The sequence below is a fragment of the Phyllostomus discolor genome, chromosome 14 (genome assembly GCF_004126475.2).
Source record: "Phyllostomus discolor isolate MPI-MPIP mPhyDis1 chromosome 14, mPhyDis1.pri.v3, whole genome shotgun sequence".
NCBI lineage: Eukaryota > Metazoa > Chordata > Mammalia > Chiroptera > Phyllostomidae > Phyllostomus > Phyllostomus discolor.
In genome coordinates this window covers 31842238-31983090 of record NC_040916.2, presented here as the reverse complement: position 1 = coordinate 31983090, position 140853 = coordinate 31842238, and the positions used below count along the sequence as shown (strand labels likewise).

General features: G+C 54.3%; 3 protein-coding genes and 1 long non-coding RNA gene across 5 annotated transcripts; 2 read left to right on the top strand and 2 right to left on the bottom strand.

The window, feature by feature from the left end:
- Positions 1–24798: 24798 nt before the first annotated feature.
- Positions 24799–28132, bottom strand: LOC118498197. The gene is made up of 2 exons (XR_004900721.1): positions 27993–28132; positions 24799–26614 (listed from the first exon to the last, which is right to left on the bottom strand). It is a non-coding gene; the product is annotated as an uncharacterized LOC118498197 (long non-coding RNA).
- Positions 28133–28149: 17 nt separating this feature from the next.
- On the top strand, positions 28150–55471 carry DPH5 (diphthamide biosynthesis 5). Of its 2 annotated transcripts, none has more exons than XM_028502914.2 (8): positions 28150–28273; positions 28481–28638; positions 33638–33762; positions 37805–37913; positions 46313–46433; positions 51559–51598; positions 53217–53320; positions 54624–55471. In XM_028502914.2, exons 2-8 carry the CDS (start codon positions 28504–28506, stop codon positions 54857–54859), a joined length of 870 nt encoding a protein of 289 aa, XP_028358715.1. In that variant the 5' UTR covers positions 28150–28273; positions 28481–28503; the 3' UTR covers positions 54860–55471. The 2 variants fall into 2 exon arrangements, with proteins under 2 accessions (XP_028358715.1, XP_028358716.1); XM_028502915.2 differs by having other exon boundaries at positions 28205–28273; positions 54627–55471.
- A 9273-nt stretch (positions 55472–64744) lies between these two features.
- SLC30A7 (solute carrier family 30 member 7) lies at positions 64745–105013 on the bottom strand. The gene is made up of 11 exons (XM_028502772.2): positions 104756–105013; positions 104452–104553; positions 101121–101234; positions 97236–97323; positions 96486–96612; positions 92880–93029; positions 89556–89606; positions 86025–86160; positions 73364–73454; positions 71821–71970; positions 64745–65580 (listed from the first exon to the last, which is right to left on the bottom strand). The coding sequence occupies exons 1-11, from the start codon at positions 104833–104835 to the stop codon at positions 65533–65535; spliced, it is 1137 nt and encodes a 378-aa protein (XP_028358573.1). The 5' UTR covers positions 104836–105013; the 3' UTR covers positions 64745–65532.
- A 134-nt stretch (positions 105014–105147) lies between these two features.
- EXTL2 (exostosin like glycosyltransferase 2) lies at positions 105148–116208 on the top strand. The gene is given in 7 exon segments (XM_036015554.1): positions 105148–106138; positions 108886–108954; positions 110139–110566; positions 111164–111234; positions 114228–114449; positions 114451–114486; positions 114488–116208. Coding segments are annotated over 7 exon segments (1116 nt in total). The 5' UTR covers positions 105148–106079; the 3' UTR covers positions 114719–116208.
- Positions 116209–140853: the final 24645 nt, after the last annotated feature.

Genomic DNA, 140853 nt, shown 5'->3' with positions numbered 1-140853 from the left:
CCGGCTGGTAGGTACTAGCACCAGAGGACTGAGAACTGTCCTCAAAACAAACTCCTGGAGGAAATCCAGACTCTCAGTCATCAGCATGCAGCCCCCATCCCACACAAGCAAAACGAAGCAAAATAGGCGCTCAGCGGACACATTCAAAAGAGACCACCCCGAAGTGGCTCCCTTCCAAAGGGGGCTGGAGAAAGGTCAAGGTGAGCGTATCCTGGCGTATGAGCTATCCGTCTGACGGTCTAAGGCTACAGCAGAGGCGACATGGAGGCGTAACCTGGACGGTCAGAGAGGACACAGAGGAAAAACCGTTCACCAAGGGTGTCCGCGTTTGGGTTCCCCGGGAAACCGAATGGCGGTGAAATTCGAGTGCCCCGGGCCTGGATCCCGAATGCCAAGCGCGCACTAAAAATGTCAGCCTCAGCCAGCAGGGCCTCGAATCCGCCGCTGAGTGTTTTCTGCGTGCGGATTTTCCCATCAGGCTTATGATGTGTTTCGGGCAACGAATGGGCTGCGGGACTCCCTGAGGGCTGGAAACGGTGCCCCGTGGCCCACCGGCTGGGTCACGAGTGTAGGCAGCGGTCCCCACCACAGCTTCCAGGAGCCCAGAGCGGGCTGAAGTCAGGTGCGCCCTCCGCCTACACGTCCTCCCAGCAGCGCCCCCTCCCGGAGGAAGAGGGAAGCACCGTGCACCTTACTTAACCAACACACGGATCCTCGAAGCTCTTGATTATGCAAATGTGGGTGCAGAAGGACATCCTGTGGTCTCCAAAGGAGCTGGGAAAACTACTTACCAACCTCGGCTAAGATGCTGAAACATAGTGAGGAGGCCTGAAAAGGCTGGTGGGCGATATGATGCAAAGGTAGCGAGCTAGAGCCCGGGAAACGGGTCCCCGGGCTGGCTTCGGGCAGTGGCACTTGCAGGGCCTCGTTTGTGAACTGCTTGGACGGTGGCTCTGGGGAGCTACGGGAGAGGACACCGGCCAGCGAGCACAGAGCCGCACGCAGAAGCCTCCCCCCCCCCCCCCCCCCCACTGCCGGTCCGCACGTGACCGCGGCCTCACATCGAGGGCGCTGGACCCAGAAACTGAGTCGAAACCGCTCTGGCCCCAACTCTCTTCATCTATTAATAGGCAGCAATGGTTTCTTTAGTAAAATGATGTTGGTCGGGGCTGGTTATTCGGGGCAAGTAACGAGCGTACAGCGACTTTTTTTAGAAATGTCAGATTCAGTATCTGTATTAGGTAAGAGTAGGCGCAGCAGCAAAGGAGAGAAGCGATAGCTCAGTCAAGATCGTTCTTCGCCAACATTCATGTCCAGGACGGGGTCCGAGGCTGGCGCAGGGGCCCAGGCTGCCAGGGACTGGGACGCACTGACCAGGACATGGGGCCTGCAGCGCCCCCCTGAGGCCTGGAGGGCAGTGTCCCGCTCCAGAAGGGCGGAGCAGGAACCTCGGGGGCCGAGAGGGAGGGGCACAGCGCGGCCTCCCGGGGAACGGTCCTGACCCCCTGGCAGGGCGCTCCCTCCCACGTGGGTGCTGTGGGCCAGGCTGCAAGCTGGGGAGACAGGGTCCCGAGGGAGACCCTGCCCCCAGGGGAACAACTGGGAACAACGAGCAGTCTCCGCCACTCGTCATTAATTTATAGAATTACTATAGCTCGGAGACTTCTCTCCTGGAGTGGGTAGAAAGGGAACGGGCTGAGAAATGTGTCTTGCTTGTTCGCAGGTCCCACACCGAAGCGGACCCTCCGGTGCTTGTCCTCCCCGTCTGACTCATCTCACTCCGCGCAGCACGTCTGGGCCCGCCCGTGTGGTCACAAGCGGGGATGAGTTTCGAAGACGATCTGAAACCAGGTGGAGAGGAAGTCGCTAACCTGCGCTTTCGCGGCATTGAGTGCAAGTGGGCGTCAGCTCCGTGAGTTACGAGTCCGAAGAGAACCTTGAAGACGCCCACCTGAGTAACAGCCAGTGGGCGAGGAGTCGCGCGCCTTTCCAAGATCGTCCTCACTCTCTCCCTCGCACCACCAAAAGTCACCGGCCCCGGCCGCATCCTTGGGGACCCTGATAACTTCCTGTTGAACAAGGCCAGCTGCCACTATTTGGCTTTATGGGTCATGCACTTGGTGAGGGAGGCTAGCTGTCATGTTAAGTAACACTCAAGAGACCATTACGTTATTAGCTACTTTGTTCCTCAACTAAAAGTCATCCTTAAACGTAACCCACGGTCAGGACCGCAAGGGTAAGAAAGGGCTGGCCAGGGCAAAAAGGCACGCACGCTGGGGAGGCAGAGGGCCGCAGGCAGGCACCACGCTACCCGGGAGGAGAGAGCCAGGCCACCCGAAGGCAGCTCCTCTCCGGGAGGAGAGGCAGAGGCAGAGACGCACAGCCAGAAGCTGGGAGGGGGATCTGTGAGCCCCGTGGGCTGTGGGTTTTCCTGCAGGGCCCTGGGAAGTCGGCGAAGGGCTCTGAGCAGGGAGTGACACGCTCGGACCACGGCCAGGTTCAGAAAGCTCACCCCAGGTGCCCCTGGGAAACGGCGTCGGCTCGCGCCCCCAACGCTGCGAGCTGCAGACGCACGCTCACCTTGCAGCGACGCCTACAGGTAAAAGTGGAAACTGAGGAACAAGATTAGGACATTGCAGTTCTGAATTCTCATCGGATTTTAAATTGCAGCCCTTGAACACACCATGGAGGGCTCTCCTCTGAACCCCTCGGGGTGTGTGTTAGTGGGGCTTTCTCAACCTTCCTAGCCGTAATAAACGTTCCTAAACCGTAAGTTACGCAGGAGTGCTCCGTTTTTTCAAAATGTTGCTCAGTGCGTGAAATGTGATACGGCAGCATAGCCAACCCGCTTTATAATCGTTTCCAAGAGTGGTTATTTAAACGCACAAATACGATCAGTGGAAACAGAATTATATAATCGCCAGAGTTTTCATAATGACCCCTGGGCTTTCCCTGTGCTGCTGCTGGCACCAGAGAAACTGGGTTAGAAGTCCTGCTTCTCTCTGTGGCCGGAGAGACAGTTCCAAGTTCGGGATGAATGGAGTTCATTCAGGGGCCCCGCACAGGGGCGGCCGCTCCTCCTCCGGCACAAGGGGCTCCAGCAGGGACATTCAGAGCAAGACCCACTTTCACTGTCTTCACCCTGCCCCGCGGACAGGGTCCTCGCGGTGTCAGGGGCCCCCGACGCTTGTTTGCTTAGGGTCACCTCTCCCCCACCCCCCCCCAGAGTCTGCCGGAGAACGTGAAGGAAGCTGGTCTCCCGTCCGGGCAAGGCAGATGTTTTGTTTTGTTTTTTAATAACAGGGTAAAACCATATGCTGTTTGAAACCCAAATTACAGAGGACGCATGAATTTCCAATAGACTAAGCATGACACGGTGACATGAAGTCATAACATCTGGGGAAAAGCTAGAGAGCGTGCTGGGGGGGCGGGGGAGCCAGCCCCCCGCCCCCCCCCCCCCGCCCCCGAGAGGGGAAGAGGTGCAGGAGCCCCGCCTCCTCCAACGGGCCGAACGGCCGTGGTTTCCGTGGTCCCCGAGCACCTCGGTGCTTCGCGTGTCTGTCTAACGGACCCTTTGGGGCGCCACAGCAGGGGGAGGGGGGGGGTCCCCGACGCCTGTGCCTCCTGACGCCGCGGGCCCTCTGTGCGGTCTCTGGCTTCCGCGGCTTCCTGTCTCGGTGTGACTGGACTCAAAGGGTCACACGGGGTCACCAGCACAACGGGATCTAACTGAAGGTCCCTTTGCTGTTGTTGTTAAATGCACCCGTGTTGTCAGCTCACTCTTGGGGGGGTTCCTCTTGGCCCTGCTCACATCACAGAACAACGTCCCGAAGGTACCGCGGTCCCCGTGGGTGAAGCGGCGGAGCAGCAAGCTGCAGTCTGGCGCTCCGGCTCCAGGGCCGCACGGCCCGAAGGCCTCAGTGCGGCAGGCGGGGAGACTCGGGTTGTTGGACCCGCAGGTTCAACGCCTGAAGACTCACTGGGGTTTTCCTTCCGCGGCGAGGGGGCTAACTTACTGCAGACTGGCCTGGCCACCGCTCCTTCTCCAAGTCACGGGCGGGGTGGGCTACAGGGACACCCAGAAGCCCGGTGAGCAGGAGTGAGGAGGTGAGAAGCGTCCCTGCCCTCCGGCCTGCTCCTGCGCCACCACCTCGGGCCACACGGAGGGTCCAGCGCCCAGGGTCCGGCTTCTGGCCAGGGCCGGGCCTCCCTCCAGGCTCACCCACCAGCAGGGCGCCGGGAGCGCCCCCACGCTGTGCCCTTCCCAAGCACTTCCCAGAAACCCTTCCAACTGCACATCTGGGGGATGGCAGCGGCACTGGGAATGTGAATGGTTCCGGGGGAGAAGAGGGAAGAGGGGAAACCGCACCCCAGCGGCCGCCTCTGGCAGGAGTCCCGCCCACAGGGAGGAGAGTCCCCGCCCCTACGCGGTCCTGGGGGCTCAGGGCAGCAGGCAGAGGAAGGCTCCTGAATCCCTCCCTCCCAGTTCTCACCAAGGAAACATTTAGTAAACACACCCCGAACCCAGAGCTGTCCTTTTGTTACAGGCGTATTGTGTGATGGCTGTGCCTGTGTTCTCCGCAGTTTATTCTAGAACCACCTCCCATGACCGCGGCGGAAATGACGGCGGCATCGAGCTCCCCTGGGTGCGGGAGGGTGGGGTGAGACGGACGATGGGTGTGAAGTGCGCAGGGGCCACACCCCCGGCGACCAGCGTTGTCAGGGAGCGGTGGCTGCTGTGAAAGCCCTCCGTCGTGGAGGCTGGTCGGGGGAAGCTTTATTTCGGGTCCAGCTAGAGTCGCCTTTTAATGTGGACACCAGAGGCCAAACAGTAACTCTGAGATCTGAGGAGGATCTGGGGGAAAAAAGTGAAGTTTCTGACCTGGGGGTATCTAGAAGGTTTTGAACCACCCGAAACTTAGACTTCCTGGAGTCTGTGCAGACAGTCCCATTTTCAGAGTCTGGGCTCCCACGTGGAAGTCGGAACGTGGGCGCAGCCAGCCCCTGCGGCACCAAGGGGGCCTGGGGCAGCACCCTGCCGGGTTGGGGCTGGGCCCCAGGGAGACTTTCACAGGAAGGGGCAGGGACTCGGCCTGAGTGTGGTCCGCAGCCCCCTGCTCCGGGGCACCGGGAACCACGCTTCCAAGGTTCCTGTAAAGCGAGCTGCGTCTTCCATGTTTAGTCTGATGTCAGGTACGTGTCCACAGGACAGCCAGTACACTCTGCCATTCTACAAGACGTTTAGAGACCCTCGGACCTTCAGGGCGCAAGGGGCACCGAGCCCGGCTGCCCGGGACGCCCGTGTGGCGGAGGGAGGCTGTCCCAAGCTCACGGGCCAGCGTGGTTCTCAGGGACCGCCCACGAGCCTGGCAGTGCAACGCCTCCCCTACGGGCGAAACCCCACGGGGGCCACTTTGTCCAGACAAAGGCGTGAGCCCAAGAGGCAGAGCCCAACAAGCCCCTCACCTGGGACAGGCAGGTGACGGTCGGAGCGCTGTGGAGTTCAGGGGAGCCTTTTCCTCTCCAGAGTTTCTCAGTTAAACTGACTCTCGACCTAGTTCTTCAGCTTGAATCCGTCTAGAATTTCCATGTTCTCTCCCTCACACACACGTACACACACGTGCTGCATAAATCGACCCCAGGAGTGAGTGAGTCGCAGCGCGGGCCCAGCAAGGTACTGTGAGGTGAATGCTACTTTATTTCATCAGGGACAACAGCCAACGGGCATTACTGTGTAAGATGAATAAGGAAATATATCAAGATAGTTTTCATTATAAAAATATGTGTTTTTTTTCTCAAATACCTCTGTTTTCAAAGTTCATGTAGCCAGGTGGCCTATATAAGTTATCACACAACAGAAGCCAGTTACCTAGAACCACTTAGAATGTGCTTACTTGAGGACAGTGACATGGTTGTCACTTAGCGATGCTGTGCTGTGCACACGCTCTGTCCTGCTGTGTGTAAAGGCAAAAGGGCCCGCTGAGGCAGCAGGCAAATCTTTCCAACGAGTTCAGAAGTCGGAGAAATGTGCCTTATTCTCTTCACCATAATCAACTGGGACAGATCGCTGGAATCGATTTCAAACAAGTCAAAACTCTCCCGGGGCGGGGGGCGGGGGGGTTGACTTGCGCAGACCAAACCATCGACGGCGCCGTGTCAGCAGAGCGGCAGGCCAGCCTGGACCCCAAGCACATGAGTTCTGCCCCAGGGTCACCGCGGTGTCACAGACAGCTGAAGCCCGTTCAGTGCTGTGACGTGAGATTTTTTTAAAAAGATTTTATTTATTTATTTTTAGGGAGGGAAGGGAGTGGGGAGAGAGAGAGAGAGAGAGAGAGAGAGAGAGAGAGAGAGAGAGAGAAACATCAATGTGCGGTTGCTGGGGGCCATGGCCTGCAACCCGGGCATGTACCCTGGCTGGGAATCGAACCTGGGACACTTTGGTTCCCAGCCCACGCTCAATCCACTGAGCTATGCCAGCCAGGGTGATGTGAGATTTTGAGGCGTACCTGTGAGGGTCGTGCACGGCACGTGGTGAGATCCCTGCACTAATCAAGACGATGAACACACCCACCACCGCTCCTGGGCACGTGCGTGCACGGGCGGTGAGAACACGTGAGAGCTACTCTGTCCGCAGATCTCAAGCACACGACACGACGTCATTGACTGTGATCGCCGGGCCGGGCAACCCCGGAACCCACTGACCCCGTACCTGAGAGTTCACACCCTCTGACTGGTGTCTCTTGGCGACCGCCATTCTACTCTCTGGTTCAGTGAGTGTGACTGCTTTACGTTCTGTATACATGCGAGATCACACAGTATTAGCGGTCTCTCTGCGTCTGGCCTATTTCCTTCAGCGTAATGTCCCCCAGGTTCGTCCACGTGGTCACAAAAGGCAGAACTTCCTTCATTTGTAATGGGTGGGTACTATTCGCATGTATAATGTATGTAACATTTACAATGGTGTATTGTTATAGTAATTACATGCCATGTATATCATATGTAAGTGTTATGTATGAATTATACATTGCATTCGGTATAGCCACCCATCTGTCACAGACACGTGAACACTGTTCCCCATCTCGGCTCCTGCAAACGGGGCCGCCGAGGACACGTGAGTGTGGCTGTCTCTCCGAGAGACCGATGCCACTTACTCTGGGTATAAAACCAGAAGTGGGGTTACTGGGTCACATGGCAGTTCTAGTCTCGATTTTTTGAGGACAGTCACACTGTTTTCTGTAGTGGCCGCGCTGATTTACACTCTCACCAACAGAGCACAGAGGCTCTGCCCGCACCGCCCCCCACCCCCCATCCTCGGCAGCCTCACCCCTGGTCCTCCTGGCAATAGTCACCATAGCACCTGGGAACCGATGGGTCACTGCCATTTGGATTTGCGTTTCCTTGGTGATGAGTGAAGTTGAGCAGCTTTTTATTTACCTGTTAGCCAGGTGTTTGGAAACATGCCATCTCAGGAAAAATGCCTACTCGGGCCTTTGCCCATTTTTAAATCAATTTTTTTTTTTGCTCTTGGCTGTAGGAGTTCCTTGGGTATTTTGGATAGTAACCCCTTACCGGATACATGTTTGCAGACACTCCCTCCCGTTCAGGAGGCTGCCTTTCCACCCTGCGGACGGCTCCCTCGGCTGTGCGGAAGCTCAGTAGCTTGGTGCGGCCCCACTGGCTGACCGCCGCCGCCTTTGCTGCTGCGGCTTGGGCCGCTGCCAGACCACTGGCACGTGGCTTCCCCTGAGTGGTCTCCTGGGGTTCTACGGCTCCGGGTCTGCCATGGGAGTCTATAGTCCATACGCAGTTGATCTTTGTGTCAGGTGTAACAGGGTCCAATTTCTGTCCTTTGCATGAAATACACATCTCGTGTGCCCACGGAACACTCCGTGGGGTCCTGTGGTGTTGTGGTTCAGACACGCGCACTGGTCCAGACGAGTGCCGGTTCAGACCAGGTTCTCAGACTGCATGCATTTGGTAAGCGCCGAATAAAGGTGCATGTGGATGCATAACAATGCTAGATTTGCAACATAAAAATCTCCACTGAGAAGCCTTCAGTGATCAAAGAAATTCTAAAAGTAAAAACTACATATCCTTGAAGTTACTTTACTAGTAACACGTAAGAAAAACATAAAGCTCAGATTCTTGATAGCGCTTCTGCATGAAGACTTGAATTACTTTGATATGTACGAAGGACTGGATAAAAGCCAGGGAGATGCTATACTGGTGGAGAGTGATTATTGTATCACGGCTAAGCTACTTTAACTACCTTTATACTGTCCCCGTGTCTTACCAGTTCGGATGTAAGATTGAATGCTGTGTTGCAGGTTGCTCCATACTGATTTTAAATGAATCATAATGCTTAGTTTAGGATTTGAGATTACTTGTTGGCTTTTTTAAGGGTTTTATATACTTGACAGTGAGCCGAACACTCAGTTTAGCTTCGGGCACACAATTATAAGGGCTTTTTCATCACACAGTTATCCTTTTCAAGTTCAATGTGCGCCCGCAAATGTCCAGAGTTTGGACAGCTGTCCAAACAATGGGGACTCTGTGCGTTAGGACAGGTGCTGTTGTCATCCCCAAAGCCATTGCACAAGTGTTGGTTTATAAAATATTTGGAGGAAAAAATCAATAAGTATATTCCAGTAGTAAAACAAAGGAAGAAATGGCAATTTATTCCATGCACCAGGCTCGAAGAATATTAAATGACAAGTTGAAAGACAATCGGAGGGGGTGTCTGCTGCTTTGAAGGTGTTTGATACCACATAATAATGCCCGATTCGGGATATTTACTCCAGTTAGCAAAAAGGCTCAAGGCACAGCTTCAGAGTGTTACTAGGAATCACATGGTGCACGTGCAGAACCTGAGAAGCCTGCTGAACCTACAGACCGTTGGGCTGGGTGTTGCGTCAGGGCAGGGACATCTCACACGTCCCGGGGCTGCCAGCGCCTCGTGCAAATCGGGCAGCGGAGACGCGCAGGCGCGTGGCTGACAGAACGCCTACCCCTGCTGGAAGAGGAGCCGCCCCGGGGTCAGTGGGCACCTTGGCTTCACACCCACGGCCAGGTGATCGAACGCACGTGTTCTCGGCTGGGGCGACAGGTGGCAAGGTCTGGAGTCAATTCTGGCTGTTAGGGCTCGGGGGTGCTGTCATCCGAGGGGTGAGCCCAGGGTGACACCAGGTCTCCTTCGATGTTCGATGCACGGGACTGCTCCCACGACAGAGAGCTACCTGGGCCCAGGAGTCAACGGTGCTAAGGTCCAGAAACCCTGATCTAGACGTTAACTGGCTATTCACAACGGCATCGGGCAGTCATCCCGAGCAGACCCGCTAAACCTCACCTTGTTTAAATGGAGACGCTTTACTGTAAAATTCAGTGTTTGCTTTACACACACACACGTCTGCTGAAATGGAAATGTGGAGGTAGGATACAAGGGCTTCCATTTTCTCTCAGCTGAGAGACAATTTCTAATCCATGTTTCTGTTTATCACCACATGTGACATTTAGGAACCATGCAAGGACATCAGTGACAAGGGGACGCTAACACACAAGGCGTTTCACTGCCCTGGAAAATACACTGACTCTGGCTAGTGAGGCATCTCACGGGGTCAGGTGTGCAAGGGCCAGGCCTGAGGGGGTGCAGTGGGAAAGGCAGGAGCAGCGAGGCCCATGGAGCCGGGCAGCGCCGGCGGGGCGCTTCCTGTCTGCCCAGGAGCACGGGAGGCCCATCACACGTGTGTTCACTGAACCGGCGAACTCTACGAACGCCAGGAACGAAATGATCCGGAGGGGGTATCGTTTGCTCGGTTGTATAGAAACTGTATTATCATTCCTCTCTTACGTGCCCCTCTCCTCCTCTGGACGGGGACCTGCCGGAGGACAGGGTCCCTTGTCTAAGTCATCACCGTGTCCCCCAGGGCCTGGCACTCTACCACGAAACAGGGCACTCGCAAGAGGTCTGTCCAACAAACCAGAAATCCAGGCAAACCATCTGAAACCCTCCGAACTCCGAGGAGAAGAGAGGGTGCCCCAAGTCTGGTGCGGCGGCCCCGGGAGTCGGGTGTCTCACTTATCCTGGCACTCACCGTTACCGCTAGACTCCGTGTGCCCTAGGCCCTTACCGTATTTTTATATTTTTAATTGCATTTACGCTGAGACGGTAACTATTTGCAAGTTTCTCCAAGACAGGGGTCTGTGACCCACCCCTTTGCTGGATCCTGACTCAGCAAATATGGTGGCTCCTTTTTTCCACTCGCGCTGTCTTGCAGCCCTGGAGCGGTTCCTGCCCTTCCCGCGTTCAGCTCTGATAACAACACCGAGTGCGAGCGACTCAAACGAGGCCGGAGGAGGAAGTGCTTCCGCTGGCAGCTCCTCCACACGCGCCAGGGTGAGCTGCAGAGTGGTTACGTAAGTGAGGACAAATATCCCTTTCAAGTCCGACGCGGAGGCCTACCGCGCCCAGCTAGGCTGCAGCCTGAGCTGGCGGGGGCGGGCACCCTGTGGCGCTGTGGTGGGTGCTGGGGGGAAAGGAGGAAGGAGAGGGGTAGGAGCAAGTCAGGTGTGCTGCAGCAGGAATCCCCTTTCCGCGCCGCGGGGCACAGCATTCAGATAGAGCCGCCCATCGACCCCCCTGATGCCTGACCCGAGAGATGGCGTCTGCGCCTCTGCTTCCCAGCCACTCAGAGAAGCCCTCACCGAGCCTGAACGAGCAAGCACGCGGGCACTGCAGCGGCACCCGCGAGGATCCGCTCGCTGTCCTGTTGATTTGGAGGAGAGGTTCCCCTCCTTTTCTTCACCAGCTACTTTTGGGAAGTGGAGTCGGACCCGTGCTTAGCCACCACGTACCCCTGGGAAAGGCAGACAGGTTTCCGGCTCCCAGCTCTGCGAACTGTCAGGAATAAAGGGGCGCAGGGACGGTCATATCCCCGCCTCTACAATGTCATACCCAAACAGTACGCATCACTGCCACCAGGCAATGCTGACGACAGCACGGATCTGACCAAACCCAGTGCAGACTGGGTGCCCTGGGGTGGGGGGCCGGGGTGGAGGGAGCGAGCACAGCACACAGCACCACCCGCCTTCCTGCAGCCCGAGTCCAAACTGCGGATTCTGAGATGAGGACAAAGGTCCCTCCGTCATCTCTGATCACCGGGCCTCGGCCTCCAGCCGCCGATCACACCCCGTCCAGCAGGCAGTGAGCGAACGCCCCGAAGTGGGCTGCGGGGGAGACTGGACACATGGGAGGGCTGGCAACCCTCCTCGCCGCCCCCCCCCCCGCCCCCCTTCTCCTCCTCTCGCTGGCCTGGCTCCTCCCCACACAGAGCAGAGCCGCAAGTGAAAGCAGCTGTCCTGAGCGGATGGCTTTCAAAGGCCAGAGGAGAGAGAGAAAGGAGTGGGGGTCACACGAGGAGAGCGAGCGAGCGAGGACAAGAGGACTCTTGGCAGCCCCGCCCGGTGCCGACGTCGGAGGCAGAAAGCAGACGGCAGGGCAGATGGAGGGTGGCCGCCGTGGGCGCCGCGATGCGCCACAGGCCCCCGAGTGACGGCAGCCACCGCAGTTTGACACAGACCCACCGACTCCAACTGCTCCCGGGCAAGAAGTACTTCCACATGTTTTCCTCTGGGTCACTGTTCCGGTCCCTTTCACACATTCGCTCACGTTTCTGAATCGTGCTACTGATGGAGATCGATTTGAAATGATTGCTTGAATTCTTCCTTTGGTTTCATACTTAAAGGTTATTGAGAAACCATAGGTGTGATTGTTTTTTGGAATCTGATTTCAACAGGCACATTTAGGGGAATTAGTGTATCTCTAGAGTTAATTTTTTTAAGTACAACTTTTAGTGCTTCATTAGATGTTAAAAATGTAATCTTGAAATTCTTATACAAGAATGATGGTTAAAATATTAAAATTAATTACTTTTCTTTTGAGGGAGAAAATTAAAGGAAGTAAAATAAATAACACTGAACTGGCCATTCCGGAATACATTTTAAAAACAGAGTCAAAGAACTGTAAGTACGCTGCTTCATTGCAGGGTTTTAAATATCTTTTGTGCAAGCTGATTGAACGTACTTACAATGCAACGATAGCAACGTACGAATTCCGGAATCCCCACCCAGACGGGCAGGCTGAGCGGACTGCCAAGATTCTGGAAGGTGCCTTGTCTGAATATATTTGCAAGTTTGAGTACCTACATTTTTTATCACAAAAACTTTTCTGTTGCCCCAGCTTCTTTAAAAAAAAAATATATTCACAAGCAAGGACGATTGTGCCCCAGGAGCTACCAATGTGTGATGCATGTAGAAATGTCAGGAACGTAACTGCAGAGAGTAAACACTTTTCACGGACCGACTGCCAAGAGGGGACGGCTTTTCTTTCAGGCGGGACTTTCCCACCGTCCGGAGGACCATTCCTCATTAGCCACCGGATTGTTTTCCGAAGCTGTGCTCTCGGGGGTTCCCTTAGAAACCGCTCGCTGAAAGACGGTGGCTTTCTTCCACGGGATCTCAAGCAGTGAAAAGGCAGATTTGCTGGCATAAATCAAACCCCATTTCTCGGGTTCACTAAACCCTTTCTCCTCAATATAATGTTTTGTGACTTGATCTTAGCAGTTAATAGTACATGCGGGAGAGCTGGTGTGAACCAGTTTTAAATGAATTTTATTCCATGTCTTTTGTTAGTCCATAGAAATCCCTTCCAGAGCTCGTTGTACCTTGACGAAGGTTTAGCTGCACAACCAGTAGGAAAAAATAGTTCGTTTTACTGTCTAGCAAAATCTGTCATTTTTCCCCACTAAGTTTACTCACGTGAATTCATCTTTGTATTGTTGTGTTAATAATATCTGCTCTAATTTCAGAGTTATTGCTTATAAGTATATTTTTTAAAAAGAAGTTGGGCAACAAAGTGTTTTGTACTAAAAATGTAGATATTTCAACTGGTTAAAATATGCACATATATACTAATAAAGTTTTTTTAAAAGATTTTATTTATTTTTATTTTTAGAGAGGGAAGGAAGGGAGGAAGAGAGAGAGAAACATCAATGTGCGGTTGCTAGGGGCCCGTGGCTTGCAACCCAGGCATGTGCCCTGACTGGGAATCGAACCTGCGATGCTTTGGTTCGCAGCCCGCGCTCAATCCACTGAGCCATACCAGCTGGGGCTGAAAGAATTCCTTTTGAAACCTGGCTCCTCCACATCTGAAACATGGAGACCAAATTGGTGAGCAAATTGCTAAGGATTTTTTTTTTAAGAAGAAAGCATTTCCTTATGAAAAGACATTCGCAGCATTTTCTAAAAGAGAGAAAAATATTAACATATAGTTGATATTAATGTCATTGAAAACAGAATACATGTAATAAAAACTACTGTGGTAGGAGCCCGACTACTTTGGGGAACTGCACTTGAAGAAAGGGATCACAGAAACAAACAAACAAACAAAAAAGGCGATCCGGCGCAGAGCACGTGCAGGGGTCGCAGGAGGTGAGCGCTGAAATCCATGCGCGGAAGTCGGCACGCAGCAGCTGACTGCGAGCCCAGTGAGAACCGCTCGGGGAGTCCAGGGAAGGGGCGAGACCGCAGTGGGTTGAAAAGTGGAAGGGAGTTGGGGAGGGGAAGGCCCCACTGCAATGCATTAGTAGGAAGAATGACTGAAATGTTCCAAAAGCCGTTTTCCTCAGCCCGGGCCTCCCCGCCGCCAGAGTCCGTGGGTCTTCCCCTTGGCCGGGCCCTCCCTGGGTGCGGCCCCAGCAGCAGGTGCGGCCGCAGCTGTTCGGAACCCAGGCAGCGTGGGTCACCATGACAAAGCAGACAGTACAGTGGACGTTCTGGAGATACTTCGAAGGGATGCAAGAGAATCCCTAGACAAGTTTCTAATTTTCTTGTAAAAAAAAAATCAAGTGTATTAATTAATAAGCATTTCGTAAAATCTTTGGTCACCTATGTACTCTTCTGGTATCAGAAAAGATTCAAACAATCTGTTCTCTGTCTAATCTTAAGGGGTTACACTTCAAGTCTGGCTGGCTAAAGATGAACACACGTAATAAAGAGGACAGCTGTGGGAAGGGGGGATGGCATTCTTTCGGGACGAGGAGAGAAGGGAACTTGAGTTGGCTGTTTACCAAGGTAAGTCTTAGTTTGTCTCCAACGACGCCAAGGGGATGTTACTTGGGGTGAGAATGTTACTTGGGGTGAGAATGCCACCTGAAATGCTTTACTCTCACAGTAGTTACACATTTGATATGTAGTGCTAATCTTTCTTTGATAGATAATAATAATTTGATGTGTGTTTCTTAACTAAAAACATAGGCACCGATTATTTGGGCTCCCCCAAGGTTAAAACGACTCACTGAAGCACCTCTCTTAGCATTCAGGAGAAAGGCCATTGGATCTATGAATTAAAACAAAAAGTTCACAAAATGCTTTTTAATGCTGGTATTGGAGTAGAGGGCCTACTTACAGGTTAATCACGATGCAGGTGGTTTTATTGTCAGTGGCGATTTTACCTAGTCCAACAAATGTTTCTAGGTTGAGTATATATGCAAATACTTTGGAAAATGAGCCGCCCCTTCTTATTTCTATTTCCCCTTTGAAAGTAAAAGATAAAAGACTTGCTGAAATGAAATCGCTGAAAAAAGGGAAGAGAAATAACTTGTAAAGGCAACAGTGGAAAGGGACACCGTCCCAGAGCACGGAGGAGGCGAGGCCCGTGCCCCGCAGTTAAGAACAGGAGGAGGACCTGGTCGAGGGCGGAGCGGGACGACATGGGTGGGGCTTCTCGCTCTCGGCTGGAGGGCCTGACGTTGCCACGTCAGAGGGACTCACGTGGCCCGTGAAGCAGGCACGTGCAGTTCGTTCTCACTGCGGCCCTGGGCACTGGCAGGCGGCCTCAACTGTTACTCCTGTGATCGCCACCTCCACCGCCACCCTCACCATCGCTGTCGTCCTCACCACCGTCCTCACCATCTTCATCCGACGCCTTAGGCTCTGAAAGGTCCCTCTTATCCTTAAACTCTTGATTATTATCAGCTGCCCCACATTAAATCGATGTGTTTTGAGGAATGCTTTGAGCATGATTTTTTTAACCAGGCAGACTTGATCATTTTTGAACATTTCCTAATTGTGGTGAGGCAAAAGCACTGAATGTATACCATGCAAAATATACACATATGTATACTATATATTCCCGCTACATATGGTGGGAAAAGGAAAGAGCGGACAGTGGAGTGACAAAAATAATCCTTCTCCTTAAGAGTATCCGTTTATTTTGTTCCTTTTGCTTGAATTGAACAAGGCCTGCAATGTGCTTGACACTGGAGAGACAGAGAAAAGGAGGACACTAAATCAAGTCCTCTGACTTTCTAGGGCTCACACCCAACTTCCGTTCGCTGCTCCGGCTCGGAAGTAGAATCTTGGCGTATTCCAGTTCCGTGGATACGAGGACCCACCGATACACAGGACAACATCGTGGTTCGCAGCTTCAGAAGCAAAGGCAGTCAGGGTGCAATGCAGACCTACACGTTCTGAATTTTAATTTCCTCGTTTATAAGACAGGCAGTATTATACAATCCTGTATCTCATAGGAGTGTTGTGCCAATTAAAGAAACTTCTTTCAAAGCACCTTGTAGGGTTCCTGGCATACAGCTGAAGATGAAAAGATAGTGATTGTTGTTATTAAAATGGCTCGTCCAGATCTCTTTTAATGGCTGGAAACACTGAGACCCCTAAGAATGCCCGAGAATGCCTAAGGCGAGGGAGCAGACAAGTTATGTCTAAACCCAGTGACCGGGCCACTGAGGACTAGAACCCCGAGTGGTTTAACCGGAGAACCAACCAGGCTGCACTCGGAGAACTAAGCATTTCCCGAAACCGTGCCAGGGTGGTTTTCACGCATCTTACAATCGTCCAAGCATTCCAAGACTCTGATCAGATGAAACATAACGCAGTATGTGTGCTGGAATAGAGAGATGCCAGTAGTGAAGTGTCAGGCAAGAAATGTGCCTTGAGTTCGTTCTAGGAAAGTTTTCACGAGGCTATGGGTGTGCTGGGCTTTGTTCCTAAGTTTATGTTCAGTGAGTGAAGAATGCAGGTCTTCAGGGTAAAAATAGGTTTTGACAAATGTACACACACGTAACAAACAACCAGTCAAGACAGACACCACCCCAGACACTTCCCAGAGCAGCTTCCCAGTAAAGCCCCGCCCCTCCCATGCAACACTCACAGTCCTCATAGATCTGGTTTTCTCGTTTGAAAATGCCGAGTTAATGGGGCAGCATGCATCCCTCCGTGTGTGGCTCCCTTTGGTCAGGGTGTCCATATTCCCCCACCCTGCTATGTGTCCCTCATTTTTAAGTTGCTTATAGGTCACTATTCCACCGTATGATTACAGCACAACTTGTTATCCATTCTCCTCGAGACGGGCATTCGCACTGCTTCTGGTGTGGGGCCACTAGGGATAAAACTGCTGCGGAAACTCACGGACGAGTCTCTCCGTGGACGCTGCACTCACTTCTCTCGGAGGGATACACGTGGAGTCGGATGGGTCAGTCACATCTGCTTGGGAGCGGACACAGGCTCCACTCCCAAGTAAGTCTCCGAAGCCCTTTCTCTTCACTGTCCACGCTACTAGCCAAGAAGAGGATTTAGGTTTCCCTCATCCTTGGCAAACCCTAGTGTTGCTCTGTCTAATTTTAGCTATGCTAATGAGCGTGAAGTGGTGTCTCACGGTGAACATTAATTCGCATTTCTCTAATGACTAATGGTGATGCTGAGTACCTTTTTCTAGGCTTACCAGCCATTAACAAACTTTCTCTGGTGAAGTGGTATGCCAGTCGCTTTTAAAAACTGAACTCTCTTATTTCTGAGTAGAGTAAAATAACGTAAAATGTGTATGTGGGCTGCCGCCCCCAACTCCTAACACAGGCTTAAAGCCCCCGTAAAGGGGGCCGCCAGGAGACCCTTTGGTGCTGATGTTGAGTCTTTGGCCTGGGTTCCCGACCAAGAGCACCGAAGACTTCTGTAATCTCCTGGGTGACGACACATCTTTTGTGCCCAGGGGACTCTGGGTGGAGACTGGGTACCAGAGACCTTGGACCTGGCAGGCCCGTCCCTCAGCCCCTGGAGCAGGGTGGGGGGCCGGACACAGGGCCCGTAAGCCAGCGTGCCTCCTTGATGCACCTCAGGGAAACACCAATGACTCAGGTCTCAGGGAGTTTCAGGCCGGTGGACACACCCATGTGCACGTGCCGGGGGTCTGCGGTCCGCACGCCACAGAGACAGAGCTCCTGGACTAGGACCCTTCTAGACCCCACCCTGCGTGTCCCCTCATCCAGCTGTTCACGGGTACCCTTTACTATGCCCTTTGCCATACAAACCAGCGCACACGCACATCCCGCGAGCTCTGGGAGCTCTTCTAGTAAACAACTCACCCAGGAGGGTCATGGGCAACTGGAGTGTGCAGGGAAACCAGGCAGAAGCTGTGGGTGATTTACAAGAAATACCAATTGGGTCTCCCCCACTGTTCCTGGCTCATGGCCCCCTGAACCTTGTGCTTTCCTGTGTAAAGCCCACAGCGGCACCTTTTGCTACACTATGTGGCTCGTGTCACCAGGACCTGAAATAGCCCCAGAGCCATAAAGAACAAAGGAGTGTCTTGTTATTCGCAATAAGCCCCTTGCCACACCTGGGTTTGTCAGTGAGGGGACTTGTCCAGGGGACCAACCGTGGCTAGAGGGATCAGACCTGTCACCCCCAGCCCCTCCCTCCAACCTGGGGGGACCCCACCCTTGGCCGAGGTGATCCCCTTAGCCACGCCTAAGGAATGGCACCTCCATAAACGCCCCGGAGGAGGGGTTCCCAAGCTCCCAGGTCGGGGGACGCCTGGGAGAGCAGCATGCCTGGAGGGCAGGAAAGCTCCCAGCCCCTCCCCAGCCCCTGCCCCCCCCCACCGCGTGCGCCTCCCACCTGGCTGTTCCTGAGGGGCATCCCTTCTCGCTGAGCAGTGACTCAGTAAGGAGCGTGTCTCTCTGCGTCCCATGAGCTGCTCTAGTGACCAAACCCAAACGGGGTGGCGGGAGCCTCTGAGCCGGTCAGAAGCACCATCTGGCTCTGCCCCTGACCTCTGCAGGGGGCGCTCTCGTGGGTCTGAGCCCTTCACCTGCGGGCCTGACCCCATCCCCAGGAACGCAGCATCAGGACCGAGCTGAGCCATAGGACACCCCATCGGCATCTCCTGAGACCGGAAGAATCGCTTGGCGTTGCAAAACACATACAGGGAACCTCAGGACCCGCCCCTCGTGATGGGTGTCTGAAGCCGGAGCAGTCGGGGGGCGCGGAGCCTTAACCTGTGTGGCGGAAGTGCGGGACACAGGGCCAGTGTGGGAAGACCCTGCGCACCGGGGGCAGGGGTACGGGGTAGCCACGCGAGAGTCAAGGGGAGAAGGGGGTTCTGCCTGTAAGTAGGACTCAGTTATTCAGACACGAACCCTTGGTCAGATAGACGTATTTTGATTACTGTCTCTCAGAAGCACGCCCTCACTCTGGTACATCTCTCCTGCCTGGACAGCCTCTGCCAGGCTTCTCCAAGTGCCACGTCCGGCGGTCGGTCCGGCCCTGAAGTGCCGCTCAGACTCCATCAGCACAGGACGCGAGGGCGTCCTCCTCCCTGTCCTGGCGAGGACATTTGAGTCTGTTCCCAGCCAACTGCAGGGGTCCCGCACAGCGCTGTCAGCTGCAGTCACGGCACCCGTGGGTCCTCAGCCTCATCCATTCCACTCCCAGAACCCTGTGCACCGACCTCCCCACAGCCCCCCACCCCGGCTCTGGCGATCCCTCTGTTTCTCCGCATCCGACGCCTCGGGTCTCGGGTCCCACCGCCGGGACCCCCACTCAGCAGCACCCGTCTGTCTCTGCGGCCCGCCCCGCCGCTGCGCGCGGCCGGGCTCCCTCTTCCCAGAGCTGCACGCATGCGCGCCTTCCTCCGCCAGCCGCCTGCTGCCCGCCCCGGGGCTGTCTCCCTGCCCGGGCTGCCGTGGATGCGGCTGCAGCGCGCGTGGGAGTGCGGATATCTCCACATCCTGTTTTCATTTCCTTTGAATCACTGTCCTTTCTTTTTTTATCTGCACTGGAGGACATTTTTTCGTTGTTTTGAGAGGGAGAGGGAGAGACAGGGATGCGGGAGAGAAGCATCCGTGGGTGGCCTCCTGTGTGCCCCCAGACCGGGGATCACACAAGCCCAGACTGGGGACTGAGCCGGCCACCTTTCAGTGACGGTGACAGTGACGGGACAACGCTCCAACCAACGGAGCCACGCCGGCCAGGGCTCATGGTCCTTTCTTGATGCAATAAGAACAGACAAGGGCACATAAGTTCCGGACTATCCACAGGATTTGCGTTCTGGCGGCCAGGCTGTTTTAGGTGGCCGTGACTATTAGATAAAGAACGTGGGTGGCCCTTCCTCCAGCTTCCTGTGAGGCAGCCTCCCTGTCCCAGGAATTCCCCCGTGACTCGTCTGCCACTCACGGTGGGCTCCCGCAGTTCCCATGAACGGGTGACTCAGCCACGGCCGGCCGTGCCGGGAAGGCTGACCAAGGAACCAAGGGGCTGGGGCTTTCGGTACCCCCTCTGGAGCAGGGAGGGGAGATGGAGTCCAGCTCAAGGCCAGCTGACACTGTGCCTCCACGTGGGTCCCCGACAAAACCTGGACATGGAGGCTCAGGCGAGCTCCCCTGGCTAGCGACCCTGCACGCCCCGTCGCATCGGTCTGTGTGTGGCTGTGTGCGGGGAGCGAGTTCCGGCCCCGCAGGGAGAGCGCACAGCACCTGCCCACCCGGGACCCTCCAGACCTCAGTCCGTGGGTCTGCTCCCTGGCGTGCACCTCTGCTGCTCCAGGAGAACCATAGCTGTGCATAGCACGCCCGAGTTCTGTGCATAGTTCCAGTCAATCCTCAACCCTCGGACGGTCTCGGGAACCTCCCAAGCCTGTGACGAGCTGGTCGGAAGTGAGGGGAGCCTGGGAATTCCCAAGCTTGCAGCTGGAGCCGAAATGAGGGCAGTTTGGGGGGGCGGTGCCCTTAGCCGCTGAAGCTGGGGCGCGGTTCAAGGCAGCTGGTGTCAAAGCGGCTGTGAAAGGCCCTCCCGAGGGTGCTGCCGGCGGGTGCCTGACCCACTTTCTCCCTCTCAGCTCTGCGGTACACACAGGGGTGTGGCCATTTTTGGAGCCACCCCGTTTTGCATGACCTCATCTGTGCAGAAAGCACTGCAGTTGTGGATAACAGTAATCATTCGAGAAGTAAATCAGACATCTGGCATGTTTTTACCCGACACTTTTACTAGGCCTGGTCCACAGCTGCACCACGTTGGGCCGGGCGCGATGCCCGCTGTCCGGGCGGAGAGGTGCGCACAGACCCCCGCAGTGGGACTGGCCGGCGCCGCAGGAGACACGCGAGCCAGGAAGTGTGTCCTCGCCAGACGGGAGGGTGGGGCAGGGAAGCGGTGGCTCGGCGGGAGAGACGTCAGGCCTGAAGTGTGAGCATGGGGCAGGGAGCACCGGGGAGGAGGGGCGTGATGGGGGGCCAGGGCGGTGTGGGGGGGGGCGTGGGGCGCTCCCAGGTCTCAACTCCAAGCCGCAGGGGTCCGGACACGAAACACCCCACCCGGGCCTTGCTGCACAGTGGCGACAGCCGGAAACCCCGACTTCCGGAGAGGGGGTTGGCGTGGCTGCAGCAAAGGACCTCGGGCCGCAGCACGGAGGACTGGAGACCAGGTCACCGCCACACGAGGCAGGGCTGGTACTAGTGCACGGAGTCTGGACCTTCAGATGTGAATAGCTCAGGAGGACTGAAAAATGTTAAGACCGCAGTGACATTTCTCTCAGGAAAACCCTGTTGGGATGTGGGTCCGGGCAATCGACACACGCGGGTGACAGGGAGACCGGTGCGCAGGCTGCTCTGCGGCGGGGGCGAGAGGTGACAACAGCCAGACAGAAGGAAGCTTGAGTTGTGTGGTCCAGGGAGGGCTGGACGAGTCGAGGTTACTTAGGAGACACAGAGAGCAATTAATTAGGGAGTGAGAGCTCTCGGGGTCACCCCAGAATCTCTGCTTTGGGGTGCAGATGCATCTGTGCGGGACCTGCCGAAGTGGAGAGTGGCGATGGGGGCAGGGCAGGAGGGCGGGTGCCACCTTGACACCCCTGCAGTTGGAGCTCAGGAGCTCACCTGAAGGGCACTGAGGAAGGGGCTAGAATGACAAGAGCGAGAATCTTTTCTCATTGTTAGCAGCAAACCCGTGGCTGTTCAGCAACATCAGAGAGGAATGAGACTATAAATGAAATGGCAAAACTGAAAACACAGGTTGCAATAAAGCGACGAGCCACCAGGGTCCGCGCCCAGGTGAGTGAAGGTCTCCACGCATAGTACACCCTTCTCTGGGCGGGGAGCTGCGGCAGCTTCACTGCCAGTGCGTCTGACGCACAGACAGGACCGGTGACTAGGACAGGTCGGCCCCAGAAGCTGGGCTCGCAGGGGCCCATGTGCCTGTGGGGCTCAGGAGAATTCCACGAGCCAGCACACAGTGCGGGAGGCCGGGATGCCCCAGGTTTCCCGGGGCCTAGGCGAGCACACCCACTCACCTCTCCACACTGCGTGCTCCCCGGGGTCTGCACACCGGCACCTGAAAGCAGGCAGGGGCGTCCCAGTCAGAGCACACACTCTCGCCTCTCCCCCGCGTCAGTGAAGCTGGCAAAACGGCAGCCAGGGTTCTGTGTCCCAGCAACAGGCACGCGTAGCTAGGGTTAGTCCAGCGCCAAGACCGGTTTTGAGGGCGACCTGAGAAATCCCGAGAATGCATCCGTGAGGCTGAAGTCCGTCTGCAAGGCCATCCCAGCTGCACCAAGTTAGGGTCCCTGGACAACACCCCACCAGTGCAGCCCCCCCAAACCACGACAAAGCAGACCCTGGTTATCTGGTGACCAGTCAAGCATCCAGAAAGAGGCTCCATGTGTCACCCAGGCATCACAAAACGAACAGAGTCAGGCCAAGCATCCCCCGCTTTCCCGCAGTGCAGCTGGTACCTGGAGCAGAGCTGCATCGCTGCACATGACCTTCATCCGGCCGCCCTGCCACTTGGGTATCACCTCTAGAGGGCGCCGGCAGGAACCACGCTTCTCGTAAGCCCAGAGAGTACAGGACACATGGCCTATGCGTGCCTCTAAATAAATGGTGTTTTGCACGAAATCAGGCACGGATAAGGCCAATTAGGTGTCCTCGGGCTTCCCACTGGTTGTGGAAGGAACCGGGCCAAACCTCCACTCCCGGTGAACGCTCCCGGAGGTGCACCGTCTGTCGTGGAACCTGCGATCCCCGAGGAACAGGGAAGCCTCGCCCCCGGGGGCTTCTGGGAAAGGGGTGCGAAAGGACGTGCAGAAACGCTCTCTCGTCCTGGGTCCTGCCGGCTGTAGGAGGGAAGAAAACCCCGTGGCTCATTCTAGTTTTGTGGGAATTTCACCATGAAACGGAGTTTACGTTTATGATAATTACATGTTAGGACGCTCCGGAGAGACTACATGAGCGCTTTTCTAGGGTCCGTTTCTTTGCGGTTTCAAACACGACCCCACTGAGTGCAGAGCACCGCTAACGGGGATCTGGGTTCGCTTCCCTCTCCTGGCGTCTGGCACGAACCTCTGAAGTCAGAAACACCAGCTTTTTTTTTAATCAATGCCCGCCCTCCCCGCCAACTCCGCTGCGTTCACGGCTGGCCACACGGAGTGTACAGTTGACACGCCTCAACTCAGCTCTGCCACTGAGGCTGTTCCAGACCGGTGGTCACCGCACACACGGTCACGAGGACTGTGGACCGGTCCCCTCCCCGAGCCCCGCCCCTGCCCTGGCTCCACTGGACGCCTCCCGCCTGCGCCGCTCTCACTGGGCTGCACCACCACCGAGACGCCCTGTGAGCACTCACGCAGCACCTGCCCCGGGCAGAGCGCCGCCCCCAGGGCACAGAGGACCCACGGGCGAGTGAAACCTGCAGTCTCACCGGAGAAGCCACACCCAGTAACGAGCCACTGGAGGGGCCAGAAGAGGCCGGAGGGAGAGTGCCGCGCAGGGGCGGTGGGAGGGAGGGGCTTCCACGCTAGAACTGGAGGGCGAGGTCCCTGGGGGGCCAAGCAGAAAGGGGTATTCCATCACGTGGAGGCAGCCACACACAGCAATGAGCGTGGTGGGAGTTGAGACAAAGCAACCAGCAGCAAGACACAAAGCAGGCAAATCGAAGACCCACAGAAAACTACAAACACCCGGCAGGAGTTTCCGCGCATGCTGTCGGGGAAGACTCCTCTTAGAAGCGCTGCTTCCGCAGGTAATGGGATGGCACGAATCATCTGTTTAAAACCCAACCAAACAAGAGACCTGTAACTCGAGCCCCAGGGTGGCTGCTCAAGCAGGAGCACAGCCGAGAACTAGGGTCCCCAGGCCACCAGCTGGGCAGGTCGGAAGGGCCCGAGTGAACAGCGCTCCCTGAGGCTGTGCAGTGCTCGGCCTATTGGTACTCGGTGAGCTGACCGTCTCCCACAGGGCAGGCAGTAGCTAGCTTTGGGGTGGAGGGGTGGGGACAGGGGGTCGGGTCTTGCTTTGCAAAAGGGAGGGCACTCATGTGCGATGGGGCCAAGGGCGAGGAGTCAAGTGTCTCAGCAAATGGGCACCTGTCGTGTGGCTCCCTCCCTGGAAGTGACTCGGGAGGGACTGTGTAGGTACCAGGCAGGGCACTCTGTGACCAAGAGACACAGGGAGGCCAGACGGGGCCCAAACAGTGCCCCACGAGGCGGGCGTCAAGATCGGCATGGTTCTGACGGTGACACGGAAGGAGCCCTGCTGGTCCTTCAGAACCAAGAGGGTCCCCGAGTCCCCCACCGCCCCCCCCAGACAAGCCCCCCCTACACACGCAGCTGAACTGGCCGCAGGGCAGAGTGTTAGGGGCTGACACATGTCATCACAGCATCATTCAAGAAAAAAGTTCATGTCCTTAATTTTTAAATTTTTAGTTATTTTTAAAAAGTTATTAATACCAGTTATTGCTTCTTCCATTACCAATAGCATTTCAGCTACATTATAACCTTCAAAAGCTTTGAGCTTTAGCCTGGAAACCCATGTCTTCTGAGTACCAAATATCCTACTTGTAAATTCACTTTTTGTGAGGGGTGGAGAGAGTGGTCCTAAAGTGCAATTTTGCTTAACACACAGAAACTGTGCACAACCAACTGGCCAGAGAAAACCCCCGCGCGGCAGGAGTGCCGCTCGTGTTAGCGGGCACTGCGCTGCAGACCTCGGGCAGGGTACGCACCTGACTTCTACCGCACACGCACCCTCCCAGGGCCCCGGGGACGGGACTGCTCACAACGGCAGAGGACATCTGCTCAGTGGTCACGGAGTACGAGGCATTGTTCGAAGCTGTCAAATATGCAGTGCCACCCTCATTCGACCCACGTGACATCCTAGGAGAAAAGCAACTTTATCATCTGAATTCCGCGCACGGTACAGCCGAAAATTGGGGGACTTTCCTGAAGTCCCGTTGCTCATAAGGAGTCAGTTCAACCCAAAGCCCAGGCTCCAGCTCCCGCTTCTTACCGCGTCTGCAACTGGTTTGCACGGAGTAAACAATGGTGTTGACTCTACCACGGGAATTTCAGCAAGCATGATGCAGGGAATGCCCAAAGACAAGTAGTAGCCAGAAGCAAAGACGTGATTAAAATAGAGTCTATATGGGTCTGGATCCAAATAAGCCATTTAAAAAAAACAAAAACAAAAAAAAAGTAAGGAGCTCTGACAGTGCACAGTTTAACAATGCTGAAAGGAAACACTGCTACTCAGGCACAACAAAAAAATGTTACTGCAAAACAAAAAAACCCAAAGAAACAAAGTAAAATGCAAGCAAATGAGGTTAGGGTGAGTCACATCCCACCGCCCGCCCAGGTTTTAGAAAACCCGAAACCAAATCCCCTCCAAGAGAATGAAGTTTGTGGAAATTCTGCAATTTGATAGAGGCAGGGGTTTCAGGGGTTTAATTTTGGTTAAAAAAGCTTCTAGGTTTATCATGGGAAAAAATATCAGTCTGCATCACAAGTGACCACATTGCCAAAGCTGAAGAACCGAGGTCTACACAGCTGATTGGCACACGCATTTAATAACAACTCATATGGCTTTAACATTTCTTATATTTTGGTTATGCTAAGTTCCCGGTGTAAGGAATTATAGTATTGCTTATTTTCAAATCAAAATCTGTTAAAAGCAGGTAGAGGAGGAGGAGGAAGAGACTTGTTCTGGGGGTTAGACCCACGAAAGGAAGCAGAGCCCCGCCGAGAGTCCAGGCCCATCCGCCCACTGATCTGGGATTCTCCCGTTCCAGCCCACTCCTTCCACAGAGGAAGGTTCCCGCATCCTACGGCGTGTCTGAGAGTCATCCTGATTAAAGCATTCAGCTGAGGATGGCAAAATGGTCCCAGCTCACATGACTTCTGGCAGCAGGGCCAGAATGAGGGGTGCCCCCACCTTGGGGCTCTCCCTGGGCGTAACTTTATTCTTCAGGCCACACGGTCACTGTGCCAGCGGTGACAGCGTCTTAGGAGAAAACAGGTTTACTCACAGATACAGACCCAGCACCAAAATAACACTGTGACGGGGGAGAAAAATACTTTTGCCTTTAAAAAAACAAAACAAAAAAAAACATTTACTTAGAAAAATCAATCACACATGAGGTGATTACCATCATTAATCATCAGGGAACTGGAAATTAAAACCACAGTGAGAGATCCACACGCCCACTAAGACTCAAGGGGCCTGCAACACCACACGTGGGCGAGCACACGGAGAGCCTGGAACTCTCACCAGCAGGCAGTGGACGCGTCAGCTGTCCACTGTGGAAAGCTGCTGGCTCTGCCCACCAGGGTAAAAGCACACCTGTCCTATAACCTAGCAATTCCAGTTCCTGGGCACCGGACCCAACAGAAATGAGTGCCGTGTTCCACAGAAGACGGATACAACCACGTCCCCAGCAGATTTATTTATTCCTACTGACCCCAAACTAAAACAACGCAAACATCCAACGACACTAAAAAGAGAACGAGGTTGTGACGCATCACGCAGGGGAATACCATCCAGCAAGGAAAAAGAGGAAACTTCTGGTGTAGAAATCCACACGGGCGAAGCGAGGCTGCGCCCGAGAAGCCAGCCAGGAAAGAGTTCAGCGCAGCAGGGCTGCCGTTATACGAACACACAAACCAGTGCATGGCCCTGAGGTCCAACAACGGTCACTGTGCGGAGGGGCGGCACCCCCGGGAGGGGACAGAGGGAGCCTTCTGTGAGGCCGGGAGGGTCCGCATCGCGATCTGGGTGGTGGGCCCGTGGCTGTGCGCTTTCACATCCGTCAAACCGTACTCACGAACCTGCAGACTCTGCCACGGCAGCGACGGGCCGTCTCCAAGGGGTCTGTGGCTGCACTTCCTGTGAGCCCCGCCCACGCCGTCTCGTGCTGAAGGACTTCATTCGTTCACACCGCTGACCAGTCCTGGACGGTGCGAACGTGCCACGCTTTTCCTGCTCACTGTTGTGGGGCGCCTAAAAAACTTTTAAGAAATTAATTTGTTTAGGTCCCAAGTGAACATTTTCTCTGCTCACTGGTAAACTGCACTAAAATACTAAGAAACAAGCCCCATCTGCAGTATTAGCCATCTGCTACTTTTAAGCAAATTGTCAGGCCCACACTTCATGGTCGCCAACCAATCCACAGTGCTAAACTCAATGACAGACTATTAAAAAAAAACAGAAGTTTTTCTCAAAAAGAGAGTACCTCAGAGCATAATAATGGTTGCTTAGGAGGACCCTTTGTGAATGAATAAAATATTGCATCTAGAGGACTGGCCTATGGTGGATGAATTTACGTAATGATTTCATAGAACGTCCGTGAATGGGAAATAGAGTAAGAACCAATGCAGGTGACAGGGAAGACACTAGGTGTCCCCTTATAATCTGACGGCCACTGGATCCCTGCAAAATGGATTTCAGTCTATCGCAACGTCCGCCTGGTTACTGACTGCCCCGCCCCGCACTGCTAAGCCCTTGGAGTGCCTCCTCGCGTCCATCCTCCCAAAACCGCCGCGAGGGACCGTGCTGCCAGCTCCGCTTCACAGGTGAGGCAACGGAAGCACAAATACTTCCCCTGTGTTCTCGCATGGAAGTTCTATAGTTTTAGGTTTCTCCGCTTACGTCTACGATGCACTCGAAACTAACTTTTGTTTACAGTGTGAAGGATGGGTCCATGCAATGAGAAGGGATGGACTGAGTCATTAAGAGTGGACAGAATACGCCCAGAGGGTGGGTGGATGGGACCCAGGGGAAAAAGAAAAAAAAAAAAAAAACACATAAAGTCAAGGCGTAGGGGAGCAGAGCGGGGCAAGACACAAGGCGCTGGGGGAGAAGCAGCAGCAGAATTCTGAGTAATCAAAACCATGTACTCGAGCTGAACCGCGCCTTGGACGCAGCCACCCGTGACTCCACGAAGGGCAGCTCCGACCTCGCAGCTACTTCTGAGTCCCTACTCCACAGGAATTCCCCCGAGGAAACCCCTGGGGCGAGAGCTGAAGTCCCCGAGCCCTCTCAAAGGTCACCTCTCCGGGCGCAGGGGGTGTGAGACGCCCGAGCCCGAGGAGGACCCAGGCAGTCCCGGTCGCGCCCCGAGGGACTCCCCCAATCAGGTCTCGGGGACAAATCGGAGGAATCACTGCCCAGCCCCCGGGGGTGCCAAGCGCACACCCTAATCAGGGAAGCGGGCGGCCAGACGCGAGCGGGAAAGGGACCCTGCCCTGGGGAAACCCCGGGGATCCCTCCCGTCGGGGGTCCGGAGAAGCACCGACTCCCTCACGTCCCCGTCCTACGGCGGAGGCACCGAAGCCACCGGCTTCGCCCTTCCCCAGAGGCCACGCTGGGGGCTCTAAACGGACTAACCTCCGCGCCCCAGGCAGCCACAGGGTCTACTGTGGTCCAGCCCCGCGGCCAGCGCGCACCCGACCTCCCGACCCGCTCCACCGGCTCCGCGCCGCACAGAAGCCGTCGTAAAGTGCTGTAAAGGCGTCCGCGTTTTGCGGCACCGCCGAGCCGCGTGGGTACCCGCTGGGCAAGGATCTGCTCCTCCGGGTACTGCTGCCTCGGAAGAGGGGCCGTTTGCAGTTTGGAGCGGGACGGGTCCCCGACACCTATCCTCTGCCCGGGTGACTGTTGGCTGCTAGGTTTGTGTAACAAGAGAAAAAACGGGACAGGGTTGCTTAAGGGCATTTATTCCGATCCTTCTGTAGGAGGCTGGAAGTGAGATTCTCCGGTCTCCTTGCGACCAGCGGTTCCTCCTCATGCTACTTGGTTTCCATCTCCGTGTTCATCCCTAGATTTCAGGTGCCCTCGGGGGAGCTGACACGTGTTCTTGTTCATTTTTCCTGCAGCTTCCCTCCCCCTGGACTTTGAAATGCTTTATCTGATCGGCTTGGGCCTGGGCGATGCCAAGGACATCACAGTCAAGGGCCTGGAGGTTGTGAGACGCTGCAGCCGGGTGTACCTGGAAGCCTACACCTCTGTGCTGACTGTGGGGAAGGAAGCCCTGGTAGGTGCCTGGGGGTCTGCGGCCTCCCGGGAGAAAGCTGCCCAGCCGTCCATTGTCCTTACACTAAGCTGACAGGTGTGCTTTTCAAGCCCTGTACAACGCGTCCCCTGCTTCTTAAGTGTTTGGGGAGAACGAGAATGGAAATCTTGCACCAGCCAAGTGACGTAGGAAATCAGAGCGTGCGTGGTCTTACGAATCTTATTTGGCGGCTTTCTCCAGTAATAGGAAAGGGAAGTTATTTTACACCCCTGGGGACAGTTATCAAAATCCCCTATTTCATGACATGGCCAAGAAATCCTCTCTGAGTTGAGTGCTAATGAGGGGCTGACACAGCCTTAATGAGTTGGTTATATATTCAGAAACCAAGCTGAGAGCTTCCACCTTTGAAGTATTTCCGTAGGGAATGGTAATGCCTTTCTGCCTGTATCTCTCCAGAGAGGTCTGTCTTTTAAACAGACATCTTTCAGTAAGGCTTATACCCAAACTGTGTGTATTGAGTGATCCTGGGAGGTGGCATTTGTGGGTGTATCATACATCAGAGTTGGCTGTCATTAAAGACTCAATAAATTTCGGAGGAGGGGTTAAGTTAGGGTTCCTAATTAAATACCAAGTACAATGTAAATTAAGATGAAAAGATCACTGAGCAAGTTATAGGAGGAAGGAGGGAATTTTAGGAATGCCCGGTCCTCCAGTCTTCCAAACAAAACGGTGACCTAGAGAATTCCAGGTCCTCTGTCCTCTCAGATTCATAGCCAAACAGGCAGAAAAGTTAATGAAACTAGAGCCAGTGAATCCAGGAAAAAGTTTTTGCTTTGGTATATACAACTGGACTTCTTTAGGCAATTTCTGTGGATAAAGCCTGACCTTACATGCATTCGGTGTAATGTACCCACGTGCCTCATACAGAGATGTAAGCTATGATCTTTGTTCGCAAGTGGCTCACAATGTGCCTGTATTATACCCAGGAAACTGTGAATAATAATGGGAGATATAAGTAATAATTCACAATGGCAGTGGAAAGGGGAAACTATAAAATTATATTGCTGGAAAAAATTTAGATGATCTTATTTAAGTCCACATTCTTGCTTTCATCAACTAAATAACAGAGGCTGCCTCCCATTAAATAATTAACTAGTTATTAATCACAATTGGAATACATGTAAGAGACGAGATAGCTTCATGCTGTGATGATGGTCAGGAAATGCTACGGAGGAGACGGCGTTTGAGCTATGTTTTAAAATCATGCATCCCAGCGGTTTTGTTTTGCTTTACTTACAGCATGGCCCAAATAGAAGATGGTAGTAACCTTTATACAGCTCTGCAGGGTCAACGGCTAAAGGGGACTAACTTTGGGGTCCCCAGCTACCTGCAGAGAGCAGAGGTCACTGCGCTCTACCAGGCTATGCACCCTTGTAACACGTGTGATGTTTTGCAGTCAGCTAAGGTTCCGTGACTCGGGCAGTCACCTAGCTTCTCTGAGCTCTTATCTGTAAAAGGGGTGAACTCAGTGCCTATCTCATATTGTGGTAAAGATTAAGTGAACTCTTGCACTACATACGTTCTTACAACAGTGCCCGACCACAGAGTGAGGCCAGTGAGTTACCACAAGTATCATTACTGTAGGTCAGATTTGACAAGGGTTAGAAGACCGTTCCTTGTGAAGGAGAGAGATTTGTGAGCCAGAGCATGGAGGAGGAGAGCCCCAATTCGCTCTACTCATCCTTGAGCGTAACTGAAATCACTTGCATTTTCTCCGGGTGGGTCTGTTCCCTCTTTTCTTCCTAACCTCCTCTGCCTGGATGCCAGCCTGCTATTTCCCGGTCCTGTTGACCTGCTGTGGACTGATGTTGGAGGGACAGAGGACAGCAAGGGACTCCGCACTGAGAAAACTGAGGCCGTCGGCTGTGACCTTCACTTACCCGTTTGTCCTTCCCCGAAATCTGAACCTGTCCTCCCTCCAGCCTTAGAAAATGACCTGTGACATGAGGTTCTCTTCCTGTTCAAGATGGACTCCGTCTAGATGTGTGTTTTGCTGACTTCTTTCTCCCTCTTTTTCTGGAACCTTACCTCTCATCAAGTATTCGTTCTTTCTTGTGTTCGATCTGCGTTAACATCCTTCTGCCCTGGTCCTGAACCATATTCCTATGTAGTCCATCCTGAAAACTCTCCTCTTTTTGGAGCCTCTTTTCCAAAGGTCACTCTCTTCTTTTTTCCAATGCTTTTTGACAAAGCAGATACTTTCACGGTCCCCATTTCGACGTCTGTCTCAGCCCTGCGGGCTGACTTCCATTGTTCTGAAATATTTCTGTTTGTTGACTGACTATTTGGAAACCGAGAACTCTGGAGGACAGTTCTGAATCCTTATCTGCTTTGCTTCTTTTGACGCACGTAGTCAACTGCTCCTTGAGTCTGGCATTCAAGACACGTCTTCCTCTGGGTTTTACTTCTACTTTTCAATTTTTCTCAGTCCCCTGCGTGAGCTCCTGATTTGTCTATGTCATCTTTAAATGTTAGGGGGGATTTTTGGTTTTTGGTGTTTTTTTTTTTAGGTTTTTGTGTTCTGATTTGTTTCCATATACTACTTTGAGTCTCTACTCTTCTGCTTTTTGACTAGATAACATTACATGAAATGGTTAAAATTCAAAGGACAGTAAAGGTCTATATATTAAAAGATTTCTATTCCAGTACCCCTTCCTGGAAGGAATCATTACTAATTTCTTGTGTGTCTTTTCAGAAATACCCAGAAGTAATTTTAACTTAAAGTTTTTACCCTGTCCCCCCCCATACAAAACTTGCCAACTTAAAACCAAGAGTAAATTTTGAGTTTTGTCTTCCTTTTCATGAGTGGAGAAGACTAGGGCTGAGATTTTAGCACAGTCGGCTACTCGGGCGCTGGGTCATATACACTATAAGTTTAAAATCCTGACCGCCGTTCCCCAGCGTCAAGCATAGGGTCTGGCACAGAGGCTGTGCGTGAGAAACATCTGTCTGATTGCTGAGGGGAGGGTGGGTGGGGAGAGGTGGGGGAGGGTGTCGGGGGGAGAAATGGTGATGGACAGGAACTCAGGGTGATGTGTACCACACAGTGTGCAAATGGAGTGTTGTACAGTTATGCACCTAAGGCCTGTTACACTTTTGTTTACCCATGTCACCCAATAAACTCAATAAAAAGAACTTTTTCAAGTGAATAAGCAAATCAATAAGTGGGTAGATTAAAAATAATGTAATACCAGTCTCTTTACTGCTTTTTCTATCTCTTCTCTTTCCTTCTTTTTTTTTTTAAGATTTTAATTTATTTTTTTAGAGAGGGAGGGAAACATCAATGTGTGGCTGCCTCTCGCACACCCTCCACCAGGGACCTGGCCCACAACTCAGGCCTGTGCCCTAGACCTGGAATCGAACCGGCAACCCCTTGATTTGCAGGCCGGCACTCGATCCACTGAGCCACACCAGCCCAAGCTCTCTCTTCTCTTTCTTAGATATTCTTTCAAGGGGATAAGCCATGTGATCATATTGAGGTGTTTGTGTTTCTCTTTAAAGGAGATTTTTAAAAACGTTTTGTCTCAGATAATGAAACGTTTCTTAGGATAAGTGATAAATATGGAGTGATGTGTGAAGAAATCTTGGAGAGGGAGGTTTCTGTTCTTAAGTCACTTATAAAATACTGGATAGGATTGCTGCTAGCATCAAACTAGCAGTGGGTGGCTTCTTGATCTTTAAAGTTTCAGAAAAAAAAACACCATTTCCTTCATTTCTCAGTAATATGTGTGTTCTCTTGAATCAGAATATAAATGTTCTACAACTGTTAAGTTGCCTGGGTTCGTAACATTAAAGGTATATAAGAATTGGTGGTTAAGAAACCGGATGGTAAAGATGAAAATAAAGAGAACATTTTTCATCCATAAAAATACCCTGTCGTGGGAACTTTTAGAACATTGTCTAAGGATCACAGAGAAAAAGGAAAGGATCTTTTTCCACCTTCAAGAAACAGATTCTAGTTAAGCCTTGGGAAGCAACTGTCAGTCACACTTGGAACGATAGCCTTTGTCTTCACACGCTCACGCATGTGCTCCCTCAGTCACCTGCCCGCCAGACCGCCCAGTACCAGGCGTCCTCCGTCCGGGCCGTCCTCCTCGGTGGGTAGGAAACAGTGTTCCTGAGCTGTGCGTCTACTCGGACTGTATTCGAATTTCCTGTCTGTCCACAGGAAATCAGTCGTAAGGTTCTTGACCCTGCGGAGCAGCCGTGACCACCATGGCGCCACCGCCAGCCCCCGGGCCCTCTCCTCACCTGGGCGCCCCCCCCCCCCCCCACCCTCCAGGGCAGGTCGGCCCCTGGGTTGGCTCTCCGGGGCTGGCTGCAGGGCACTGGTTCTCAGAGCGCCCTGCACGCAGGTTTCCTCTGTGCCAGAACTCTCCGCTGCCCCTCCTCCTTTCCCAGCGGGAACTAGGAAACAGTTTTAAATTAGTCCTCCCTGCATTACACAGCAATGTCTGCTGCTTCTGTAAACAACTGCGTCTTGATTTTCTCTCCTTTCTCATTGATGGTGCCTTTTATTTTAGCCAGGGTCCCATGGATTTTCCCATGGAAAATTTAATACAAACCAAACTACCGTGCACATTTATAATTATGGTTTTAATATATTCTCTATTACTGTGTATGCATACGTACATATTCTGCATTCATCCTGCAATGTTCTGCCTGATCTGTTGGACCCAGATTTAGAGCTAAAATTAAAATGCAAAAAGCCTCAGATGTTAAGAAATCTACCTCCTCTTGGGATATTAAGATTGCCCCAAAGACAGAGTTCAATGACAACATCATATAGACTGCTAGCTCACTGATGAGTTCTAGGCAGTGGACTGTGTTTGGGGGGTTGCCAAGATTACACCAGCCCTGGAGACTGCTGTGTGTGTGTGTGTGTGTGTGTGTGCGCATATGCGTGTGCGCCGCAGTGGTCACCTGCTGTCTCACTTGGGTATTGGCATTACATCTGTAGGAAGAGTTCTACGGAAGAGAGCTGATTCTTGCCGATCGAGAAGACGTGGAGCAAGAAGCAGATAGTATCTTAAAGGACGCCGACAGCAGCGATGTTGCCTTCCTCGTGGTGGGGGACCCCTTTGGGTAAGTCAGAGCAGGTACTTGAGTTTTCGTTCTATTTACTTTTGTCTTCTCAAATCAGTAAGAACCATTCTGTTACATTTAAAACCTCTTACTCGCCAGGTTCTGATGAAGGACTCGGTTGACATGGGCTCTGTCTGAAATGTTGTGGTTTCGTGATCTTGGATGTTGGTGGCAGAAGCTGCATGGCAGGAATGTGATCCTGTGTGTGTCGCCTGTGTTGTTGACCGGGTGTCCTTTGGAAGGTCACTGCCGGCGTCAGACCCCTGAGGGGCGCGTCACACTGTTAAATAGCTGTGTGACCCGGTCGAGCACCACACCTGCCCCTTGTCTGGCAGGTGAACCGCAAGCACCCTCTGCTCCCTTTGTCTGGGCTTCCTTTTCTCTCTCCATCATCTGCTACGTAGCAACACTGCCATCACTTCCGTTGCCCTGAGTCTGTCACCTGTCGAGCCTCAGGCTCCAGTTTCTCACCTGGGTCAGGAGCCCTGCCCCTGCCCGACACGAAGAAGGTGATGGGCTTCCGCTGGTCTGCTCAGGCGCCGTCAATCCCTGACGCCCAGCCAGACGGGAGAGTTCTTCGTCTCCAGCTCGAGACCCGGGGTGTGTGTCACGGATTCAAGGAACGCACCGACCATTGAATCCCTGTAAGCCCTCCACCGAGGGTTTTTTCAAAAGAGTGGGCCTGAGTGTGCACGTGTCCGTCAAAAAGAAAGTGATTTATGTGGGTGTGATGCGCCCGGGGTGGTGTGTCTTCATTGAACTTGGTTGCAAGTGACACTGGATTGTCATCCACTGAAAGAGATGGAAGTGGTTGAATTTCAGCCTCTGACACAGTTTTCTGTAAAAGTAAGTCTTCCTCCAAAGGAAGTACCTGTCTTCCCCCCTTTTTAGCCACAAAACAATAAAATACAAAAGGGTGATGAGAAGTCCTCTGTACAGAACGTCCTGGAACTCTTGCGGGACTTCGTCACCATGACGGTGGCTCTGCCAGGACACCCACGAGTTCTGTGGTGTCCTCTGCCTCGCCCAGAGGTCCGGCTCCACGGCACCGCAGTTCCCACAGCCACCCGCACGCGTGACCTCTGGTCTCTGACTGTCACGGCGTCCGGTCTCTGATGGGGCCCGTCACCCAGAGCTGCCCCAGGTGGGGGCTGCAGACTGAGCGGCCCGCACCCGTCCTGGTCCCCGGGAGGGAGCGAACGGCAGACGGTGGGACTAAAACTTGGGTGGCACTTTACAGAAGGAACCCACCTCCGCCTCGTCCACTCGTACCAGTTCGGGGCTTGTGTCTTGTGTCATTTCCTGTGCATCTTAGAAAGCTGTTGTTCCAAGCCTGTTCAGAACGCAAGGAAACACTGTTCGCTTGAGAAGCACTGCTGGTGACTTGTTTTATCAAGGTTTTCATGTCTTTTCCCTGCTGTCTGGTCTCGCTGCCACTCCTCACCTAGCCTACACCCTCTCTCACGCACGAGTTTAAAGCGCTAGCGAGCCTGTGCGTGGTCCAGACCCTTCCTTCATCACCTGTGCTGGGGTCAAGTTCGTATTTGTAAAACCACAATTTGACCAGCTCAAAATGAGAACATTATTAGCTCCATCGTTGGCCAGACATGAAAAACCCTTTCCGACCTGCCCTACCACCCGCGGCACGCCTGCACTGAAACCCACGGAAGGGAGAAGCCCACGTTCGTGAGAAAATGAGGCCCAGAGAACACCTTCAGTGGCTTTCGTGGCCTTCAGTCTTTTAACAGCCTGGCCACTCTGCTCTGTGTCCCACTGCGGCCCGATGGCAGGGCTGTGTCTCTCCTGGGGCCTGGTGGTGCCCATCCCGTGTGTCTGCTCAGGCCGTCTCCTGGAAACCAAGTTCTTCCCTGTTCTCCCTCCCTCCCTCCTTCTCTTTCACCCCAGTTTTATCGAGGTGTAACTGACACACCGCCCTGCGAGTGCACGGTGTGCAGCAGCGACTGAACTCACGCACACGGAACTCACACACACTGAAATGCGTAAGGACGGTTTCCCTCCCACATGACGCAGCTGGACAGGCCGCACCCCGTCCCTGCCCTGGACACGCCCGCCTCTCCAGCGCGCGGTCCAACGCGCATGCGTCTGTTCCTCTCCGCCCACTTCCTCATCCCCACGTTCCGGATCCTTTTCTTAGGGTGGATGCTCCAAACAGGTGTATAATACCAGTTTAAAAAGGCCAGAAGTTTTCACATGGCCACTTTCAAGCACATATTGTCCAATTTTCCGAAGAACGGCGCCAGTCCGCAGTGCTTGCGCGGCTCCCGGGAGCGTCAGCTGCACCGGGCGGCTGCAGGTAGTGGCGGGCTTTCCCGCCGCCAGCCCACCTCTGCCCGGCGAGGCGGTGCGGTGTCCGCAGACGAGGTTGTTATGAAATAAACTTGAAACGAACGTACCAGGTCTTACACGTCCCAATCGGCCCCCGTGACGTCCTTCATTTTACTGTCCCCACCGATCAAAGCGTTCTCCGTTCTCCTCTCGACAGTGCCTCATAGCAAGTCCAAGCCACAAGCATAGTAACGACGAGTTTATCACTATTTCTGGGCGCGTAGCTCCGTCCCCCAGTTGTGTGTGTGTCAGTGTGACTGTGATAGAGCCGCACGCCCAGAAACCTTCACGTGTGTCTTTGCACACACGCACCCTCTCGTCCAGTCTCCGTAAACGAGCATTTTCCCGGCCCCAGGCTGGAAGGAGCGCTCAGTGTGATGGTTTCAGTCTGTGTTTCAAACCAGCTTGTTCCTTTTTGTGATAGCAGTATAATCTAAGTAATTGTGATAAAATACCAGTTTTGTCACCAGTTTTCATAGCGGAGATCTGAGGGGCTTGTTTAATCACACGTCAGTTTCACAAGGTCAGATCCCGCTGCCAGCTCATTAAATCTTCCCAGTGCACCAGCCGCATCTTAAGGGAACTCGTGATACAGAGAGATACACTTTTAAACCGGGCTTTCTTCCCACTCATCTGTTCAAATAACCCACCAAGTCCTGTTTTCCTTCATCTTACTGTTAAGTAGTGAAATTCTGTTGGCGGTGATATTACAAACACTTCTTACAACTGGCATCCATGATATTTTTTAAAAGCTCACTCTGCATCACACGAATGGTTTCCCTGCCAGTTTCTGTTGTGCGTGTGTGATTAGAGACGGAAGTGATTAAATGCACTTCCCCGGTGTGCATTTGCTAATCTGTCTGTGACGGCCTCTCGGGGCAGCCGCCCTTGATCCTCCTGCTTGGTATGCGTCGGCCAGGCCTTCCCGGACATGCTAATGCTGCTGTCCCCGCGGGGCCCCGGTTCTCATCGGGGGGAGGGGGCCTCACTCATAACGCAGCTCTAGATGGATGTGGCGCTGCGTGTCACCGTCTCTGTGCTTATGCCGACACGCGTTCTCTCCCCACCGCGGGCTGTCTAATTACAATCATTAGACTCAGCCCAGCCCCGGCCGGTGTGGCTCAGTGGATTGAGTGCTGACCTGCGAACCGAAGGGTGGCTGGTTCCGTTCTCGGTCAGGACACAAGAGGCAGAATGTGCGCACCCAGGAAGACAGTTGTGAGTGGCACACCTGCAGCACAGGTGTGAAATCCAGCTAGGAGCCTGTCAGCCGGAACTCTAGTTACAGACGAAGACTGATGGGCTGTGAAGATGTCCAGTGTGTTCTGCGTATTCGGTTTCAAATGCAAAAGCGAAGCCCTCCAAATAGGGCAGAGGTCGAGCAGCAGGTCCAGCTGCGCATGGTTTGGGCCGTGAGGCCAAAGCATTTTCGAAGTCCTGCTCCCAGGTTCCGGGGCCGAGCTCACGCCCCGCAGGGGTGGGTGCAGGCGCCCACGGGACACGGGAGCACGAAACCTGCCCTCCGTCCTGGGGCTGCCGAGGCTGTCCCCCCTGGAGTGTTCTGGGTGCAGCTCTGTGCTGCCCAAAGCCCAGAAACGGAGGAAAGCCATGCCCTTGACCCTCTCGTTGACGTGAGCTCGAGAAATGAACGTCAGTGTGGGTTCCCTTAACCCAGCCCGACCTTCTCTCCCTCCAGGGCCACCACACACAGCGACCTGGTCCTGAGGGCCACGCAGCTGGGGATCCCTTACCGCGTCGTCCACAACGCCTCCATCCTGAACGCCGTGGGCTGCTGCGGCTTACAGGTAACGCCGCCAAGGACGTGTTTTTTTGTGTTACTTACCAGAAACGTTCTGCCTTTTTACAGGCTGCGAGGAGATTTTATTCTAGTTCATGAACTGTAAGACACGACTACTTAACACTACCTCTGTGTGCACTGACTTTGTTTAATAGTAACATTTTTGTGCTAAGGTTTCCTATACCTTAGATTCTCCCCTCCTCATTGGAACAGACCATCGAAACTGACCAGAGAGAGATTTCAGCGTTACATTAATTTGTGCACAATACAAAGGAGCTGTAATCTAACTGGGTCGGGTAACTATTCCACAGGCCGTTTTACATTCCCCGAGGGACCCTCTGTGCATTGCCGAGGCCCCCCTTCTCCATACGGCGTTACCTCCCGTGCCATCAGGGCGCTGCGGTGCGGCGTTTCTTACAGGAACCTGTAAAGGAGCCAGCGCCCAGTGGCAGCAGGCTCTGGAGTCAGCTTTGTAGTCACTGGTGTGTAAAGTGAGGTATTTTCAGCCCAGCGGTCTTGGTTCTGAGCGGTTCAAAGCGCACTCCGTGACCGTTCCCAGGATTTTCTTCCGAGATGTTGACATTCGTTTTGCACGTTTTGTGTTTGTGTTCTGATATTCACCAATATGACCTGTGACAACGCCTCGTGGCCAGCAGCGGTGTTGAGACTTCATTGGTGCTTAAGGCACAAGCCTGCTTCAGATACAGTAGTGGCGAGGGGAGGGTGTGCATCTTAGTATCTACGAAGTAAGGCATCCCCCGAGGTGCGTAGCTGGAGCGTGTGCTGTAAAGGGGACCCCCAGCAGGAAGATGCGTAGGCTCATGGGACACCAGCCGTGTCTGCGTCCTCAGTGGGGCTGCGTTTTCCGTAGCGCTCAGGAAGCGTGGCCCCACTGAGCCGGTCCACCCTGGCCGGTCCCCCCAGTGGTGTTAGCACCCCCGGCTCCGGAGGGCCAGAGGGAAGCGTGAGTGATTCACCTTTCGGCGTTCGCCACTGGCTCTTGGTTGCCGCATCTGAGCTGGCGGGAATTTGGCTCTTTTTGTCTTCTGTGAAAATGCATACTTACAAAAAACCTTGCCGATTCAAGGTTTTTTTATATTTTAAAACCCCTCCAACATTTCTGTGTTAGAGTCAGTCAAACGGAGGGAAGTCTCCCCGGTCACTGTCTTTAACTGTCGGCATTCCCTTTCACGGTGCGTTTGGAGACGGGTTTGGGCGCTGAAAATACAAAGACTCCCCACCCGGAGAAGCTCTGATACCTGCGGGTTTGGAAGATGAGAGGCTGGCTGTCTTCCCGCCTCAGGCAAAGGTTACCTGCGACACTCAGATTTTCATGGAGTAACTTTTAGGATTTTTTTTTCAAAATCAAAATATTAGAAACACGTGTACTTTCAAGTGTTACCTGAAATTTCTAAGTAACGGATATTTCTAACACTTGTATTATTTGTGTTATGAGGATTTTTCTAGTAAAAGGTATTTATCTGCCTAGGGCCCCGCAAGTTGGTTACATTTAGACATAAACTCTAGTGAGAAGTCAGGGGTTTTCTCAAGACACAAAAGACCAAAGTTGTCGGGTTGCGCATTCATCGGCTTTACCACGTACCTTTGTTTCTGCTTTTAAGAGCCATTATTAAAAAAAAAACAACTTTTTTCCTTGATAATAAATGATATATATATACTTACAGAAAATTAAGAAAATATAGTAAGTGTAAAAAAAAATAAAAATGAGAGTGTCGTAGTTCCCCCACCTGCAGGTAGTAATCATGAGCAACCCGTTTGGTGTATTTTCTTGGACTTTTTACTCAGCACTCGCTCTGCGTGTGTTCCTAACCAGACAGTCCAGACTCAAAGAAGACATTAGGAATTCTGAAATGCTTGTCTGCGTGCTGTTTATCATTAACAGTTAATCACCTCTGCGACCGAGGACACTGATTCTTCTGTAAACACGTGGTGACCAGTGGTTGGAGCGGGGCCGTCCGGTGATGTGGGGAGCGGTGATTTCTGCGGGAACTCCTCTGCCGCCCTTCCCGGTTTCCTGGTCACGAGCAGGTGTGAGCACCTTCCCAGTGTGCGCATGCACGGCCTTCTGTGGAAGGAGTGGGGAAACAGAGTCCCCCGTGCTGGGCCCCGGGGGCTGCCCGGGGGTCTGTAGTCCTCTGGCCGTCCCAGGGCCTCGCTCCCTCCGGTGGCCCCGGGCACAGCTGCGTCATCCCCGGCCATGCATGTGGTGTTACGTGTCACTGGCGGTGCCGTGGGGTGTTACGTGTCAATGGTGCTGAGACGCCGGGCAGTGGGTCCCTTGCCCATCCACACTGTGGTTGGGAATCACCGGTTTTCCTTACATGTAATTCCAGGCTGTCTAATTTGTTAGTTGTTAGTTATTGAGACAATCCTCGTTCACAGCATTCCACCTTGTCCCCGTGAGTGCATTCGTGACTGGCGGTCTGTGTTTTTGATGGTTATTTCACGTGGCTAATCAGCGCGCCCACTGACAGCCAGGCTGTTCGAGGATGTGGCCCGCCCGCACGGAGGGTCTGCGTGCGGTCTCTGCACCGAGCCCCCTGGCTGTGCTGCTCTGGCTCTTTGCTCAGGCGCCCCGGTCTCTCCCTGGGTCCGTGGGTGTCATGCTCCCCCCTCCTCCTCGTCTCTCCCTGGGTCCGTGGGCGTCGTGCTCCCCCCTCCTCCTCGTCTCTCCCTGGGTCCGTGGGCGTCGTGCTCCCCCCTCCTCCTCGTCTCTCCCTCGGTCCGTGGGCATCGTGCTCGCCCCTCTTCCTCGTCTCTCCCTGGGTCCGTGGGCGTCGTGCTCGCCCCTCCTCCTGGTCCCACACTCAGTCCGTGGGTGTCGTGCTCGCCCCTCCCGGTCTCACACTCGGTCCGTGGGCGTCATGCTCGCCCTTCCCTCCAGCCCACCCGGAGGCCCCTTCCTTCCAGCCCGTCCCAGTTCCTAGATGTACCTCTCTCCCTCCCACCCTCCGCCCCGTCATCAGCACTGACTTACAAGGGAACATTTTAATGACAAATGTTGATGTTACAATGTCACATTAAAAGTCAGAATTTGGCACCGGATGCTTTCATCCAAAGAAAACAAATGTGTCCTTGTTTCGTGTTCTCTCGCACTTTTCTAGGCTCGATGGTAACAGTGGCCCGTGCCCACCGTCCCAGACACCTTCCTGGGTGACGGGCACGCAGGCGGGGCTCCAGGTCCTCTGCGCCGGCCTCTCACAACCCCCAGCGGGGCTCCTGCCCCACGAGCGTGCTGCTCACAGGTGTGGACTGAACTGAACTGAAACCCCAGCATCCTTGTGGCAGCTGTGGTACAGTGCTGTTCCTGTCCCAGCCCCGGCTCCCTTTTGGAAAAGAAACATTGCTTTAAAAAAATACATCTTAACTGATTTTAGCATGAATGCACATAACGTAAACAGTAATAGTGACTGTTAGCAATAAGCATCATTAAAGTGGCGTGAACAGACAGAGGGACCTTCTGTGCACGCGTCTGCTGCAGAGTGGGCATCCTTTCCTGTCTCCAGTGTCTGGGACCCTCTGAAAGCATGTGTGCACGAGTGCACACCGACGTCCTGCGGTGCGGAAGGAGCAGCTGGAACGGCGTGTGCTCACCGACGGACCCTGAATGACCGCAGTGCCCGGGAGAGAGGCCCGGGAGAGAGGTCCGGGAGAGGGGCCCCGGATGCACGCGGATTGCCCAACAGAGGCATCCGCTCGCAGTGCAGAGGCCGTCCGGGGAGTGAATGGGATGTCACGGGCTGTGTTAACACTGAGGACAGGATAAAGAATGGTGCAGAAAATAATACAGTGCACGTAATCTGGCACTGACGGCTTCGGTAATTACAGCAAAACATTTTGAAGAGAAATAAAAACTGGTGTTAGTGGCTGTGGTTGACTTCAGGGTGAGGCTGTGAAATTCTGTCATCATGAAATGCTTCTACTTTCTCCGTGCTTGCGTAAGTGACCCTGACGATTGCCATATGTCCCTCTGTTTCTGTGAGACATTTCTCCTCGGGACAATCCACATGCTGAGTGGTTCCCACTCGCAGTCGTCTGGAGCATTCCGGCGGTTTTATCGCGGTCCGGGAGCAACACAAAGCGGATGGAGCCCAGCCTGGTCCAGAGCGCGCTGGGGTGGGCAGCAAGGACACGGGGCGGCGGAACCTCAGAACTCAGCCAACAGACTCTCTGCTCTTTCGGTTGCTTCGGAATTGATTTTGAGCACCTGCCGGAGAATGGGCACGTTCGAAAACTTGTCTCTTCCTTTCCACTTTCACAGTAACTTTTAATCACTATTTACATAGTCATCTTACATTCTTGTCCACTCTATAGGGGGTTTTTGTTTGTTTCTTTGATAGACCTGGTCGTGGCGTTGTTCTCCTCCTGCGACAGTCCTGGTGAACGCCCGTCCCGTGCAGAACACGCACTCACCCGCGTGCACGTTCACGTGTCGCAGACGCTGCGGCGGTTCCCTCACCGTCCCATCCTTCCGTGGTGCCGCGCACAGAGTCACCGTGTGACGAGTGCCAAGTCTCTGCTGAGTCGGACTGCTTGTTCCTTCGGTGACTTATTCCCCCAAGCCGGGTCTTGTCTTTGGGATTACAGCCCTTCCGTTTGACCCCTACGGGGACTCGCTCAGATTAGGTGTGAGAACAGACATATCTCACGGTCTTCATCTCCGTGGCCACTCACCTTTCTGTCGCTCGTACGAGGCCCCGCACACACCTTTCTAGGGTCAGCAGGAAGCAGCGTTGCGTCGATGGTGAGCAGCGTGCATGAGGGTTGCAATGACCAAGTCCGAGACCAGTGTTCGGGATAGAAAGCGAGTAACTCGTGATGACGTGGCTTTGTGGCGCCTCCCGACAGCTCTGCTGGCCCAGCTTTCTCTGTTTCACAGACCTGGCCGGTCTGGTGTGGGATGTACATGATGTACATATGTATATGTCTATGTATATATGTATATCATGCATGTGAGATACATGTGGGGCTTAACAGCGTTCTTAGCGAGTTAAATTTACTGGTTTTCCCTCTGCAGAGAAGGCACGCTTTGACCTGGCCGTGACGAGACAGTGTCACTGGAGTGGGAGGTAGCGGGCAGTAGAGCCTGTGGGGAAGCGGAGCTCCCGCAGCGCCCGTGCTTCCGAGACGGGGAAGCGCAGCGGCAGCCCGCGGGCCCTCGGGAGACCGCGGGCGCCGTTCAGGCAGGTGGTGCCCAGGGCTCTTCGGGAAAGGAGCGGGCAGAGCTGGAGCTGACGGGAAGCGGCACGTGGCCACCTGTCAGGGAGGGCCAGTCGGGCAACAGCCGTTTCCAGGTACCTTGCTCAATGCCATTGTAAAGGTTGCCCAAGAGTCCCCGCTGCTGTTCCCTTCCCCGGCCCCCACAGTCCTCCCCGCTGCACCGCGGCCGCCCTCTCGGTCCCGCTGCCTCGGAGGCCGGCGTGCACCCTCCACCTGCGGAAGGATCCTTCGGGTGCTAACAGGAAAATGCTGAGCTCCTCCACACACACAGCCCGGATCTCATCTCTGGTCAGGAGTACTTGCTGCCCAGTGCAAGTTTGTCTGGCTTGTGTGTTTTCTCACTCTGACCAGACAATTAAATGGCTCGTTTTGAGTCGAGTTTTTGCCTTCAAGTAGATAAAAGCAAGATCCAATATGCGGTTATACTGCTTTCTGTATAACTCACTCCCGGTTAAAACAAATGAACGAGAAGCGTGCACTGACCCACGGCTGTTAGGAAGCAGCTCTGCCTGCAGCCCGGACGTTTGGGTTTGCGCACAGGGTGTCTGGGGGCGAGGGGGTCACAGAGCAGAGGTCGCTCCCTGCCGGCCAGTGCCCGGGGCTCCCGCAGCCCTGTGCTCGGTGCTCGGGTGTTGCTCCAGCTGCTTTGCATAGCTCGCTGGGAAGCGCTGGCTTGTGCAACGCAAAGGGCGGCCCCCCTGTTCTTTGGGGCCTGGGCATCCTGCTGGTGAAACTGTTTGCACAACGTTCCAGAACTCACTGGAGAAGTTTGCCCCCGCGGCCGCAGGAATGGCCACAGGAATGGCCGCAGGCTGTGGACCAGGGCCCAGGGAAGTGGTGCTGGGCGGGGGGCTCCTTGGATCCCCCACATCGGGTGATTCAGAGGCGCTTGTGCGCGGAGGAGCTTGGCCAGGATTTTTACGTGACCGGCGTCTCAGTTCTCTCTCAGATGACCTGCCCCTTTCCTTCCGAAGGAGCAGTCTACCTCCTTGACTCTTAAAATATTGAAGACCCATTGAAAGTGTTTACATACAGTTGCGCATATAAATTTCTGTAACTTTGTTTTTCCTTGGAGCTGTTTTCATAGAGCAATGTATTTCAAAATCTGATCAGAGGTGCCAGAAGTTCTGTTTAGAGTTGAAACAGCTGACTTGTCAGGAGGAAGCCATAAGCATCATTTCACACACTCAGCAGTTTCTCTGCACTCCCTCCGGCAGGGAGAGCAGTTGGGTTACGTCAGGACGCGGCCTCTCTGAGCCCCTTCCCCTCGCCGTTGTGAACGTGACTTTGTCACAGCATCGGAGCCCCGACATTGACCGAGTCCTCACTGTGCGCCAGGCGCCTGGCTCTCTGTACGCTGTGTCGTTGTAACCCTTAGAAAGCCGCCTTACTAGGTTGAGAGCCACCACGCCCATTTTTCCAGCGGAAAGTCAGGGAGGTCACTTGGCTTGTCCGTGATCGCCCAGCTGGTGAGAGCCAGGGCCGTGACCCCCACGTGGAGCACCGGATCTGTCCTCCCGTGAGGAGCACGGGGTCCTCGTGGGGCAGACTCTCAGCTCGCAGGGCGGCGGCGGCGGCAGCAGGGCCCTGAGCAGGGCTGGGCCCCTCCCGAGCGCAGCGGGCGGGTTCCCGGAATCCCGCCTGGGCGCACTCTGCACGCGCTCTGTGGGGGAACGCTGTCCCGTGCAGCAGGGAGACTTTTCTGGCTCTGCCTTTGGGGTCGCAGGGCCTTTGTGCGCCGATCTGTGATTTTACGGGAACCACCTTCGAGACAGTCTCCGAGTGGACTTGGGAGTAAAGCCCGCTGGAGGCAGATCGCAGGCTGTGGCCGCACGAGGAACCTCCTCGGAAACTCCTAGTCGCCGACAGGAGTGACGGGAACCGTTTTTGAGGCCTCAGTGTGTAAACGTCAGGAGCAGCTGAGCTCTGGGGTCGCAGGGGCGGAGGACCCTGAAGGGCCGGCTTCTTCTGAAAGCAGGTCTGAGAAGCTGCGGACGACAGCCCCCCCCACCCTCTGGGCCGGTTTCTTCGCTTTTCAGAGGAAGCACCTGAGGCTTAGGAGGGTTGGGTGATGCCCTGAAGCCGCCCGCCCCTGGTTCCAGTCCCGGGCAGTCTGTGGCTCGAGGTGACGTCCAGCATCGGGGTGGGGGGAGGGTTCCCAGCTCCATCACCAGTCCCCCCAAGCGGTCCTTAAACCGAATAACTCGTCTCCCCGTAATAACGTTCTTGTGACGTTTCCCCGCCCATCGCATCGCTGACGGTAAATGTGCTTTGCACACAGCCGTGAGCGGTCACGCTAGCACCACACGGCACAGTGTGAGTGGCGTTCTCCATGTCGTTGGACCCTCCCAACCCGTGGGCAGGGAGGACGGTGTGCGGCCACTTCCTGGTTTAGAGACGGTGGCCTGGAGAGAGAGGGTCACACAGCCACCAAGTCCCCAGGACCAGAGTCCAGAGCCAGGCTTTCTCGGCGTTAAGCTTTGGGGCTGGACTCAGGGAAGGGAACTGCGCAGCTGCCGGGTGCAGACGGGAACCCGGCGAGTTCTCGGTTGTGTGACGGTCAGTGGGGGTGGGGTGGCCCTCGGGGGATGGGGGAGGTTTGGGAAAGGCCCCCTCCCTCATGGACTCCGCAGCGAGGGGGCGGACAGAGGGTAGAAGTCCGGGGCGGTGCCCGTGGCTGCAGCAGCGTGCCCCATGTGGCCTCTCCTGAGGGGCAGGGAGGAGGGGCCCTTCCTCGGACCCCGGGCCCAGCTGCTGCTGTACTCCCGGGCCGGGCACCGCCAGCCGCGTGTTCTCTGGAGCCCGGCGGTCTCGTCTGTTACGTACGTGTCGTGACAGTGGCTGAGCCCGCCGGCCGCTCGGACGCCCTGCGTGTGTTGTCCCCTGCTGGGCTCCTTGGGTCCCAGTACGTGCAGCAGCCTCACAGCTCAGCCACGAACCGGGAACCATGTCCCCGGACCGGGCTCGGGGCACTGGAGGCGTCAGGAGCTCGCCAGCTGCTGATGCTGCTCTGGGCCAGGACAGCTTTGCCGCCGTTTCTTTTTTGGGACAGGCGTGATCCCCGACCCGTCGCCAGTCTGCTGCCCACTTTCATCCTGGTTGTCGTCTGTAACACAGCACCTGGTGAAGTGTCCCCTCGTTCACGGACGGCTGTGCTTTCTCTAGCTGTACAGGTTCGGAGAGACGGCGTCCATTGTGTTCTGGACCGACAGCTGGAGACCGGAGAGCTTCTTTGACAAGGTGAAGAAGAACAGGCAGAACGGCATGCACACGCTGTGCTTGCTGGGTAAGGGCACCCCTCAGGCACTGCACGGGGCTGTCGGGCTGTTCTCTCCTGGACCTGGTGACCGGCGGGGAGCTGCCCAGCGGTAGCCGCGGCCACGGCCGGCGCTCTGGGCACGCCAGCGCTTTCCCACTCTCTCTTGGGAGACGCACATTTTCTGCTCCAGTCCCCGCGGGCCGGTCCCCATGTCCCCACTGTGGTCCCCCCGGGTCTCATCAGCTCACTGCAGCTCAGCAGGCTGGCCTGGGGCTCTGTCCCTGCCTGGCTCTGGGCCAGGCCTTCCGAGGGCAGCCCTGGGCCACTGCAGCGCGGGGGCCGGCAGAGCCACGGGTGGGGGTCTGGGCGCCCTGGAGGCCCTCTTGCTGATGCTTGGTTTCCAGGTGGGTTGGGGCCCAGAGGTAGAAGCCACTGCCCCACCGTCACCCAGCCTCCTGGTGGCGGCTGCGATAGGACCCAGGTGGCCCATGGGCATCACAGCCCTCCCCGCTGTGCTGTGCTGTCCGAACCCGGTGCCCTGCCTGGTGCGGGGACAAAGCCGGGCCATTGCCCCGCCCTTGGCGACAGCAGCAGTGACGGTGACGGCACAGGTACCGCTCTGAAGGAGGCGGGCGGTGTGGTCCCACAGACACACCGGGACTGCCCCGGGTGGGTCACGGTCCCTTCGGCGCCTGCTCTAACGGTGCGTGTTGTCTGCACACCAGGGTCAGCGCTCTTGCCCGTGACTGACAGGACAGGGGTGACTGGCGCCCCTGATGGCTGCACAATGGCCCCTGCGTCCAGTTCAGTGGTGGGTCCCAGGGCTCCCCCTCACTAGCCAGGCGGTGCGGGGCCCCTGACCTCTGCTTCGTGTCCAGCAGCCGGGAGTGACCGACCGCCTGTCCCGTGGAGCTGTCCCGAGCAGCTCCGCCGGCCGTGCTGCCGAAGGGACAGGCGGTGCGCCTTGTTAAGTTTCTGACCTCCGGCACCGACGTCGGCTTGCTCTGAGCGCTTGCCAACACCCACTTTCGGTCCTGTGGTCAGTCGAGTGCTCACGTGCTGTGTGCCCGGTCACAGCGTGCTCACGTGCTGGCACCACCCTGGGTCACACGCAGAGCTGCACTGCCCTGGTGACGCTGGGGCCACAGGCCAGGCCGAGGTGACAGGCGGAGAGAGCACTGCGATTCCGGCCTCCACAGGGAGCACAGGTCTCAGGAGGGAGAGGCTCCCGTTTGCCAGGAACGCCCAGGCTGGTCGTGGGCGTGGGACAGCCGTTCCGTGGGACAGCCGTTCCGTGGGACTCCGTATTGTGTGACGTGTGTGCTGTCAGACCCAGCCAGCGGTCTCTCGCACTAGAAGAGCTCAGAGCCCGTCTCGCCCACGGCAGGGTCTCTCCTGGGGATACATGGGAAATCAGTGTCTCAAGGAGTCGGGACGCCAGCGCCCGGGGGTCAAGTCCGGCGACGGCCGCTCTGTAGGTCAGGTTTGCACTTTGTCCTGTGTCCCTGTGGCTGCTCTCATGCCGCGGTGACGGCAGTGTGACCCGGCTGTCCCTCTGACCCGGGCCCCAGGCCCCGGGACCTCAGGTGCTCGCTCTCGGGCCCTTCTCTGAGAAGTCTGCCGACAGCTGGTCTGAGCGGAGCTTCGCCTGATAACCCCGTGCGATCCACGCTCTGTCCCCGGCGAGTCCCTTTCCCGCTACCTTGTTGTACTTGGTGTATTTCTGCAGCCTCGCCACGGCTGGGTGGGTCTGTTAATTTGCTGCTTTTCTTCCCTGTTTGCTCTCTAATGTCTAGAGGTCTGGCACAGCACAGAATAAATATTTGTGGAAGTTAAGTGGTTGAAGGTTTTTTTAGTTTATTTTCTCAGAGAGAAAGTCTTTAACTCTTACTAGTTTACTCCGTTCCGGCCAAAACACATTCCTTTTCCTCCAGTCACGTGGGCACCTAATAAATTCAGCCGTCAAGGTCAGCCCATGAACGCTTCTCTCGCTTTTTCTTTTCTTTTTTCTTTTCTTTTCTTTTCTTTTCTTTTTTTCTTTTTTGGCTTATGCCTATCTCCCGCACTCAACTGGCCTGCCACGGTTTCTTACTTTAGCTAATTGTCGGTGCAGTTTGGTGCTTCGGTTTTGCCCTCAGTGTCCCGTGTGGAAAGAGACCAGGCCTACCTTTTCGTAGCCGAGTCTGCGGCCGCAGAGGGACTGCAAACGGGGACGCACGGGAGCTGGGATCCCGGGTGTGTCCTCCCCGCCTGCGTCACAGCCGAACCTCGAGAGGTTTTACAGCAGAACAGGAGACCAGAGGCATCCGAGGCAGGCCGCCCCAGACCTCTCCCCATAGCCACAAAAAATGGGGGAGGGCACAGAAGCAGCCCCCCCCCCTCGGGAGGCTCAGGAAGAGCAGTTGGGAAACCAGACCGCAGGTGTCCGTGGAGCGTCCGTTCGCTCTCCGCCCCACGTGGGGAGAGTTAGACGCGGGCCCCGCCCGCAGGGTTTGGAGGCCCGGCTGGAGCTGGCGCGCTGAGCACGGGAGAGGCCGAGAGACCCGGCAAGCCCCACCGAGTGGGGAGGCAGGAAGGGCAGGCCGGGATTCTGGCTCTTGAGCTCCCTGTCTGAGAGCCGCCACTTCTCTCGGCTTTCCTGGGAAAAGACAAACAGAGGCAAACAGCCCGTCTCTCTGGCTGCGGTAACAAAGGCAGGAACAAGGTGGGAAGCAGAAGACGCCCAGACGCCAGGTCCTCAGAGCCCAGCTCCTGCCGCTCCGTCCCCCATGCATGCTCACCCACTGCCCGCCCGCGGGCCGAGCCCCGTGGGGGCCAGGAGCACACGCCGCAGCAGGAAGCCGCAGAGAACTTAGCACTGATTCGGAAAGACAAGGCGAACGTGTAGGGTGAAGTTAGAGATAGGAAAACATGGCGCTGGTTGTGTGGAAGTTTCCAGAACAACCAAGGCCTTACGAAGGACTCGGGGTTCAACGCTCCTTCTGGGCGGGGCGTGGAGGCGGGCCGGCGGGTGGGCACGTCCACTCAGGAGACCTTTGTGGAGTGTCCAGCGGGGACTGTGCATCGCCCGGCTCCGGGTTCTGGGATGAGCAGGAGGAGGCGGCGCGCTCCCGCGCAGCAGGAGAGGAGCACTCGTGGCCCAGGGCGCCGGGGAGAGATGCTGAGGCCGGCCCGGGCTCAGGGGCATCGCTCCGTGTGATTACAGAGCACGCACCTGTAAAAAGTGCCCTGGTCCTCCTCGTTTTTAAAATGCAGTTCTGCGGAGCAGTGGCTTTTTTTTTAAATTGAATTTACTGGGGCAACTGGCTGATAAAATTATGTAGGTTTCTGGTGTTCCGTTCCATCATGTATCACGTGTACACTATATGGTGTGCTCACCACCCCAGATCAAGTCTCTTCCTGTCACTGTTTATCCCCCTCCACCTCCCCACCCCTCCCTCCTGCTCATCGCCACACTGCTGTCTCGGAGGGCTTTTCCTGTTTGCTTAATCCCTCCCTCCCCTCTGACAGCTGCCAGTCCGTCCTCCGTACCTATGAGTCTGCTTCTCTTTTGTTTGTGAGTTTATCTTGTTCATTAGTTTCCACATGTAAGGGAGATCACATGGTATTTGTCTGGACTGGCAGATTTCTTGGACTGGCTTATTGCACCTACCATCATGCTCTCCGAGCCCGTCCAGGCTGTTGCAGAAGGTAAGATTTTCAGCCAGTGTGCCACGAGAATTTTTAGAACACGCAATACCTGACTGGTTATTCAGGGACACCCACATCTTTCCCCTTCAACGGTCAGATAAAAGAAATGACAGCAGCCAGCATAACAATAGCCGTCTAGTGTGACTAAATCAAAATCACACCTATTTTTTTTGTCAGATCGGCGAAGTAGATGATATATTTTGGGGCATGCTGCACAGTTTTAGTAATTCGTTTATGTGTGCCAGGAGACAAACAAGGTTGAAAAATCGCTGCTACAGAGCATATTATTTAAAAAGTTTTTAAGGTGGAAATATTAAATTACAAATTTTACTATAGGAAAGCACATCGTGTAAGCTTCAGGTGAGTGAATTAGCGCCTGTGCTGAACCTTGAAGCGCCTTTCAGGGGCCACTCCCAGAGCCCAGGGCAGACGTGCAGGGCCGGTGGCACTGCGGCCACGTTGTCCGTGACAGGCACGCACTTTCCCCTGTTTGTCCAGACAAGTGGAAACCCTAAACGATGCTATTTCAAACCAGAAAAATACTTTCACCACCGGTGCCAGGGAACACTTAGAAACACACGTACGGGGTTCATCTTTGCTGTGCTTTCTGCAGTATCCTTTCTAAGAGCAACTCGCGTGGTCCTCACCGAGGAGAGCGGTGGAAGCGGATCGGCAAGACCGCTGGTTGCCCTGCGTTTGTTTTTGCAAACACAAACTCTGGCCGACCCGCTGGTGCTGGGCGCGCGGGGCAGGAAGCAGCTGTTGCCGCCGCGCACCGAGTTCCTCTGAGGGTGGAGGGGGCTTCTGCCTTTGTCACCTTTTACCAGCTAGCCGGGCCGAGTGCCTCCAGGGCCGGGGAGCCGGTATGTGACATGGTTGGGCCGCCGGGCGTCACGAGAGCAGATGCCGTGCGGGGTCCTGACCCCGGGGCGTCCCCAAGCCTGGGTCTGACTGTGTGATGCGACAGTGTTTCCTCGTGAGTTACCGGGGGCACGTCTCGCCCTTCGTAAGAAGGCAGACGTCTTTTTCTTCACGTAGTAAGGGCTTCTTTCTGTGTATGTTGCATGCACTGAGAGTTACTTTACCTCCTGGTGCCTGAGAAACAGTCTCGGATGGGAGCACGACATGACCTGCCCCTCGGGTTAGCGCAGACGCCGGCCGGGGGCTGGGGGGGGGGAGTGGACGCAAAGGTGCCGACCCGGCCAGCCTGTGCCTCACTCCTTCCCGTGCCTTCTCCTCCCGGAGGAAACCCGGTCCTCCGAGGACGCTCTCCGGCCAGCCTCTCGTCTGTCTCTGACTGGTCACCTCTCCTCCACCCCGGGCTTCCGTTCCGTGTGTTTTCATTCCAAAGCGTCGAGATACGCGGGGAGGACGTTTCCCCACAACCTGGGTTTACGTAAGCAAAGGATTTTGGACACGGCGATTCATTACATTAAAAGAGAACTGTTTTCACTTCCTGCAGACATCAAAGTCAAGGAGCAGTCTTTGGAAAACCTCATCAAGTAAGTCTGACTCGGAGAAGGCCTCCATCTATTTTAATTCCTTGAGCAATTCAGTAAGTTCCGCTCGAATGATGGCGGTTCTAAAGATGGTTGGAAATCAGCTTTCATTACAGCTCAAAGCTAAACGCGTTCAACCCTGTGAAAAGGTGGAAATGGTGAGAAGTGTGATAGGGCAGAAACGGCGAGGGCTTTTCTGGACGCATCGCCGAGCACCGTGGCCAGCGCCGGGCAGGCGCCCGTCGGTGTTTGCGGGGTGAGCGGAGAGCCGGGAGTCGGAGACTCAGCCTGGGTTCCAGGTCTGCCTCTGGTCACGGCTCCTGGGCGGGTGCCCTCCGCTTCTGAGCCTTATTCTTTTCACATGAGGAATGAGACTGATAATCCTGTTTTGCTTGGAGAGGCAGCACCCAAGTGGCTGATGAGCACTTGAAATACGGCTAATGTCACCGAGGAACTGAATTTATCATTTCATTTTAATCAATTTAAAATTAGCCCTGGCTGGCGTGGCTCAGTGGATTGAGTGCCGGCCTGCGAACCAAAGGGTCACCGGTTCAATTTCCATTTGGGGCACGTGCCTGGGTTGTGGACCAGGTCCCAGCAGGGGGCGCATGAGAGGCAACCACATGTTAATGTTTCTCTTCCTCCTTTCCCCTCTCTAAAAATAAATTAATAAATAAATGAATCAATAAAACCAATACCTTAGTTATTAGAAAACTTTTAAGTAGATTCAGAACAACTTCAATGTGTAAATCTACTTTTATAACTATGTGTTTTACGGAATCTAAATGCTGATCTGGTATTTCCAATGACAATTTAACATTTCGATCAAGATGCACTGTACACATAAACCACGTAACATTTGAAAGACTCGGTGCAACAGCAACTTCTCTAACACTTTTTACAGGAGTAAATGTCAAAGGACACACTGGGTTAAATATTAAAATTAATTTTGCCCTTTTTAAAACTTGCGTTACTGTGGCTTCTGGGAAATCTAAAATTATGCCTGTGGCCTGCATGATATTTCCCTTGGACAGTCTGACGTCAGAATTGTTTTGAAAGTCCAGAAATAATCTATATGACCTGGCTGAGAGGCTGCGCAAGCTCTGGGTTCACTGCCACCACCGGGCGGGCACCGGCGGCCTCTGGGCCCCGTAGACGTGAACGTGTCCCCCCGCCAGGGTTCTCAGCGGTCTGCCGTGTAGCTGCCTTGCTGAGGGGAGGAAGTGGAGAGAGGAATTTGTGGTTTGAACATGGCAATGAAAATGAATCCTGGTTAAGCCAGGATACAGAGCAAATTGCCACTCATTTTGAAGTACTTTTGCCTGCGGTACTCCTTTGAGTTAAGGTCACTGTTAGGCATTTGTTTTTAAGTCATTAGACTTGTGTTTCTGGCCACATTTCACCGAGATCAGAGGGCGGTTGAAGTAGAACCGTGAAAACAGCTTCAGAAGCCGGGGAGAAGCCGCTGTGTCCGCGCTGCGGTGGGCACTTGAGCGGGTGCCGCGGGACAGCCGCAGAGAGCGCACAGGTGTGGGGCCTGCGTGTACCTGGGCAGCGCTGGTGCACGTGCCTGGTGTTATCGCACGCCTAAGCCCAGCGGCACCTGGTGTTCTGCTTCCAGGGGAAGGAAGATCTACGAGCCTCCTCGCTACATGACCGTGAACCAGGCGGCCCGGCAGCTTCTGGAGATTGTCGAAAACCAGAGGGCGCGAGGAGAAGAACCAGGTACCCAAGATGCCCCCCCGCCCAGGGCCCTCTCCCCAACCCCCCCCACCTGCCGCCGCCTTGCCGTGTGCGAATGCTGTGTGCCTGTTGTCTCCCAGCCTCACCTTAAATCTCGGAGGCCGAGCGCTGTCCTGAAAGAGATGTAACGGAGTTCTTTCTAGGCAAGTCAGTTCACACGGGGGTTTTTCACACATTAACTATAAATCGCATTTGACGTATGTTACTATATAAATATTTTGATAAAGTGCAGAACTCTATAGTGAGCTTTTCCTGCAAAAATATATTTATTCTGCCTTTTCTCACTCTCCACACTGAGCTCTGGGCTGGTTTTCTTCAGGATAAGAGACGAGTGGATTTTTTTCCTCGTGTTCCTAAAATCTAGACAGAGTGCCAAGTTTATAATAAAATGACTGTGGGCAGTGAATATTTACTAAGAGATTTTTAAGTGAACCGCTCATTATACTTTAAGGTGCTGACTGCCTTTGAGCACCTGCCTCCGGATAGAAAAGACACACAGAGATTCTCGAGCGACCACTGCCTGTTGTATTCCCAGTCGTAGGCTTTCTTCCCGGCCGGAAGCCGGTCATCTCCAAGGGACACTGCGGAGCCCCTCCCAGGCCCTTGTGCCCCCTTCCCAGCTAACAACAAAACTACCAGCAGGTGGCGCTCCAGAGCGAACAATGCTGATGTTCACAAATGCTGGTTATTTTGAACTCAAAAGTATAAGGAATGTCCTAATGCCCACGATTTCTTAAGGGCTCTGTAGTCTACTAAATGCAGCCATGTATCTATTACCCTAGCCCTTCTAACCCCTGTTTAATAAATGAAGAATCTGAAGTTTGCCACCTAGCTGATTAGGGGGCCAAGCAGAAACTCAGATTCATGTATTTACCTGATAATCCGATCGTTTTTCCAGCATAGCTGGGTCAGAGTGATCATACCCCAAGCAGCGTAGTAAACATGTAAGCGTGTGGTAACACCGCTCACTCAGAAACGATTTAAACTGAACGCTACGCGGTGTTCAAGGCCATGGACACCGGCCTTTGTTTATCAAATCCTAAACACTTACACTGAGGCCAGCCTTTGCACCCTGAAAGGGTGCAAGTTGGAAAGTGCCACATGACGGGTCGGGCAGTGCAAGCAACTTAGAAATGCCTTAAACTAGATCGTTGGTCCTCAGAGAGTGGCCAAGGGGATGTGAGGTGTCTGGGGCTTCATTGCCCTCCTGGTACTAACGTTGGCTTGGCTGTTGGACTGAGCAGCGTGTCCGCGGCACTGAATGGCGGAATCCTTTTTCCTTAAGCAGCGGTCACCGAGGACACGCTGTGCGTGGGCCTCGCCCGGGTCGGCGCGGAGGACCAGCGAATCGCCGCCGGCACTCTGCGGCAGATGTGCACCGTGGACCTGGGGGGCCCGCTGCACTCCCTCATCGTCACCGGAGGCAGCCTGCACCCGCTGGAGACGGAGATGCTGAGTCTGTTTGCCGTGCCAGAGGCCAGCCCGGCGTCCCGGGGCACCGGCGACGAGCCCCGCACGTAGACGGCTCTGACGTGGAGGCTCATTTCGGCCCCGGTGCGCGCGTCTCTGTAACAAAGGGGACAGGTCCTCCGTGTGCCTACAAAGGACAGGACCGGTGCCGGAGGAGAAAGATGCCGAGGCAGCCACGCTCGGCCTCCGGTGGCCGGGAGCTTTCCCTCTGACGTCATCAGCAGGTGCGCCTATTGGCGACGTTTCTGCAGGTGCACGCATGGAGCAGACCCAGCCGGGACGCTTGTAGGTGGACACCCACCAGCAGTCCTTGAAACGCAGCTTTTCGTCGTGAAACCGTCTGTACGAGGTGGACCTTCTTCCTTTGGAAGCTGCCCTGACTGTAGGAGGGCTAACTGCGCGTGCGCAGAGGGGGCGGAGCGCGTCCGCCTCCCGGAAGGCCGGTCTGATCACGTGCAGCTGAGTGACTCCCTCCGAATCACCTGTCTTACGTCACCTGGCGTCCTAGCTACAGAGCTCCTGTCATATATTGTGTGATCGCCGAATTATAAATGTGCAGCCAGCCGTGTCTGGTTGCCCTTCGGTTTTAAATAGCAACTTTCACACCAAGGCTGACAAATGGAAAACTTACCGACTACAAAATAAATTTTTTTTTAAATTTAAGTCTGAAGACAGTGGTTGATCAGTCAAGCTTCGTCACCCCACTTAACTCGGTGTGCCCCGTGCGGGTGCCCGTGGTCACGTTCCCCCTGCCAGGCGCGCGTGACACGCCCCGCACTGCCTCTGAGCACAGCTGTGTGCTCTGTGTTAGCTCACCGCAGGGAAAGCTCCGCGACGCGCTCGTGTGGCCCCTGCAACTCGGAGCCCTCCCACGCCGAACTTCCCATCCACTGGTCCGCTCGGGAAGCTCGCGGCAACCTGAACAAACATCTCTCATCTTCGGGGAGCACCCATTAGCAAGACGTTGTTTTCACTGACTTTATTTCACTTGAGATAAACGATTTTACTATACAGGAAACATTCCATTTTCAATCAGTTGGACACAAAAGGGGTGAGAGCTGAGGACATTTAAGTTGCCAGTTCTGTCTGGGTTGGGTACCGGCGGGAAGGGCTATAATACACAAACCCTCCCCATCACAAACTCCGGACGGAACACAGCAACTACCTGCCGCGGCACTGGGAAGAGACCACAAGCAGGTGAGAGCTCTCTCACCTGGCTTTCCCTGTGCCTGGTCTGATGGGGGAGGGGTGGCTGGCGCTCAAGAGAAAGTGTGGGCTCACCAGCTGGTGGTGTTTGAGGAATTAGGGGCTGATAGAGGGGCTGTGCATTGAAGGAGGGAACCCTCCAGGTGAGGGAGGAGGCTTCCAGCCTGCACCTGACCTCTGAAATCTTGGGCTAATTCCTGGGCTGTGGGCGTGGCGGGGGCAGGGGTGATGGAATCCAGGGAAAGTCCTGGCGGGGGCAGGAAAGCTGAGCGGAGCGTTGCTGGCTGTGGAAAGAGACAGAGTTTTGAGTTTGAATTCCAACCAGTGAGAAGGCTTGGTAAGCATGTTGGGCTTCCCACCCAATCCTCAGGGCAGCCAGGGATTAGTAATGAGGGTTCTTCCCAGAACTAAAGATCCACACTGAAACTAAAGATTCGGGCCAGACCTTTAACGTAATGTAAAACCGAGGTGCTCGGCCGGCCAGTAAGTTCGCTGCTGCCAGAACAAAGCCCCCCATCCCTGCCAGGGCAGGACCACCAAGCGGCCTCTGTGCCGTAGAACAAGGACTGGACTGTTACACGATAGCAGGTACTCGCAGAAGGAGACCCCGACACAGCCCAGATGCTGTGCCCAGTCCACACGCAGGACATCAAAGCAGCCCCTAGACTTACATTTGAGGAGGGAAAGGAGGGGCGTTTGGAGTGAATGAGCGCAGCTGGGTGCCCCCAGCAGAGAAATGGAAACCCACCCACCGACCCAAACCCAAATGGCGGGACTTTAGCTGAGTGCAGGTGACGGGCGATACTCAAAATGACTGAGGCTGAGGCACAAGGAAGGTCGGAGGGCAGGAGGACACGGGGCCTCGGTGCCGTGTGTGGGGCGATCGATGTCCAGCAGCTCCACGCCCACGGGCAGTTCCTGGAAGTAGCACCTGGTTGCAGCATCGATGAGAAAATCGTCAGTTCCCAGCAGGGGCCCCTCTCGGTATTGGTGCGTCCTCCCCGTGTCTGTGTGGGCTCCCGCCGGGTCCCAGAGGCACACACGGGGGGTGAATAGGCCAGTCACACTGTCCGTGGGGTTGTGGGGGCGAGTGTGAGTGCTGAGGAGGACCGGGCCCACATGCATGTAACAGTGTGGCTCCGTGGGTCATACACAGCTGGACGAGGTCACTCCTGTGCTGCCCTCTCTCCGCGCTCTCACTGCTTCCTGGTTCCCCAGGCCCCTCTTTCTGGTTGTCTGGCCGGAAACTGGAGTCCAGTCCCTGAACTCTGGCTGTGCCGCACGCCTTCCGGATCGGGACTCCCTCCTGACCCATGGGCCGGGGAGGGGCCGGGGGGGGGGGGGGAAGCAACAGGGGTTTGCCTGAAATCAGGGCTCCGCCCCTCGGAGAGAGATGCCCGTCACAGGGGGGCCTGGGGTTTCCCCAGCGGCCGCCCACCCGGGCAGGATCGCCTGGGCTGTCTCTGGAAGTGGCGGGAGGCTGTGGCTCCAACAAACAGAACTGAAAATGCAGTAACTGTCCTGTCAGATAGAGTGGCAGCCTGACCCACGGGCCCAGGGTGGGCCATGGTGATGGCTAATCCCAAAGACCTTTTCTGTGTGTAATTTTCGACATGGTGAGCAAGGATCCTAACTGCTGTGAGACTGCCTTTGCTGAGGTGTGAGTCTGAATTATCTGCCCGCTTATGTGCCCTTTTAAAATACTGGTACGTGCCCACATGCAGGAAAAGCTTTGGGGAGCGCTTTTGTTTCTGCCTGATTCTGTGTTCAGTCCTTGGCTTCAGCGGGGGCCGTGCTACCGAGTCCCCTTCTCCTGGGGCCGCCTTGCTGCCTTCGAGGGTTACCTTCCGGCTGCCGTCGCGGCCCCCCCTTGGTCCTCGGAATCCATCAGATAAAGGCGGCTGGTCCACTTACCTGTGGGCAGCGTGTGCTGAGCCCGGACTCCACGGTAGATGTTTTCGGAGCCTGGAAGCACACCTGGATGAGTCCCAGTCCCCTTCAGGTGCCTTCCTTCTCTTCTCTTCTGTGCAGAGCGACAGATTCCAAGTCGCTGCCGTTGCACCTGCATCTGCCGGGGCCCCACCTGCTCCCCACCTTTGCCGCTTCTCTGGTCTAGAGCGATGAAGAGCTGGCTTACCCCCTATCGTGGGTGATAAGATTGAACAGGGAAGGAAGCACAGGGAGTTTCTAGAGTATTCCGAGGGACCTGGACTCGGGGAGCGTTTGGGGAGCCCTCACGATTCCCGGCACTGGAGGGCAGAGGCTGGGCGTTTTAGAAAACTAGGGGGGGGGGGGCATCTATGGGGGAGGAAGCAGCCCCTCCAGCCCAGGGAGTGAACCGTCGCCATGCGGGACATGCCCGCCCCTGTGTGCGAGCAGAGGCGGCTGTGCTAGGGGGTGCTGGCAGGTCCCGGCAGCCCTCAGGCGGGTCAGGGGCCGGTTCCCCAGAACACAGGAAAGGCAGGGGGTCTGGCAGGCGCTGGAGACCCAGCGGGTCAGAGTCCAGGACGCAGATGGGCCCAGAAGGTGGTCCAGAAGCCTGGGCGACCTCCTCACTCAGCAGAAATTCCTTGGGCTTCCTCCTGCCGAAGGCCAGGACAGTTTGTGGGCGGGAGGGGGTCGGGTGGGGGGTGCCTGGGACGGCTGGGCAGCGGGGCGGTCCCCCAGAGTGAGTCTGCGCACGGCCATCCGTGAGGCAAACGGGACGGTGGGGACAGAGAAGGGGAGTCGGAAAGGTTGCAGGGGAAGAAGGGCTTTGTGACAAGGGCCTCAGGACCTAGAGGTGGCAGCGTTACATTTCCTAAGATCTCAGGGGAAAAGCTCAAGCTTGGGTTTCTCTCTGTTGCACGGGAGATGCTGGCCCTTCTGCCGTGGCCGTGATGAGAAACCGCGATGGCCTCTGGCCGACTGCAGGCTGGGGAGCAGCGGGCCCGTCTGGAGGGGCCAGGGAAGGGCTGGCAGGAAGCACAGGAGCCTGGGGGGGGGGGGGGGGGCGTGTGAGCGCTACCTGGCTGCACAAAGGACAGGCTCTCGCGGTGGGGCAGCGACGGACGCCGGAGGAGAGTCCGCTCGCTCGGAGGAGGAAGGGGTCTGAGACGGCGAGAGGAGGGGCTCTGGGTGGTGGAAAACTTACTTTGACAAAGAATTGCTTCCGGCTGCAGAGGGAGACGTCGGTGGGACAGCGGAGGCTCGAACCAGATGCTCTGGTCCACACTCCCCGTGAGCGGAGGTCGCCCCGAGAGAAGGAGGGGGCGGACCCACCCGAGTGCATGGAGACCCCTGGAAACGGGCACTGAGACGTGGCCCCGGGCCCAGCACGGTGTCCAGACCGCACCCCCCCCCGGGCCCCGAGCTGTGCCGTCTGGCGCCTTTCCCTCGCGACCCCCCCCCCAGGACCCACCCCCAGGGCTGACAGGTTCAGTGTTCTTTTCGGCCGATCGGACTGACAGACACGACCCAGGAGAGGACTTGTAAACAGGAATTTTATTGAAAGAATCTTGATACAGCTGTTTATTTTTTTAAAAATACATCTGAGGTTACATAAAACGTACAAAAATGTCTTCGGGTAACAAAAAGTGGAGTCGACATCACAGAGTTGCTGTGTCGTACTTGGGCGAGCCCGAGCTGCTCACCTGCGTGTGTGCAAACCAAATCACAACAGCCCTTGGGTCGGACGGGCAAGCCCGGCCTCGTCCTCCAGCGTTTGCTGGGGAACGTGCGAGGCCCCCGATCTTCACGGAAGGAGTCAAACCCACGCTCACACGGGGCCACGTGCTTAGGAACGATTCAAGACAGGAGGTCAGGAGTGGAAGGGGCGCGGGGAAGATACCGGGAAGGGATTTGGCAATTTTTCATTCACAGTATTTCTGATATAAAAGGCCCATTCTGTGTATTGGCCAAACTCACAAATGTTGGGGCAAAATCCCACCTGGGCAGAAAAGCCACTGAATTCGCTGCTTTGAGAGGAAGCAATGGGATTACTTGGCAAACTCTTGTCAGAGACATATCTGGTTCAACACAGACCCGTCCCTGAGCCCGGCCGCTGCGTGGCCGGTGACAGCGACACAGGGTTCACGGAGGCAAAGCTTTCCTTTCACCAGCAGAAGGAGGGGTCTACGGGCAGGAGCCACGGGAAGGAGTGCAAAGTAAATGGAGCAATATAGAGAAGCTCTACTAAGGTTTAGTGTCTGGAGAGGAAGAGTTAAAAAGAGTCAGAACTATCCTAGGGATATTTAAATCCTTACTGCATGTAGTGTTGCTGTTCCAGAAGCGTCTTGAGGATCTCTCTCGGGAAGAGCTCCGGATAACCCTTCCGGGACGACGCATGAAGCAGAAGACGTGTTCTGCCCGGGGCCTCCGAGTGGCGTGGGGTGGCAGCCGTCCTTAGAGACAAAGGACACAGTGCGGCTTCTCGCTCGGATGCCAAAGACCCAAAGACACAGTTCAAGCCGCCCAGGTTGCAGGCCCGTCTGCCTCCTCCCCGGCCCACAGCTCCGCACCTGCACGGCCTCCGCGCGAAGACGAAGGACCAGCTCACGGGGCGGCTCGGGAAGAAATGGCCCAGGGGAATGGGAAGTCGCTTACTTGTGCAAAAACGCCAAAGAAAAGCTGCACGGGGTTTTGTGATACACAGCACATGGCTGGGTCTCCCTGCCCCGACCCAGGCTCCACCCTTTGCTCGCTCACCGGATGGCTACTCCGCACTGTGAGTGTGAACCCACGCTCAGCTGGGGGACAGCAGGACGGATCAGACATTCCTTCTACTTCCCACAGCACGGTCAGAGTCACAAACGATACATTCCGAGAGCTAGGGGAGGAGTTCGGAGTGGAGCAGCACTACGAGTGGGCACAGGTGACTGCGGACTATGGAGTCGCGTTCCTCCTCCTCTGACAAGGTGTCCGTGGAGAGGAACGCACGTCGGGCCCGGCCGCCCCGCTCAGGCCGCACGGAGTGGCTGGCGGCCGGCCCCTCGGGAAAGGCAGCCCCCCAGGCGAACGCCCCCCGGCCAGGAGGCCTGTCTCTCCCGCGCACACCGGCCCTGACTCTGTGCTCTGGCCGGCCCCTCCGTGAGTGCCAGGGACACGTCTCCCTTTTACCCTTTTAAACCCCTACGGGTGCTGGGAGGACTTCTGAGTGCTCTTTTCGGCCTGCGGTTCCGGGTGCACGGCAAAGCCAGGAAGGAGGCCCAAGAGACGGTGGAAGGAGCGGCTGTAAGGCCTGCTCTGCCAGGGCAATGGCCGGCCAACTGCGCAGGGGAGCGTCAGCTCGGGGACAGCCTCTGGGGCCGGGTCTTGAACTTGTTCGAGTAGAGACACAAGGGACGGGGTGCAGAGCCTGGACTGCCAAGGCAGGTGCTCCCCTGGACAAGGCACCCGCCCGGCCTCTCTGGCTACAGCTGCCTCACCTGCACAGTGGGGGCAGGCGTCCCTTCCTCCCAGTGTCAGGGGAAGCCGTATCTGAAAACGCTGTCAATCACAAATGTCAATCACAAAACCACTCAAAACTCTTTGTAGAAATGTGGGGGTTTCCAGTGAGAACATGGAAAAGGCCACGCAAAGAGCCCAACGCAGGAGCACTTAATACAGGTTAAACCCCAACCTTTCCCTCTGGACAGTTTGGGTCAGAACACGGTGAAGCGGAAGCCCAAGCCTGTCCTGATTCCGGGGCCGGGATCCGAGCCACTAAGGCTGCTGGGGACGCCTCTCCCAACGACCTTCCAGTAATCAAACTTTCAATCACTGTTCTGGGAAGAATAAAATAATTTCCTTTTCTCCAAAGATCGTGTGAATGGGAAACTAATTTGTTTTGAAGACGGCGACCAAACAAAGCCTCTCAAGGTCATTAACGCTGACGTGGAAAGATGAAAGCCAACAATTGATTTAGCATCTGGGGTTCTGATTAAGAGTTCAAGCCCCACCCTCCCGAGTTAGTCTGTCTTGGTCCAGCCAGACTGACCGCCCGCGCTGTGCGGCTCTGAGAACAGCGCCGGACCTGCAGAGGCGCCCCGGGCACGGGGAATGGAGGGCCGAGGCTGGAGCCACGGGACCCTATGACGGGCCAGGTTGCTCCTAGGGAGCGCCCGGGCACCCAGAGCATGTGCAGGAGGGGAAAGAACAAGCGACCCCCACGCTGCCCCGAGCCTCGGGCAGACGACCAGGAAAACCCCCTCAGGTGCAGGGAGGGTCCGAGGCACAGACGCCGTCAGCTGTGTAAAGATCAGGAACCGGCTTCACGAGAGTAAAAAAGTAGAAGAGTAAAAAATATAAGTGTGTCTCCCATAAAGAATAGCACAGAAACAATACGCCAAACCTCATCATCACGTACGAAAAACGAGACAGTAAAACTCCGTGGATAAAGTGCGTCCGTGTACCAAACACGGAGGTCAGACGTCCGCTGTGCACAAGTGCCTGCTCGTCACTGTCAGAGAAAGGGCAGCGGCACGTGCGGCGGCGGCACCGGGAGGCAGGGAGACCGGGCGTCCAGTCTGGGCCGGGGCCGGGCCACGACGGGCCTCTGTGACCTTGAGGACAGGCCAGCTTTTCTGGGCCCAACACTCTCATCTGAGAGACGAGAGATGGGGCAGGCTGCCTGGAGGGACAGTCGCCTCCGATGTCACGTTCTGTGTCACGCCACGAAATAAACACTTGTGTCCTCGAACCCCAGCGCTCTCCGTGGGGACGCTCACGTCAATAACCCGCAACACGGACGGTACAGGCGAACCCACCAGAGGACTCCGGCCAGCTGCTCCGGGGGTCAGGGGTCTGGCTGCTCTGCCAAGGGCACGGCGGTCACAGCGTTTTGGTTGCTGGCCTCGAAGCCGAGGCGTCTGGATGCAGGGGAATCACAGCACCAAGGACAGGTGACCACGCCCCCGTCGGCCTGGCAGCAGGGGGCGTGGGGGCGACCGTGCGGACACGAGGCCGCCGACAACCAAGGCCGTGCCCCTCACACAGGGGCCCAGGGAGTCCGCAAGACGAGGGGCCGCACAGAGGGTGAGTCCCCCTCCTGACCAGCACAGCCTAGACCCGGGGGCACAGAACCAGCGCAGGTATCTCCGCTCAGGGACCTGACTCGGCAAAGTGAACTCTCCCCGAGTGACAGACGTTGGCCGTCTGAGAGTGTTTTGGTTTTTGAAATACTAGCTGAGTGACACACAGATACTGAGGTTTCCCCAGCCCGCCGCCCCAAGGTCAGCCCAGCCGTAGGGACAGTCTGCATTCATCTTATCACAATAACTAAGTGGTTATTTCTCAGTGAAATCATCTACTTTAGCAACACATCTGGGCCAGGAACACCAATAAAACAAAGCAACTCCTCAAAGTGCGGGGAAAAATTGCTTTTTCTCCCTAATTGTTTACTGCTGCACACGCAAGCTGGAAAACATCTAATTAAAGCGTGTTAATGCCAACTGGCTGAACGACGGGAGCCGGCCACCTGTGGGGCAGGGGCGAGATCGGACTCTCTGTCCCTCCGGGATTCCCCACACTCACGTCTGGCCCAGGAAGGAAGAACCACTCTCCTGCCCCTGTGTACTGACTGACCGGGCTTCACCTGGAGGGCAGGGCCCAGCAGGGGGCAGCATCGCCCCCAGCGTCGCCCACGAATCTTACCAACCCGTGCAGGTAGCCTCCCCACGTGGGAAGGGTCACCGCAGTCACACACCGTTAGTTTTCAGACACACGTCCCGAATCCCTGCCTCTGCCCGAACGGCGTTTCCCACGAAGGCCGGAACCCGCAAGCAGCCCGGGGGGGCCCCAGCAGGCTGGGCAGCGGGCGGGACCTCGGAGGGACCTGCTTCTGACGCCCATGACGAAGCAGCAGCACCGACCTCAGGGCCTCCCTTGCACCCGTTGCCCCCGACAGCTGGCCCCGCTAATCAGCACGTTTCACTGCAGGAACTCGGGGCTTCACAACTGCCTGGCAGTTAGGAGAAAAGGTTTTGAAAATACGGGTCTGCAGAGAGGAGACCGGGCGCGTTAACGGCCATCGCAGGGGTTTAGAGAAGCAGGAGGAGAGCAGCTCAGTTCTCCTAGCACTGTGCCGTTCATAAACTGTGGGTCAGAAACGGGGAGACGATACTCCAGACCTTAGACAGAGTCGACGGCAGTTTCTGCCGCGGCAGTGGGAAGTGCTCGTTATTCACTCTGCACCTCCACAGCCATGTCCATCCTTCCCGCAGGGCCTTCGTCCCCCGACGGTCTCGCTTTCTCAGAGCACAGACCGTGCACGGTGACAGGAGGAAGTTCGGTGCGACGGCGTGTTTGCACAGGCTGGTCGGGCACCTGTCACCGCAATTCCACTTTCCAACACACGGGCCCCTGGAAGCCAGCGGACCGGGCAGACCCTGAGACCCTGTGTGGGGGAGAGCTCCCTGCCCCCTCGCCAGCCCAGACGTAGTGGGGGTGGGGGGGGGCGCTGCTTCCGGCCTTGGTGCAGTGGCTGCACGGGCGAACTCGGCCCGTGACCCGGCATCCCAACAGTGGCAAGGCGAAAGGACACCATCACAGCCATTTCTGTCTTCATGGCATGGGGCCTTCTCCTTCCACTAACGAGACCCACGAAGGTCAGCGAGGACAGACAGGGGGAGGGCAGTTTGTCACAGACACAGTAGCTCGTACAGAGAAATTTGGAATGTAGCGACTGGAGAAAGTCAGAACTACCTTTATCACAGGTGCATCTGCAAAGTTCTGAAAACACAATCCACAAAACCGTGTACTGTGGTCGCTGAATTGGATTTAAAAAGCAAAACATTACCTTTTATTTTTTTGGACAAGATAGAGCAATAAAAGGACAATGCCCACACAGCTAACCCCTGCGGGCAGCACACAGAAAGACAGTCTGTACACGTCACTACCAGGAGCCTCACTCGGGACGGATCACAGAACGACTATTGAAAAGCGCACACGGCGGCGGACTGCCCTGCGGGCGAGCACACTTTCTGAGACAAGGCACTTGGAAAACCCAATATGGTTTGGTTCGTAAGTTTGCAAGGTACAAACAACTTCACAAACGTAGGGTTACACTGAAGGACGTCAGCGGCTGTGACGTTACATGTAAAAAAGGTTCCCATTTCTTTTCTTTCTTGTTTTAATAACACTGGTTTTGTGGGAATGGAAGAAGCGGTCTGCGGCCACTTCAGTGAAGACCTTCCAGACGGCGCAGCTGCAGCCGCGCTCGGGCTGGCCAGGAGGCGGGGTGGCCTGAGGACGCCGGGAGGGACAGGGGAAAAGAGAAACAAACTGACGAACGAACGAACACACCGCCTGGGGCGAACCCAGAAAGCCCAGAAATCCAAGGGTCGGGAGGGGCAGGCACCAAGGACCAGGCCCGGCGGCGTCCGTCCAGGAGAGGGGGTCTCAGTCCTCGCCCCCAGCTGCGAGCCCCGCAGGGCGCCCGCAGCCGCCCCCGTCATCTGCCGGGCCGGGGAGCTGCGGCGGCGGGGCGCCCCCGCTGTGACAAGGCTGGGTACAGTACCGGCAACTTCGGACCCGGAGCAGCAGCAGTCTCTCCTCACCCCTTACACGGCTGCAAAGTCAATCTGTACGTAGAGCTGCCTCACTCCGGCCTGAAAAGGTGAAAAGCAAAAAGATCAGCATGTCAGCCCAGCCCCAAAGCAAAGTATGCAGCTCGGAAAAGTAGTCCGAAACCACGATTTTGGAAAAGGGGTTCCCTCTGCTTCTGAGAAGGGGTTCTCTGTCTTCCACCGTCGTGAGCCCACTGGTTTATTCTGGGAACAAGGTCGTTGGTAAATCACTCAAAGGGCCCCAGGCGCTGACCCCCGCCCCGCCCCGGCCAGTGACCCGGGCCAGTGACGGGAGGGAGGCTGAGGTCCCCGCCCACCTGCCGCCCCGGCCGAGGACACTGCAGGCTCCTCTGCTATCGGCTGTGGAACCACAGGGCGGCCCCACCACCTGACGCTCCCTCCCGCGGTCGTCGCGCATCTCTCGGGCTCATGGGTTCCTTTGTCTGCCGTCCGTCCTTCCCTCTCGGTCGTCTCTCCCGAGCCCAGCTCGGCGGCGCTGTGCTGCCCACCCCTCCGCGGTGTGTCCAGGGCACCTCGGAGTCCCTCCGCTCGGTTCTCAGTCCTCAGTCCCCGTCTCTGTGCCCACGTCTCAGGCAGGACAGAGGTGAGCGCCTCCGCCTGCTCCAACGCCAGTCGCCCCGTGTCCTGTCAGCTCACCTGTCAATCTTCCTCCAGCCCTCTGCTGGCCTGCCCCCCTGTCCGCGATCCCTGAACACGGAAACACCCACGGGCTCTGTCCTCGGGCCCCTTCTCTACACTCGTCCCCCAGGGGACAGGGTCCCCAGCCCTGGGGACGCACTCGCCCGTGGCCTGTTAGGAGCCACGACACACGGCAGGAGGGGGACTTGAACATGCCGTGCTTGAATCACCTGAACCCACCCCCCACCCACTCCCGCCACACTCCATCCCTGGTCCAGGGAAGATGGTCTTCCACGAAACCGGTCCCCGGTGCCCGAAAGGCTGGGGCCACTGCCCTGGGGTCTCATCCAGCGCCCAGACTGTGGGAGCCCCCCTCAGGCACACCCTCCCCCATCTGCACCCCAGGCTGGAGCCCAGACAGGTCCTCCCCAGACATGTGGCACCACACGGCCGACCACGACACCGTGCCCTCCCCCCGAAACCGATCGTCCTTCACCACCGACAGCTCAGCTACGCCCTCGGTGTCACAGCTCAACAGCACAGACGCGGACTCCGAGCACCCACTGCCCGCGCCGCTGCCCCCCACCCCCGGTCACTCGCACCCCGGCCGATCTGCAGCGGCCTCTGTCCGTCCCTCACGCCGCTCTCCCCGCGCCGCTCCGGTCCACCCCCAGCACTGCGGCCACGGCAGTGCCGCCCCATCGCCCAGCCCCGCAGCAGCTCACCCTCAGCCGTCCCTCCGCGGCCTGCCAAGCCCTGTCGTGGTGACCACGGCCCCCGGCTGCCCTCTGACCCCAGCTCTGACCCCTCTCCCTGTGCCCACTCTGCGGCGGCCGCACTGTCCTTCGGCGCAGAACGGTGACCCTCAGGGGGGCCACGTGACACCGCCCCTCTGTCGCATCTCTACTCAGACACAGCAAGGCCCACACTGAGCCCCCTGAACAGGTCGCAGGCCATCCGTCTGCCCAGCCATCACCCCCTGGGCACCTCCTGGCTTCCAGGCCCTGTCCGGGCCCTGGGAAAGCGACGGAGAACCCAACAGGGAAAGACACCCTTGTGCTCGCGGAGCTTACATGCAGCTTACACGCTGTCGGGAGCTGGAAGGAAGGGAAGTGATCCACAGGCCGGCAGGCCCAGCACGCCAGACGGCGCTCCCCGGGCCGGGGTGGGGGTAGGGGCGGGGGGGGGGGGACGACAAAGCGCGACACAGAGACGGTGGTGGCCCCCCCACCGGCTCCCCTGGGCCCGAGGCTCACCACCCGCTGGCCCGTGGAGCGTCTCTGCTGGGCTTCTGTGCTCGCTGCCCCTCCGCCACCAGGGGGCAGTCTGCCCAAGGTACTGTGTCTGTGCCGGCTCCCCCCAGAACCTCGAGGAGCAACCGGCACACAGTGGGTGATCAGGAGATATTTGCTGGAGGAACTGAAAACCCACCCGTTTTCTTCCTTCAAGTAAAAGTGACCTAAGTAAAGCGCACGACCAGTTACAATGAGCAAGTTCGCGTTGGGGCCACAGAACAGGAGGTAAATCAGAACGGTGGAGAGGAAGGGAAAACCAGAGTGGGGGCACAGTACCGGCACCGCCTTCTCACAGTGATTTCTGGGGTCCTCCGGGCCCCGCTCCCCGGCACTCGGGGAGGACGGCCCGCCAACGCCAGGGTGTTTCGGGGACTCGGGAGCCCCCCAAACCAACGAAGAGCAGGGCAGGCCCAGGGCCTCCCTGCACAGAAGCGGCCCAGCTTTCTGCCTCGTTAAAGAAGAAACCCTCGCTGCGATTGAGTTAGACTCCCCGAAAATACACTCCACAGCACCCTCTCCTTGAAGAGGTTTGTGGCAGAAAAAAAAAAAGAACTTAGTATCTGTATGATTTTGAGCTAAACCTGAGAAGCAGTTTGATCTTTCTCATTTTAAAAGCGTTGATAAAATACGCACCCTGCTTATCTCACAGAATTGCTACGTACTCATCCAGCGCTTGACGAACGTTTAATCAGCCCTTTCCACGTGCCGGGTGCTCCCGTGAGGATCCCGTGTGATGTGAGCAAGGGGTTTCTCATCTGCTGTAACCGGCTAACGGACCGAGTTGTTACAACTGATTAATTACATATCAGTTGTTATGTAATGTAACAGTTACATATCAGTTGTTATGTAATCAGTTGTTATGTTACAAATGTATTAATTACATTTGACTTAGTCTACCCCAAAGGCCCCCCAAATAACGACACTTAGGAAAACCCTTCTGTAAAACCCCTCCAGGTCTAACCTGAAGACACCACCAAGACCACTGTGGCCCAACTAAACGGCCTCACTTCCTTTCCAGTGGAAGTGAACTGGGGGGTCCGGGGGGCCGACCCCAGGGGCAGACGCAGGGAAGGCAGCGGTAAGAAACGAGGAAGCAGATGCACTGGAGAGAAAGGGGGAAACAAAGAGGCTGCGCAAACGGGCATCTGCATAACGAGGAGTTAATTACTCCTCACCCCCCACCCCCAGGGGCCGCTCTGCTTCATCTGCCCTCGCCCCCCCGCCCCCCCCCCATGGGGCAGCCTCGAGTTTCCCGGCCTCCTGCTTTCCCTTCTCCGTTTCCTTCAAGGCAGAGAGAAGGGGGGGACTCCCAGAGAATGCAGACCCCGCTGTCTGATCGGTCTGAGCGCCCCCAGGGACGGACGCACCCCCAGCTGGTCAAAAGCCTGCTGGGCTCCGCGCACGCCCTGCCCCAGGGCTGGCTTTAAAGCCGGGTCTTGAAAACCGGTCTCACTCTCCCACGTGAAAGCTGAACCACCTCCTAATGAGTGACTAGCAAACGGGGTGAAATTACAAGTCATGAACAATAATCAAGTGGGTCTGGGTTCCTTTTTCCGTGCACGGGGGACCACAGTCCTGTGAGGACTGCCCGGGCTGTCAGCTTTCCCACCCTGATCAGCCAATGCGGGAGCACGTACCCCTGTGGACGCATTTGGGACAGTGGACCCAGGGGTCTGCTGGCCTCACGCCCTGCAGCCGTTCGCTCTAACCTGCTCAGGGGGCTGGGTGCTGGTCGGCCTCAGGTATGCATGCCGGAGAAGGATGAAGTATGATGAAGACTTGCAAGCAAAGTGAGCACCTATGCAAACAGGTAGAGAAACAGCTGCCCCCTGGAAAGGGGCCGGGGGCTTCTCCCAGGGCCTGCTGGGGCCCAGCACACACTGGTGATGCAGGAAGGGATCAGCAGGCGGGGAGCAGCGGAGGCGGATTTCCAGAGCTCAGGAGCCCCCACGGGGGCTTGTGCGGGGGCTCTCGGGCTCCTTCCTGGGCATCAGCCTGGACAGCTATTTTGAGGCCAGAGAACAGGGCACCCAATGCCAAGGCAGGAAGCCGGGGGCTCAGGGCTTAACAGGCAGAGCAGAAACGGGCAGAAGAAAAGGGGGAAGGAATGAGGGCGGAGGTTTCTGTCGGGGACTAGACGGTGTGCAGTAAATAGGCTTCTGTGTTTTGTGGAACTCAGGAGGCCAGTGAGCCCCAAGCATATTCTAGATTTTTCCTCAAACCTTATTTCTAATGGAACGAAAGTGAAAAATCTGACAGGTGGTCGTCAGTTTAAAACAAGAAACATGAACTGTTAAACCGCCTTCCTACTCCAGGGCCCCACTGTCTCCTCCCCTTCAAACACGGAACATAAACAAAACAGCTTTCTGCTTCACGAATTCCCAAATGATAGCTCGTCTCTGAAAAGCTAGCACAAGGGGAGAGTGGAAGAAAGGGCCTTTTCAATGCCAGTAGAAACCTCGCAGCTCAAAAGCCGGATTACCACATCGCTCCCGGGCCTCGGGCCGAGGTCAGGTGCGGCGTCGGCTCCGACAAAGGTACCGACTGGACCGCCGCTTAATGAGGGATCCCAACGGGGCCGGGAGCCGAGGAGGACGGAGGACGCCGCCGGCTCCGTCCCAGTGCGCCGCAGACCGACTGCGTCGGCCGCTGACGACCACCCGATTAAAACGGGGGTGAGACGGCATAACAGGTACGTGGCTCCACGGCAGCCACGAAACACGGCCTCACGCACAAACCAGAAAGTAGGACCTTCCCCAGCTTCTCGCGCCACTGGGCTCCTCAGTGTGAAGTCATCCTCAGATTTTAGTGAGTTTTTAATCAAAAACTGTTACTTAAGTTAGGATTTAAAATCAGCTAGAAGACATCTAAAAATGTCATAAAACCAAAGAGTGTAAAACTTATTACTGAGAAAATCCTCCTTCTGATCTTCTGGAACTGAGGCCACCGGCACTGAGGTTCCATGCCTAGCGCATCCGTGTGATTATCTTTCTCAAAAATGGGGTTATTTGAGTTTGATTACCTCTGATAGGTAAACCTAAAAACAAAATGTAATTTTAAATTTACAAGTAAGGTTACGCCCCGGCTGGTGTGGTTCAGTGGGGTGAGGGCAGGCCGGTGAACCGAAAGGTCGCCAATGGTTCGATTCCCAGTCAGGGCATATGTCTGGGTTGCAGGTCGGGTCCCCAGTAGGGGGCGTGCAAGAGGCAACCACACAGGGATGTTTCTCTCCCTCTTTCTCCTTCCCTTCCCCTCTCTCTGAAAATAAATGCATACATTTAAAAAACAACAGTTAAAATTCTAAAGATTTTACTTCATGAAATGAAAACATTCCCGGGAGCCCTGGATCTGCTGAGAGCACGTGCGCCCGCACTACGGGGCAGGAGCAGGGAGACAACGACAAAGGAATGGAACAGGCTGAGCCCGCCCGTGCCAGGGAGGAGCAGCTCCCACCCGGGGAGGGCAGTCACCGGCGGACTGACTGACCGCTCCCCTCCGTCCCCCGGGGCCTCCCAGGGGCCTCCCGAGGACGGACTAAAGCTGGCCTGACCTTGGCTGACAAAAAGGCTTAAAATACTTTTCAGAGCTTAACATTTTCAAACCTAAACACGGTTTCCAAAACCAAAGCGGCCGCTGAACCAAGGGCCAGCTGCGGCTGTTTTCAAAGCCAGCGCTCCCGAGGCTCCCTGAGGAACCCCCCCGGCCAGCAGATGCTCAGCCCTGAACCCACAGCCGGCGCCAGCTCAGAGGGGCCCAGCCTCAGGGCCGGAGCCCGGGGGACACAGGGGGACGCGCTGTCCAGGAGGCCAGCGGGCGCTCCGGCCAGAGGGTGGGGGCCAGGAGCAGAGGTTCCCGGTCAGGCGTGAGCAGAAGTCCCGGGAGCACGCAGGCCGGTAGGCGGCCAAGGCCCGGCTGTCCCTCCCCTGCACCCTCGGCCCCCGCGTGGTCTGCTCCCGCGGGGAGAACTGCGGCGGCACGCACAGCGTTTGCAGAAGCGCGGGGTGCGGGGAGCTGCGGAGTCGCACCTGGGGGACTCCAGCTCTGCCGCCTGCAGAGCCGCCCCTGGGGCCTGTCCGGGCCCTCCAGTTCCAGAGGGGACCTCTGTGTCCCCAGAGGAGGGTGCACGGCAAAGGACAACCTGAGTTTCCTTAAAGGACACGGGTCGGTGTGAACCGACACAAAGGACCCCGGGGTTGGCCTCCGTGGCTGGAAAAACGAGTTCGTTGTGCTTGCCCGACAGTGCAGTGGGTGAATATATACACTTCGTGTGTCAAAGAGTAAGTGCTTCCCAAACAGCAGGGACAATGCATTCTGAGACCCTTAAAAGAAGTCATTTAAAAAGTCATACCTGAGTAAAAATGTTATGTGTCTGGCTTAAAATCCACCTGGCGTCAGCGTCCGGCGCCACCACCACCTTCAAGGTCCCCACGTACACGTCGGAACACAGGGTCCAGAAATGCTGCTCCTGCAAACTGTACACGCCCTGCAGGTGCTGCACCTGGAACGCAAAAGGCGGGGGTCGCTCAGCGTGGCACGAGGCCCCCCAGCTGGCCACCCGCCTCGCCCCAGGCCAGCGACTCGCAGGTGCTCAGGGAGCAGGAGCGGACGCCCGCCCGCCGGTGCCCGCCCATTGGTGCCCACCCGTCAGATCTGCAGGGCGGGCGGTGCGTGCCGGGGAGTCTGCATTTTCAAAGACGCGGGAGGTCAGAGGACACAAGTAGGGACGCGAGTGAGGTCGGGAGCTGGGAAGACGACAGAGGGAGCTCGGAGAAAGGAGGAGGGCATGAAGGGCAGAGCCAGTGGATTTAGAAAGTGAGAGAACCCAGGAGATCCGAACGCGAGCTCTGTGCCAAGGTGAAGGAGCCGAGTCAGCACTGCTCAGTGAGGGCTGCCCTTGGACAGCATAGTTTTCACTGCACGAGCGCCAGGATCCAGGGGACCCCCCCGCCCCGCACCCTCCGGCCCCGGGAGCTCAATGCCAGTGTGCACCTGTCCCCAGACCATGCGGCCACCACAAGGGAGGGGTGTCTCTGAGCTTTTCCACGGGGTCCTTAAGGTCTCCACAGCCTTAGGCTGAGGACCGCTGGCAAGACAAAACTGATGGAGGTTTTTAAAAAAGGGAATATGTAACTCGACAAAACACAAACTGGAACAGAATTCAAAAACCACGGAGGGCACACTGTGAATACTGTGTGCGTGCGTCGATACGCTCACACACAGAGCGGCACAGCGAGCAGAGCCCAGGCCCCCGCCGTGGCCCGGCTCTGAGCCCGTGGCGCTGGCCGGATGGGTCTGGGAGGCGGGAACAGCCTGCTGACTGGTCCCCGTCTCTGGCTCTGCAGCCGGGCTCCTCCTCCGCTCGGCATGTGTCGGTCCGGGCACCCGCCATGGGTCCCAAGCTGCCACTCCGCTGCTCCAACTCCCCCAGTGGCTGCCGATCTTCCTAGTGCAGGGACCCGTGTCCTGCATCCACCACCTGTCCCCACTGACTCCTCCCCATGGTCCCTGTTCCTCGCCGGCCCAGCCTCCTCCTCGCCACTCCAAAAAGTCAGGCAGGCCCGCTCCTGTCTCGGGAACTTGCTGCCCCCGCTGCCCGGAGTGCCCTTCCCCCAGATTTCTGCACAGGCCACTCGGGACCACCCTGTCTGGACTGGAGACGCTTCCCCTTCACACCTCTGCTCCGCGGTGCTCCCCGGCACCCCGCGGCCCAGGGGACAGTGTGTATTTATGTTCTGTGTGTTGCTCACTGTCTGCCTCCCCCGGCGGAACTCGGGCTCCACGGGGCAGGGGCTCCCCTTCCTTCTTCCCTGCCCGCATCCTCCGCACCCTCGACAGCGCCCGGCCCGAGAAGAACGCACGTGACCCAACGGTTTGGAGGCTTTGACACTCACCCTCTGATAGCACTGAGGCAGAACAGTTTCCAGCGAAGGAGGGGTCCTCTGCATTAATATTCCAACAGACTCTCTTAAAAGAGGAATAACACTGAAGAGAAGGAAGACGGCAAGTTTATTAACGCCACACTCTGACAATCCGCCCTGCAACAAAGTGACAATGCACCTCCCCAGACTGGAACATAACGAGATTCGTCAGGATAAGGTGAGGAAAAAGAACCTCGTCACTGTTCCGAGTTTTACGTGTGATCGATCAATTACCATCTAAAATGAAAGAGTCGGATAAATGCATCATGTACAACATACAACACTAAACTCACACCCCTGAGTAGTTCTGCAGCGTCTACCAATCTAAACACAGCAGTCATCCAGCTGTTATTTAAAACAGACTTCAAAAAATTATAAACAATAAAAATAAAATAGACTCCAGACGGCCAGGACCTTCCAAGGTAATCTGTACAGCGTATCTCGACCAGCAAACAGGTCCTTAACCATTATCAAATATTTCACACATGTAGCTGAAGAGTACTGTTAGGGGAAACACAAAAGGATTAATATGGCGTCTGTTAGTCCAGCTGTTGAACATCTTCCCAACCCAGTGACATGTGTCTTCCTTCATGATAAACCACACAGAAGCCTGGATGTGACCACCGATGTGGCGACGCAGCGCCTGCAGCGACAGGGCCAGGACGGCGGTGCGCACCCAGATGCCGGCCCTCGGCCACCCTCGGGGACCGCAGCCTCGGGCTGCTCAGCTGATGAACTGCCCCCGGACAGCGATGGGTGGCGAGGGGCTCGAATGCAGTGGTTTCCCAACCTGGCGACACACCGGATCCCCCTTCCAATCCGGTGTGCTGTGGGTTCTGACTGACATGCGATCAGAACCTTCGGGGGAGGCCGAGGCACCCCCTCGAGTCCGGGCGGTCAGGCGCCGCGCTACTGCCCCAGGGGACCGCGTGGGGAGGTCGGACACTCCAGGGCTTAGGGCCGGGCTCGCTTCTAAACTGGAAGTCTCAGCGTTTCCAGGAAACCCCCCTGAGTTCAGCTGTAGGGGACAGAGAGCAGAGGAACGGCACGTTTCCAGGGAGGTCCACGCTGAAGTGCACCCTAAGGAGCCCACGATGAACACCTGCTGGTTAAATGAACGGAAGATTATACACAGATATCGGATGTTTCAGAATCTGGATTAAAGAGGGAAAAGCGCCCCGGGGGAGGAATCAGGAGCCCCTGTACTCTAGGTGCACCACCCCTGTACCCTAACTGCGCAGTGCTCAGGACGCGGGGGAAGGCCACAGCGGGGATGAAGGGAAAACGAAACAGCGTTCAGAGCGGCAGCTGCCGTGTGCCTGGGCCCAGGGAAGGGACAGTGGGGGCACACAGTGGGGGCGCATCGAGGACAGGCATGAGGACTCCAGCCAGCCTGCAGGGGCGGCGGCAGGAGGATGAAAAGCTGACTGTGGGCAGGGGTTTAGGTCCCCCTCAAATGAAAATGTCCCTCAGTCGGATGGTGATTTAAGAGCCAAGAACCACCCCTCGGCACTCGGAATTCCTTCTTCTCCCTAAAACCCCCGTGGCTAAGTCACCCAGGTCTCAGGACTCAACACCCCGACCACGTCCTCACTGGTCCCCGCCCTCCTTCCCATCATGCACGTCTGCGGCAATCTCCCCACCACCACCACCTGGGTTACTGGACCGGCCCTCAGGGGTCCCTCCACTCTAGTCTCAGGTCCTCGAGTCCACCGTGACAGGCAGCTTCCCAGACGGCTCCCACGGCCCCTGCACCCCCGGGTTCACGAAGCTCATGTGTCGTCTCCCCCTGGAGTGTGGGTTGGACCAGTCGGCGACTGGCTGCTGATGCACATGGCGACAGTGGAGAGATGCCACTCCTACAATTAGGTCAAAGATGCTGGCTTCCACCTCGTTCACCCTCCTCCCTTGCTTTCTCACCCAGGCTCATGGCTGCCATGCTGTGAGCTGTCTAACTGGGGGGAGGGGGGGGGGCCAGGGCAAGGAACTGGGGTTGCAGAGTAACCGAATAACGTCAGAAGCAACCTTTTATTTCAAATAACTGAGTAAGAGACATCATAACCAACACAGGAAAATAATAGAGGGAGCGTGTACTGTTTTTAGTAAGGGTCCAGTGAGGTTTTTACTGGTTTTGCTACCCTAGAATATTGGGAATGGTTGCCCGTTTAGATGGGACTTTAATAACATGTTTACATTGAACAGCAGCACGCATGTCACCGAAGCACACGGGAAGGCCACACTCCTCTCCAGTCTCAATCAGAACTTTGCAACAAACAGGCGAGCTCCAGCTGCAGGAGCTGCCCCTGGGCCGTGGAGCCGCGGTCGGGAGAGAGGGTGCTCGCCACATCGCCCAGGGAAGTGCCGTGTGGAACCCAGGTCAGTTTCTGTAATAATTCCGAGGCCACAAGAATGTAGAAGAAACCTGCAGAGACCCTACTTTTCTGCCTCGTAAAATTGCGTTTGGCTCAGGAGTTTGTGTCCATGCTTTTCTGATTAACTGTTATAAAGGGGAGTCACAAACCAGACTCGAGCACGACTCTCTCTACCCATAATGAAAGGATATGGGGAAAAAGACAAGCGTAGCAAATTCCAGACTGAGCTCAGGCTCCGAGCTGCATCCAAACCCCAAAAGGAAGCATTTGGAAACAATTAGAGGCTCACTTCTGGTTGACCAACTCGATTCTAGCTGTAACAATGAAACACCATTTTCCTAGCATATAGAAGGAGGAATGAGTCATTTGCTATGCGAGTTTACCAGCAACGCAGGGTAATGACTTTATTCTTCAAAAGCTGGGGTAAATCAAATTTACAATCATGTGGTCATAAACATAAATGTGAATGTGAAAGCTGAAACCCTAGCAGATTAAATAAGCAAGTTAGTTATTATTCTTTACTGCCAGTAACTGCAAATGAAAATATGTGCAAATCTTACTTCGAAAGCAGCGTTTGGTGAGTCTCACCATTTCGACAGTAAATAAAAAGGGCCTACACTATGAAAACTTTTGAAGACCATGAGACTAGGGATAATCATAACGCTTAACAATAAAAAACCTCCGAGCTGAAACTACTACTTAGATCCGAGAATAAATATCTATTAATAATAACTGAAACGTAATTACTACTTCGACTTTTTGAACTGCCTTATGAGCTAATTCTTCCTGCACGTTATCAGCGGCTCTGACAACATACAAACATGGAGAAAGACAGCCGGTTGTCCTCTGAAAGAGCTCGTAAATCTGGAGACCTGGTGTATGTCACGTACTCCAGAACGTCAGTGGACAAAGAAGCCGGAGATAATCGACCCCAGACGGCAACGTGTTCTACGTCAGACACGGCGGTCCTGGGGGGCTGCAGACGAGCAGCCGTATTTGCATAAGCACAAGCGTGCTCCACGGCAGGGAATCTGCATAGACACAAGCGTGCTCCACGGCAGGGAATCTGCACAGACACAAGCGTGCTCCACGGCAGGGAATCTGCACAGACACAAGCGTGCTCCACGGCAGGGAACGGCTGAGGACCTGCTTCCCCACAGTTTCACGAGCCTCACGGAGATCAGACAGCCCGGACCACCAGGACTGGGGTGCCCCTTACAGTTTCCTGAGTCCCCACAGCCTGTGGTTTACACCGGTGCACCTCCACAGAGAACCTCCTTCGCTCAGCAATGGGAATCGGGAGACGCCCTCACACAGCCCGAGGATTTGGGGCCACAGTCAGGGAAAGGCCTCCCTTCCCCTGCAACTCCTGGAACTCGGTTGTAACACTTCATGCATCGGGTCTTAAACCGAAGGCATTCGTAAATAATGTCAAATGAGTGAATAATTAGTAACATCTTTGATTAGGCAACACTTAATAATTTTTAAAGCGTTTTCACAAATTATTTCTAGTTGCATCCTCACAACGACCTTAAGTAACCTTAAGCGAATGCTGGAATCACGGATGTAGGCAAGAGCACAGGAGATGGTTGGGGCCAATGCCCTCCTCTTCCGGAAGAGGACACCTGCCTGAGCTCTCGGCCATCAGAGCACCGTGCGGGCTGCTGCACGCTGGGAAGGGGCGGTGCCGCGTGCCCATCCCCCGACGCGAGCTCTCTGCCCCACACGGGGGCGTCTCATCTCAACCGAGTCCTCTAGAGTCGGAGATCACGCCGCATTCTTCTTATTCCTAGGGCCCAGCACGGGGCTTGGAATATAATGAGCACCTGACGCATGTCTCCTGAGTGTATACTCTGCTTTAAAATTTCAAACACCAGTGGAAGATTATTAAAATATACAACAGCTCTTGTTGGACACGAGCTTCAACCCTGCACAGGAGCAGCTAAATGGCAGAAGGACCTCATCCTCGGTGCAGGCAGGCGCGGGTGAGAAAGAACTGCGTGATCCCGGGCAGCAGCAGCAAGCTGCGCTCCCAACTCCCGGTGCGCCATTTATCGTCTCAACAGAAGCTCTTTCTGCGTGCCCGCGCGTAAGACACTGAAGTCACGCCAGTATAAGTAGAGAAAAGGAAGTGATCTCCTGTGCACCCATGAAGAACAACGGTGCAGACAAAGGAGGAAATGAGTGGGACACATGCTAACATGCTCCTGGTGGGGTAGTGGGGGGTAGAGCGGAAGGAGACGATGGGAGCGATGCGGCAGGAGGGCGCGGAGCTCCACAGGCGCAGAGTCCTGAACGCAGACCCGGCCGGAAGGGCTGCACTATTTATGATTCGTGCTTTAGGGAAACCTGCATTTCAAAAAGTATCCAAGTGAAGAAATAGGGCTTTGTTCTCAAAAAAAACAAAACAAACAAACAAACAAAAAAAACAGTTGGGACTCAAGAAAACTACCAAAATCAGATTATTATCTGGCAGCTCCTGTGACCACAAGTTGTAGTTTCTTCATTGGTCAATGTTGTTGACCTAAAAATTTCAACTCTGGATTAGTTTTTTTCTATTGTTTTTCTATCCTGTGTTTCATTGATCTACTCCAATCTTTACTTCCTTCCTTCTGATGACTTTGAGTTGTCTGTTCTTTTGTTTTGTTTTAGTTTCTTAAGGTATAGGGTTAGGTTGTTGTTTGAGATCATTATTTCTTTCTCTTTTTTCTTTTTTTTGAGAACTTTTATGACTCTATTTGAGCCCAGACTGACAATTGCCAGGAAGCAAGTCTTCAAATGCCCCTTTAAAAAAGATGCAGGTACTTACTGCTATGAACTTTCCTCTTAGTACTGCTTTCCCTGCATCCCATACATTTCGTATGTCTGTCTTTGTTTTCGCTTGCCTCCAGATGTTTTCTAAATTCCTTTGCAATTTCTTCACAGCCCAGTGACTGTTAAAGTGTGTGGTTTAATCTCCACGTATTTGTGGATGTCTGTGTTTTCCTTCTACCACTGACTTCTAGTTTCATTCCAACCGTGGTCAGCACAGATACTCTGTATAATTTCAATTTTCTAAAATTTGTCAGGACTACTTCTGCGACCTGACACGTAGTTTTTCGGGGAGAACGTTCCATGTGTGCTCAGGAAGAATGTTTATTCTGCTGCAGTTGGGGGGGTCTGTTAGGCCCCACCGGCCTTAGTGTCGTTCAAGTCTCCCTTTCCTCATGGGTCCTCTATTTGACTGCCTGACTTCCTGGCTGCTCTACCCATAACTGGAGGCGGGGCACTCAGCCCCCCGCTGTTACTGGGTTGCCTTCCGCTTCTTCCTTTCTGTCGGTGTTTGCTTCATACATTTGGGTGTTCTAATGTCAGGTGAGTGTATAGTTAAAATCGCTGTATATTTGTAAAGGTCAGTGAACGGTGAATTGACCTTTTTATCCTTCTGTAATGCCCTTTATGTCCCACGGGGCAGTTTCTGTCTAATGCAAGCGTGGCCACTGCTGCTCTCTCTGGATCCTGTTTGTGCGGAGCACGTTTTCCACCCTTTCGCTTCTAATCTACGTGTGCCCTTAGATAAAGCGCGCTGCTTACAGGGTAAAGCTCCATCTTAATTATTTAAATCCACTCGGGCAGCCTGTCTTTTAATTAGTGCCTTTAATCCGTTTGTATATGATCACTCGTGTGAAAGGACTCGCTGTGGCCGTTTTGTCAACTGTTTCCTGTGTGTCTCGTGGCTCTCTGTGTCCCTCTCCCCCTCTGCTGTCTTCCTTTCTGCTTCACCGATTTTTTTTTATGGTGACACGTTTTGATTTCTTTCTCATTCTCCTTTGTACGTATTCTAAAAATGTCTCCTTTGTAGCTATCATTGATGTGACAAGTTGCTTTTCTCTTGCTGCTTTCAAGATTCTCACTTTATATTTGATTTTTACCAGCTGGGATGTGACTCAGTGTAGGTCTCCTTATGTTATCTTAGTTGAAGTTCTTCAGTTTCTTGGATTTGTTTATCCACTTTTTCTTCTTCAGTTTGAGAACGTTTTGGCCATTGTTTTTCAAATAGGGTTGCTGCCCCTTTCTTGGTTTCTTCACTTTCTGGGACTCCCGTAACACGTACGCTGCTCTGCTTGTCCACAAACCCTCAGGGCCTCCTCCTCTCGTTTTCTTCTTTTTCTCCTCTGCCTCAGTGGTTCTGTGAGCCCTGTGTACAAATTCAGTGATTCTTCTGCCTGCTCAAATCTGCTGTTTTGAGCCCCTCCAGGAAAATGTTCAATTCAGTTATTACTGTTCTTCGGTTCCAGAATGTGTTTGGCTCTCCTCACTAGTTTCTATCTCTGTTGCTCTTCCCATTTTGTTCATGTGTCATTTTTCTGATTTTGTTTAGTGTCTGTGCTTTCTTTTGATTAATTGGACACCCTAAGGATGGCAATTTTGAATTCTTTGTCTGGCTATTTACATGTCTCCTTTTTGTGGGTTTGGTTTCTGGAGATCAAATCAACGCCTTTAAGTGTGCTGTAGTTGGCTGGGTTTTTTTTTTGTCTTTAGTCTTTTCTACTGTTTGGATTCCAGTATCTGAGGACTTAGCCACCACTCCGGACTTTGCGGTCTGGTTTCACACACACAGAGTCCCCTGGCTGGGGACTCTGGAGGCCTCTCGAGTCTTGCCCGGGTTCGTGTTCCTTCTGGGCCTGTGCATGGGATCTGCTGTCTGAAAAGGTTGGCTGGCTTCCACCAGCAGCTCTTCCCGGCATCTGCAGCAAAGCACAGTGCGGGGGGTCCACCTACTGTTTGGCTGTGGTACTGCCAGCTCGAGGGCATTGTTCTCCGGACACCCCAACTGCCTCCTGTCCGAGTCAGGACGGCAGGTCCTCAAACGGCAGGTCCTCTCACTCACTGTCATGTCGTTGTGACACTGCTGAGATGCTGTAGAAACCTAACTCTTGTTTGTATCAGTTAGCCTGTGGTAAGCGACAGGTTTCACTACACGTGCTTCTGCTCCAAGTCGCACTTTCCAAGAACCTGTTGACCAGGGGAAGTGAGGAGGACTTGCTGTGCTTGGACACAGCCAGACAGACAGATAGACGCCGGTCTCTCGGGCAGGCCCACTGAGAGCCCGCTGGAGGCAGGCCCATGTCCTCTGCCCACCCAGGAAGGAGGCAGGAGCTGGGGTGGGAGTCGCCATCGCGGGAGAGTGGGACATGTCGTGAATTTTCTAGCACGCGGCTGGCTCCCCACTAAGCTGGGGTGCAAACACTGGTTCACTGGGTTCTGCACGTCTCGCGGAGGCAGGCTGTCCGCGTGCCACGTTACTCTGTCTCCACGGGAGGAGGGGGTGGGGGCTTCCTGTTCTGCCCTCTGGCCAGTGCCACCCCTCACTGGTCCTGCAGGACTGCATCCGACTCCCCGGGGAACGGGGGGAGTGGACGCTGGCCGCCTTTCCAGGGAGGTGAAGGAAGCCACGAAGGATGGCCTTACTGACACATCCTCATATTTCTGCCCTTTTGTCCTTAGGCTACATTCCTAGAAGGGGCACTGTTTAATCAAAGTAAATGCACACTTGTGCGAGATGTTGTCAAAGTTCTCTCCACAGGGACGGGACCTTCTCATCTCTGTGAGCAATGTGCCGGAGTTCTTACTTTCCCGATAGTGTCCAGAGGTTTCCTCAGCCAAGTTACCATGTCTTCTCTTTAATTATATCACTCAGCTGAATGCTGCTTATTTATAAAGGGCATTCATTGTGAACACCAACTTTATACCTGTAACCTGACTAAGTTACTCGTTATAGTTTTCCCATGGGTTTTACAGAAATACAGTCGTACATTTTACATAAAAGAATAACCTCTCCTTTTCCATTTTTAAACCTCAACTGCTTCCTCTTCTCCAGTGTTACTGGCGAATGAGCACTGACACACGATTGCATCTGCTCTGCTCTTCCTCACGTGTCTGAGCCCGCTCTGCAGGCAGGCTCCCTTCCCCGGGACCCTTCATCTGAGCCGCCGGGCACACAGAACGACCACAGAGACTGTCCTCGGGTCCCCGAGGGCAGCACATAGCCAGCGCGCTCTCGATGTGCAGGTGAGCAGTTCATGATTCATGAACATGGATGTGGTTGCCTTGGCAGGGCCGAACGTGACTTCAACTCCTTAACTGTTAAGGAGGAGTTGCGTGTACACAGTCCTAACATTATTTCAGCCCTCTGAAGGCGACCTCGAGGTTGATGTGGCCCCCGGTGACAATGAGTGTGACGCCCCGGCCTTAGGGTACTCCCCCCCAGAATGCTGTTTGAGAAGGGCACTAGACTCATCAGTATTTGTAAATGCGCTAGGGTGGTTTTACATGTGCCTGAAAAATAAAATTACTGGACAAAAGTGTTCCCACCTCAGACACATATACAAGCACCATGTTAAAAATCTCAGAAAACTGCCTTCATTTGCCTCAGTCCCCAAAAGCATCGTTCATAAGTTACAACTACTTGAAAAGCTAACCACAAAGGAAATTTCCAGACACCACCCAAAACCATTTTTGAAAAAAGTATCTCTCTGTAATTTCTTATGTATGTTACGGTAGCTTCTTACATGTTTTAGAAAATGCTTAGGTTTTACTTAACATAGGCCACAAACAACTACCCGGTTGACTACAGAGTCAACCAGACTTACCCGCATCGGTACCTGGCCCAGATCCCGTGCCCGTGAACGAGCATGATCACCTGTGACTCAGAATTTCAGACTGATCGTTTGGTTCGCTCTACCCTTTCTTCCCATTCCGTGCCTCTGCCTGTGACCTCGTCTGTCATTTCAAAAGCCCTTTACCCTCGTTGGCCTCTAAAGGTGGATCTGGTTTGTCTTCAACGTGACCAGAAATTGATTATCCAAAAAGTTTGCCCCCGAACAAAGAGAAAAGTCCCTGTTCTTTGTGTTAACGAATGAGCATGGCGAAAATGCACACGGCGCCGTGCAATGAACGGTGAGTGGCGAGGTGCGGGCAACGCATTGACAAGGACATGTCGGCGGGGCCTCAGAAACACCACGCCAGCGAGGAAGCTCGTTCCTGCATCCTGTTTATGCGATTTTCCCATCGTGCCTAGGCCCCTCTTTGATTTCAGCACATCGGAAATCAAGCTGCGGATCTGGGGAAAGGGCATCGCTTTAAAATCAGGGAGAAATCCAAAGCTGCACCTGATCGTTTGGAGGTCTGCCCTCGAAGGGATGCACCCACTTTCCATCCCAGCTCCACCGCTGACGGGAACAAGGGGCAGACCAGCTCTGAAGGCTCTAGCGAGACGTGTATATCTCCAGGAGACGGAAGGGACACCCTCGCTGGTGTGCTCCATCTGCTGCTTTTCGTTGGGAAACAAAATTCATCACAGGGGAACCCAGTTTTACCCAGAAATTTATATCACCATTTGCCCGAGTTAGAAAATGCGGAGAGAAAAACTGCCTTTTTCTAAGAAATCACTTTCACTGCGAAAGTGAAAATGGAGCGTTGGCAGGCAGCCTGGGTGGGGGCGGGGGCGGGGGGGGGGGGCATCTGCTTCCACAGTGTGTTCTCGGTGGAGAGCATTTAAATCCACACGGTGCAGAAAGGGCCCCATTATGGCTCTCGCTCAGGATGAATCGCTAATATATATACAAATTAAGGGGAAGGGAAAACCACTCCTTTATCCTCTGTTTTGTTGAGTCTGTAAGCGTTTTTATCTATTTCCTCAAATCAGCTTCGGCAACTCAGGCAAACTCTTAACCAATTTGAAAAACGTCTCCAAGTCATCCTGCGAGTGTTTCATTATCGGGCAAACATTTCAGCAAATGGAGTTTGCTTTCCAACAGTAAAACAGACGACGGGAATGTCTGTATTTTGCACTTGGAAGCTTAAGTTGTTCTTTATGGTGCTCCATTTAAAAGAAAAACATGCTTTCTGAAGGCCTAGTCAGAACTGCTGGTTTGCCTTGAAGACTTTTGAAAAGAGCCTAATTTTAAAGTTAGGCCACCCAGCGAGACCCACGTAACATTCGGGGATAAACAAATACAGACGGAACGTTCTCCACCCATATACACACACATAACTACAATCCATATATACACACTGCATAAAGTTCCCCTCTCACCTACGTAAAGAGAAGTCCACACTTTACAAGAATAAATCATCCTTGAGTGTCACCCTATAGCTTGTGGCCATTTATTGTCATTGATTAAGACCTTGCCAGCTAAGAAATCATCCCAAAACGTTACTGACTTAAAATAGTAACTGTGCTACCGTCCATCGGGAGCCTGCAAACACTCTGACGCTGACCGAGCTCAGTGGGCAGCGCAGGCGGCAGAACTTCAGTAACGTACAGAAAAGGCTGAAACGGGCCACTCAGAACACAGCTAACCTCGGTCAGGTGACCTCTGGGTGGCCCTCCCGGCTGGCTCTTCTTTGTCTCTTTCTGCTTCTCGTCATTTTCCGAGCGTCCTACACTGACTGAGTTTATAATCAGAAAAAGCTAAAGAAGTTTTCTTACTCAGAATATATGTAATACAAACAAAAAAAGCCATGAAAAAGAGGCTCAGCATGAAAGAAAAAAGCAAAAAAAAAAAAAATGCCCACAAAAATATCAGCACCGTTCTCTGGGCTGGTGGATCTGGAGGTAATTTTTTTCCTTGTCCTTTTCTACACTTCGCCAAGTGCCTCTGTCAGCATAATTATTCCCATAATATCTTTAGAAACTACTCTTCCACCCGCGATGCGCATTAAATCCCGTCTCTCTCCCGAGCGGCCACATCAAGTGTGCACCCCACCTGCAGGCTGGCTGTCCCCAGGACACTGGGTCCCCACAGCGCTGTTAGGGAGGCTCCTTCCCCTCCCACTCGCGCCCCTGGAGCTGCCACACAGGTGGGCGTCCCTGCTCCTCACGACCACCCCCAGGTCGCTGCCCTTCTCCTGCTTCCCCCAGCGCCAGCGCAGCTCCGCCCAGGCCCAGGCCCAGGCCCAGGCCACGGGACTCCCCACCCCCACCCCATCCGGATCACCGGGGGATCCTTCTTGCTGGCTCCCCCTCGTCACTGAAGAGTTTGGCAAAGGACCTGTCTCTCCACCACTGCCTTTCTCCTGACTCTGAGTGTAAGTGTCCGCGTGGGCGACACACCCAACACCCGGCCTGTGGGGGGTGACCCATCCTGGATCCTCCCCTGGGCTCACGCTCCGACCTTCAACTCCAAAGCCAAGAGCGGGACCTGGTCCAAATCCCTCCACTCTGCACGTCTCCCAGAACTCCAACCCACTGACCCCGTCATATTGGGTTTTGGGGGGTTCTTTTTTAGGGTCTATTACTTCCTTTAATTTCCCACCACTCTAACCCCTGCCTTGCTACTTTGTCACTGCCACCACTTACCCAACAAACCCCAAACCTGTTCAGTGCAACTCGCTGCCTGCTCTACGCCCTCCCAGTAGCCGAAGAGACCGGAGAAAAACAGACAGGCCTCCAGCTGTTCTCACTTTGAACTCAGGACCACAGACTTCAAAGGGGGCCCGAGGCGCTGCCAGGTGAGCGCGCTGCTCGCTTCACAGCAGAGCCTCCGCGCAGAGGAGTCCGGGGTGCCCCCCGCCCTCCCCCACCCCGGGCCTGTTCCAGCCCACAGCCCACAGCCGCCTGGACGGGGGCCTTCACGCCCTCCACTCCCCAGGCATGCCCCCCCATCAACAGCGCCATCCTGGTCCCACAGCGCCCGCTCCGAGGGAGGCCACAGTCAGCGTGGGCTTCTCTCTCCCACCCTCTCGGCCACCGCCCTGGGGGCCGGGGTCTGCTTGATAAACTCGTGTTGATTTGTGCAGTTTGTACTGTGTTATATTTCAGCCAAAAAGCTTTCTCCGTGAGTACGTGTGTGTATACTTGCGGAATCACTAAATAGGAGGGGGACTAAGGAATCCTCTGTGGAATTAGAGAAAGTAATTCCCTGAGGTTGACAAAACATTAGTTCATTTTGATTCAGCTCTAAAATGCACCAGCTTTTGGCCTGGAAGAGTTAGGTGGGGGCTAGACAACCACGGAAAACCGGCTGCCCCCCCCCCCCCGCCACGGGGCGTGGAGAGACGGGGACATGGGCTATGCCGACCGGAGGAAGCGCGGTGCGTGGGTGCAGCGTCAGGGGCCCCGTGAGGCCTGCGCCCCTGCGGGCGGCGAGAGGGAAGGGCCGGGGAAACGGGAAGGGCTCTCTGCAGGAATCGGGGAGGGGCCAGAGGGAGGCCAGCGCTGCCACGACTCAGAGAGACCTCCTCGAGTTCTGGTCGCTGCGGCCGCAGGCCCCACTCACCTGACGACGATGAGCACGGCGATCAGGATGGAGCAGATGGGGTCCGCTATCATCAGGCCGAAATTCTGCATCAGGATGGCGGAGGCGATCACCCCGACGCTCCCCAGGGTGTCCGCCAGGATGTGCAGAAACACGCCTAGAAAGGGAGCACCCCCAGCGTCAGAGCAGCGTCGTCTGAGCCCCCGCAAGCCAAAAACGTTCCCTCAACCTATTCCTGATTCCCTCCATCGCAAGCAACCCACCGACTGGGAAACTGGGGAGAAAGGAGATTAACTGTTCAGTGACGAGGTGTCAGTGCCTTGGGAGCTGAACTGATCTTTCCTGCTCCCATCACCAGGGGTTGCTGTATCTGGTGCGGGACAATGTCCGTGAGGGAGCAGGATAATACACTCATCCCTGGTTAAACGCGCTCAGAAGCCATTTAACAACCTGCCAGAAGAAAACGTCACTAGGCGGAAAGAGTCTGTCGAGAGAACACGGCTCGTGACTACAAATGTCCAAATATGTCATATTTGACAAATTTTCTCAAATGTAGTATCGCCAATACTACATAGTATGGGCCCGCAGAGCCCTCTGCTGGTGGTTCCAGTTACCATGTGAGACGAATTTCCTAGCGATCGTAACTCTACTAAACCTTGACATTTTTATTAATTATCCTAAGGTTTTTGTCACCTAAAGTTACATGCTAAGCTCAGACCTGATGTAAAAGAAGGTAGAAAGTTGAATACTTTAAACTGGATGTAAATATATTTGAACTTTTAGTAATTGAATATTAAGTTGATAGGATAGTGGTATTCTAACTGCCCAAGAACCTAGACATAATATTAACATTTCAGAATTGACACTTGACAGGAAAAACATTTAAAAAGGTCAAGCAGTAAGTTTAACATAAATTATATCTTAAAAATTTTAACTAGCCCTGGCTGGCGTAGCTCAGTGGATTGAGCGCGAGCTGTGAACCAAAGCATCGCAGGTTCAATTCCCAGTCAGGGCATATGCCTGGGTTGCAGGTCATGGCCCCTAGCGACCACACATTGATGTTTCTCTCTCTCTCTTTCTCCCTTCCTTCCCTCTCTAAAAAAATAAATAAATAAAATCTTAAAAAAATTAACTACATAAATTATTCAACATTTAGATCTTCACTAGATAAAATAAATACCATCTCAAAGACCACCCTCAACCAGATGTGGCTGAAAAGAGAACATTCTTCAACAGCATTGACTACTCTACCTGAAAAGAAATTCCTAATGTGTAAAAAGCACGTGGCTACTTTAGAAATACTTACTTTTCTCATTTATTATTCACCCAACACCAAATAAAATCATGGCCTCATTACCCGTGTACTTTCTCACTTGTATTACCTTTGTCATCTCATGGCACACATAAACTAACTCCTAAAACTCTGTGGCTCACCAAAAATTATTTTTGCCAATCTGAAAAAAAATAGGTAAAATTTTGACCAACAAAAAAATATACTAGCAATTACCTACTCTTTTTGCTCCAAAGTGACTTTTTTAAAACATCAGGTACCTATACTTTACATAAGGATTTCTGGGACCAAGAATTAGCCAATCAGATATAACGTTATGACACAATGTGACCAATAAGGTGCAACTCTATGATATGACCCTCATATCATGGTCCCAGATGGGGCTTCCACACTGGCTACTGTGTTGGCTGCTGTCATTTTTTTTCTGACAGTCTCAGGGAAAAGAGGTCAGTGCCCCTGACTGCATGTTTTAAAAATTCTTACAGCACACGGTTGAAAATCACTGGTATAGGGTATTAACCTTTCTAACAATCCTTGAAAAAAAAAATTGGCAATTTTTCTATCACAACAATATGTTAAAAGGACACTTACAAGAAAAAATATTTCATTTCTATAAGGTACTTCAATAGCAAAGAAATGAGTAAGTGTTGGGATATAAAAATAAAGTTTTTATAATTCAACTGGAGAACAACACACAGCAAAGTGGAGAGTCCCTAAGCTTCAAAACTCGAGTGATACGTGTGACTTTTAAATCTCTCTATTTTTTAATCAGTGTTTTGGTAGGATCAGAAATGAAAGTAGCTCTAAATGCCAGAAGGAGCTAGGAAAGAGCCATCTCTTCTTGACCTTCCTTTGGCTGGGAAGTCCCTGGCTCCCTCTCCCCGCCGACCCGACCTCGGGTTTCATCAGCAGCTCGAGAGGCAGCAAAAGGCCAGGCCAGCTGGTCCGCTCAGTCTGCACGCGTGAGCACCTGTGAGGAGGGGGTTCGTGCTAGGCGCCACCCGTCCTCCCACCTTCCACTGGGCTGCGTCCGTCACCATCAATGGATGCACACTTAGAAAATGTAAACCTTTTTCACGACAGCTTGCATAAAAGATGATTAGGAGGGCAAATTTTGTGTCCCCTCAAACTGTGATGACTTCCAAACTAACAATAACCCCTTATTATGGAGGCCGATGCTCTGGATACAGAGGCACTGCAGGTGCACGACCACAGGCCAGCTCCGCAAACGCTGCTCTCCAGCGACTCTGCCAGTGGACGCCGGAGAGACTAGGAGACACGGTCAGGCCCCCCGACACGGCTCCCCGGCGGGCAGGAGCGCACTCCCAGCGGGAGTGTTCAAGAGGGGCTGTGTCGGGAAGCACAGGAGACACCCGGGCGCGGTGGGGCCCGGGCCGCACTCCCCTGGAGAGTCCGGCTGGAGCCACAGTCTATGAAGGCAGGAGGAAGGCCGGCCGGGAGTCAGAGAACTTGACACGAACTCTGAATGGAAATTCAGAGTCAGAGACCGGGTCGCATCCCAAAGAGGAAACCACTGCAGGTCACAGACAAGACTGACTTTCACTGGCTCGTCAAGGTCTGGAACGCGCTGTTTGACATGGCATGTTGGCTTCTGTTTAGACATTGTTTTTGATGGCTGTGCTGTAACGGAGGTCTCCTCACTTTGCATCACAGTCTAAACAAGGTAATCGACTCTAACTTATAGGCTCCCAGCACGACTAAACGGGAGGAGGACAGAGAGTCCCTGCGCAGCCTCCGCCCCCAAACACGCACAGCCTCCCCGCTGTGCACACTCCCCACCAGAGCGCATGCGTGTCACAGCAGACGAGACCGCGCCAACACATCTCGTCACCCGCAGCGCACACAGGACTCCCTCCGGCGCTGCACTCCCCTGGGTTCCGGTGCCTTCCATCGGCAGCACCAGATCTCCCCACGACCTCGACACGCACGGAGGACTGCTCTCGGGAAAGTGACCGGACAACCCCGCACACTGCTACGGTGTCACTACGGTCACTGCGATGGGTATGACTTACACCTAAGTGGGACAGCTTCTGAACATTTTATTCTTCTCATTAAATCTGAGAAAAGAGCCAGGTGACACATTAAAGGAATGTTTGCTAACACACCTAACAGTACAAATAAGGAAAATCACCAGGGAGGCTAGCATTGTAACCGTAAATACTATGTTAAGCGTTTTTCTTAAAGGAAAGCTAGGAAGCCGGTTTCATAAAAGTGAGAAATACACAAGCCCCTTGTCATACCTTGTAGAATCTGTCTGCTGGGTCCTGTGGTTTCTTTTAAGGAGGGGCCATCTGTCGAGAGTTAAGGTAGATTATTTTAAAACATGTCTTCAATTCCTGATTCAATTTTTGCAATTCAGAGTATTTTTCATTCGAATGTACAGCGAAGGATGCGTGACTATACAGCCACATCAGACCTACAAAATTATTTTTAAGACTTAATACAGCAATTGAATGGAAACAGACGTGACAAATTTCAAAATGCATCCCCAGTACAGAGTACAGTATTTAGGAAATTATCACAGTGAGCAGTCTGGTAAAAAAGGAACACAGCACATTGGAAACATGGTGAAAGCCTTCTAATATTCGGAACATTCTACATATTGCGCGCCATGCTAATTTTATAATTAGAAATGCACAAAACACAAAAACTCGTGGGTGAAGTTACAAGGAGTCGAAGGAACAAAGCCAGGACAGCCTCGGGAAAACTGGACCCTGGTAACCGTGGGAAACAGTAGTTTTCCAGGAGCTTCCAGACAGGTGTGCCCAGTTTCTCCCACGGGAGAGAGAAAAGCACCTTCACTTTGCCTGTATGACGAACAACGAAAAGACCCCACACTCTGTGTTCCTAACGGCTTTGGAGACGAGCGCTCGGCTCTAACACGCAGCAGAAACCATAACCATGTAGGAGGTGAGCGCTGTTCACACAGAGGGGGCGTCAGGAGGGCCGACAAGCTCTCAGGTCTGACAGACAGCAGCCCGGGGCACGGCCCCTGGCCCGCGGCACCCACGAGCTGGCCGCTTGCTGCAGCCCAGCCAGAGCGCAGTGACGTACACAGTGGCTGACTGGACACCGCACTGTCGTGCGGGGACAAGACTGCAGCCGTCTGGGAACCCTGCCAAAGCGACCCAGGCACCGGGTTTCTGTCTACAGGCACAGCAGGTCTAGACACAGACAGCCGTTTCTGACGCCATCGGTGTGACAGGCACATTCATTCTGCTGTACTAACGTAATCCCTATATAGGACAGCAAAACTCCCATCCATGCGAAATCCGACCATCCTTCTAGACATAAAACATGTTACTTCTTGCAGAGCGTGGCTAGCTGCTCGCCAAACGCCACTGCCCTTCCTCCCTGGCAAACAACTAAACCACATGGCCGGCCGGGCACCGGGAGTTAGGGGCCCTGTGTGACTGCGGGGTGAGCGAAGGAATGAGAGGTGGAGAGCACTCCCAGACTCCTGGGGATGTCCCCCACGATCTTCTGCCCTGCCCCCCGGGGTTCAGACTGCCCATCTGCGGAAAGAGCCTGGCTCCTTGAACAGCTGTGAGGAGCAGGGCCCTGCCCCGTCGGCTAGCACAGGACGGGAACCTTCGCCGTTCTATTCCGACCGCTGCAGGGCGAGCAGCTGGAACCAGCCAGCAGCGGGGTGTGGCCCTCGGGGCAGCCTTCCATGAAACGTGAAGCGCACAGGGCCCCGCAGAGAGACCACGGCGTCTCTTCAGGACAGAGTGGAATGGTGGCCCCATCACCGATGTGTCCTCGGGCTGGCAAACGGAACCCCGAGGGCAGAGTGACCGTCAGGAGTGGATTTCGGAGTCAGACACCTCGTCTTAGAAACCCAGCGTGTCTACTGACCAGCTGCCACGATGTCTCCTTGCCCTGCTGTCACGGTCACCTTCCTTCCCCACTCGCCGTTCTCCTCCTGGACCAAAAAAAGGGCTGCCTCTTGCCCACCTCAGATCTCACCACCGTGCTTTGCCCAGGGAACTAGAAAAACTGCAGCGCGGCAAACGAGGGGCCCACTGCAACGTTGGCGGTAACGTCAGAAAAGCAAGGACTCGGACGCCTGGCCGGCAAGCCCTCTGCAAGCCGCACGGTGCCCGAGTCCTGGCTTTACGGAATGTGGGGGTTAGCTAATGAAGCGGACAGTTAATATATCAAAAACAATTCTGGGTAACAGGTCACTGTGTAATCTTCGGAAGGTGATTCTGAAGGGGTTCAAAGAATGGACTGAAACGCTACCACACAATTGCCTCCTGTTTAAGGTTTCTCATACTTACACAATAAGCACAGGAACAGCACTGATGCTAAAGCCTGTTATATGCTAATGAGTATTAATTATCCATAAACTGAGAGAAAAGAGCTCCAATCATCTCATTAAGATACATATTTCAAATAAAATGTGGCTCTTTATGATTATACATGATTCAAATTTGAAAAGAGAAATGTTTTGATTGACTTTGTAGGAGGAACAAAACTCCACCCGAAAGGAATGCTCGAATGCTAAGTCATATGTTCCTAGGAAATGCAAACTTTTATTTTACGTACTTATTTTATTGCCAAGAATAACAGATGATCAATTTAAAATGTAACACAAACATAACCCATTCTTGTAAAATTCTATAAAGTGGAATGGCAATACAAGTTCAAGGAGAAGAAGGAGGCTGTGAAGGCTGTAGCTGTTTGCCTACATGTTTCTGAGTGAGTGACAGTGAATCTCAGGTTACTACGGTATTTAGAGTCCCCCGAATATATTCAACAAAGCAGTGGAGAAGTTTCATTATGAAACAGTACCTGTAATGTATCAGAAATTACATTCTTTGCGATTATTTAAATAAATTTTTTTTAGAAATCATCTTTAAAAACAGGTAAAAGGGAGTTTTTCAAAATTATTTTGGGGTGCACGTGAGCAAAAAACCTAGAAAAGCCAGGTTTTAACACATATCAGAGCAGGACTTACAAAAACAGCAAATTTCGGAGGCGGGAAGACTAACACTCGGACTCCAAGGCCCCTTCCTGTTTCCACATCTACAGCTCGGGGCTCTGTCGGCACGGTGGGTCCACTGAATGTTTACGCACATCATTTATTTAAAGATTAATCAAATTGTACCCCTTAAGCAGATCTGGCAATTTGCACTTGAAGATTTTATGAATAAACTATTTAAAATAGACTGTTTAAATAAAATATTAAGTTGCTAAGTGCCTCATAACTTAGCACCCAATGCCATGTAGGTCAGCATATAAAGATTCCTAGGATCATACTGAGGCAAATATCTACCAAAACTACAATGAAAATGTGAAGAACGGAAAACTCCTATCGTATTTTTACTCCTATATGTAACTTCTACATATAACACAAAAGGCCTCATCATCCTTTACCAAAGCTGCATCCACCGCCCACCCAAGCTAACGTCATCCAATACTGAACCTGGACTCGCCCAGGGCCATGGAGTCTGATTCAGGAGAACGGAAGTCAAGCATGGCACTTGCCGACAGACACCGCCACTGGGAAAAGGCCTGAGCTGCACTCTGCCGAGTGGCAGGCGTCCGGTTGCACTCACCGTGGGAGTGGAAGTGCCCGTGGCTATGCCCGTGGCTGTGCCCGTGGCCGTGTGCAGCCCCGTGTTTCGGTTCGTGGCTGTGGCAGTGGTCTCCCCGGCCGTGGGCCTGGTCCAGAGAGCCGTTAAAGAGGGAATGGCTGTGTCCGTGGCCTAAAGACAGTTCGGAGCAAAAGGAACACGGAGACATGTTATTTCATGGTTGCAGCAGTGCCGGCCTCAGCAAACCGGGTCAGCTCTAAAACCAGAGTCCATTCAATGAGCGCGGACTGGTAAACAGTGTCAGTGTTAGTGTTAAAATAGCACTGAGCTCCTACCACACGGCACAGGGAGGAAACGAAAGCAGGGATTGACAAGCCAACCCCGAAATGGACATGGAGATGCAAGAAAGGAGCCAGAACAGCCAAACAACCTTTAAAAGAAAAGAGTAAAGAGGAAAATTCAAAGATTGTGATTTCAAAGCCTACCCCAGAGTTACACTAACCAAGACAGAACGGTGCTGGCGTGCGGACAGACACACAGACCAGCGAGACAGAGCTGGGAGTCCGGAAACGAACTCCCACGCTCACGGCCGACCGACTGCTGACCAGGGCGGCCAGACAGTTCGGCGGGAAAGGTCCTCTCCTCTACAAATGGTGCCGAGGCTGCTGGGCATCCCCGTGTGTGAGATCCAATCACCGGGCCCAGCCCTCACACCGCACAGCAAAACTGACTTAAATGAGACCATCATAACCCCCAAACTGAAGGGTGGGCCCTCGTGAGGAACTCTAGCCGTGGAACCACTAATTTTAAACCAACTAGGGGACGAAACGACATCACTCCGGCAGGTTCGGGAACCCCCTCCGGCTGGGGGAGCCGTCCCATCAGGAACCAAGCACGCACACCAGACCCGGCGGGGAGGCCTGAGCCGCCTCCCCACGCGAGCCACGGCCCTCGGCCGTGGCTGCAGAGCCCGGTCGGTCGATGGGAGGCTCGGCACGCGCTGGGTCCCTCCCTGCGGGGGTCCCGATGGGTGCGCACGCCCTGCGGTCCAACCCGGCCCCCTGGAGGCTGCCCAGGTGTGTGTCCTCACTGACGCCAGGACACAGGCTGCAACTACACCTACACAACTCCGTGCTCGGGCCCTGGCTGGGCGGGGAGACGGGCGGGAACCCCAGGCGTGACGTGCTTAACAAAAAACACTTTCAACCACCTAAAAACGAACCAAAGGGAAACTGTAAAGACCTTTCTTAAAAATGTCTGAGACAATTTAACAAAAGCCATGAAATTTAATATGTTGTGCCAGTTTTTCGCAGTTAGCCATTAAGACAGTGAATTTCCAGTCAAAACCCCAACAAGATTTTTTGTAAAACTGGGCAAGCTGATGAAAAAAACAAGCAAGCTAGGCCCCCACAGGTGGGACCTGCCCTCCCAGGCATTAACATGTGCAGAGGACCCGTGGCGAGGGCATGTGGTGAGGACCCATGGAGAGGGCACGTGGAGAGGACCCGTGGAGAGCACCCGTGGAGAGGGCAGGTGGAGAGGACCCGTGGAGAGGGCATGTGGAGAGGATCCGTGGAGAGCACCCGTGGAGAGGGCACGTGGAGAGGACCCATGGAGAGCACCCGTGGAGAAGACAGGTGGAGAGGGCACGTGGAGAGGACCCGTGGAGAAGACAGGTGGAGAGGGCCCGTGGAGAGGGACCGTGGAGAGGGCACGTGGAGAGGACCCATGGAGAAGACAGGTGGAGAGGGCCCGTGGAGAAGACAGGTGGAGAGGGCACATGGAGAGGGCCCGTGGAGAGGACCCGTGGAGAGCACCCGTGGAGAGGACCCGTGGAGAAGACAGGTGGAGAGGGCCCGTGGAGAGGGCACGTGGAGAGGACCCGTGGAGAAGACAGGTGGAGAGGGCACGTGGAGAGGACCCGTGGAGAAGACAGGTGGAGAGGGCATGTGGAGAGGGCCCGTGGAGAGGACCCGTGGAGAGGGCACGTGGAGAGGACCCATGGAGAAGACAGGTGGAGAGGGCCCGTGGAGAAGACAGGTGGAGAGGGCACGTGGAGAGGGCCCGTGGAGAAGACAGGTGGAGAGGGCACGTGGAGAGGACCCGTGGAGAAGACATGTGGACCTGTGGAGAGGGCAGCCACGAGCCTGGTGTGTTCGAAGGACAGTCGAGGATGGACAGACCAGCCCTGCGACACGAGGCCGTGTAATCCTGGGCAAAAGTGTCCCTTTACACCAGGTGGGGGAGGGGCAGATTAATAAAGGGTGCCTGGAAAACCGCTTATTCACACGGAGGGGAAAAAGTGAGGTCCTTACTCGCCCTATCACAAAAATAAATTACACTCAGACGAAGAACCAAAGTGGCTGGGGAAAAACAAAGACCCAAAACCGTCACTACTGCATGATAAGAGAGCAGGGTTATGACCAAGCAGTAGACACCTCCTGTAAGGAGAAGGCATTCCCGAAAAAAATGCACGACAGAAATCTAGACTATATCCAAGTTAAAAGCCCACATATAAAAGTTTAAAGACAAGCCAAAGATTGGGAAAAGATGTTTGCAACACATAAAACAAAGGACTAGCATATAACATATATTAAATGTGTTTTTAAAAATGCTTATAAGTGGATTAACAATAATAGAAAAACAAGCCAAAAAAATTAATAGGTGACTCTAGAGTAGAGAAATGCCAAATAAAGTGGTAACATTTTTATCAGTATTAGCAAAATGGTCTTAAACCTATAATATTAAGTTTTGATGCGGGCGAGAGGACCTAGTACGAGCAATCACCGCCGGGGCGTGAGTGAGTGACAGCCACTGCAGACAGCGACCTGCTGGCGTCTGCTGACACACACTGTGCGTCCCCTGACCCGACAATTCTACTTAGACAGGTGTTCCCGCACAGCACAACTCAGAGCGTTTTCTCCGATGACAGAAATGTCCCTACTGGGTGTCCAGTGCCGTGGCCCTGGGTGGCTAACAAGCCCCCGAAACGCCATCAGCGTGACCGAGGAACCGCATTTGCAGTGAACTGTGCCGTGAGTTTAAACCGCCCCCTGTGACTAGGGGCTGCCGTGCAGGACGGCGTGGCTCTGGGAACACTGCCCCCCCCACCCACACCACCCCCCCCCCGGGTTCGTCCGCCAGGCCTGGGGCTGCGATCACCTGGAGCCGACTGGCGTCCACTCACAGATGACCGGTTAGACGACCCAGGAGTGTGTGTGTGTCTGCTAATGGGAGAGGGGGACGGAGCAAGGTGCCGGGTGAAGGACCTTGAGAACAGAGCGCCCACACACACCATCGTTTGCTAGGACTAGCTGTGTTTTGTGGTTTTGGTGGTTACGTGTTGGTTTTATGTGAACAGTGTCATAGTTGACAGGTGAGCTCGAGTTCTGGAAGGATCCACACCCAAACGGGAATGTGTGCAGCTGAGAGGGTGCGGGGGTGGCGGGCAGGGTGCAGAGAGCAGCAGAAGGGATGGTGCAGGAAGGCATTAACACGAGTCTATCACCATCAGCAGTTTCGTGGTTGGAAATCAACAGTTTAACTTTACGAGTCATCAGTTTTCAGAAGGGAGTAACTACGCCAGACACCCAACAGTGAAGCAGCGAAGGGCTCTGACCGTCCTACCGGAGCCGTGCGAATGCCCGTGACCTCCGTGCTGGAAGACGAAGATTCCCACCAGGTTCACCACAAACCCCAGGATGGACACCAGCAGCAGCCTCTCGTGGTGCACGTCGGGCGGGGCCAGCGCTCGCTGGAAAACACGCAACACAGACCACAGTGATGTAACCTCGGCCGGCTCGGCCGGCAACGCCCCAACATTTTCTGCCACGTTCCCAGTTAAAATCCCTCCAAAAACATCAGCCAGGACAGCATACAGAACTAACACCTGCGCCCACATACTGTAGAGAAGATAACGATAACTAGTGTTAAATAAATACAAATATTTAAAAGCATGAGTATCAGCTCTGAACCCATCCTTCTTCGGTTTCTTAAACTACTGCCATTTGTTTCAAGCTCATTCATCTTTACATTCTCTCTCGGACACACCGGGCAGTGAGGGTGCGCTGGCAGAGCTTGCGGAGCCTGTGTGAGGAGCTCCCAGCGGGCCTCACTGCCGGAGCTGCGTCTTTCCTTTCATTCACAAGGTCGATGCTTCGTTCATGTTTGTCTTCAGTTTCGAGTGCCCACACATCTATTCCACGTTTAACTGTTCCGTGAGCTCCTCCCGTGCACGGGGCACACTTTAGCTAAGCCACGGCTGTCCTCCATACTCAACGACCGTGTGAACGCAAGCTGGACCACGTGTGTCTCGAGCGCACAGACATTTTCACCACAGACATGCAATGCCCTGACTCCCGCCATTGTCTACTGTACCTCAACTCCTTCTGAGAAAATAAAAAAGGCAGTGAAGATCAAAAAAAGCCCATTGACAAAGCCAGCCAGAACTTCCGCTCTGACATACCTAGAGGAGAGCAAAGTAAACTGAATTATTATTTCTTACAAATCAAACAGTCAACTTAATGTATGTCAATGATTCTAAACCACATTATAGGGTTTTAAGTGGCCAGCAAAGTCCCAGGATTGATGGTATAGCATATTTTATTGTACATACATTCTAAAAACAACGGAATTTAATTGTGATGAATGATGTTTGATAGCAGAATGCCATAAAATACATAGATCTCTAAACACCAAAAAGAAATACAAAAAAGACCCGCCTAAAGCAGGCTTAAAAAGACCTTCCCTGGAGGTGTGAATCTCAGGCTGCCACTGGAGAAGCGAGCACAGAGCCAGAGAAAAGGGCAAAGAAGGACCCAAAGACAAAGGGTAGGAGAGCAAAGCTTGAAAGGGGGGTGTCGTGGCTCATTAATTCCCCCTCTGGAGGACGCCTCGCGCTGCCTGCTCTGTGCGCTCCAAAGCGGAGATTTGCGCTGAAGGCGGGCGTAGTTACTGCTGAAGTATCCAGAAACTTGGGACTTACAGCTCTATCAGTCCTTTTCCAAGATGAATAAACGTAGCAAAACCTCCTACCTATTTTTAGAACCAATTTTAGCTTCCCATGATACTAATTAAACTACCTTTAAAAAAATACCTGCCTTTTTCTGCATGGACTTCTGAAGCTCTCCGCTTCCCGGCCGTGGGAGGCGTTGGGGAGAGCTTTCGTTTCTCCATGAGCTATCCCTGGCTTAGTCCAAGTCATCAGAAACAACTTGAACTTGGCAGCTTTACTTGTTCAAACATTATTCAAAGGGCGCTCACAGCAGTTAATCACCCTGGTCCTTCGAGAATATAACAGGAACGTCAAATGTACTGCTTTTTCTCACTGTGCTAACCTCTAGAAAACAATTTTTCCTGTAAAAACATTTTTAAGGGAAGGAACGCAAGCTCTTTATAATGTCCTCTGTCCAGCTATGTTGGCACTTACCCTGTGCAGTGCATTCCAACACAGCACGTATCTCTACACTCACAAGTAACGCATGTTTCTGCCTTCTAACACATATAAATGAATGAAATGACCATATTACCTGAAAAGCATGTACTTTTTCTGGAGAAAAAGTTCATCAGATTTAAAGCACGGACAGCCTGCTCTCCGCAGCCCGCACTCAGTAACGTCTCGACGACACAGGCACCTCCTCTTCCCCACCCTCACGTCCCCCAGGGGTGCCTGACCCTCACGTCCCCCAGGAGTGCTTGACTGCGGGCCCTGCGCCCTGAGCTCCCACCAGGTTTCGAGGTCAAAGGCAGGAATGTTTCCCAGGCATCTTTTTGTGCCTAGCTTAGTAGGTGCTCCGCAAATTCTGAGAAACTGATGGACTACAGTGATGTACTTCAGTTTAACACACCTGCTAAACTCAGTTGCAGGGGAAGACGAAAAACCTGTGGGAAGCAGACACGCTGGCCTTCACAGATGGCTGTGTTTACGGTCCCAGAGCGAGTCTAAGAATCAAACCTCGTGGCTCCTAAATGTGCCACGGGCTAGTTATGATTGCATCTGAATTCTTCTGCCAGGGCAAAGAAGGAAGCAAGCCTACGTTCAGTCGTATGGAAGCACAGACATATGATTCGTGCCTCCCTACCTGCTGGGCGTGTTACTTTCCTGCCGGCTTTGCTCTTTCAAAGACACACAAAGGTGACTCTACGCACAGCAGTACCGGAAAGTCTTGGCTGCCTCTCGGGCCCTCCCATCGTGACTTCCACACAGCGACTCTGCTGCAGTGATCGCACCAAATTGGGGCTCTGGGGCTGGTCCCCAGGCTTCGCCCGTTCGGTGTCACACTGAGGTGCCGGCACCTGTATTTCACTCCTGCTGCCACTGAACTGTCACGGCAGTTACGGAGAGTTTCCAAATGCTACATCGGGTTTCACTCCCTAGTTGTTTCCCTCTCCAAGAAATTCGTTAAAAAAAGATTACTGCATAAGATGGTCTCCCTGGGTTTTCGATATGCAGTATTTATGAAATACTCATTTTCCAATACAAAATTGTAGCTTTACACACAATCTCTTCAATAATCTGAAATACACTTAAGAATCTTTGGATGCTACAGTGCCGTGGAAAATGTTCTTTCCCGAGCACTTGGTCTCTTTCGAGCTTCGGGCAGGTGGGACCCCTTGCTCTGGACTGACACGACAGCGCGGTCAGTGTCTATGTCTCACTTCCCACGTGAGCCCCCGCCACTGTGGCCACACGGCAGACCGGCGAGGGCCGGCCCAGACTCCCGTCCACGCCTCTCCGCACCTGTGCCCACATGCAGCCGCCTTCACAGCACTGCTCCCCCACAGACCACGAGCCCCCCGAGGCAGATGTCCCGTCTTCCTCATCTCTGCACCCCTGGACTAGCGACGCTGCGGGCCCCCAAGCCTCTGGAGACACCGGAGTACGTGCATGCGAGGGACAGCAAGCACTTGCTCCGGAGCAGAAGCAAAGCTAGACGGGAGGAGCGGGTGTGGGAGGTGCAGGGAGGAGGGTGGATGAAGGGAAGGGGTAAGAGCAGAGAAATGGAGACACTGCCCCGAGAGGGGGCTACCAGGGGAGGCCTGGGGGCCACCAGGGGAGGAGTGGGGGCCACCCGGGAGGGCTGGGAGCAAAAGCCAGAGCCAAAGGCATGGAGGGGCTGCTGAGGGAGGGGGAAGGAACAGGAGCGTGAGAGAGAGCTGAGAGACAGAGCCTGGGGCGGGGAGCACAGAAGAGGAAGAGAAGAGATGTGACGGGGACAAGAAGGGGGGGACACGGGCCCAAGAAACCGGAAAGAATGGATGCACAGGGGGCAGGGAGACGGGAGGGGGAAAATGCGTGTACGGACACGGACATGGACGGGAGGGCGAGCAGAGAGAGGGCAGAGAGGAAGGAGAGAACCCGGAAAGGCAGCGCAGGGGGGGCAGGTGCGGGGAGGCACTGGGCAGGGGGAGGGGGCAGGAGGGAGCTTCAGGGAGGAGGCTGGCGGAGGGGCAGAGAGGAGACCGCGGGTGGGAGAGAGCGGAGGATGCTGGAGTGGCGGAGGAGCTCAAGGAAAACATTTACGCCGGCCTCCGGGGGCACCAGGCTCAGCGGGCACCAGGCTCCGGGGGCACCGGGCTCAGTGGGCACCAGGCTCAGCGGCGAGCCCAGGCCTTCAGCGTGAAAACTGGCTCCCAAGAGCTGATGAACCGTCCGAGCCCAGCAAGAGGAGGAGGAGGAGGAGTATTTTACATCAACGCCAAGGTGAAGAGAATGTGTGAAATGAAGCCATATGGGGAACTAGTGCTTTTAAATAAATCAACAGCAAAACACCCCTCCTAAGAAGAAAGAGAAGAGACCCGTGCATGGACTAAAACTTCTTCTTCATCTTCTTCAAAAAACTAGAGTAAGAGCTGAGAAACTCCCTAGTCTAGTAACAGCCTCAGCTAAAAATTTCTGGTAAAATCAAGATGCCCTACCTCCAGGCAAAAAAACTTAGATGAAAAAAGAGAAGAGAAGAGAAGAGAAGAGAGAAAGAAAGAGAAGAGAAGAGAAGAGGAGAAGAGAGAAAGAAAGAAAAGAAAGAAGAGAAAACCCAGTGAAACCGTAGACGGCAGGTGCCTAGTGCTCTGAAACAGGTAACACTAGTCCGTGGCGCCAGGAAGGTGCTTGCATGTGGGAAGGAGCCAGAAAGAGGCTCGAGGGAGGTGCAAGGGTTCAACTTCCACAAGTGTGTTCAATGTGTGAAAATCCTTTCAGCCTGAGATGTGTGTATTTTTCTGCATTTCTTACACTTCAAGAAAAAGGTTTATAAAAAGTCTTACCCATAAGAGAAAGCATCATTATCTCTCCATTTCGAAATAACAGACGCTGCCAATCCAGCCAAAATGGCAGTGCTATCGAAAAACATGTGAAAAGAGTCGGAAATCAACCCTAGGCTGGAAGAGAACAAACACGGTGCACATTAGAATAATAACCAGACAGGAGGCGGCCTCTCTAAAAACCTAAGCTTCAGCCTCTGCTCATCAGGGACTCATCTTCTCAAAAGACAGTGACGTAGGATAAAGAAGAAAGGGAGTGGGGAGGAAAAAAAACAGAACAGGTAGATTAATTTCATGCATTAATTATTCCTTCATTCTTGCATTGAGCAAATATGTAATAGGCATACTGTGTATGACATAACAAGGTGCCTGAATGAGACAGAAGACCCCTACTTTGATAAAGCTCACATTCCAGCAGAAAGGTGAACGGCAATGGACATTCAATGTGGAACTTATCCATCCTTCCACTGATGACATATTCCCATCATAAAAATATAAATTATAATTAATTTAGTCCTTTAAAAGGAAGGCTCTGAACAAGAACCAGAATGCTGCAACTAGACCAACTGTTTCTAAGAACCTTTATTTGTGAAGAGTGAGAATATTTTGTCCATCTTTTTTTTTTCCATTAACAGAAAAAAAAAACCTTGACATTTCATGTTCATAACATCTTGGAACTCAATTATTGCAGAATACAAATGAACATAGAAATGACAATGACAAAGTCTCAGTGAGAAATTTACTCAAGGAACTAAAATCCAATGGAGCCTTCAGAAACAGAGATAATCCGGTCATAAAAAAGAGACTGGTGCGCATTCAGCGGAGGGAACTATCAACTGCGGGATCTAAAGAAGACGTAGAAAGCCAGATTGTGAAGAGGCCCAGGCGGTTCCCGATCTGCCCAGGCTCCCCTGGGAACACATCTGTACTTCCAAGCCACTGGTAAAAATTAGTATTAGGGGACAGCTGGCGGTGACTCTGCCGGTGGCCGGGAGGATGAACACCAGCGAACCGAGCTAGGTATAACGGGCTCTGGTTCAGAGCTGGACCTCAAATCCAGGAGGCGGCACAGCCCAGCCTGGGGAAGAGAGCCAGCCTCAGAAGACCAAGCCACAGAAGAACAAGGCATGTGCCGCTGATGTTTTCCTTTCGTGCCGGTGGCTTCTGACAATGACCTGGGAATCACTGGTTTCAGCGACTTCCCCAACGGATCTCTACAGACCAAAAGAATGACTGTGTACGAATGGATGCGGTAGCCTGGGCACTTCGAATATGAATCCCTTAAACAAGACATTTTACATAGCGACTCATGCAACAGTAGGCCACGGTAAAATATAATTTAGGAAGAGTAAACTACATAAATATTGTGTATCTACAATAAACTATGATTATTCCAATACAACTTAAGACAAGACAGTGGACCCTTGAACAACACAGGGGTTACGGGCACCCAACCCTGGCAGTGGAAAACAAGTGTAACTTTTGACGCCCCAAAACTTAACTAGTAAGAGCCTACTGTTGACTGGAAGCTGTACCAGTAACACAGACAGTCAACGGACACAAATTGCATATGTTACATTCATTATACACTGTATTCTTTCAATAAAGTGAGCTGGAGAGAAGGAAATATTGTTAACAAAATCACGAGGAAGAGAAGATACATTTAGAGTGTGTGTGTACTTAGAAAAGGGAAACCTGCGTGTAAGTGGGCCTGCATGGTGGAAGCTGTGTTGTTCAAGGGCCAGCTGCACAGCGCTCGCAGCGGGCACCACACACCACAAGATACATGCATCTGATTCCCAGGGGGTTAAAAACAGTGGTTACATGGGTTGAGTGTGGTCGTTTCAATAAGCATGTTACACCCAGGTCACTAAACCAATAACCTCCATACGTCCTGAGTGTTATGGACAAAACTGAATTCATGTTTGCATTGAAAAGTAGCCCACTTTTCACATAAAAGTATTCAGGTCATAAAAACTGGTGATGTTATCTAATGTCAATGCTCAATTTCAATAGCAATAAAGATCAAGGACAGTAACCGGTCGGTGAAGTGGGACCTTAAAGGACAGAGCCTGAGTCTCTTTAGTTAATAGAAAACAAAGAATAAATAGCATTGGTTCTTAATCAAAGGTCCAACAGCTACTTCGAGGAACCCAAGAACGCCCTGAAGCTTTATATAAAATGTTGAGTGTTGGCTTCATCAGATTCTCAAATGGACACGAGATTTAAAGACAAATCAGTACACCTAGAAGTGTGGTGATCATATTGTTGAACAATTTTATAAGACCTTAAGTTATTCAACAGCAAATAACTACTTAATAACTTTCATTCCCAGAGTTAAACAGGATATACCCCTTCCCAAAGCAGTTAAACAAACAAACAACAAAAGCGACACCAAAAACCCCCTGCTCAAGAGATGTCAGCTTTGACCTGTCAAGAAGTGAATCTAAAAAGAAACGAAGCGAACAAGAACAGAGGCAGAATCATGGATACAGAGAGTGTTTTGGTGGTTACTGGATGGGAGGTGGGCGTGGGGGAATGGGCGGACAGGTGAGGGGATTAAGTATAAATACATAGTTACAGAACAGCCATGGGGATGCAAAATACAGCATAGGAAATGCTGGTATGGGGACTGTCTGAGCTGGGCGAGTGGGGGGTGCTGGGTGGAGGGGGCAAAGGGGAAAAATTGGGACAACTGAAATAGCATCATCAATGAAACACAATAAAAACTGTAAGGGGTTTCCTACTGCAGTCAAGACCAGAGAAAAACCATGAGGCAGCGTCAGCACAACATTAAGGAGAGAAGAGAACGACACCTAGTTCTCCAGACATCCGCTTCATAAACCTCTTCCCCATTCCAAGACCTAATAACAAACTAAGTAAAACCTCTCGGATTTGCCCTCTCCGGAGACTCAGGGGTGGAGCCCAGATGCCACTCCCCCCCAGACAGGCAAGGACACTCCCCCACGGAGGCAGAAAACAGGTTTCCCCCAATTCCAAGAAAGTGGGCAAAGCTAAGACGTGGGGTCAGAGGCCAAAGACGCTCTCTACCTGCCCAGATGAGGAGGGGCCTTGCCACTCTTGTGTGACAGAGTGGGGGGGGGGGGGGAGAAGTGGGGACCCAAATCTAAGACCTGCCGCTCGCGATGGGCCCGGATGTTCGGAAATGTAACCATGCCAGGCCGGTATGCACCAGACAAGCTAACTGGGCAGGACAGGTGCCCGGCACGGCAAACCCTGAACCTCCCGGTGACAAGCTACGTGGCACTCGGCAAACAGAGCTTGGGATCCGCCACCCCACCGCTTCCGCCTCAGCCCTTCCCGCTTCGGTTACCAGTTGCTCCAGATGCCGTAGAGGAGTTCAACAAAAGCGAAAGATAGGTTCAGGCACAGGAAGAAAAACAGGTTCCGAGACGTCTTGTCCGACAGGATGGACCTGGCACGACAAAGTGGGGGAGCGCCCGAGCGTCACGGGGGTGCCGGGACCGGACGCCGGGTCCCCTTTCCAGACCCTCCCCGTCTTCACAAGGGAGGGTGTCCCCGACGCTCCCTCCGTGGACCTGGGGCCATCCTCCGACCTGGGCCCTGTCCCTCTCCCCGTGCGGACACCCACTCCCCGCCAGCAGGGCACCCCGCACCTAAACCAGCCCGAGATCTTGCCGAACAGATTGAACTTGGGTGGTTTGTATTCATCGTCTTTGATGGACAGGGGCAACATCTTCAATGCCCGGCGAAGGGCCGGGTCTACTCCCCTCCGGCAGTGGCTCCGTGGGTGACAGTAGTGACAGAGCTGGAGCCTCGGACGGGAATCCCCAGCGAGCCTGCCGGGCCGCGCGCAGCTGGGAGACAGACACCGACACACGCCCGGGAACTCGCCGACTTCCGGCCCGGGCCGCGCAACGCGTCCTGGGACGGGGAAGGGGGCGGGGCCGGGGCGGGGCCTGCGCGGTGGGCGGGCCTTACACCCGTCGCCTCGCGGTTGCTGCGCTACAGGCCGTGGGGGCGGAGCGGGATGGCAGGTAGCGCAGGACAGTCTCCGACCGGGGAGTGGGGCCCAGCCACCTGCCTTTGGGCAGAAACTCCTGGGGTGGGACTGGAAGGGAAGGCGTTCGCGGCCCTCGCCCGGACCGCCTCCCCCGGTGTCCGGGATGCGCCGCGCCCGGGGCCTGCCCTTTCGCCACGTCTCCGGTTAGAGTTAATTCCCGGCGCGTGCCGCAGCAGCAGCCCGAGAAGGCGGGCGCGGCTGGTCCTCTCGCCGCCGTTCCGCAGGCAGCGCAAGTGACGGTCCCTGTTGGGTGCATTCTGCGGGCGCCCCAGTTTTTCAGGGCCCACACAGCCGCCCCGGAATGAGTGGGGCCCCTCCGTTGGGCCACGAGACGCAAATCGGGAGATGTGCAAAAGAATGTGGAAGCGTTTACGGGGAGCTGCTGCGAGCCCGCGCTTAAATGGGGTTTAGCTGGTGCATTGCTCCTCCGAGTCTCGGCCCGCGGGTACCCGCAGGGGCGCCCTGGACCGCGGTGGGCTGACCCCCCCCCCCGCCCGTCACGAGTGCGGCAAAAGCCTACTCGTCCCAGCGCCCCTGGGGCGCGCGGGGTCGTTGGGACGCGCCTTCGGGCGCCTTTCCGGGACTCCGTTGGGGACGGTCCGGCGCATCACGTGAACGACTGGTGGCGTTACCTTGGGGAAGCAACGGGGCAAAGCAGGACTGGTTCGGAGGTGGGTTGGGAACTGGAAAACCACGCTTCCTGGGAAGGGCCTGCGCTTCAACAGGAAGTGGAGCCTCAGCGAGGGCGGGCGAGCTCTCGGCTGGGGGACGGTCCCAGCTCTGGGCACTCGCGTGGCGGGTGCTGAGTCCTCCGGGAGACCTTCCCGCGCCGCAAAGCGAGCGGCACGCGCGCTGCTGGATTTAGAACGACTCACGCACTCACCTTCGCGAGCAGGCGAACCGCCCCTTCCGTTTCGATGACTGCCGACCTGCAAGCAAATACCTCGGCGTCTCCGCAGCAATCTCTGCTCTCAAGGTAAGGAAACTAGCACGAAGGCTCTCAAGTTAAAAATGTTCACAATGAGGGTGATGCGTGTTTTGCTTCGGTTCTTGGAACTTTGTTGGGGGGGGGTAGTGAGTGGGTGGTTTTATTTTTGAAAATATAGTGTCTGTATTCCCCGACTTAAAAAAACGTTCATGTTCGTTCAAACTACTGTGCAGAAACAGCTAGATTCCAGAAATTAAGTTCTGGAACGAGTAATTTAACTTTGCCTTTGTTGGCATATATTTCATTAGTATTTTAACTTAAATATAGAAATATTTTCAATTAGTGGCATTTACTTCTGTTTATTAGGAAGCTTTTATATTAGCCATAGGCTTTGAATTTTACTCTAACATTAAGTGGGTGCAAACCAGGTTAAGGATAGGTAAATACTTCCACGGCAATTGGGTTTTTCTGCAAAACGGCTTTATTTCAGTGTGATGTAACTTAGGGGGCAGAAAGAAGGTCTATGAAAATAACCGAATTTCAGCAACTGATTTCCATAAGTCACGGCCAGCTGCAACTTAAGCCTGTATTTTTGTATTATGCCTTTGAAAATAAATTGTACAGTATGGTGATTACCAGAGAGAAAGGGGCGTTGGGGAGGCAGGAGAGGGTAAAGAAGGGATAAATGGTGATGGGAGACTTGTCTTGGGGTGGTGAACACACAATATACAGACAATGTATTATAGATCTGTACACCAGAAACTTATGTAATTTTATTAGCCATTGTCACCCCGATAAAGGCAATTTACAAATAAATAAATTGTGCGTTTTGTCCTATATTGCTATAAATGAGAAATTGCTGCGCTGGTTTATGGAGAAATCTGCAGTACCCCTTTTCAAATAGTTTTACAGTGAGTTGGACAAATCAAAGTTTAATTGCATTTGTATTGGTTTCCTGGGACTCCCAAATTCCCTGCCTCCCACCTCAAAAATATAAGATAGGTTTTTCCTGTGACTGGGAGGGCCTGCTCCTTCGCAAAGGGGCAATGCCACCCAGAGCTTTCCATCTCAGATGGCGTAAGTACCACCTCCAGCACTAAAGGCATTTCAGTGGGAATATAAACTGAGCACTGTTTAAATCAGGAAAAGTTCTAGGCGTGGACAATGCTTGCGTCTCGCTTCTTTGGTCATCCTGAAGTAATACTCGACCATGCGTGTTAACCGTTATGTGCTGACAAAGCTGAAGTTCCATTTTTTCATTCATTCAGCAATCATAGAATGCGTGTCCACTGTACACCAGGCTCTGTGCTGGGCACGGGGCCGGGGGTGGCAGGGGAAGGAAGTGGGCTACAAAGCCAAGGATGTTCAAGTTCTTCTCCCAGAGGAACTGGATGGAGGGCAGGGGAAGGAAGTGGGCTACAAAGCCAAGGATGTTCAAGTTCTTCTCCCAGAGGAACTGGATGGAGGAAGGAGCTGACGTGAGGATCAGGGGTGGGGACAGGCAAGCCGGTTGTGAATTTTAGAACAGTGATGCGCAGGAGCGTGCGTGCAGAGCTGCCCGGGGTACGGGGAGGAGGGGTCTCCAGCGCTCAGTGACTCTGTGATGCACACACTAAGCTGTCCTTCTGCCCTTTTGATAACTTGTATCGTGCAAGAGCATGATTCTGGAAAATCAAAAATGGTTCTTCAGCTCTTTTCAGGTGGTCGTTACAGAGGCAGTATCTTTAAAGTCTCCAATCAGAGTCTCAACTCCTTCCTATGCTACAAGATTAAATGGGTGGATGAGATGACAAAATATAGGATATCATGATGAACATTTTAAAACTAATAAGTGGATTTCTACTCTGAATATGTTTAACAGTCTGTTTATATCATCTCCTAACTAGTTGCATTAGGTTAACTATGCAGACTACTGGGGGGGGGGGGCGCACTAGTTTTTCAGACACGTGATGGAGGCTGTGAGACGTGAGAGTGGAAAGAATCAAGGGGCTGAGGCTCATCTGCAGCCGGGGTTCCGGTTCCTTTCGAGTGACAGGAAGTGAGGGATGGGAAGGGTGCCATCTGCCGTTCCTCAGTCCTCAGCCCTGGCATTTACTTATTTATCTTTTAATTTTGTTTACTTATTTTTAGAGAGAGGGGAAGGGAGGGAGAAAGAGAGGGAGAGCAACATCAATGTGTGGTTGCCTCCCAGTCACCCCCGGCTTGGGGACCTGGCCCCCAACCCAGGCATGTGCCCCGACCAGGAATCCAACCAGCGACCCCCCAGTTCACAGGCCAGCATTCAGTCCACTGAGCCGCACCAGCCAGGGCTCGACCCTGGCATTTCCCTGCGACCTCTTTTAGGTCCCGTGGTTTTATAGATGCTTCACACTGAACACCCTGTGGAGGTTTAGTGGAAGAAGGAGCTGTGGTGTGAAGGACAAAACTACAGATACTTAAGAACCTAAGATTTGAGTATAAGCTGTAATGACTAATACAGCCAGAGATTTTGCTCCGGCACATATATGTTCTGGTTTCAGGCGTGTAAACCCATGAAATAGGGGATGCTCTGAGCTTATCCTGCTTCTGGATACTCAAGAGAAACACGGAAACAAAAATGTAACAGTAATGGCGGCAACCTACAGGAAGACATTATCTCCCTCATTGCCAAAATGTAATGTTTAGAATGCAGCATAGCCAATTTTAATTTCTAGAAAGAATTAAAAGCCTGTGGACAATGGCACTAAAAGCATTTTTTTAAAATTCCTGCTCATTGGCAAAAACATCACAGAAGATTCTTTGATTTCTCTTAATAGCATCAAGAGAGTCTGTTCCTATCAGTTACTGAAGCCGAGAGGAAAAAGGATCGAAACTGTCATGATGAGGTAAGTAAGTGCCGTCTATATTTGCTCTGTTGGAGTTGTGATCAAGTACTTGTTTGCCATCTGCACTGTTTTTCAGTGAACGGTTCCACAGTGGCGAGCATCTTCACATTACTGAACGACCCCGCTCTAAAACTTTTCCGCCCTGCAGAACAGAAGTTCTGGGCCCACCAAGTAACCCCCCGCCCCCGTTCTCCGTTCCCTAGTCCCTCACAGCCTCCGTTCTCCGCTTTCTGTCACCGTGAAATTGACTGCTCTCGCTTCCTCAAATGAGCGGAATCGTAGAGTGTTCGTCTTTTTTGCCTCTGGCTCGTTTCATTTCGCACAGTGTCCTCGAGGTTCAGCCACACTGTAGCATGTATCAGAATGCCCTCTCTCCCTCTCCTCCCCCCCCCCTCTAAAAATAAACAAACATGAAATCTTTTTTTAAAAAAATGTCTCCAGACTTCACCAAATGTCCCCTGGAGAGCCAGTTAAGTCCCAGTTGAAATCTCTGGTGTAGAAGGGGCTAGAATAACAATATCCAAAATAGCTGAAAGGGCGTGCTCCCTGCCTGTGAAGAGCTGGTAAGGTAACATGTGTGCAGGAGGTGTTGCCTGGGGGCTCTTTGACTTCTGCAACGTGCGGGATGCACAGGCGCGTACCATGGCCGGCGAAGCACACGGTGCCCGGTCTGATAAGTACTCAGCCCGCTGTGATTGTTCGCTGCTGCCGGCACAGCCTGCTCCCCACGTCGGGGTTCTGCGTGTGACCTCATGCGGATGGAAGTTTGCTGTCAAAAGTGGGTTTGAAGGTAGTACACTGCGCCACGGTACACGTATGTCGGAACACGCAGCGGTACACCTTAAACGTGGGCGGTTTCTATGTCCGTGATGTCTCAGTGAAGCTGTTCAGTAAGTGAGTGTGCTGCTAAGGGAAACACGCCCTTTGAAAACGGTCTCAGTTTTACATTTTTGGTAGTAAAACGAGGGTAAATCTCAAAATGCACGGCTTCACCCTGACTGGTTGGTGTAGAAGGTCGTCTGTCTGCAGCGGCCAAGGCGGCGGGCCAGCAGGGGAGGCTCCTCCTCGGGCCTCGCTGTCTCGGGCGGAGGCGGGAGAACCGAAACAGCATCGGGGGAAACAAGCAGACCCCAAACACGGAGGCTGGTGGGAAGGCTACCGCCTCGTCTCCGTTCCCCCTCCAGGTGTTGCCATGTCTGCAGACTCCCCGGCAGGGTGCTGGGCCTCCGGGCCGCGCGCCTCCCTCTGGCGGTCGTCCTCGCCTTGCTGCTGGTGGCCGGGGCCCTGACCACCCTCCTGCCCAGTAACAGAGACGACAGGGTGCTGGAGCTGCGCAGGGAAGCGAAAGCCGGGGGCAGGCCGGTCCGGGACGCCTTCACCCTCGTCATGCAGACGTACAACCGAACGGACCTGCTGCTGCGGCTGCTGAACCACTACCAGGCGCTGCCGCGGCTGCACAGGGTGATCGTGGTGTGGAACAACGTGGGGGAGAAGGCGCCCGAGGACCTGTGGAACGCCCTGGGGCCGCACCCCGTGCCCGTGGCCTTCAAGCCGCAGACAGCGAACAGGATGAGAAACCGGCTGCAGGCCTTCCCCGAGCTGGAGACCGAGGGTGAGTCGCCGTGGGGCGCCCGCCTGGCTGCCTGCTTGTCCTTCTTGTCCGGAGAAGAAAGAGCAGGGAAGGTTAGTGGCAGGAAAGCGGGTGGAAAAGCCGAAGGGACAGTTCCCACACGTCCGGAGGCAGTTTCCTGGGGAGACGAGCTCGAGCCCCTTGCGCAGTGAGGAGCGTTGATGTTGTGAAGGACGCGGGGCCGTAGTTACGTGGTTGCATCACAGGAGGCGGTGAAATGCCGTCCAGCTCACGCTGAACGTACTGCTTGCCACCCTCACCTTCCTCCTTTTCATCGCAGTTCCACGGGGTTCCAGTTTGCTTTAAAGAACATCTGTGTTACTCATTTATAGGTTTATTAGTTCCTATGATAATGGATGATAACTACACGATGATTTCCCCTTCAGGTAGTTATAAAATCCATTACAATTCAAATAACAGCTTCCTGCTACACGGATCCCTCTGAGAATACATGGTCCTTATTTACTCACTTAGCAGAGAATACCCCATTTGAAGGCCCCGTACAGACCCCAGCGTGCCTTACTCACTGTGTCTTCACTTCCAGACTGTCCGGTTTCATTGTTCTTCCTTTCCTTTCAGCGGTGCTCATGGTAGATGACGACATGCTAATTAGCGCCCAAGACCTTGCGTTCGCTTTCTCCGTCTGGCAGGTAAGGCTGCTGAATGCTTGGTGAAGTCGTCGGCCGGAAGTCCTGCCTGGAGTCTAACCAGAGCAGCGCAGTGTAACGCGGGAGCCGCCCAGCAGCGGGAGGCGGTGTGTGTCTGAAAGGCAGGCACACTGTGCTGCGCTCGTCTCGATTGCCCGTGCTCAGGGGAGCCCGCCGGCGGGGCACACTGTCTTGTACCCGTGTTTGATGGATACTCGGGGTTCTGGGGGAGGGGCCAGAGCTGCCCTCCAGAGGACAGAGTGGACGTGACCGGTTGTGTGGCCGGCAGAGGCTGGAATCCAGAGGTGTTTCCCGCAAGGCCACCTGTGTGTCTCAAACAAGAAGTGTACTTTCGTGTTAATACGGTGTATAGCCTTCATTAGAAGGAAGCGTTTAGTACAGCCACAAAATGTAATCCTGATTCTGAGGCCATTGTTTGGAAACGATTAACAGTGAGGCTCTAGGCACCATGGAAGTGGCAGATTGTTCGTTTCTTTTCCCCCAAACCCTGGCTGGGTGGGCGGGCACAGACCTCTCACTGCCCCACGGCTCTGTAGGAGCCGCCCTTTCCTGCTGAGGACGTGCCAGTGGCCGCCGGCTGTCAGAGGCCGCACGCCCGATCCCCGGAACCAGACCGCGCACACGTGCGCAAACCCTGCCTCAATGCTCAGACCCTGTGCCCCGCAGTGAGCGGCCTCGTTCGCGCGGCCGTGACCCACCCCAGCTGGCTCCTGGGGGCCCGGCAGCAGCAGGCGTGACCCGTGAGCGGTCGCAGGGCTCCGCACGCACCAGCATTCTCCATTCTCAGACTGCGGGTCTCACCTCACGCCTGTGCTGTGTGCTGATCGGCAAACGGTTTCCCTGTCGGTGGCTTTTTCCAGCCCTGGAAATAAAGGCTGCTTACGCAGAAAGTTCTCACGTAGTACTCCGGCTGTGAGATTTGTATTTCAGGCAAAAAAAGTCAACTTCCCTAAAACATCAGGGGTTTGGGGGCATCGTCGGGGGGATGGGAAATAGGAGGACTGTGGTTTATGAGAACAATACAAGTAAGCCGTAATTAAAGACGGATAAATACGACTTCAGGTTGTAATTGTGAAAGTGTCAAGAACAACGGGTCACTGCCCCAGACGATCTGACTCCTACAGCTCAGTGCCCTCCCCACCCCCCCCGTGCCCACACGCCATGACCACGTGGGCACAGAGACGAGCAAGACCAGGCGTCAGTCTGTGCCTCCCCCCGCAGACCCCCTCCCCCCCGACGCTTCTGCCGTCCTCCACCCCGTGCAGATGCACCTCTTCCCCAGAGCCCCCCCCCACCCCCCCGCCTTCATTCCCCGTCCCCCGGCCTCCCCTTTGTCCTTAACGGCACAGCTGCCCTTCTGTCCTCGGCAACCCCACAGCCCCCCAGCTGCACCCCAGCCTCTTCCATGGCCCCACCCGGTGCCTTGTTCACCAGTCCCTGCGTTCCCTGTCTGGGCTGTGAGTTCTGTTGTCAGTGTGAGAGCATCCAAACTGGAGAGACTTTTCGTGCCAGTTAACTGGAGCCGAGCAGAGGGTGGGGGGGGAGCGAGGTCTCAGCAGCCGGAGAAAAGTGCTCCGAGAATGGCCGTCTGCAGCCTTGGTGCTTCCCGGGTTGAGGAAGGTGGGACAGAGCCGGGTGGGCACTGGATCACCGCAGCGACCTTCAGCCCGTGTCGTCTCCCGGCACACACAAACCGGTTACTGAAATTCTGCAGCACACAACCGGTTACTGAAATTCTGCAGCACACCAAAAAAATAGTTTTTGCCACTTTGACAGAATAGGTATAATTTTGATTCATTCATGGCTATTGTTGGTTTAGCTGTTGCCATTTTTTAACTTGACAACCTAAGGGAAAAAAGAGGTCAGTCATTGCATGTTTAAAAAACTCTTCAGGTCACACGTTGCATGGTTTAAAGGTTCTTTTGGCACGCTAGTTGAAAATCACTGGATTACGGGATACTTAAGAAGATGTGCTCTCTTAAGGGTGGCTTTGCTCATTTCAAAGGTGGGGCCACCTGGGTGCACAGAAAGGATGGATAGGGACAGGGCTGGCTGCAGGCAAAGGTCAGCCTTTCACGGAAGGGGTTATAGGCCTGGGGCCTGACTGTGCACCCCGGCCTGCCCAGTTAGGGGCGCAGGGTCGGGGTCAGCTGAGGTTACGTTCTGTAGAACCCCTTATCATGCACGCCCTGCAATGGGACTTGGCCCATCCTGAGAGTATATGTGTGTGTGTGTGTGTGTGAGTGTTCCTAGTTCAGTGTCTGTTCAGTAATGAGTGAAATTCAAATTATTTGTGAGATTAAACTAAACCCTTTGACCCTGTAAGTTCTTACCTCTCTCACATGCTTCACTGGTTTTCTTTCGTTTGCTGATTTTCTTAGTCACCGTCACCTTAACGTTCAATGCCCTCGCTTTACTGCTCTCCTTCCTTCAGCCATCCTGACACGTCTATACACACACACACACGTGCTCACACATGTTTTTAAGAAGGAAACACCCAGGCTGAAAAGGGATAGAAATAGAATCCTGTCTGAAATCCGCAGTGACTTTCAGAAACATTGGCATCAACGTGGAAAACCAGTCAAGTCATACCTGTAGATCTGTAATTTTATCTACCCCTTAGAGATGAAAAGTTTTTCAAATTCATCATACCATGGCTCCTTAGCTCCTGGGATAAATAGCGTTCACGCGGCCAACTCCCTCGGGGCAAGCTTGGAAGACCCAGGCTCTGGTGCTGAGAATTTATTAGTATCAGGTGACGTGTGGATTCGGAAGCACGTGGGTGAGGTTGGGATGGAACTTGACCTGTAAACTCACTGGGGTGTGGATGTGTGCAGTGGCCCGGAGTTACATGGAATGAGGAATAAAATGAAGTGGACGATTTGCTGAATTCCCCCTGTGCTAACTCGTTGCCTTTCTCACCATGTCCGCTCCGAGAAGTAGCCCACTTAATTGTTCTTTTTCCATCTGTCCAGCAATTTCCCGACCAGATCGTAGGGTTTGTCCCTAGGAAGCACGTCTCCACGCCATCGGGCATCTACGGTTACGGGGGTTTCGAACTGCAGGCCCCAGGCCTCGGGGACGGGGACCAGTACTCCATGGTGCTGATCGGCGCCTCCTTCTTCAGCAGCAAGTACCTGGACCTCTTCCAGCGGCAGCCCGCGGCCGTCCGCGCCCTGATCGACGAGACGCAGAACTTGCGACGACATCGCCATGAACTTCCTCGTGGCCGAGCCACACCGGCAAGGCCTCGGGGGTGTTCGTGAAGCCCGTGAACATGGGCAGCCTGGAAAAGGAGACGGCCGGGGCCCACGCGGGCATGTGGCACCGCGCCGAGCACTTCCTGCAGCGGTCCTACTGCGTCAACAGGCTGGCGGCCATCCACGGCGGCATGCCCCTGGCGTACTCCAACATCATGATCTCCCAGTTCGGCTTCCCCTACGCCAACCACAAAAGCAGGGCGTGAGGGTCCGGCAGGACCGCAAACCTCACAGCCGCTCGGCAGCTGAGCAGCCTCTCCCTCCGCGCCGTGGTTGCGCGTGTTGCGTTTTTAAGCGACATGGTGACCTTTTATCCACTCTGGAAGTTCAACAGAGGAAAAACCGTACAGTGTTTCTAGGATAGAGAAGTCACACGAACTTCAAACACCAAGAAGCTGGGGGTTCTTCTCGCGAGGGGTCTTCATCCAGGGCTGTGACTCCTGGGTGGGCAGCTTGATCGTTTGCATGCAGAGACGGTCCTTCGATTTCCTGGACTCCCGGCATTTGCCTTGAGGACGCGGAACAAGCCGTTTCCAGGGTCATGAACTGCAGGGAAGCACCTCCCTGCCTTTTCACTGAGGGATGCTCACTTCTGCTGGAGGCCGGAAGCGCCCCTTCATAAAAGCCACGTGAGGAGAGCCTGGTCTCGCCCCCGTATCAAAGCCGAGACTCGGTGCCTCCCCGCGGCCCTCCCAGCCCGCCCTGCCCGGTTGCGGTGCAGCCCCGTGCATTTCTCTCTGTCCCTCAGTCTGCTGTGACTGTGAGGGTCCGTGTAACAGCCGGAAAACTCCAGTGCTGTGCTCGATTTTCGTGAGCGTTGACTGCCCGGGTCACAGGGAAGGGCAGCCCATGGTTTTATGCAACTGTTGTAACGTGCAGCTCACTGCTCAACTAGATTGAGGTGGCACATTTGTGTCCCCGAATCTGACCTTGAGGTTGCACGTTAATTCTTACGTCTTCCATAACGTGTGTATTGTTTAAGAAACGTGTGTAAAATAACGCCTGAACGAATGTTGAGTGGGAAGTGGCAAAATTAAAACCGTTAGCATCAAAAGATCTTTATTTTGAGGACGTAGGTTATCTCATGGACACTAAAGGGTTGTGTGTAATATACACACAGTCCATTTCTAGCATTCAGAACTTTTTTTAAAGATCTAGGGCACGGCTCACCATTATGAACCTTGGGTTACGCAGATACAGGAACGAACGCAAGGTCTGCGTCGCCGTGGGGGAGTGCTGTGGGGAGCTGTGCCCAGGGAGCCCCTACGTTGCCCGCTCTGTGACCTGTGGGCGGGACCCGTGTTCCGCGGTGCTGGTCTGATGCTCGCTCACCGCCGGCAGCGAGGAACACGCAGGCCTCTGTCTCCTCTGTCTCCTAACCGCTCCCCTCCCTCTCCGCCAGCTCCACCTCCGTCTCCCAAAATGCCATGATAGCCCCGCAGCTGCAAAGCTGTGAAAATATTATCCTGACCCTGGTTTCTGTTGCAACGACGAGGTCTTTGTGTAGTTGGTTCGGTATATGTTGTTTCTTTGCCTTGGCACACGGGTGCGTGTCTCAGTGCAGTCGGGTAAAACCAGTAGGGACGCGGAACCCACTGAAAATCTGTGATGTTAATCCTCTGCTTTGTTGCAACTTGGTGGTGGTTTTTGGCCTCCTGGGATTGCACTGTCAGATAAATAAAGTGAAGTTTTACCATCCAGGCGTTCTGTGCTGATGGAGCCGGCCCACATTTCCGCGGTCCGTGTTTCTGCACGTTTGTAAGTCGTGTTCTGCTGTGAGGCAGAGGCGCTAGCGACATTCCGGGGTGTGTAGCAGAGACTCCCAGACCTCCCCCTACTTTGTGTTCATGAACTTGTCTTCAGCATCCCACAAGCTAACTGTGTCATGTTTTCCAGACATTACAGAGCAAACACGAAAACACAGTGAAGGACAGGTCCGTGTTACAAAGACTCGTGCACTGTGGCTAGAATTTCGCTAAAACGTTCCTTCCCTGCACACCTCTTACTAACTCGGGCCTGCAACTGCATTAGGGAGGAAGGTGGTTTAGGGATACACACTGCAGCCTCGCCCTGGGGTCTCCCGTGCTTCCTGGACGTCCTGTTTGCTTAACTTCTTAGAGCCTCAGTCTCCTCATCCGCCAAAATGAGAATCACGTCCGCCCAGGGATGGTCTTAAGGAACAAAGGGATGGTGTGTGTGAAAGCAGCCTTGCCTTTCTTTAATGCCTTGCCCATTTAAAATGGTCCTGATCTGCTGGCTGTGTCACTGACAATAGGTACAGTTAGTTGTACAATCGAGCACCTCAGTATCAGAAAGGTCCTTAGACCCAGCAGGCGTCGTATTCAGGAAACGGCTCCTACATGACAGTGGGCAGAGAACCACCACAGGTTGTGCTTTCAGTTTTCTTTATTTCCAGAGCCCTTTTTCTTGTTAAAGCATGACAGCACACATATTCTAGCAATTTCGGCATAATCAGAACAGCGTAAAGAAGAAATTAGCCCTGGCTGGCATAGCTCAGTGGATTAAGCGCGGGCTGCGAACCAAAGTGTGTTGCAGGTTCGATTCCCAGTCAGGGCACATGCCTGGGTTGCAGGCTATAACCCCCAGAAGCCGCACATTGATGTTTCTCTCTCTCTATCTCCCTCCCTTCTCTCTCTAAAAATAAATAAAACCTTTTAAAAAAAAGACATTAAAGCCCAAAACCACACAAACAATGGCTAAACATCGTGTGTCTCTTCCTCTCTATTCTATCAGGCATGTGTTTTAAGAGCATGGTTTGCTTGGTATTTCATTGGCCAGATAGGCCATCATCTACGTAATCGATCATCTTACCATGTTGACAGTTTCTTGCTAGTAAAGCGTGTGGGTGGGGGTTCTTGCCTGCAAGCCTGCCTGTAGGGATTTCTTTGAAGTCCAGCCCAAGACCGCCAGTGCCTCGATCTGTCAGGCATCGCACGTGTTTTCCGGGTTTCTGATACCTGTTGCCACTCGCCTCCAGGAGCGTTGCCATAGCTACACTGCTACCACATCTCAGGGCACCATTTCCCATCAGACTTGCCTGCGTTGCGTAGCACCTAACGTTTTCTTTCTCTTTCCAACGAACAAACTGCTCGAATGACAGGGGGTTTAGACGTGTTTGGGCCACGTCAGGAACTCTGTGTTAAGAAGGCTGAAAAGACAATCAGCTGTCACATAAAAGATTGGAGGGCAGAAATCAGGAAGATGTAAAGTGCTTCTAGAAACTTTGCTTAGGCTTGAGTACAGTTGAGGAATTGCTGACCCTTTTCTGATCCCAGGAATAAGAAATTCGAAAGCCACAAAAAAAAAAAAAAAAGAAAAGTCCACACTTGTTCCTTTTGCAAAGACCTGAGCTTTCCCCCCAAGATCAGGAATGGATAGGTGTGTGCGTGTGCACATGTATGTGTGTGTATGTGTGTATGCATGCCCCACACGCGCCTTTGGTGACTCTGGGAGGGTCGGAGGTGGAGGAAGGGATGGAGCTGGTGGTGGCAGGGGGTAACACTGGGGTGGAGGAGAGGTGCGGGCAGGCCAGGTCCCACCGGGTGCTGGGCCTTCAGTGGTGAGACGGGGTCCCCCTCTCCCCCAGGCTGCTGCTGCTTCGTGAGCCAGTGTTTACTGTTCTGCCGGGGCTCGCCCAGCTCCCCCTTCTCTCTCCGTCTCTGTCTCTCCCTGCCCCTCTCTCCCCTCTTCTCCTCCACTTCCTCGTTTTCCCCTTTTGTGAAGACTCTCAACATAAAACCCTAACATTTTCTTCTTTTAGAGGCATATGACTTTTATTATTTTTATTTCATCTTTATTGTATTTTCTTTACAAAAAATACAATAAATAAATACAAAAATACAATATGTACCTGCTCCCCCCAGCAATCACCACACTGTGGCGCACGTCCATGAGTCACTTTTCCTTTTTGCTCCGTCCCTCCCAGATACGTGCAGAAACACTCTTACTGCCATGGAATGCAAGGAGCATCCAGTACACGGGAGACTGCCCTGGACCCGGACCCGCCCACTTCTGTTATCTGCCGGGTGGGGCTCAGGCGCAGGCCCTGCAAGGTCACTGGCAGCCTCTGGTTTCGCAGGGCCCTGTCGGGGTGATCATCGGTGGTGTAATTCGTTCGGTGACCCCGAATCTGGCCAGAGAGCCAGACATGTCCCTGGCTCAGGCTTGTCCCTCACTCTTGAACCTCTCGTGCCTCTTTCGGTTCTTGCATCCGGAGGACCCAACGGGGAGCTGCCGCTCCTGGGTGGGACCTGTGGACACGCATGTGTCTCCGAAGTGCTGTGGAGCCACCTTACTTAGTGCCGTACGCGTCTCAATTACACATTTCTGGCGGGAGTCGGAGGGCTGAGTGAAGGTAAGCTGAATATAGATCCCCAGGCCCTGTGTATGTGTGTTCACGTATTTTTCTTTTAAACAAGAAACTTCATAAAAAGCTAATGAAGGCAGCTTTTATACAGGCAAGAACCGTGTTACGGGAAAATGAGGAACCGTTGGTGTCCTGTCGGCTAGGGAATGAGTTATGTAAATCTACCTGGGTCTCAGCTTCCCCATCTACACAAGAGACAGGTGAACTAGATGATCAGTACGTTTCTTTCCACGTGTAAAGTTCTGCGGCCCTAAGTCCCAGTGTGGGATTGGTGGGTCTGCAAGGAGCCGGGTTCTGCCTCTGGACAAGACTGTGAGTGCAGCTTGGCTGAGCTCGCCCCTCCCCGCCACCCGAAACCTAATTCCCCAGGAGTCCTCTCTCGGAGTGAAGACCACCTCAGTCAGCCTCACCACCGTAGGACAGTTTTAGGACAGAAAGGCGTGATGATGATGGGACGGTAAAGGAGAAGATGACGACGGTGATACCACCGATCGGTGGGAAACGCCGACCGGGAGAGGTTACGGTTGAAAGACTTGCACTTCACAGCCAGTCTCCTGCGCCGCCGGCGTCTGTGACCCCAGGGAGACTCGAGGCCGGCCCACGGCCCCCTCGGACCACGCGGGACGGCGAGTCAGAAACGACAGGCAGCCGATCATTCTTTACACCCCGAATACAAGCACAAGTTTTAGTGATGAAAACTGACTCTGTTGACACTCGTAACACAGTTTTTTTCTGGAATTCACGGCTCTACCAGCAGGTGTCAGTGTAACCCAATTAATGAACGTTTTCCAAGCCTTAACTGCCCGCCAGTAAAGGAGTGAAAAGAATCTTCAAATAGCAAAGTTAAAAAACCTGTTCTCGATGTTTTCGATTAAGAATACCTTAAGTGGAGCTATAGAAAAATACTAACCCTTCAAAAGTTAAGTCACCAGGGGCCCTTGCCCAGGCATATCATCGTTACGTAAGGTGTAACTTGTATGTGAATAGTTATTACGTTCTATGTGACAACAGCGTTTTCAGGGACATAAAGGGCATGGTCTTAAATTAAGTACAAAAGTGCTAACCTGGGGTGAAGTATGAGAATAACAGTCTTTTAAAAACTCACATCGTGGACATGACAGCCGAGTGGAACTCGCTTGTCTCTGGTGACAAAGTCACAGCCCCTGCGTTCCCGCAGAGCCCTGACCCACCCGCAGCGAGGCACCGCCCGTTTCTTAGGACGCAGCCCTTGCCTCTCGCACACGCAGCCACTCTGACGGGGGTGACAGCAGCACCTCTCATGAGGGAGACTCGGGCGTGGCCCTGCACAGTCCCTGGAGCGACCCTGCGATGCGGATACGGGGCTCCCCCATGTCTGAGGGCTGATCACCGGTGTTCGGAGAGGGCCCGCAGCGAGGCAGAGCGACAGGCTGCCGGTGCCCCACGGCCGTGCCCGTCTCGGGGCGCGACGCCCAGCCTCTAAAGATGCTGCTTCGTGACCCGGGGAGGAGAGGCCCTTCGATGCTTTTCTGTCACACTTGGACTTGAGACTCTATTTTGGCCAAAAGATTCCTCCAACAATGATATGGGACACAGGTAGAATTAGACCGAAATTAGGGCAAAATAAAGAAATACGTGTCAAATTATTTTTATAAAAAAGGGTTTTTGTAGTGTTTTAAATACGGCCTCACCACGTCACCTACCCTCCCGTGCCTGGGTATGTATTTACCCAGGAGACGTGCAGAGGTGAATCCACAAAAGACCTGCATACAGCGTCTGTTAAGACTTCACGCGGGTTCACCGTCGAAGGCTGGAAAGGACTCGAGGTTCTGTCAGCTGGCTAAAGGGTGAACGTGCCGTGGCCTGTCCTTGTAACAGGACGCTCGCTGCTCAGCAGCGAAGGGAACGAACTACGGACACACGCAACCACAAGGCCGGGTCTCAGCTCAGCCAGCCAGGCGCAGGGGGCAGGCCCGGAAGGCCACAGGCCGTGCGACTCCGTGTGCGCCGCTCTCTGGGAAGGGCAGAAGTGCGGGGACAGGAACGGGCCAGGGGTCGCCAGGGCCTGGGGGTGGGGGCAAGTCTGTGCGTTTGTCAGAACTGGTGGAGCTGTGCTCCCCAAACTGGAGAGTGTTTCTTTCCTGTAAATTTTACCTCATTGAACCAGACTTTTCAAAAACAAAAAGTGAGAGACTTCGGGCACATACAAAATATCCCCACTGCACTGGGAGTAAAATTCAGGACTGACTGAGTCGGGTGACCAGAGATAGCGGAGACCCAATGCCCGAACTCTTGCCCTGGAACAGCAGGCCCAGGACTCGGGTGCTGGCCGGACAGGCCCTGGGTGTGACCTTGGGTGTGACCCTGGGCGTGACCTCGAGCATGACCTTCTCTCCGTCGCAGTGCACCTGCTGTTACAGAAATTGCATTAAACACTGTCTTTAAATTCTTTAACCTTGAACTTCTCAAGCTAAATTTCTCATTCCATAAAATCTCCACCTTGCTGGTCGTTAAAGGAAAACCCAGGTGGAGTATGTAATTTCTTTGGGAGAGAAGCAGAGTTAATAATAATTTTAGCTTTATTACCCACCATTCCTTTGGAGAGGGGATTATACATGGTCTGGCCAGCAGGGGTCAGGGTCTCATCTATGAAAAGCCGACAATCCATCATCTCGAAATGCTTTTCAGAAGCATTAATATTTGCCCAATACTTTCAGCTGCCGTGGTTATGAACCTTGTTTCTCTCAATAGATGCTCGGAGGAAGGAAGATGATCTGAACGGTTGCTCTTGTCCTCCATCTTGGTCCCCGCCCCAATCAGGTGTGGTCATGAACTCTGCGGGCCGCGGTGGGAAAGAGCTCTTTCAAACACTCCATCGTAGTCAGTATTCAGGGGGTTTCAGGAACGGGCCAACGGCATTACAGACACCACCTACCCAGTCTTGGCCGACTCGGTCTTGAACGCGATTCTCTTTGTGCCCGGCGGCCCCTCCGCCGACGCCTTCCTCTGGCATCTCAGAAACCACAGGTCTTCGTATGTGCCGGGAAAGCAGTGCCCCACCTTGTCCCGTACCCGTTTTGTGTGTGAGTCTGTCTCCCTTCTCTTCTGACCGCTCCCCAAGCCATGAACTCCTAGGCGCTCCCAGCGCTGCATCCCCGTGTGTGGCACAGGACCTTGTGCTCAGCAATGCCGATGGGGAGCAAACACGGAAATGAAGGATCGGAACACCTGCGCCGTCTCAGAATCCACGGCGTTGTGATGACCGGGCGGAAAGTAAAAGGACCAGCAATGCACGGATCTACAGAAAAGCAGGCAGAGGCATAGCCGGTTTCCCCGGAGGAACATTCTGGACACGTCCATGTACCAGAACCAGGGCAGCAGCATATAAAAACCGAAAATTCGGAAGACGGCGCATAGCTTATGTGATGGATTAGGAGGGAGCCTTAATCCTTCTGTGCCCAACACCCCTTGACATCTGGGGGAGCCTCTGGACCCCATCTCAGAATAATGTTTTTTTTAAAAAAACAAAGAATATGTTAAGATTACAAAGAAAACTAGGTACGTTTAAATACAGTCTTCAAACTATGTTCAAACAATTTGTTAATAGGATCTAGTGGCAGGTTTGGTAACTACCATAATTTTATAAAAGTGATGAGCATAAATGATGTTTTGAGAAATCCGTGACAACTAAAACACGATACGAAAATACGCTCCTGACAGTCACAGGCACTACTGATCCTCTGAAGTTCTTGCCTCCATTCACCACTGATGAAAATGTGAAATTGCAGAAATTAAAGCTGCAATTTTTCCCCTCCCTACATCTGAAGACCCCTCAAGTTCTGTGTGCGAACCCCGTGAGGGTCTGTGAACCCCGTGTTGAGAGTCCCCGAGCCAAGTGGAGGGCGGCTGGAGGAAACGAGGAGTCGTGGAGGGTGAGGGAGCGGAAGGGCCTCTCTCTGTCTTTCCTTCAGAAAGCTCGGTGCTCGCTTCCTCGCCTCTGCTTTGCTCTTCGCCCCATTCCAGCAGGGTTCGTGCCAGTCACCCCCGGAAGCCCTGGTCCCCACACCTGCCCGTGTCCAGACCCGACATCATCCAGCGGGCGTGTCCTGGTCCTTCCTTCGCTTGGTTTCTCGTTGGCTTTTGCACTGCTGACTGCTCTCCTCTTAAAACTTCTTTCCTCTTGGGGCTTAGCTCTTTCTCTCTCCCTTGTACTGTTACAGAACACAGTGGGGGCCTGGGACGATATGCTATTACCGAGAGGAACCCCCAGGTTCGTCATGTCCGCCGCCAGAGGAAAGACGTCTCTCGATGCCAGAGATTTGTGAAAAGGAAAGAGAATGTTTATTTAATGCTATACAGACTTAAAGTAGTGATTTAATGTCTTCATCAAAATCCCAAAGTCCCTCAAAACACCCACAAACATACACAGTCCTTCCTTCCCCCCTTTGCCCAGTCCAGTACCGTATCTCAGGAAAAGAAATAGAAGTCCGAGGCTCAGGCAGCCCCTGGTTCTTCCCAGTAATCTGTCTCAGCTGGTCGGCCTCCCTCAGTTCCCGGCACCATCAGCTGTGTCGCCGGGATCTCAGCTAAAGCCGGGTGGTGGTTCCCCCTTCTAAAGCTGCAGGGGTCCCCACTCAGGCAAAGCTGTGTGATTCTCCCTTCTAGAGCCACAGCCACATGGTTCTTCCTGCACAAGGGCCGAGAGAGTCCCCACTCTGGCAAAGCCGAGTGGTGCTCTCTCCAATGGCTGCCAAGTCTGGGTTTAAATCCCCGCACCAATCTTCCTCTGCAACCCCATTTCCAACTCCTCCCACAATTGGCTACACTTGCCAGCACTCTCATATCCTTCCAGCTTCACTGGGCTGCCATCGTGAGTCTGGGCAGGTGTGGCCCCATGTCATGGAGCCAATCTTCTCCAAGCTCCCACACAAGTACTGTTACTCAGGGAGGACCTGCCCCCCAGGTGCATCTTGGAGGGGAAGTTCCTTCCATCCCCCTGGCTCAGAGCATGGCCACAGCTATTTAACATATCTATGCAACCAGTTAAAGGTTATAGATGACCACACCATCTAAAGGTTAAATGACCCCACCAGAGGTTAGCTGCAAGGCTGTTGCTATGCAAAACGGCTCACAATGGCCCTGCTCCCTGTGTCCCTTCCCCCAACTCACACCTGTGCAGGGGAGGGGTGAGGACATCCTAATATTTCCTGGAGACCTTGAGTTCTGGGCCCCATTCCAAATCCCTATGTGGGGCCCCCCTCTTGGCTGCACCCTGTTACAATACTTCTCCGGCTCCTTCCCGGGCCCCGGCCCTGCCTCCTCTTCTGCTCACCCCTGTGCCCGCAGTTCTGCCTCTGCCTCCCACGGCCCCCGCCCACTCTCCGGGGACAGTCTCAGTCACCGAGTCTGTACTGCAGCCCAAGCGTCCGCCCTGAACCCCAGTGCCCACGTCCATCCCTGCATGACGCCACTCTTCCTAATGGTACCCGGGTCCCTCAGACTCAGTGTTTCCAGAATTAAACGTTTCACACAGGCTGGTTTATTTAATCCTCAGACCGTCCCGCGGGGGAAGACTTGTTATGCCTGAAACTGCCAAGGAGGACGAGGAAGCCAAGGGAGGGGAGGAGCTTGCCCGGGCGGAGTGGCCCGCGGGACCCCAGAGCCCTGGGCCTTCTGTTGCCCTCTGGGTCTGCGGCGTTGCCCGCTCAGGTCTGCTCATCCTGGTGCCGGTGAGGCGCTTCCTCCGAGGCCAGTGGGTTCTCCTCCCTCTATGCCCGCGACCTCTCTGTGCCCCCGGGACTGCTCACCATGGAGCTCCGTCCTCCTCGGGGCTGCCCGTGGGCTCAGCCCGCTCCCCCTGCCCCGCCCCACCCCCGTCCCCTCCGCTGCCACCACCCGCCTGGCACTCCGCACGCAGGTGCTTGTCCTCCCACCACAGCTTCCCTCCCCTGTCCCCGCCGCCTCGGTCCGTTCAGGCAGCACAACAGAGAGCACTGCCAGCCGGTGCCCTGACCACCAGCAATGTGTTTCCTCCCGGTTCTGGGGGCTGGAAGTCCAAGGTCAAGGTGTCGGCGGGGTTGTTTCCTCTGGAGCCTCTCTCCCTGGCGTGCAGACGGTGGCCTTCTCCTCGGTCCTCACGCACCTTCCCCCTGCGCACCTGCACCCCCGCCGTCTCCCAGTCTCCCACCCCGCTCTTGGCTGCTACAAGGACACGCTTCAGAATCTGCGTTATTCCTCACAGGTCCCCTCGGACCCCTCCAGACGAGGTCAGCATCCAGAGCCCTGGGCGTGTCCTTCGGCGGTAGCTTTCACACGGAGGTCAGGGGCGGCGTCTGTTCCGCTGGTGCATCCGGTGCCTCGCCCAGCACCTGGCCCACAGGAGACGCACAAAACCCCGAGTGAATAAATGAGCAGACTTCTGGGTATTAGTCAAACCTTACCTCGCATGCCCCCAGTGCCCGAGAGGGGAGCATAAGTAAGTATAAAAGTGCTGTAGAGCCCTTTAAGTTCCACCAGCGACTCCAAGGAGGAACCCTATATATAGAGTCTCTACAGAGTCAAGCTTTCGCTAAACTATTCCCAGAAGAGGGAATATAACTAGCTTTTTCCATTTATGGTAGATCCCAGTTTTAGAAAGTGCTTTTTTAAATTATTTAATCAAACCCTGCCTCCTTGATTCTATCTGCCCTTTGGAGTTTTGGAGGTTTCCACTTCTACAGTATCAATCTCCAAATCTGTGCAAAAGACCCAAAAGCAAAACTACTTTAAAAGTGGTGAAGACGGGTTAGCGTGCATAGAAGTCAGCGGCGATGCCTGCTTTTCTGTCCCAAGGAGACACGCGGGCCTTGCTGTGGCACGAGGGTGTCCACAGAGCGTCAGGGATGGAGACGGACAGGAAGACCCGCAGTGGCACGGCCTTGAGCTCCAGCTCCGCCTGGGATGCGGGAGAAGTGAGCTTGGGTGCGTCCTGCGTCCTGCATCCTGGTACCCGGGGGCGGGATGCATTTCTGGGCGTGGCCTCCGACACTGGGGCGTGCTCGGCACTGCTTCTCTACGGGCTTTAGGTCTGTCTGCCCCCTGTCGGTGCGGCCGGTCATCGCCATCTCAATTCTGCGACCGAGGGGCCAGCACTGCCTCCCGTCCTTCCCAGCTCGTACTTGTACTTCTCGCAGCTCCTCTGTCACTGGGCACAGCCTTTCCTGCCGCCCCCCCGCTCCGTGTCACCCACATTTGCCCTGTGCTGTTCTCCACCCCCACCCCCTCTCCAGTCCCACGGACAGGTGGCCCTCGCCTCCAGCACGCCACACTTCCTGCTCTCCGTCCTCACGACCGCTTCCACCCCAGTCGAGTCTCAGAGGCCTGCCACAGCCCCAGGGCTGCCATCACAACCCACAGCGCTCCAGAGTCCTCACCCCTCACTGCCTCGGGGCAGACCCCTACGCCCCCAACCTCCAACCCCTCACGGACAACCCCTCCAGCTGTATTTGAGCTACTGCACCTCCCCAGCCACCCCCCAACCCCAACTGCAGGTCCACTCTCGCCAGCACCCCCCTCCCCGCAGCCCACCTGCGAGGCCTGGTCACATGGAGTCCGAGCGGGCTGCCCTCTCCTTCAGTCCTGTGTCCCCCACACATTCTTGGCCCCATCCGTCCAGGCTTTCCTCATCTCCTTTCCTCTCTCTGCTCTGTCCTTTTTACTGTGAGTTGTAAACAGCCGTCAGTAAAAGTATATGAGCAGTTTAACAGACGACTATCAGGAGAACACCCAGATCCCCACCACTCAGATGCCAAAGAGAAAGTTACCCAATGAGTGGGAACCCCCCACCCCCGCCCCCACCCCTGTCCCCATGGACCCTTCCCTCGCCACACGGGAAGGTTCACAGGATGAATTTCACAGGACTTATAACTTAGCACTTAGAGTCACTGGACACCATCTTGCTTTCTCCTGTGGCCCAGGTGTACGGATTTTATTCTTCCCGCCCAGCCGTGGGCCCTGCAGGGTGGGCACCCTCCGGGGCGGGCACCCTCCAGAGAGCTCTCCAGACTCCCCAGAGTGTTGGCAGCGCTGAGCGGCCCTGCTGTTCAAGAGGGGCTCCCTCACTGAGTGTGGGCAAGAAAAAGCCTCATTTCTGTGTCCAAGAGCTCACACTGTTGCACCTCTCACACTCATGGGGACCTCACCCCCATTCCACTGGGCCGCTTCCAGTGCCCCAGTTTCACCCGGGGTCCTCTCCCCCTATCCTGTGCTCCCTGGTTTCAGTTGTCTTTTCCTTCTGGCAGCACTGAGCCTGCTTGGGAATTTCTCGGGGAGTTTCCAGTTTTGCGAAGCACAATGAAGAGGAATGTCTCGTGGGTGCCTGGGTGTCCGTGGCAACGCAACAAAACACCAGCCCTCTCTCCCGCGTCATGGGTCCAGGCGCTGCTGTGACCGCAGAACAGCCCTCCTCCCCCACCACATGGTCCTCTCGTGAGAAGCCCCGCGCCTGGCCGCCCGGCATCTTTGGGACGAAACAGCCCAGCCAGGGCGAGTGCCGTGCCTCCTCCTAAAGAGGTGCTCGCACGAGACTTCCGGCGAAGACTCCGAGCCAGGAGTACACAGGAAAAGATACACTGTGCAGTGAGGAAACGCACATTAAGGACAACGGCAGAGAAGTCTCTGGGGGTGAAACAGACCTGACTCCAGGCCATGAGGCACTGCAACGTACAAAGTGCGTGCAGCCTGCGGTGACGGTCACGGAGAAGCAGCACACAGTAGGTCTAGTCTTTGGGCAGACCTGTGAACCCCTGCGCTGTTGGGTCGGACAGGTCTTCCCGCAGAGGGGAGCCTGAGATCTAGCGACAGAAGGGAGGAAATCCACACTCTGGTCCCGTCCTGGACCTTCTGCAGCTGGGGCAGCATTGTCGTGGAGCATGGTTTCCGTGGGACGAGCAGGAAGAGAGCACACACTTCTTGAAACGCCGGGTTGTTTTTTCATAACAACTTAGTCCAGGCACAGGCCAGTGAAGCAGCTCTGTCGGGCAGGATAGGAAGCTACCTACCCACCCCTGCCCGTCAGCACTCGGGCAGCTGAGCGACTGGCCTCACGGCTAGACTTCAGCCGTGAAGAGAAGGGACGTGCAGTCCAGGCTATTTCCGGAGCACCCTGATTCAAGGGTCGGGGGCTACAAACACATAAATGGGGTTCTCTCTCCTCTCTCTCTCTCTCCCTCTCTCTCTCTCTCTCTCTATATATATATATATACACACACATATATACCTATATATATATATATAAAATCATCATCATGATCCAATGAGGGCTATTCACCGAGTGGACGGGAGACCCCGAAGTCCTCGGGTCTGCCCCTGTCTGAGGACCTGTCCTCCTCTGGCCAAGCACACGCCCCCCGCCGAGCACACCCCCGTGTCTGACGAATCTGTTCTGCAGAGAGAGCAGAAGAGTTCAAGCACCCTACCAACGACCTCGCTGTGGCTTCCAAGCTCCTTCCGCACCGAGCTGAGCTCTCAGCTCGCCGTCCTGGGAGAAGAGCATCGGGACGCTGCCTGCTGTGGGTGGTCTGCACGAACCCCGGGCCCTTCCTCAGTGGCCAGCGACCCTGTGTGGTTGGGCTGTTTCCCCCCCTGGCCCTCTCTGGCCCCATGGCAAAAGGGGGCTGATTTTCTTGCATGCACAGCCTTGAATTGTTCACAGTATCGTTTCTGTTGGTTTTTAATTTATTTATTAGGAAGAGCTAAACATCTTCTAAACCCCCAAAAATGTTCACTGTGTTCCCTCTCTCTCTCTCCCTCTCTCTGTTTGAAGATTACTTCCTGAAGCGCTTCCCAAGGGAGCGCAGTCCCAGTTTCCGCCCGGGCGACCCACGTGCACCCCAGGCGCATACCCAGTCGAGAGCAGTGTACCAGCTGCAGCACTCTGACCCATCTAGTTAGCAGATGCTCGTTTACCGGACCCCTTCCTGGGGGTGCAGATGCGTTCACGCACACACCAGGGGCCAGGCGGAGGCCCGGGCCCCGTTGAGCTTGCAGCCGAGTGAGGAAGGGAGGAGCACAGAACATCACCTCTGTTGGGAGGACAGCGGCAGCCTGCCCAGGGGCAGCCCGCAGGCACCCCCCACTGAGTGCGTCTGATCCGAGAAACAGCACAGGGCCCGGCAGAAGTAACGCCACTGAGTGTGGCTGGTGGGTCGGGTGCCAGAATGTCTCCCACGAGGTGGACAGCAGTTTGATCATTTCACCTGAAGAGTCCTATGGCATGCTTGCGGGTGCTATTGTTGTGTCACAGAATTACATGCTTATGGTTTGGTAGTGCAAGATGTTTATGTACTTGGAACAGGGGCGTTATTTGTGCCGGACCCCGTGTAAATATCCGTGGAAGCCCAAACAAAGGTGCTGCTTCTCTGCTGGCTCCCCGACCTGTACCAAGGGGTGAGTGAGCAGGTGTCCGTAGGGGTCCTAGGTGTCCCTCACCTGAAGCTCCAGGCAAGGCCGGAAGCAAGAGGCACGGGGGGAGAAACTGCCATGTGGGCTCCCGCGTGGCACCGGCGGTGCGGGCGTCGGACGGGCCACCTGCAGCGGTGGCTGGAGCTGGAGGCGAGGATGGAGGGGCTCGGGTGGTGCTCACGGGCTCCGCCCAGCACCCTGCAGTGGAAATGGGCGTCCCGTGCGAGGGACAGACCAGTTCTGCTGGGGAGGGGACACTGAGGGACAGATTCCTAGTTCTGTGTCCCTGCAGAGCAGTGCCCTCAAAGACGTGGGATCACTTTGGGACAGTGATGGTAACACTGTCCCTTTCTGCCCCGGGTACTCTTCCTTCCCTTGGTTTCAGGCTATTTCAGGTCTCCACAGATCTCCCGATTTGGTAGAGAGGCCCCTGCTTCCGCTGAGGTAACACGTGCCACCTTCCACGTGAAGCTGGAGTGAATGTGAGAGTCCTGAGTGAGGTGGCGTGAGGCACCAGGTCTGCGAGGTCAGCAGCCCGGGACCTTTCGGGGTTCCTAAAAATAGGATGTGTTTTTTGTTCTTTGGACAGGTTCCAGCACTTCTGTCACAAATGCACATTTTAAATCACATCCGTCATATAACTCTCACCTCCCTTTTCCTTCCAGAACTTGTGTTGCGCAGGAGGAGGGGGTTTTTGCCGCTGTAACACAATGGGGACAGAAAGTAGCCTGGGCGTAGGACGTCATCTTAGTGTGTGCACCGTGCTTGCAGAATTCTTCCTTACGATCTGCCTGAATGCAGACATTTGCAGCATACATGGGTGCCCGCTGGAAACGGTTCTTTCTATATGATCAAATGGAAACTACAAAAGGAGGCCTTTCATTGACCAGCTCTGGGTCTTCGGGCCCATGATGTAAACCTCCGGGCTTCCGATTCTCCTCTGCCGTGCAGGAAGGTGCTTGGGTTGAATAAAGCTTCTTCTAGTTCCAAGTTCTATCACGATGCTTTCATTTCGCAATGAAATTTCCAGTCAACAAAGAAGCCCAGAAAAACATCAGGAAAAAAAATAACATCATATCCATTATTGTTACTGGATTTTAAATTCCTAATATCTGGCGGCAGTTTTGTGACTGGAATTGTTTATTCTCTTCCCAGAGGAAAGAGTAACACCCAAATGCTTGTTTTACTGGGATGTGTTATCTTTAGATTTGTATCACCGAAATGCAGAGGGGAAAAAATCCCTTTCTATTGTCTAAGGGAAATAAAACAATTCCCTTTGAACAGCAACAAATCAGCTCAGTGAAAGCTGCAGGCGCCGCACCTCTGGGGGAGCACCGCACCCTGCACGGGGGATCAAAGCCCTCCGACAACCTTTGTACCACCAGAAACCCCCGCTCCTCCTGGGAAGTTCCCCGGGTCCGTGAAATTCGAAAAATCTCAAGATTCGGATCTGACGAAACCTGAAAGAAGAATCCTCTCGCAATTGTGTTTACACTCTTTTAAAAGAATGGAGTTTCAGATCTCAGTGGGCAAGTCGGGTCAGAGGAGAGGCATTCCGAGACCGTCTTCTCTGCCCTGGTTCCTCTCAAGATGGGAAACGAATCCAACCCGGGGGCCCGGAAGGGCCGTACTCTCCGCGTAGAAAGGAGAGCTGATTACTCTCTCGGACAATAAGGAGACAGAAGAATGAAAAATGAAGAAGGCGAAGAAGAGGAAAAGAAGCTTCTAAATCTTATAAACAAGGAACGGTTTACCCCACAAGCTGCCTGTGGCTGCCTGCACCACCAGCAGCCCCAGCCTTTCCAGCCCTGAGCCCAGGGTCCCGGAGCGGGGGGGGGGGGGGGGGGGGTTGGATTTTGTTCCGGTCCTTCCCGGCACGAGAGGAAAGCTCAGCCAGCGAGTGGCTAAGTGCGTCCCCTTGAGCAGTCCCGGTGTGTCTGAATAGCCCTGGGCACATCTATTTCACGAAGGTGCTGAGGGTCCTCCTGAAAAACAACTCAGGGGAGGCAGGGGAAAGCCTGCCCGGGTCAACAGGGTTTAAAGGAAATGGGTACTAACGAATGAATAAAAGTTGAGGACAATCATTGTTTCTAAACGTAAGGAAAAATTACGTCGTGAAAAGCGATAGGAAACAGGTCCCCATGGTAAGTATTGATTTGGGCATAAATATAACCAGGGCAGGGGGAGAAAGCTGGAGACAGCAAGTGCCACCTCGTGCACCAGGGCCGCTTCTGCGCAGGGAGAGCCTGAGCCTGTCTCTCGTGGGTTCAAGTTTGTCTGCAAACAGACTGATTTCCGCATGTGGGCTCAAAACTGTCCCGATTTCCAACCCCCTTCCCCCTCTCCGCCGGGTTCCCCCCTTTCCTCCAGTGACACTCCCCTTAGTTCCTATCCATGGGTTGTGCGTGTAAGTTCTTTGGCTTCCCCATTTCCCATACTGTTCTTACCCTCCCCCTGTCTATTTTGTACCCACCATCTATGCTTCTTATTCCCTGTGCCTTTTCCCCTCTCTCTCCTCCTCCCCTTCCCCACTGATAACCCTCCATGTGATCTCCATTTCTGTGATTCTGTTCCTGTTCTAGTTGTTTGCTTAGTTCGTTTTTTTTTTTTTAGATTCGTCTGTTGATAGTTGTGAGTTTGACATCATTTTAAGGTTCATAGTTTTGTTCTTTTTCTTAAATAAGTCCCTTTAACATTTCATATGATATGGGCTTGGTGATGATGAACTCCTTTAGCTTTACCTGGTCTGGGAAGCGCTTTATCTGCCCTTCCATTCTAAATGAGAGCTTTGCTGGATAGAGCCATCTAGGTTGTAGGTCCTTGCTTTTCATCACTTTGAATATTTCTTTCCAGCCCCTTCTTGCCTGCAAAGTTTCTTTTGAGAAATCAACTGACAGTTTTGTGGGATCTCCTTTATTAGTGTTATTTTTTAGTTTTGTTATTATTGGTGTATTCTTAACACACACAGGTCGTGAGTGGCAATGAATCACAATTCAGTGTGAGATACCTTAGTAAGTTTGTGTTAAGCCTTTTAGCTAACGTGGCGAAAACCTTGTCCACATCCTAATGTCAGATTCAAAGCTTTATCTTCAGCAGTTCACGTCTGGGCCCCTCCTTGCATGTTGCCTGATGGCACTGGGCAAGTTTACTGTCACCGTCCTTACACTCACCTTGTGAATGCCTTGAACCCGTACCTCCCGAAACATCTTCCTCTGTTTTCTCTGCCTCGGCCCACGTGCTTCTCTTCACGTGCATGGCGAAGCTGGATGTGAGACTCACCACTGACTTCGCCTTCCAGCAGGTTCCATGGGCATCTTGTCGTTTTCAGAAAAGCCTCCCATTTTCCCTGCAGCCGTGTGCTCCTCGGCAGTATCACTGCCGTCCGTTAGCGGGGGTCCGCTTTTATGGCGACGAGGCTCGCGCCTGGGGCTCCGACTCTGGCCCCCTCCCCAGTCCGCTCTCTGTGTCCCTTTCCCCAGTGCAGACCCGTCACCCCTCCCCTGCCCCAGATGCCCCTGCTCCCCCATGGGGCAGCATCCGCCTGCTGAACAGGTCTTTGGAGACTCTGAAGAAATCACAGATGCCTTCTCTAAAGCTCAGAGCTCTGAGGGAAAGACTAGAACTGAGAAATGTTGAAACGCTGTTAATTATTGGTGAGCTACTTATCAATTTATCAAAAGGTATCTTCTGAGCGCCTGTCCTGCGCCCAGCTCTGTCAGACACTGCCCCCGTGTTGTCTGAGAGCGTGACATGAAAATGAAGGCACGGCTCCTCACTCTGTGAGTCATGAGCCGTGCGTCATGTCCACCACCAGGTCGCCGAATCTGCACCTTCCGTGGTCAGGAGGGAGGAGCTGCCCGGCACTAAAACAACTTTTGCAGTGATTCTGATATCGTAACCATAAATCCAACAGATTTTAACATTCAGAAACTTTTCATTGTGCTCCTCTTCCTCCTCCTCCTCTCCCTCCTTCACCAGCCATGGTAGAAGATTCAAACTAATTTTTCTACAGAAAGTCAATGACAAAACTGTGATGTCCTCGGAATACTTGCCAGAGACACTTGATCACTTAATGAAATTTATTTTAAGAACCATGATATTACTGACCAAAATAAGACACCTGATTACCTAACAGACTTCTTACAATAGCAAGCAAATCCATCCTACTGCTATAACTGACGGGAAAAAGGGAGGGGGGAGTGACTGGGGAACACACAAAAGGACCTGTGGCAGTCTCTTGAGAAGCCAGGTGGGCCGCCTTATCGATGAGCGACCTTGCTGACCCATTAGTGCTCAACACCCCAGTTCCAGGAACAGATCATGTTCTCTTCAAATACACAAGTTCTATACATCTTTTCATTCTCTGACTTAAGCACCGTATAGAATCTCAGAGTCATCAGAAAACAAGAAAGTCCTTTTTATGCTAGCGTTTCCCCATTTTTATGTGTTCCTACTTTTCTAGAGGAATCATCCTCGTTCGAAGTCTGCTTATGACAAAATTCCCCTTCTCGTTTGTGCTGTTAGAATCCTCAAAGGGCACATGGGGAGACCCTGAGGACCCCGTGTGGACAGGAGCCAGTCAGTGCTGAATCATGGGAATGCCATTGTATTACACAAAATAACTCAGAAATTGCACGCCCACGATAGAACCATGGGTGCAGAACCCTTCCCGACAGACTGACCCCTGCCTTCACGTGTCTGGAATAGAGTCACAGCCTGTTTGCCTGCAAACACCCAGCAATTGGAACAACTGTAACTATGAGCTCTTGTCTAAAAATCTGCCCTACAAGTGCTTTCCTTAAGTATCAGCAAACTGTTAAAAATCCATGGTTCTGTTGTTATAGCAACCATCATACCAGAGACACATGCAAAGAAAAGAATGCCCCCTAACTGGTAACATCAAATTATCGTGACAGTTTCTGTGTTGAATGACAAGCCTATATCTAACTGCTGAAGCATAAGAATCAGGATAAAGCCACATGTGCAGACTTGTCTAGCAAATGCATGATGGCGACAGTGGTGGTGGTGTTGGTTGGGGATGGGCCTGGGAAGGGGACACTGGAAAAGAGAACATAACGTTAGACACCCGTGTAAAATGAGTTTAACTGTGCAAAAGTTAAAATTCAGTATTAAGTCTGAACATGCGGGCATTGAACAACTACTAAAGCAGCCGGCTCCTATGCAAGAATGAAGCGTGAGGTTCGTGTTCTACCATCTGGTAAAGAAGCTCACCGCACATGTGCTTCCTCGGGGCGGAGAGAGGTGTCCGTGGCACATCCCTCCCGGCTGCTCGGACAGGCTGGCCCCCCGAAGCCGGAGCATCTGAGTGCAGAGCTCCAGGCGAGAGCCAGGGCCCACCGAGAGCCAGGAGGGAGGGTCACTCGGTGTTCAGAGAGCAGCTCTGCCCTGCAGCCGGGCCCAGAGGGTCTGCGGCGGAGGACCGGCCCACGAGGCAGCACGTGGCTGTGTGGCCGGTGTCTCTCTGTGCAGTTTTGTCAGAGCCCCCAAGTCCTAAGATCGAACAGCCTGGCCACAGCTCACTGTGGTGACATGGAAGGGAACGCAGGCGAGCCCATGGCAGCGTGGGCCAGGGACACAGTGAGCTCCACGGGGAAGAGCCCCAGACCCACGTGCCCCCGAACACGGTGGCATGGAGCCACATCGCTCCCTCACACCTGCGGCCACGGGGCTGAGGGGGAGCGGGGTGAGGGGTGTCCCAGCTGGTGGAGAAGAGGGAGGATCACGCTTGGATTGTGGCAGGTCAGCGCAGTGTGGGGGCGCAGGAGAAAAGGCCGCTGCTGTCCCGTCCTGCCGAGGGGTGGCCCCACGATCCCGCGTGAGGGGAGACTCTCACAACAGGCAGAGCTTTGTGGAGAAGAAGCGGCCCCCAGTAAGACGTGCGCAGCCCCAGGGGTCGTGGCGAGTAGCTCGGCTCCCTGTCCGAGGCCCGGAGAAAGGAACGCTTGATCACAGATGGGAAGTCCGGAGCAGAGGCCGGTGGGTGACTGAAGGGAGTGGGCATGAAACCTGAAGATCTTGCGTCCCATCTCAGCAGCCGAGACAGACACGTCGAGTGGCAGAGGCACTGAACAAGCGGGAGGCAGAGCAGCCCAGCCAGTGGGCAGCGTGCAGCCTCTGCCATCAGCCGCCCCCGGGGCGGGCACGGTGGGCCGGACCTGCGGACAGGGGTGAAAGCTTCCGTGCAGGGCCTGCAAGGGCCCCAACCCCCACAGCTGACCCGGTCACGGCTGCTGTCAGCCACCCCACCTGCCGGCAGCCCCTCCCCAGATGCAGCCGCGTCCCCCATCCCCCGCGGAGACCAACAAGCCCCTTGGGAGCCGCAGCCCGCACCGGCAGGCCGCGCGTCTCCTCCGGGACCGTCCCGGGGCCCAGCGCTCAGGCTGGGTGTGCGCGTGGCTCGCTCGCCGTTTGGTAGTCAGATGTTCGAGACGTTTATTTTAATCTCCCGGATGAAAAATTAATGTGCAGCCTGATGTTCCCCACCCACCGCACTGCGGCTGAGTCTCGCTCACCAAAATGGAAACTCTTCCAGGTTGAAATCCGTCATCAGTCCGTCCTCGGCGCGGCCCACTCATTCCGATCCGATCTGAGTTCCACGGAGAGCAAAGCTGGAGTCATTGACCTTTTTAAAAATTTCATTGGAAGAAGGCGTATTTTATTTTTAGCGTATCTGTGTGTCAGAGGGCGGCAGGCCTTCTTTCCTTTCTTTCCGTCCGCTGCCTGTCATTCTACCCTCAGTCCGTGCGGTACAGCGGGCTGAATTACTTTTTCTCTCTTTATCCTCACCCGAGGGCATGCTCATTGATTTTAGAGAGGGGGGAGGAGAGCGAAAAAGAGAAGGAGAAAGATCAATCCGCTGCCTCCCGCACGCACCCCTGGCCAGGGACCGAACGCGCAACCCAGGCATGTGCCCTGACCGGGAATCGAACCGGGAACCACGCCCAGCCCACGGAACCACACCAGCCAGTGCTGAGCTCAGCTGTCTTCCCGTGGCTGAGCTGCAGGCACCAAAGCCTCCTCCTCTGTGTGCCCTCGTTTTCCAGTGACCGTTAAGGAGGAGCCTCCTCTTCCTCATGAAATGCCAGGCCCCCCTGGTTCTGCTCATGCCTTCGTTTCTGGGTCCAGCTCACGTTCTCTGTCTCCCTGGGGCTGCCCGGTGGCTCTGAGCAGCTCTGCTTGGAGGCGTCCTGGGAGTCACAGGGTTAATGTCTAGGACCAGGAAAAGCCTTGGGAACTGTGGAGAATGTGAGGGATTTTTCTTTGTGCATCGTGTTCGGTGACTGCACAGCGGACAGCGTTAGTGTTTCCAGGCCTGTCGCCCGCAGAACTGCCCCTCGGGGAGACGCTGTCGGTTCTCTGCGCCGGGTCCCATTCTCGGAGCCTGGGAGAATGCAGCCGGATGATTCCGGGTCTGTCCTCCCAGGCGGGTCTCCCTTGCAGTCACCGGACACTCAAAGCCCTTCGAGGGTCTGTGTGCAGACGACACAGGAGCCTGCAAACCGGCCCGAGAAAGAGTCTCGCCAGGGGCCGAACTAGCTTCTTTGTCCCAGGCAGTCAATCCCGTGTCGGGCTCGACAGCGGTGGGGGTCGCCGGGGCTCTTCACCAAATACTCCCGTTTCCACCCCGTTCTGGACTCGGGGGAGGCTCCCACGGTCAAGCTGGTTTACTGTGAGGATGGGAACTGGGTCAACCAGTGAGCTATGGGTGAAACAATGCGTGTCCCTTCCGGCTAGAGCATTCCGTGTGCACAGTAAGGCCTGAGGGCTTTCTCTTTCCCGAGGACGCCAAGAGAAAGGTGGTAATAGCTGAGTCATCTGAGCGGCTGGGATAAACTGAGTTCCCCCATCCCCCCACCCCTGATTCTGCTGCATTCCAGGAGTAAATGTGTGTTGTGTTTAAGCCCTCGAGCTTTGGGGGTTGGTTGTTCCTCCAGGTCACTGTGACCGCCCTTCTCTGCTGCCCGTCCTCAGGAGGGAGCGGAGCTGCGAGCGGCCAGCTGGATGGCACAGGAGGAGGACAGCACCCCGGGGGCAGGGCGTGTCTGGCCACGCAGATCCCTGGACTTCCCGCCCGCGGTTTCGCAACCTCTGCTGGGCTCCGACTCCCGGCCACATTCCTTTGACGAAGGCCTGTGTCTGCACTGAGAGTGCTCTCGACCGCACGCCGCTCGGAGAGCTTCCCGGCACGCCCGGCACCAGATAACCTGGAGAGGCCTCCCAGCGATGCGGTTACAATACGTCCCTGCCACGTCTAAATTTAATTCCGCTCGTCACACTCAGCGCAGTGGTGGAGACAAGCATCCTGCAAGATGCTGCTTTATGCTCCAACAGTCAGGCTCGTGGGTGGGGAAAATCCACTTCTTTTCCTAAGTGTGTTGTACTAGGGACCTAAATGTGCCTTCCCAGTGAACCCCTAAACCTCACGGGCCGGACATCGCCATCCCCCCATCCCCCAGCGGGGGACAGTAACGACCTATCGTCATGTGCGAAGCACTGTGGGAGGTGCTCCGTGTGCCCCAGCTGACTCGTTCGCTGCAATGAGCCCCGGAAGAGGGAGCTGAGGTCCAGAGAGTTCCAGAGCACACCCCAAAGACACACACCAGTCAGTGGCAGAGACAGGCCCCTACCGAGGTCCTCTTTCAGATCTGGACTCGCTCGGCAGTGTGGCGGGCACTTTGCAGGGGCTGAGCTCGCTAGGGATTTAGCACCTGGCGGGAAGATAACCAACAGACGTTTCCTGATGTGAAGCCAAGAAAACCTCTGATGGGCTGAGCACACACAGCCAGCGAGCTCCCCTTACAAATGACTGTCCCCGAGACGCTGGCCGCTGTGCGTCCGCTCCAGGCCCAGCCCCTCGTCAGCCACGCATGGCGAGCCGCCGGGACACGGGGCAGGACCAGCGTCTTCGTCCCCGCTCCTGGGCACTTGCATCCGCTCATGCGCCTCTCTGAACTCAGCGTCTTTCCACCTCTCCTCCCTTGACTCGGCTCACCCCTGAGCCTGGGAGTGCGGGCCCAGGAGGGCATCTTCTGGTAGTAAGACGGCATTGCTGCATCGTCCCCGGCAGGTGCTGGTCCCTCCTGACTGAGCCGGGCCTGTGAGATGTCCCCAGGCAGCGGGAGACGCTCAGGTGCCGTGAGGCTGGGTCTGGGACACAGAGGCAAGGTCTTAAGATGGAAGAGTGCCCGACGTGGGCACAACCTTTTCTTCTGTTTGTGCTCAGGAGTGCCTCCAGCCGGGTTTCCAGGAGGGAGTCCCCCAAGCACCTCTCTTCCGGTGGACGCATCCTTCTGCCCCGCCCTCCACCAGCTCCTCCGGCCGCTGCCTTCTCCCTTCTCGCCACCGTGGGCTTAGCCTCAGCCTCGCAGCCGCCACGCCATCAGTATCACTGCAACTCGTCTTCTCCGTGATAATCCTACAGTACAGATCTAATCATGCTTCTTTCATCCTTCAAAATAGTTGCTGGCTTCCCGCTGCCCCCAGCGGGCAATGATCAAGCGTTGTAGCCGACCACACAGGACACTGAAATCCAGCCTTTGCTTTCTTCTCGATCCTCCATTCCCAACGCTTCATCCCGAATCTCCCTCCTGCCCCCATGCCTGTCTCAGCGGCCGCCTGGCAGCCTCCTCGCCGGGCACGAGGGCATCTCGTGGCTCTTCAGGCCGCAGGCGTGGAACCCGGCGGGAACGCCCACCCCGTGACTTCTCCCTCTAGCAAACTCGTACTTGTTTCTCAAGAGCAGCTCACGAGTCAGCTCCCTGGTGCAGCCCTTCCCAGCCGCCCCCAGCAGAGCCCGTCAGTTTCTTCAGGGGACCTCAGAGCACCTCATGCCCGCTGATAGCACGAACGTCGTTGTATGAAGCTCGTCTGTCCATAGGTCTCTCTTTCCTACCAAATCGGGAGCGGGGCCTACTACAGCTCACTCCCCATGTATTTCCTGTGGCTTGGGTAGTGCTTGGTACATAGTAAGCGCTCAGAAATGTTTACTGAATAAAAGGAGAAGTTGGTTTTTTTCCCCTCAAAATAGAGATCACCAGTCCAGATGGAAATCTTGATCGTAAGAGACAGACGCGGTGGTGCCATCGCAACAACTTGCGCCCCTGGTGGCTGAACTTCAGAAGTGATCCCCGGAAACAACGGCCGACTGGGGACACACACACCCAGGGAAGCAGCGTGCTGCTCCGGCATCTGTCACCTCCCACTTGTCTCCAGGGCAGTTGTCGCAGGTGCTCTGTGCCCCCAGAAGGCGGAGGGATTCGAGCTCCGTGAGCTGCCGCCGCCACTGGTCTTCCGGTCGCCACGGCCCTGGGCACAGGCCCTCCACCCTGTGTGAAGTGTCCCGATTCGGAGCGCACCGAGACGGGCCGCACCGTCCTGCCCTCCTGCAGGGTTTGGGTGGCCGAGCGAGCGGCACGGCTCTAGGCCAGCAGGACCCTCTGCCCAGGGAGCACGAACACTTGTTTACATCGGCTCGGCGCATCCTCCACTCGGAGGAAGGCGTGGACAGCGGGAATGGGCGGCTCAATCACGTCTCCAGCAGTTCACTCTGGACGCGTTCCTAGGAAACTCTTCTCCCACGTATTACCCTTTTCCCATCCACAGAGACCCCGGTCAACCCCCACCCTGCACAGGAAGCTCCCCACGGCTCAGCCGCAGTTGCGGTATGAGATAAACTCTGAGCCGCTCTTTCCAGAACCTGCGATTGTCGGTATTTCCCCCAGCGATCGCCAATCCCGATAATGCGTCACTGCCAAGACTCGCTTATCAGGCATCTGCGAGCCCTCCCCTTGCAGACAAGCCTGTGTATACGCGCACCCGTCTTCCGGCGGCCAGGAACACAGGGGCTGCCTCATTCGGCTGTAGCAGTGCGGAGCCCACGGTCCGCCTTAACTTCGCTGACGAAGCCTTCACCTCGGACGGCTGCCCCCACTCCCAGCGCACGCGGCTAGGGCGCTTGAGGGCCCTCGAGGGGCTGGTTATTGCAACACCGACAGCGCTGTGGTTTATTTTGTGTTTACGGCTCCTCGTTCCCACACTCACGGCTTCAGATAGCGGGCACGATTTGGAGGTCATTCCATAGGTTCAGCCTATAAAAATTTCCCCCCACGAGCCCTGGCTGGTGTAGCTCAGTGGATTGAGCTCGGGCTGTGAACCAAAGTGTCGCAGGTTCGATTCCCAGCCAGGGTATATGCCTGGGTTGCAGGCCATGACCCCCAGCAACCGCACATTGACGTTTCTCTCTCTCTCTCTCTATCTCCCTCCCTTCCCTCTCTAAAAATAAATAAATAAAATCTTTAAAAAAAATTTCCCCCCACGCTGTGCCGACTCATCAGCATTTTAATGTTGCAAAACATAGTTACATGGAATTGCAGCCGGAGTTCCTTGCTAAGCAAAATCAGGAGATGAGATTTGGCACTTTTAAGGTTTTTATATACAATAAAAAAAGATGGAAGGCATGGTGAGCGTCTTTTGCTGCCTAATAAAAAATTCACATCAGGTCCTGCTACTTAGTTT

What these genes read in the sequence shown, in the direction of transcription:
- DPH5 (XM_028502914.2), top strand. Translation starts at nt 28,504, where the DNA reads ATGCTTTATCTGATCGGCTTGGGCCTGGGCGATGCCAAGGACATCACA. An exon ending in TCTTTGGAAAACCTCATCAA is followed by an intron (nt 51,599 to 53,216) that starts GTAAGTCTGACT and finishes TTCTGCTTCCAG; the next exon opens with GGGAAGGAAGATCTACGAGC. An exon ending in GGCGCGAGGAGAAGAACCAG is followed by an intron (nt 53,321 to 54,623) that starts GTACCCAAGATG and finishes TTTTTCCTTAAG; the next exon opens with CAGCGGTCACCGAGGACACG.
- SLC30A7 (XM_028502772.2), bottom strand. Translation starts at nt 104,835, where the DNA reads ATGTTGCCCCTGTCCATCAAAGACGATGAATACAAACCACCCAAGTTC. An exon ending in TACGGCATCTGGAGCAACTG is followed by an intron (nt 101,235 to 104,451) that starts GTAACCGAAGCG and finishes GTTCTCTTCCAG; the next exon opens with CCTAGGGTTGATTTCCGACT. An exon ending in CAGCAGACAGATTCTACAAG is followed by an intron (nt 86,161 to 89,555) that starts GTATGACAAGGG and finishes CTCCCTTTCTAG; the next exon opens with GCGTGTTTCTGCACATCCTG.